Below are 119,320 nucleotides of genomic sequence, written 5' to 3'. Positions count from 1 at the left end.
AATCATCATATTGAGTGAGATTAAAATCATTGTAATTCTATTTCATAGTGAAGATATTTTTTTTGACTTGATTTCGTGATTTTTTCCTTTCACATTAAATTTTTTTTGGTATTATTCTTCTTCTCTTATTCTCTTAGTTTATTTTTCTTATCATTCATCTTAATGATATAAAGTGGGAAATTTATTCTTGATATTTTCCAACAAAAATAAAGCAGGTTATCAATCCCATTACTAAACAAGTCCAAAGTTGGTGGGTTGCGGGTGGTAGGTGTGTTAAACGTGTTCGACAAATCTTTAAATTACGATCTCAATTCTCTACTGCCGAAGGTGTGACCTCACATACATCTTTGTATACTATTAATAAATAATAAATTTATGCGAAAATGATGTTGTTATGGCATTATTTTATGTCAAGACAAAAACATGAAATGTGGAGTATCTGCCATTTGGTTCTCTCTAATTATTGTTTGAAATAGTGGTTTTCATAGAATCATCATTCAGCTGGATTCAAATGATGCATTTAGTTAAGGAAATCTAACGCATGACACTCAATCACTATGGAGAAGCACTAAGCAAGTTGTTTGAATCATATCATATGACCAGGAGCGTAAGCAACAATAGAATGAATATAGATGATGTAATACAAAATTTATATTCATTTTAGGCATATGAAACTTGACCGTTTACGTTCAATATCATTTTACGGACAAGAATGTCAAGTACTAACTCATCTCATCTCGTGCTAGGTTTGGTTGGATTATAATAGTTTCAAATCTTAAACTCATAATTTTTTTAAGGATTTAACTTTCAATTAGCAAAAACTACTTAAGATTCAATTAATCTTACCCAAGCACGAAACATTTAAGGTGAGAAAGTTTTCCCATGTTTATTTTTTCGGTTCACAACATTTGAACTTGGAACTCTATATAAGAAAATCAATTTTTTTACTAAATGCAAGAGACGTTAGTTTAATGAAATTTATCATGTAAATGATTTTTTTTTCTTAACCTGGAATCAATTTTGAATAACAATTTTTTTTATTACAACAGGAAGAAAGTAGAGCTTATTAGGGTATTATAACATCACCAAGTAAGTATCAAAACTATATGAAAGAGGTTACAAATTTGTAAACGATTTACTCGTGTGACTTGAGTTTTATAAAGAAGTTACAAAATCTTTTTAGCCTTCTTAGACAAGTTAAAATAAACTTACACTTCTATAATCACCATGAAATCTAGAGGCTAAATCATCACTTATATCATGAAAGATGAAAAATAGTAATCAAGAGACTTTAAGAGTTAGATTTATGTGTTTTATCTTTACATGAAAGAGAATAGCAATTTAAAAACTTTAAGATTTAGTTATTTTTACTTATATGATGTTAAATTTTTTTATTTTTATTGGATGTGGGACTTTATTTCACATTTATACTTCAATAATTCAATTTCTACCAATAAAAAAGAGTAATAATTGCAAGGGAAAAAACAGAGGAAACAGGTTGGAGTTTTATGCACCCTCTTCTAGGGAATTTGTTAGCTTTGTGCTTTGATGACCTCGTAAAGAAAAGAGAAATTTTGAAATTTCAAATTGTTTCAGATGCAGAAAAATCACAAAGGTTTAGGCTCTAGGCTTTTTAGAGGTTTATGGCCCAATAAAGGTGAATTTTTTCAAATTGGGCTTCTCGACTTAACATTATTTTTAGAATTAAGTTTTACAAAAGTAATGTAAGTAGAAAATCATAATACACTAATTGACATATTCAATTAAATAAAAATACTTGATTATTTTATAAATACATATATTGCTTATATAATAACATTAAGAATTTCATATGGTGACTATTGTTTAACAGAAAAATAATTCTAAATTAAACTATAGCAATAATTAATAATAACATTAAAATTACATATTATACTAAAAAAATAAAATTTAGTTCCTAAGTCTCATAGTTTTAAGATTTGTTAATTGAATTTTATGCATTATACCCAATTCTTAAATCGCTTTGTTGCCATCCCTCCTTAAATATCATCATATTTTGTCTGTCATCTTAGGCCCAAAAAGCTTTCATTCCAAAAGCCTGATAGACCCCCCTTTGCTTTGCCTGCCGAAACAGTGAAACACTTGCTGCTGTGGATAATAACAAGAAAAAGCTACAGTGTAGAAAATAGTTGCTGACCTCATTATCTGTCAGAGGAACACTGGCTTATATTATAAAATAAAAATCTAAATTCAGATAGGCAAAGGGAACTAACTAGTTAATGCAGATGTGATCAAATTTTCCAATAAAAATGATAAAATAAAAATCTTCATCTAATTAAATAAAAATGACAAAAAAAGAGTAAAGAGTTGAAAAATAATTTATTTCCTTTCCCCTCTCTTTTTGTTGTTGAAAAAGAATGAGATGGGGAGGGTAGGTAAATTGGGTACTCTTTCTATACTAACACTATAAAAGATGAGGCCCACAAGTGCTCTTGAGTAGAGTATGGAGTGTGGATCCCCTAGGGGCACCAAAGCATAAATGCTCACTTGGATAGTTGTTGTTGGAAGTGGCCTACCATTACCTATAGGCTATAGCATAGCATGCTTGGACATATCTATTGTTCAAGAAATATATCAATATTGCTATCAAAGGCCATTTTGTCAAGCTTCACAAATCTCCAGCCCTCAGTTTTTTAAGTTTGACATTGGCACATGACATGGCTATTTACTAACTTTGCAATGTGAAGGCTTTGCCAAGAGAAACATAACTGAAACCATGTGGTCTAATTAGTGCTAGCCATCTCTTGTTAATTATTATATCCGATCTTTTGCCAATTAATTTAATTATTTTTCCTGTGCAATGTTGAAGGGGTAGCAGTACCTATTTTCCATTAGTGCAATGCAGCACACAGTGAAATATTTTAGCATATGCCAACCTGGGTGGTCGTCGTCACACATGCTTCATTGTTCATTTGTTCAGCACATTTCACTTTCATATTATGATATTATTCCTAACCAAGTCCCCACTGTAATACCATAATACCACACGAAATATCTTCTTACAAATACAACTCTGTCATTGTTATTGTGATGTTAGTCCCATGACCATGAAGATTTCATATTTTTTTTACAAATAGAGTAGCACTTGTAGGGCAAAAAAGTTGCTCATTAACTATTAACTGATTCTCTACTTTCATGGAGATTAGTCTCAACGTCTCATGACCTCCAACTATAAAAATATCTTGCTTTCCGCAAAAAAAATAAAATAATTTAAACCTCATGCAAACTATTCAAATCCCCTACACAATGCCGATCCTAGTGAGTTTGATTAAGATTCCATAAACTTATCAAGAGAATAACCAAACATAACGTAAGGAAGAGAGAGTTCATAAAAAGTGAATAATTCCTAGAACATGCTGAAAATAGCTCTCACTTTTGAAAACCATGCGTTTAAAAGTAAAACCAAGATGAGATTGATTTTAAACATTCGGTTTGCATTATGTATTTTTTTTTAATCTTATTTCCTATTTTCTCCATACCAGATGTGAAAAATCAGCTTTTTTCCCCAAAAAATCTCAACCTAGCCATGAAGGTGCAGAAGGGGATTGGACTCAATGTGAGGAGCCTCATTTTAAATAAAATTTTAACGCATTACATAATAAATAAGATACGAATGCTCAGGTTGGGTGTTCTGTATGAACCATTTGCTGTGAAATCCGACTAAAATCAAAAGAGAAAGCCAACAAAATATAATCAATTTGTTTCAAAGCCTCAAGCAGTTGAATACAAAAGCTTTACCCTATTAGGTGAGATTGGCTAGGTAGATCACACAATATTATTCGGCTCAAATAAAGACTAAAGTTTCAGTAATATTATTTGCTATGAGATCCACTTCCTTCAACTTCTTGGAATATGATAAAATTGTTGCAGAAAATATAATAGGAATTAGAAAATAAACAGCTTTTGGGAAAATATTCCTCAGAAAATTACTAAGATTTTCGAAGTAGTTAAAATTTGCAACTTCCAAAGAAGCTTGAGGCAACCACACCACAAAAACCATTTATTAGTAGTAGAGTCAAGACTTTATAAACCCCACACAAGAATTTTATCTTTCCAATGTGGGACTGAAGAAGTCCCTGCAATTGATAACTAAACTAAAATCTATATTAAATAGACTTCGTAACAAATAGGCATCAAAATCCCAAAGAATATGTCGAGTTGCAGTTGTATGTTCTCAAAAACAAAAAAAGTTAGACATTTTCATTATCAAGCTAGTCATACCATATGTTACAAAGAAAGTAAATAAAAAGCATTTTAAAAGTGTAACAACAATGATCATAACTACAGAGGAAAGCTCATAAATGAAACAAAACAGGATTAGATGGAAAAAGGAAATTAAGAAGAATAACATACAGCCACTTGAGACGCTTTCCTAGCTTCCTTCATCCATTCAGTGGACAGTAACTGTCAAGTTTTGATGCCTTGAACACCTCTTGCACATCCAGTAATGACCTCACAGCCCCTATTATAAGGATTAGCTGGTCTTGCATGAAAATTGTAGTAAGAAGCTCCTGCTCTATCACATGGAACCATGCCCCTCTTCAGTGTCTCATAGCTAATGTACTTTATGTGCTGCACACCTTCCAGAACTCTCCTATTGCTCTCTCAGTCCATTTCTGGCTCTGCCAAACACTCTCCAATGCTTTGGTGCAAACCCTTTTGGTCATCACTTCAGTTTCACTCAAATTGATGAGGTCCACAACTGATAGGCCATTGCAGATTGGGAGAAGGGTGTGAAGCAGAAGAACAAGTGCCAAACATGGGAAAGTCATGACAATGAATCTGGGTTGGGACATTGTTCTGTGCTGTTTTCAGTTTGTTGTTAAGTTGTGGAAGTGAATGTGAGAGGCTTAATGGGTGGATAGTCATAAATTGGACAGTGTACAACTCTCTCCCGTGTTCGTGCAAAAAGGTAGAACAAAAAAAAATGAAAAATGTTTTTAAAAGTGAATACATAAAATTATATTTTTCTTTAAATTTAAATATGTTAAGACTATGATAGGTGTATTTCAAATTAAATAAATATTAAGGAATTTATTTCTTAATCCATTTATAAAAAATATTGCACAAAGTTACAACTAGACAACTAGTTAATAATATTAAAGATATCATGCAGTGAACTTAATATGAAAAATGATCAATGAACACATATGTACTATTTAACACCTAGAAAGATAAAGAAAGAGAAGAGAGAGAAAATACTGTATACACCTATGAACTATGTGTTATTTAACACATCTGTGCTATCATATTTTACTTTATTTATTTTGTCGAGATTCTTATCTGTTATTATTCGAATTCTATTTTGTAGTAGTCATATTTGTTGTCTTGTAGGTACTTTTTCCATTACTAGACGTATTTTCTTCTTGGTCTACATGTTGCTTTCCATAACTAGTTTTAATCTTGCTTCAAACTCTTCTTGTGAAGTTGCTACTGCTAATTTTGCAATTATTTTTTTCTGCTAATCTCGTCATACAAATTATTTTGACAAACAAGAAATAAGTATGCCCTCTTATATGTATCAATCACGTTAGTCTTTGATTTTACAAATTCTTTACTTTAGTTTCCAAACTTGTAATATCATTCATTTCAGATCTTTTTCGTTTCATTTTTCATTATCATTTTATAAAATCTATAACTAAAATGAAAAAAATTGTAACATTAGAGACTAAACTGACTAACAAATACAGTTTCAAAAACTAAAAGTTGGGTTACTCATAAAATAGACGCATTTCTAGTTTAGAGTGTATTTGGTAATTTCTAAAATTCAAATAAGTAGGTAAAATGGAATTAGTTTTAAAATCACGAGTGAATCACTGACTATCGGTGAAATTTTAGCCAGGGGAGACTTGGCTTCTTAAAATATTCAACCCGCAAAAGTTATGAAACTAACATGATTTGAAGACAACATACAATTCCTGCAAGCGAAAATAAACCGTTGTAGTTCGTGCGTTGTATACAGTATGTAGCAAGAGAAAATATAGACGTCAATGTGCGTTCTGAACAAAAGTTTCCATGCTGTGTTAATTGGAATTCCATTGTGTAGTGGAAAGTAAAGCTGGTCTATTCAGCAAATACTTACTGCACATCTCTCTACGCAAACATGAAGAAAAAAAATTCCATAATCAAGACTTTTATGTTTACAGGAATACGTTTGAAAGACAATCAGAAATTGAATATTTACAACAGTTAATTAACATTGTATCCATCAGTCCCCAAAGCTGGTAAACATTTCGGATTTTTCACAAGATAAATCAGGTAGTAAGCCCGAATAGTTTCAAGCCCTTGCGACACAATTTGGTGTCAACTGTCAACTGTGAAGTTTCAGATCATATTGTGTATTAGTCATGAAAAATTCATATAAAAATAGTTCAACTGTTCTCCAAGACAGCATGCCCAACTCAAAGTGTGAGTTGATCCATGTTCTTAATGTTTCTAGAGATTCCATGAGTTGACCGTCCTTCGTCTTGTTCATCATATGGGTTTGCTCTGTAGTTGGATATTGCCTCTTCATTGTCAGAACAGCCTGGCCTTTCAGTAAGAAACTGTTCCCAGAAAACATCATTCACCCTGTCTGGAGGAGCTGGGTTAACTTGGTTGTTACTTGGAGCCTCCTGTGATGAAGCTAAATTGGTAGCCTCAGCAGCTACATTTAGGTTTGAGGAAACACCACTATCAGATTCTTTACCATTGGCAAAAAATCTTGATTCTGCCAATTTTCCAATTTCTTGACAGTCAATTTGGGGTGATCTGGCTGAGTATGAATTTCTGTTCACTTGCAATGGACAAGATGCCAGAGTTAAGTTTAGTTGGCAGGATAAACTATCGCCTTCTTCACTACTTGGCTCCAAAGAGATCAGTTTTGAGCTCTCAGCAGTTGTTGCTCTTCGTGATAAACATGAATCCATCTTAAAAGTAAAAGAAGCCCCAGTATCTGCAAGCTCTAATGTTTCAGGTGCAAATGTAAGAGCTGTTCTTGTCTGCACTCCTCTTGGTTCTACTTCAGACAGCTTTTTCTGTGAGCTTTCCCCATCTTCATTTGAACTCTGTGTGCTACGTGATACCAAGTTCATATCTGAAACAGCAGGTGACAACTCCAGTCTGAGTTTATTCGAAAAATCTTGACGGAAAACATTTCCAAATTCCATTCTAAAATTGCTATGATTGTCCACCAAGCTACTTTCGGCAACTGGTTGCACGTGATCAACCTGAGGCAATCTCCTTTTCTTATATGCAGATAAATCCATGGACTCAATTTTGCGTGAAAGATGTTCAACGAAAGTAGGATTCTGAAGAGCCTTCTCAAAGAAGTTCAGCAATTGTTTCTGCCTCTTGTCAACACCATCTAATCGCTGCAGAAAATCTTCTAGCTTAGGCTTTGCTGTTGACTGATGTTGTTTGAAGTTACGAATATTGGATTCAAGAGAATTTTTCTCACGGGAAAGTTTGTCTATTTCTTCCTCAAATGCTGCCCTTTCTGGATCTACAAGAGAACCTGGAGGATGACTATGACTGTGGATAGGTTTCCTGCGATGTATATTCTTGAGAAGATGCTTCTGATCTTTCAGAAACTCATCATTAGCAAATTCCCATCGCTCTGGATGTATTTTTCTAAATCCCTGATAACAGAGCAATATCAATAGACAAAAACAAATAAAACCAAATAATGGTTTTATTAAATGCTTGAAAATATGTATTAAAGAAAAAAAATAAACGCCCACAAAGAATAATTTATCTTTCAAGCAATAAGATCTATAATTTTCTAAAATTTACCATTAAATCCTTACAAGTATATACTCTTTACAAGAAAGAAACCCTCTGGAAAGCAAAAGTAGGCAGTGTTTGAGTTGTGGGAAAGTAATATTAAAGAACTGAAATTATGGTCAGAGTTTATAGTAAATGGAGAAATTTTGAGGACTAAAGTTCCAAGGCAACCCATGGATAAAAAAATAAACCAGTAACACAAAAGTACTATTAGCCTCACACAAATAGGGATCTAGGAAATAGGAAGTAACTCTAGCAAGAGCATCACACTTTCTAGAGTTTGATTGCACTCAAAGTTGAAATTCAATTCTGTCCATAAATAGTACAGAGCTATAGAATATGCATGGGTCTCTTAAAGTTAAAATGCAACCTGAATGGGCTTACACAGTAATCATAGCCAACAACATTTCCAAAGACAGAAAATTAAAGCCCAAATATCCTTTTATGACTAAATATCCATAAAAGAAACTAAGGCATTCAACTACAAGCACAAAAATAGCAGCTTTCAAGAACAAGTAATCAGTACCTCTGTGGTAGCATGAGCTTTGGTGACAATATTGGTTTATAGCAAGGGTTGGGGAGCTCAAATAAGGTACATGAGGGAAGTATTGGGTGATTTAAAAGAAAATAATTTAGTTGCAAATAAAAATAAATGTCAATTTATGAGAAAATTTGTTGAGTATCTTGGGCATATTATCTTAAGGAAAAGGGTTCCTAGTTGGCTACAGACACAAAAATGATCAAGAGTGTTAGAATGGCCTATTTCAAGAATTCTAAAGGGGATTCAAGGGTTCTTGGGTTTAACAAGAAATTACCAAAATTTGTAATAGGATAATGGCAAGATGGCCAAACCTTTAACTGATTTGACCAAGAAACATGGCTTTCATGAAGTTGAAAGATGTGATAATAACAACTCCAGTATTAAGGAGACAGGATTTTTCAAAGGAATTTGTGATTGAATATGCCTTTTGGAGGGGCCTAGGGTTAGTGAATAGTGACAAAAACCCATCCAAACCTTCTTACACGAAGGAACTAATAGGTTTGGCTTTAGTTATCTAACATTGGCAGCCTTACCTTTTGGGGAGTCATTTTTTGGTCTATTGTAATTATAACCAAAGAAGAAAGAATTGTTGCAGTAGTGAGTAACAACCCCAGATCAGTAGTGTTGTTGGTCGGTCAAAATGTTAAGGTACCAGTTTGAGATGAGATACAAACTGGTTATGAGAATACAAAGTGTCTACTGGAGCTCTTTTCCTTCCCTTTGCTAGTAATTATGTCTTTACTTCCAAATTCAGTTCATTTTTAATATCAGATTAACACAAAAAGAACATTATAGTCCTTATTGCAACCAAGAACTTAAGGAAAATGCTATTATAAAATTGAGCATTTTCACCAATTGATCAAATAAAGTGCCAGGGAATATGTGCTTAGGACTGAAAATAAAGAACTGAGTGCAAAACATCAAGTGCATAAACACTCAACAGTTCAATAGCACAGCCCAAGAAGAGTATTGAAGTATTATTAGGCATCTATTTTTTGTTAAGACCTGCTAATAGACATACATGAACTGATATGCACCTCTGTCAGCCATCTTTTTCTGGATAAAGAAAAACAATTATGGTGGAGGAAGAAAGTTTAAAGGTAAAGTAACAAATCCTATTCATGAAAACAACCGAAAATGCTCTAGCATGAATTTTTCATCATGTTTGGTAATTTATAATACAATATTCTCTAGTGCTCCTGGAATTCCCAACGGTTTCCAAAACACAACATTAAAAAGTGCCACTCTGTGAAACGACAATATAAGAAAACCGCCAAATTGTCATGCTAGTGACACCTGAAACATAAGCGGTATTAAATTCACTTTTGGAGAACCAAGGGAAAAGCATATATATGTTTTTAGAAACCGCTTTATACTTTTTACTATTAGCCGTTGACTGGTATTAAACTTATAAGAAGAATCCAAAAAATAGAGAAAGAAAAATTATTATGAGATCTAATGATCTATATTGACGTTTGTTATAGATACCAACCACTATTTTAAGATAGGTCAAGTATTAGTGTACAACAACCATCGCTTGCAGCCTACTATGATTGCTAACATTGTAAGACTCATAAAACACTTAAGAATCGTATCTTAATATTCTAATTCTAATAATTATTCATCATGCATACCTTGTCAATAATAGAATAGCAGAATCCAGGATTAAGAACCTTTGAACACATTTGGTGATTTGGAAATTCATAAGTATGTGCTATATATCAGGGAGTTGCAGAAGACTAAGAAACCTTCTCTGATGCAGGTCAAGTCCTATACTACCAGATTCTTATTACCTTCTGCTGAGTGTCATAATTTTCTGGCGCTTGAGCAAGGAATACCCCAAGGCACAGCATTCGATTTTTCTGATCACCTTCCTCGATGACGTCCGAGTCCAATTACCCCAATTCACAATCCAAAAAGAAACCTATCTTTAAACCTTGTCGATCTCTTTAACCCTAAGTAACATATATCTTCAAATAGACTCTATGAGATTCAAATTGAAGCTCTCTCTATCTCCCTATACATTTTTCTCCATCTCACATCATCATCATTCATCATACACATGCAACATTACAATTCAGCTCAGTGCCAATATCCAACAACAACGATTACAAAAAATTAGTCAAATCCGGCGATCAACATTTTATTGCAAAGGCACAATCAATACATGCAAACAATTAAACGGAAGACATAAATCAGAAGAACGAATTAGAATCCAATTAAAACGAAGGAAGCGCGCCATGAATCCGAAGGCGAAACAAAGGAATCGAAAAACTTACGTAGGTATTGAGCTGGCGGATGAAGCTGGAAAAGTTGTTGTGCTTGAAATAGGTCGGGAGAAGGAGGCGAGCGAACTCGGGAGGGTTCCACACGACGAAGCTGTTGTTGGTGGAGCTCCAAGAAACGATGTCGTTGGTGGAGGCATCGTCCACCATCTCGTAGGTCTTGAGAAGGAACGGCGCCGGACCACCGGCGGATTGTGGCGCACCGTCCATTTCGGAATGGAATTGATCTTTCCAGAACCTCAGAGAGAGAGAGAATTGAGTAAAAGAAGAAAACCTGGAATTTGCAACTACGCTGACGCTATGCACTTTAGAGAGAGAAAAAGCGGTTTTGTTTGACTTCAACAGCCTGCTGCAGGTTGTTGGGGATTCCTACCCACCTTGAAAAATGGAATATATATTTTAAAATAAATAATTATTTTCATTTTTAAATATATGAACGTTTAAAAAATTTATTCCTAAAAATAAAAATTTAAACTTTAGTTCTCAGGAAAAAATACAACAAAATTATCACCATTCACGAAATAACCTACATGACATATGGTCCTCCGGGAATAAAAATGTCTATTTATTTCTATTTTTATCTTTTTTTTTCCTCTCTCTCTCTAGTCGATTAGTACATTTAAACTCATACGTAAGGTTTTGTTTTGTTGAGTTCAGGTAAATAAAAATATGTAGCGGGAGAAATATTTGATATTTTCATCAGTTATAAAACTTTTTTACACCAACCATAGTTATACATTGATCTATGACCTGGGAAAAAAATATGCGGGTGATTTTTTTCTTATAAGAATATATGGGTAAATTTAAGCATGGGAGATTAGGATTATGTTGTATAAAATTAGCTGAAAACTAATAAATTAGTTGGAAGTTAAAAAATTAATTTATTAAAATTAAGTGTGTGATAAAATTAGTTTTTGAAATAGTTAAAAAATATAAAATAACTTAAAAATAATAAAATAATGATTTGCTTAAAAAGGATAAATAATAAATTTGATAAATATATTAAAAATAAATAAAAAGAGAATATATGAAGAAATAAATAATATTTTAAAAAATATTACTTTAAGTAGTGTTTAAAAAAATGTTAAAAATTATTTAAAAAAACTTCTTTATCAAACAACTAAATAAACTTTTCTGTTAATAAAAAAACTAAAAATCAATTCAAATATTTTGACAAATATAATTTAAGAGTGCAAAAATGCTCACTAAGTTTGAAGAGAAAGCAAGAAAAAGTAATTTTTGTAGCATTAAATTTAGAGGAGTTTCAAGAAAATATTTTTTAACACACTTGATTGTACTATTCATGAAAAATTATAAAAGATATTTATTAATTAAAGTATGAGACCTTCTAAGATTTCAAATTTTCAAATAAATTTTAACATTTATAGAAGAAAGTATGTTCAAGATAACGTATTAATAAAATTTGGATGTTTTAAGATTTTTTTAGAAGTGGGTTTAATCTAGTGACCCTAGATAATATAGTATATTGAATAAGTTGTTGTTATTAACTATTATGGATATTTGAATGCACAAGTGTATTTGCAGAGTAAAATCTTTTACATCATTTGTAAAAGTCTTATTTGTATAATCTATATATATATATATACATATATATATATATATATATATATATATATATATATATATAAAGTTAATGATTCATGTTTTAAGATACTGAAAAAATTATTATTTAATTATTATTTTACTTAAAAAACTTAGGATGCATGATTTGCAAATCACACACTCTCAAAAAAGAGATAATAATTAAAAAATTACAAGTCTTAAAAGTTATTGTTAATGTAGTATTTAATACTTTCTCACACATTTTAGTGTTAGTTTAATTAATAAATAACATATTTTATTCACATAAACTTTTTATACGAGACTTCCAATCATAAAGATTATGTTATTGTTATTTGTCAATTTCAGATGACTTAATAAAGTCTCATTCTGATGGATATTTTGCGAATCCTTTTTTTATAAAATCCTATAAACACCCAAATTTTAGACATAAAATTTTCACATCCTAACACCCATTTAACCACACGAGATTGCAACAAAGTTTTACACAATACAACATACTCTAAAATCATGTCCAAAACCTCTAAAATCACCGAGCAAGAACCGATTGCAAACTCAACTAGTCATAAACAAAATAAAAAACTGAAAATGGAACAACAACAACAGTCCCAAAATCGTTGATCTGATTCATTACCATCAAACAAATTAAATTAAGATTGGAGAAAAAAATAATTAATATATTAATATACCTTAAAGTGGTCGGGATTATTCCTTAAAAGTTAAAATTGTTATTGTAGTAGGCCAAAATCACCGATCATCAATCTATCATAAATTCATGAGTTAGTCACAAAATAGATAATATGAGATGAGTGACATCACGTGGTCTTCAAAGACTTATCAACGTAGTGCATAAGTCCTTTAGAATTTAACAAATCCTCCGAAAACTTGTCAAGACAACAAAACTATCAAATTTTTTGTATGTAAAATCCTGGAATTCAATGGGAAGACCGAAGAGGGAGAGAAACTGAAATAGAGGTTTAGGAAGAAAGTGTTGAACAATTGTTAGAGAAGGTTAATTAGAAAAAAAATATATAATGGGATTTTAAATGTAAAAGTTGGAAGTGGATACATTAAGATTTTTCTAGAAAGATTAAATAAAAAATCATATTTTTCATATAAATATGATTTTAAAATAATTAATAAGATTTAATATTTTAAAATGTCTAACAAATGCCACAACATTATCACGAAAATATACAATAAACTAGGAAGTTGGCTCATGCTCCATGCAACTAGAGAGATAAAAGAAAAAAAAAAGATAAATGAAAAATATTGTTTAAAAATTCTATAAAATTTTACTATATTTATATTATCGTATTATCTTTAAATTTAAAGTAAATTAAAATATTTATATATATTAATTTGATTTATTAAAAATATATGCTAGAGTGATTTAATTTAAATAATTATAGTTATCTGGTATATTTATAGGATTTAAAAAAATGATATTTTCATTATCTTTAAACAATTTGTTTAGAATAAAAAAAATATTTTCATGAGACACAAAAATTATGTTTTAAGTCTTTAAATTTAATTTGTTTTTATTATATTTGTCATTTTTTTATTATTTTTAACCTCATTCGTTAATTATGAGAAAATTTTGTTAATAAATTTAATAAAAAACTTTATTTAGGAAATAAGAAACAAAGGAAAAAAGATATATTTAAATAGTGATATAATTTTTTTTGTCAAAAAGTTATATATTTTCTAGATTTACTTAATAAAACTTTAAATTTTAATTTAGTTTATTGAAATTTAATATAAACAATTTTACATACATATACTCTAAAACAGTCATTTGAATGAAGAATGGAGAATAATAACAAGTTAAAAGAAATCAATAACAATATTTTAGAAGAAAAAAAAGAAAATTCATATGTTTATACAACTGAAAAGAAAAATGAAGTAAACTCCTTCATGTTATTGTAACTGAGGACACTCTCTCTGCCACGTACTCTTAAATTTAATTCACATTTCATTGATCGTCTTACACACGTGGGGATTATTTCAGTGGCGTGAAACTTCCAGAAGAACTCAAAGTCACTCCTCTTCTGCTTGCCCTCTTTCGCTTCCTGCAAATCTTTCTGAGGTACGTTCTTTCACGTGGGGATTAAATATTTCAAGTTTACTACTTTGATTTTCGTTTTATCTTAGTATTTGTTTTCTCTCTACCTATCTTCAGAATCGAGTCACAGACTAGAGCTAAATCAGCATAGAGGTACGCGTCATTGGTTTTTTGCCCTAATTTTATTTATATGGTTGAATGCTTTATCTTAGGGTTTTATTCAAAATTAGTGTCACATATTTCATGTAAAATTCAATCAAGTCTGGTTTAGGAGTGTTCCTATCTACTTTTTCATGAACAACTATAGGCTGACCAGTGAATTAAGCCATTCGTTTTGTTTTTCATAGTTTGTGACTAAGACTTTCTCTTCCCCTCATTCATGGCTTCGTGCCCTAGCCTCGTAATGTTATTTATATGGCTGAATGCTGTGGCTTAGGGTTTTCTTCAAAATTAGTTTAACATTTTTTTATGTGAAATTTCAACCAAGTCAAGCCGTAGTGTGTTCTGTTCTGCTCAGTGATCAAAGATCTGCATCAATAGCGCACTTTAGCAGCGCAAAGCGGCCACTGTAAAGTTTTGAATAACGGTGTAGTGGCTGCAATCACGGCCATAATAGTGGCTCTATCGGTGATAAGTGGCGCTAGATTGAGGCTTCTTTGAAAACCCATTTTCCCCCTCAAAACAGCATGGTTTTTGGGTTGGGTGTGTGGTCTTAGTGCACAGTTGAGATATTCCTCCCCTTTTTAAGAATTTGAAAATCCCTAATTGGATCTAGTTTCTCTCGCTTTTGTCTACTGTGTGACACTCACTATTTGACTAACTTCCGTGCATATCCGGCAGTATTTCTGGCAACACTCACCTTCCATATTTTTCTCCTTTGAACTCTGAACCTCTGTTCTTTTCTCTGTGCAACACCCACCCTCACTGTTTATTGAATGTTTAAGATGCTTTGTATCTGAAATTTGAAATATGAACGTGCCTTTGAATTTTGTTTGTTTTCTTGACTTGTATTGTTATTTACTTGTATTTTATGTTTTGCTTAAAATCTATGACCTTTTATTATTGATGAACATGTCATGAATGTTGAGTATTTATCATAGTGCCAATCTCGCTATGAACTATACTGCCATAGCATTTTTGGGGTAGGCCACTATGGATTGCTGCCTGAGATTGATAACTATGCTTACTTCATAACTTGTACCAAATAATATGTACCATTTATATTGCTTGGGAGAATGTATGGAAATTGACTCTTTGATGCCATGTTTTCCTTGAACAGATACAAAAATGCCAAAAGTAAAGACAAATCGTGTTAAATACCCAGAGGGCTGGGAATTAATTGAGCCTACACTCCGTGAACTTCAAGCAAAGATGAGGGAAGGTTGGAAATTTACATCATGTTCTTAGTAGGTTTTATTATGTTCTTTCTGAAATCAATGAAATGAATAGTTTTATATCCTTTATGTGGCAGCTGAGAATGATCCGCATGATGGCAAAAGAAAATGTGAGACCTTATGGCCTATATTTAAGATTGCACACCAGAAGAGCCGCTACATATTTGATCTATACCATCGGAGGAAGGAAATTTCTAAAGAACTGTATGAATTCTGTTTAGATCAAGGATATGCTGACCGCAATCTAATTGCAAAATGGAAGAAGGTACCTGAAATTAGTTCTTTTATTTTATTTTTTTAAAACTGGTTTTCTTTTTCTATTGCTTTTTACATAGGAGGAAATTCATTAAAGAGAAAAGAGAAGCACAACTAGGAGGAGGATAAGAAATCTGCTAGTTACCAAAAAAATAAAAGAAATTCTCCAAAACAAATAAGACTAATGCAATAAAATGAGCCAAAAGCTGGTTGAAAGGTCTATTATGAATTTGCAACAAACCATTTGCATTAACCATGTTAAGTACCACTGTCCTAACCAAGGACTTGGCTTTTGAAGAGATGTTTGAATTTTAAAATGGATTAATCAAGTAGAAACCTAGGTTAGGCGTGTGTATGAAATTGATAGAAAGCTTTACAGGAGAAAATACTGGAAGAGTCCATGATCCAAACTCTTCTAACTAACTTAGTTGGGGGAGAAAGAGACTCAAGTAAAAGTGTAAAAGCAAAAGGGATTGTAGTTCACTATATTACCCATATTAAAATATCCAAGTAAATTACAGTCCCTTTGTAAATAATGATCTTAGATTCTTAGCCTTAGATTAGAAATGGCTAATGAGCAAACTTCACAAAGTAGATAGTTGAAACATGCAGGAAAAGTCTCTGAAAAAGGAGCACTCCCTATCTAAGCTTCCTCTCCAAAGTTGACAAGGATTCCATCACCCAAACAATAGACATGTATTCCTGCAAAAAAACCTTCCAATCCCAAAATCTAATATGAGCAGTGTTGCTCACTTGGTTAGCATGCCACCTGTTCTGATGGGTTGTACTTGCTCTTAGTCTTATATACTTGGTGAGTTGGTGCCTCTTGGCATTAGTCTCCAAAGGAAAGTGCCAAAGTCATTTAACCTCTGAAAGGAATGTTTGTGTGTTAAGATGCCAAATTACCAACCCCTAATCCCCCTTCATTTTAGGCCTATGAAGAACCTCTCAAGTCCCAACTAATAAAATGTTCTCTTCTCTGTTTTCCCACAGCCGATCCATGTTTGTATCATTGGGTCACTCTGAACTCACATTGTGTGATATTCAGTACTGTTGAAATTAGGAAGTATGTTATTTCTATACTCATATTTGTGCCTTCTCCGAGATGTTAATTGTTGTAAGGTTATTGTTACTTGGTAGCAAAAAATGTTAAAAAAATAGTGTCGTTTTACTTTCACCAAGATTTTATTTCATTTGTGCATTCTATGTGTAGTTTTCTTGGATTTTGAGTACTTAAATCATTATGTTTTTGGTCTGAATTGCAGCCTGGTTATGAACGTCTTTGCTGCCTGAGGTGCATGCAGCCACGTGATCACAATTTTGCCACCACTTGTGTTTGCAGAGTACCCAAGCAACTTAGGGAGGAGAAGGTCATAGAGTGTGTTCACTGTGGATGCAAGGGTTGTGCAAGCGGGGACTAATTGAATATCGATTCTAGTTTTAGTTGCCAATGGAAGGTTTCTTAGAATTACTTTCTTTGTGCTTTTAGCTTAATGTTGTCTGAAACCCTCACCATGGGACACCACTTCTCCAGGTTGTATTACTGTCTACTAAATGAGTGCTATATATTGGGAACATTGGTTACATATTAGGGTGTGTTTGGTTTGCATTTTCATTTTCTGTTTTCATTTTCTGAAAACTGTTTTTATTTTCAAAAGATTTAAATTCTGAAAATATGTTTGGTTTGATTTCTTGTTTTCTGTTTTCATGAAATAAAAATACTGAAAATTTATGATATATTGATTTATTGTCTTTTTGTATTTTTAGATTTGCTTAAAACTACATTTATTGTCACCGCAATTTCATTTTAACCAAAATGAGGTTTCTGTTCTCAACTGAAAATACTGAAAACGAAAATTTTTTGTTTTCATTTTCTAGTTGTTTACTGTTTTCATTTTTACTGAAAATGTTTTCAGAAATCAAACCAAACACATTTTCATCACCGTTTTCTATTTTCAGTGAAAATGAAAACAAAAAACAACCAAACTAAACACTCCCTTAGTTATCTGCCTAGTTCAAAATCTGACGGGAGCTTTGTACCTTTTCATTGATTAGCCTAATATGGTGTACTTTTGCTCTATACTTCAAAGCTTTAATGCTGCTTTGGTTAAGATTGGAGCCAAGCTGGACAAACTCCAAAGTTTTTATTTTTTATTTTTTAAAGAGATCAATTTTGTGAGGGGAACATTGTAAAAGTCATAGCATTATTCTGAGATAAATATATTTTTATGTCATTCTCCCAGTCAAATCATTTGAGGAGTAAATCTTTAAATACAACAAATGAAGTTTGGAGTGTTGTTTCAACTTAAGATTAAGAATTTGCTTGTTTTGGAGTCAATTTATTTAGAGCAGTTCTTGAAAACAATTTTTTAAAATATAATCTTTCAAAATGTGATTAGAAGGAGATATCTGTTTCATATAGTAATTAATTATATTTTGAAGAATATTCTTGAAAACATTCTGATGAAAAATGTGATTACCGAGTAAACTAAATGTGGATCAAATGGGGGAAAATTTGCTCTCAAGTGCTAGAAAAGAGCCGAAGCCATCAAATAGAGGATTGTTCAATTTAAATTTATAGGAGTAGGGGGACAAAAGAAAATATTAGGGGAACCAATTAAGAGAAGCTACGCTCTAGATTGTTTTACTGAAAATCAGGATATTGCTAGTGCCCTATAGTGTGATTGATCCATATAGACAATCATCCCACCTAGTAGAGTAAGACTTGATTGTTTTACAAAAATCATTACCTCTCACATCTTGTACTGTTCACTAAGAATCAATATATAAGGCAGTCCATTTAAATGCTAAACCAGTGTCATGGTCAAGGATACTGCTCCTTGGCACATGCAAACCATTTTTAGCTTTACATTAAAGCAAGAATATGAAGCATTAAGCATTAGGCTGCAACCCAATAAAATTTACAAATTACCCTCACTTAATATGACAAGTGCCCAACATATTGAATATTTTAAATTATGGACAAAAGAACTAGATGACAGAACTTTCAAGAAGACAAAATCACAACTTCACTCTATCACTAAACCATACCATTCGACAGAATCAGCATTTACATCTCAAAACCCAGTAACCGATCTAATGAACATCATTGCTTGATGTGGAAGCCATCTAGTCGCTCCCATAAAACATTCAGCTGAGAGTCTGTGTCTTACCCGTTTAATGATAACCTAGTCTGAAACATAGAAAGAAATGACAAGAAAAGAAAAGTGAAATATAACTTAACAGATAAATATTCATTCAAAATTTCAAACGAACAACTTATGATGCTAAAAAATTTGAATTACAAAAAACAAGCTGAGCAGATATTGCAAAGAAAAAATGTTTGACTAACCTTCTATGATCCATCGCTGAACTATTTGCGGTCTTCCTCGCACATAAGTTATAACAAAATGAGTGCATAAAGTGATTTCAATCTGCAAACCAAGAACCATGAGGTCAAACTGTTATTTTAAATGGGGGGAAAACTGTCAAAAGTAAAAAAAAAAAATGTTTGCAGAAAGGACAGCAAGCATCCATAAATTAGATCTTAGATTTTCGTCTCCTAACAGGTAATAAATATGGAAAAAAAATTCCCATCACAAACAATGAACTAGGAGAGAAAAGGAGTACAGTGCAGAAGGATCAGGAATCCTCCTAAAACAGAAAAGTAAAATACACAAGAAAGGAAACAAAATATAAAATAACATTAGCTCCAAAGAGCTATCCATGATAAAAGGAAGCTACTGAACGCTAGCTCATGCTACAGTATTTTTGAGTGAGGAGTTTCCATGAAACACAAAATTCTTGGGTGTTCCACAAAAGTTCCCCTTCTACACGGTATATCATAGACCAGAAGATGAGATCTTTTCCATTTAACCTAATGAGGTACACGTTCATAGTTGAAATTTATTAATTTTAATACCTGTAGCTGGAAAAAGGATTAAGTTCTAAAAGCAGCTTATGGTCTTATTAAATGCTTTTACATAAATGGAATCCATTTGACAAATGTATAAAACTAAGCAATAAGCAATTACATGATTTCTTGTGTATATTGAATTTACCCTGGCAGAATTTATGCTGTCAATTATCATTTACTAGCAATATTGATTGGCTTATCCCTAATGCAACTTGCTTCATTATTAAACTTACTTGAAGGCAAATATACATAAGTAAAAAATTACTCAGTTCCATAAAAATGCAAGGATACAGCACAATTTCTAAATTGTATATAGGTCTATTTTTTTAAGCTATTTTAATAACTTGAGGTTATATCAAAATAAATGTGCAAGCAGATGTGAAAATACTTACCACTAAAAATGTCAAGGAACAATTCTATTCACAGCTTAAGCTGATTGGTGGAGCTAAGAAAGATTTATATCTAAGACCCCCTTAAAACAGAGCTTTTTGAGCTTGAAGTGTGGACAATGCACAAACCCACTTTACCTTGGGCTCAAATATAAGTTAATTATGAAGAAGAGAAGCAACAAGGATCAATCTCATAATTTCTTAAAGGTTGTGATACCATGTTAAGGACCAACTCTCCTAATCACATAAATTGTCAGGTGGAAGCACTTGAATGGTAATGATTTTATATATTTAACAAATGGTAAGTTCTGAAGCCTATGCCAGTTCTCTCTATGGGGTCCTATAGGATTGTGGAACATGGATGAATTGAGAGTCAGGATTTGAATAAATGTCTAAGTGAAACTCTTGGCATTTGCTATCTTTTTGGAAAAAAAAATTCTCGAATTCTGGTGTCTCCTTCATTAGTAGATAAGTAGTTGATAGTAATTTCTGTGGTAGCAGCATCTACTGAAAACCCTTTGTCTCTCATTATTGTAAGGTATTTTATTGATCTTGCAATCTCCTTTTTTGTTAGCAAGCCTTGGACAAAGACATTGTAAGTGCAGTTATCTGGCAGGCAGCCATTCTCTTCCATATTTATCAGTAAGTCTTCAGCTTTATCCAACGAGCCTTGTTTACAGAGACCCTTAATCATAATGGTATAAGTATAAACGTTAATTTGCAAACCTTTACCAGGCAAACTAGAAAAGAGTTCCCATGCAGCATTCAGTTTTCCAGCACTGCACATTCCGTCAAGCAAAATACTATAAATTACAATATTAAGATCCAAATTACTCTTCTCCATTGCCTCAGCCAACGACACTGCCTCAGAAAGAAGATTTCCTTTACATAGGCCATCCAATATAACAGCACAAGTCTGGAGATTGGGAACTTGACCATATTTGTGCATATTGAGAAACAGTTCTTTTGCAGCTAATGGTCTACCTGCTTGACAAAACCCACCTATAAGAGTGGTCCAAGTGACAACATCAGGAACAAATCCCATCTTAGCCATTTCCTCCAACAGATGCATAACCTTATTAATGTTTTTGTCCTTACACCATCCGTGGATAAGTGAAGTAAAAACCACAATGTCTGGTAAACAGCCCCTGCTAACCATTAAATGAAACACTCTCATGGCCTCATTCATTTTATTTTGCAAACAATATATATGAATCAACGAATTATAGGTGAAGACATCCGGCCCTTCCCCCGTCAGAATCATAAACCCAATCACACTTTTAGCCTGCATCACTTTTCCTTCTTTGCAGAAAGCATCCACTAAAATATTGAGAGTCTGCAAATCCAGCCTCATTCCCATTTTTATCATCTCATCCAGCAGAGAACCAGTCTCTTTCCACCTTCCAAAATTGCAAAGACCTTGAATCAAGCAAGCGTAAGTGACAAGATTAGGTCGAACACCTTTGCCACTCATTTCCGAGCACAAATTCAACGCTTCAGATACCAATCCATCCTTGCACAAACCATCCATAATTGTGCTGTAAACTACCACATTAGGTTTCCAATTCCTTTCCTCCATCTTTCTTAGCCACTCAACCGCCGCCAAAGTGTCTCCCGTCTTACACAACCCATTAATCAACACCCCGTACGTGTAAACATCCAATGGATACCTCATTTTCTCCATATGATCAACCAGCCCGACTGCCTGAGCCACATTGCCCTGCACGCAAAGCCCGTTAATGAGAGCGGTGAGAGTCATCACAGTGGGCTCCAAACCAAGTTTGAACATAGTCCCCAACACAGAGAACCCAAAAGCAACCAACTTCAAACGGCAGAGACAATTGATCACAATATTAAGAGTAATGGTATCAGCTTCTATGCCTAGAGAAGAAAAGATGTGCTTAACTAAAGATATGGCAGTGGTGTAGTGCTTCAACCTCACAATAACACCCAACAACAAAGTAAAGTCCTTCACAGAAGGCAAAGGCTTCATGCTAGCCATGCCTTGGAACAAGTCCAAAGCTTCATCAATGTTCTTCACTTTACCTGACTTGCATAGGTTTCTCATGGAAATCAAGAACTGGGTTCCGTTGCTATGGCTATCGGTGTCATAAGTGTTTGTGGAGCAATGACAGTGCTTTGAAAAAAACAGAGAAAACGAAGGAGAGCGGATGGAAAGGGAACGAGAGAAAGTACCCATCATGTGATGAAGACGACGAAAACGAGAGAAAGAGGGTATTCTTCGAAGCATTAAAAACTAAATCTTTTGCTTCCGAACAACATCAGTGTCGGAAACTGCTTATAGTTGCAGAATCTGGCGAGGGTTCAGGATTTTTTTTGTCAGGAGAGGGTTTAGGAACAAGCTACAATATTATTATTATCATCTATATTTATTAATAATGACAACTAGTTGCTGTATAATTTTTTTATTCATAAATTATTATATATATATATATATATATATATATATATATATATAACACCTGTAAAATGTAACCGATGCGAAAGTTGTAACTTAGGAAACTTAAATGTATTTTATCTTATATATACAATTCCAAAATATAAAATTTAAATATCTTTATAATAATAATAATAATAAATTTTAAATTATTTTTAGTTTAGTATAAAAAAATTAGTTTTAATAAATATGATATTCGTTCAATTTTTTTATTAGCATTAGTGTATATATATTTAATTTTAAGAAATTTATTATTATTATTATTTAATGAAAACATAATATTCGTATAAAGATGTCATTTACATACTCATAAAAACAAAAATAAATACTATAGAAAGTAAATCAAATAAAAGTTCACAGAACAAGCTGGGGTGGGGCGACGCGCTGCCTGGAACGGGACAGAGACAGAGAGGGTTCCTTCCGGTCGCTGTAATTGTAAGTCCTTCAAACTTTTCTTCTATTCTCTCTAACAATTCAAGTGTTAGTGTTTCGAACACAAACCCTTCCAATGTTTCGCATATCAAAATTTATCATTCACTATTGATCTTTCTGTGTTTCTTGATTCATTTATTTATTTTCTTGCTATTTAATCTGGAATCTTCTGTTTCTTTGCTGTGTAAACAAACATTTTACCGATTTACTATGCATCTGTGCAATATAGGGTTTGGCGTTCAATTGAGGAAGAACAATGTCGGTGACAGCGGGTGTTAGTGATACTGTAATAGCCATTAGGGATAAGCTCAGAGGTAAAATTGGCCAAACTAAAGTTAAGCGTTATTGGCCCGGTAAAGTTCCTGAATGGGCTGATGATGAGAACGAAGAAGATGCTGCCCCTGCCGATATTAGACCCTCCAGGGAAGCTGCCTTGGAGAAAGCCTTTCCTCGTCACGAAGAAGACGCTGCTATTGTCAGAAAAGACGATCGTAGGCTCCGCCGTTTGGCCGAGAGCCGGATAGATAACCGTGAGGAGGTCCGGGCTGATCATCGCCGCATTCGCCAGGCTGAGATTGTTTCCACCATTGAAGAGGAGGCCAGGAGGCAGGAATGGTTGGAGTTCGAAGAAGAAGATGAGAATGCTTTGGCGGAAAGAAGGAGGCTGATTAAAGAGAAGTTGCTTCAGAGAGAGCAGGAAGAGGCACTTCCTCAGGAAGAGGAAGAGGAGGAAGAGGAAGAGGAGGAGGAGGAGGAATCTGAGTATGAGACTGACTCTGATGAGGAATATACGGGAGTGGCTATGGTGAAGCCTGTGTTTGTTCCCAAGTCTGAGAGAGATACCATTGCGGAGCGTGAGCGTCTTGAGGCTGAGGAGCTGGCTTTTGAGGAGAAAAGGAAAAGGAGATTGGAGGAAAGGAGGATTGAGACGAAGCAGATTGTTGTTGAGGAGATCCGGAAGGATGAAGAAATCCAGAAAAACTTGGAAATGGAGGCCAACATTGCTGATGTCGATACAGATGATGAAGTTAATGAGGCAGATGAATATGAAGCTTGGAAAGTGAGAGAGATTGGTAGGATCAAGAGGGATAGGGAGGATCGGGAGGCAATGTTGAAGGAAAAGGAAGAGATTGAGAAGGTGAGAAACATGACAGAGGAAGAGAGGAGGGAGTGGGAAAGGAGGAATCCCAAACCTGCTCCACCACCAAAGCAGAAATGGAGATTTATGCAGAAATACTATCACAAAGGTGCTTTCTTCCAGAATGAATCTGATGACCGAGCTGCCACCGTTGGATCTGATGGTATTTTCGCTCGTGATTTCTCTGCCCCAACTGGGGAGGATAAAATGGACAAGACAATATTACCAAAGGTTATGCAAGTTAAGCACTTTGGTCGTAGTGGAAGAACCAAGTGGACCCATCTTGTCAATGAGGATACTACTGATTGGAATAACCCGTAAGTTCAATTTCTCCTATGTTCTATATCTTTCGGTTTCAAGAATAGTGGTAGATTGTTTATTCTATTCTTTGGTATTAGTTTTTTGTTGTTTTATCCTGAGAAAAAAATATGGCATATCTGTTCACATTTACTTATGAAGTTCATCTGCTATGGCACTGGTCCAAAATGATCTCGGATTCATGTGATGATATTGAGATGCTCATGTCAATAGTGAAATGTTCATTTAAGATTTCTTTTTCTCTTGTTATCTAAAAAATTTTCTGCTATTAGTCATCAGAAGAGTGAAATGAGAGTTTTTATGAAGAATGGTTTTGTGATGGAGGCCTCAAGGCCCAAGATCACAAAATAAGGTGTATGTAAGGATAGGCAAAAGGTTCACTTGATCAATTTTAGGAGAGAGATATAACCAACTGTCAACCCTGTAGCAGAGCATGGGAGGAGTGCATGTGGGCTTGTTGTAAGAAGACAGAGAACATTAGCCCGAGAAGGGTGTGTACAAGGTAGGGTGGAATTAGGCTTGGGCTGGGAGAAACCAGACACTCTCATAACTGTCTAGGAATCTTTTTCATTTTGTACCATTATACACAGAAGATACCAGGATCTGAACTCCCTTGATGAAGACCTGTTACTGGAATACAAATATTTCTATGCTTAATTTCTTCATTTTAGTCTTTCTAGCTTGCTGGTACCCTATCATTTTGCTTATTTAGGAATTTGATTGTGGGTGAGATTGAGGTTCAAGAGGGAGAGTTGATTGGAAGGAATATAGTTAAAAGACATATTTCATTTAGAGTAAGCATAATTATGCCATCTCACAAATCTTATTTTATTTTTTTGGCATTCATTTTGTAGAAATATGTACTTGGCTTGAAGTTTATTGTTTACAACGTTCTTAGTTTGTCAACTTTACCCTGACTCCCTTGACTTCTATGTGAATTTAGCTGGACAGTAAGAAGGGATCATATTGCATGTCACAACTCACAATTTAAATGAGTTGTTTATTAGCAGCCCTTGATATGGTTTGAGATCTTGACAAAAGTGCATGCTCATGAGTTATGCTCATCTGTTTTCATAGTACTTTTGGGTTTCACGTTTTATCATTTGCTTGCTTGTAATTTTGTGAAGTTAAAAGAGAGTATTACATAACATTTAAAAATTATGATTCTATACTAATTTCTAGATTAAGGTTTATTCTCTGTTCTGAGAATATCTGAAATGCTACATTTATTATCTACAGAGTCCTGAATCTGTTTATGTTTTCAATGTTGATGTAACATGTTAGACTGATTCTGCCACACTTCTGATTTTATGACATTAAAAGGAGTCTACACAATTTTTTTTATCACACCAGAATTTTTTCATGTATTGTTGGTTGATAGGCTTGCAGTCATGCTATTAAATATTGATAATCATCTTTCGAATAATGGGGTTTTAGTATGTTAAGGCAGCATTCAATGTATTTGCTGAGAAAATTCTGCATTGGCTTTCTGACATCTTAATTTTTTTTCTGTCCGATATTTCTCCCTTACCAAGAATTTTGGATTTGTTAACACATTGATGATAGCGATTCATTCTGCTTAACGTGCAACTAACCTCCAGAGTCCAGACCTCCCCTTCCCCTGAAAAAAGGGTTTCTTCTACTGCAAGTAGCATTTTATACTTACATATTAACTGCTGTAAAATACTAAAATTATTCGACATTCTTGTTATTGTTGAATTGTAATACAGGTGGACTTACAATGACCCACTTCGTGCAAAGTATAATGACAAAATGGCAGCAATGAATGCACCTATAGTAAAACCTAAAGGAAGCAAGAAGTTGAAAGATTGGGAATCTAGGGAATCTGGATGAACTTGAAGTTACAAAACTATGCATGAAGATATAGTCCTTTCAGTTATAGCTCACGGATTAATACCAGATTAGATATCACCTTATCCTATGTATGCTTGTGTTCTGTCTTAATACAGAATGTAAAGTAGTTCATCACGGCTCAAGCATGTTATGGATCTTGGAAGGCAGTTCGTGCAGATTGTGATAGGAGTTCATCACTAGTTTATTCGGATATTCTTCCCCAGTTAATGAATCCTAGCTGATTTGAAGTCCTGCCAGCCTAGCCTAATGTCTTCAAGCGCTTATGACTGACTTTCTTTGTATTTTGTCACCATTTTGACTTTATTACTAGCTGGCTATGAGGATTTTATTGAGTTTGCTGCCCATTGATGCTTCAGGAGCCACTGTTTTACAATTTAAGATCATTTATACGTGCAACTTCGATACTGACTGGAACTCCCAAGAGTGACACTTCAATTGGTGTACTAGTATATGTAGCATAAACTTCCATGTTAGGGTAATCTTTTAGCTTAACAAAGGGGCATATTGAAAGTTATTCATGTTCAACCCGCCGCTGCTTGTTTGTTTACTGGAGTTAATTTGACTAGTCAATCATTCCAAAAAAAAATTTAATTAGAGTAATTTTTCTGTCTATTTTTTTGGGCTATTTCTAACAGATTAAAATGTGTTCCTTCGAAAATAATTTCTTAAATGAGCAATTTTCAGGAGAGAAGAGCGTTCTTTATAGCATCCCACAAATAAAGCAAAGAGGAAAGGGATAAATGGAAATAAATTAACACTAGTTTTTGTTACAAATGTTCTAGGTAATTAGTTTCTTGAAATTTTAAAATAAGGAGAAAGATGTCTATCTATTCCTCATCTCTTTCACTCACTTGGATACTTTTTATTCCTGTGTGGAATGAGGGAAAAAAAATATTTGTCACAAAGTTATAAATACATTTACATCAAATTTTCTCAAGAGAGTGCGTTGACTGCTGTTACTAGTGTATGCGTTGTTGCTGCGAGTTTGTTCATGTGACTGTGTCGAAAAGGTCAGTTACTGATTTTTCATATATGTTTAGATTCATTATATTCGAGCACCACTTGTAATATACGTATTTCATAATTGCCTTTCTTACACATATAGCATATTTGCATTTCGTCTGATAATTAATATTGCATATGGCTGCTGTAACATGCCTTAATGTTCTATGTTCGTTGTTAGATTCTTGACAATTACCGAACCATTCAATAGCTTCATTCTATATTCACTTATCTCATACGTGTACTTCATATGTTGTTTTATGGTGTGTATATTGCAATTGATGTCTGAGGTCAACATTTATAACATTGCAAAGTGTGCTTCAAACATTTGTAACATCTCGTCTTTTTTTAAATAAATTAAAAAGCATTTTATTTAAAAATAAATAGAGTTTTTGAAAAATAATAAGATTTTTATAATTAAATAAATTAGGAAAAATAATTTTATTAATTAAAATAATAGTTTGAAGGAAAATAAAAAAGAATATTTTATTTATTCATTTGATAGGGAGTAAAAATAGAATTTTTTTATAAAATAAAGAAAAGATAGAGTAAATAATAAATTGAGAGTACCATATCTATAAATAGACATATTAGATTAGATTTTACACACAATATATTTCTACTGTTTCTTCCTTTCAAATTCGTTCTTTTTTCTCTTTCAAAATCTTTTCTTTTTTCCCACATATACTCAAACCTATCAGGTAAAACTACGATCCTATACTCGTTAATCATGGAATTATCATGAAATTTGAACACCAAGTTTCGAACTCATTTTCTCACATTCCCATCGTTGGAATTTTTAAATACTGTGGTGAGAACAATGTCCCTCACAAGATGCTCTTCCTGTATACATCCAAACTTGTCTCATTAAAACTATGATCTCAGACTCATTAACCATTGAATCATTGTGAAATTTAAAAATCAGGTTTGAAACTCATTTTCTCACAATCCCACTGTTAGGATTTGTGAAACAATGTCTTCAGTTAGAGAAATGTCCCTCGCACGGAGACGGAGACAGTGAAATATAGGTTATAATCATTTCTCTTTTTCTCTAACGTTTGAAAATCCTAGGAAAATTTTGAAGAATCTTAGGAAACCGCTAGAAACGTCGCTATCGTTGTCGGACTACACATGTGAGCCTGCTTAAAGGTAAGAGATGAGTTTATCGCAATTGAGGTTAGAATAAACATGTGTAGGGATCTTTAGAAGATTAAATTTGAGTTTATTTTTGGATGTTTATTGAATTACAATTCATCCTTTATGATTATAATTATGATATTGTTGTGTTTGACGAACCAATTGATGTCCTTATGTGAATTGATTGATAAAATTGAGTGCTATTTGTTTTTGTATTTTTTGCTTATGATTTTGATTCCTTTGATTTTGTTATGATTATGTGAAATTGTTTGAAGGGTTTTACTCCCCATGTGAGAAACATTTTTGTATAATTCGTTTGTGTTTTGGACAAAATTTATTATATTAGTGTGATAAATTGTTATATTGAGATTATAACAATGTGACTGAGATTGAGCGTATGTGATAAATTGAGTGCGTGTTGAATTGTAAGATACATGTGTATTGAAATATTGTGTGCATTGAGTTGTGAGCTATGTACCGTACCACCACACGACTATAAGACCCTTTCAGAACGATGAGTTAATGTGCGACGAGTATTGTGATGAGAACCATTGTGGGAACTCGACGAGTTTAATCACTTTGAGGCGCGATGAGATAAAATTATTTTGAGAACAATTGAGGAGTCGGGTGTTTTGTACAGTTCATAAATAGAGTATAGGTGCTAAAATATTTTCTAGGTTGGACCTGAATCAAGAGGGAGAGGTCCTAACGGACTCTTTAGAGTGTAGGCCTTAGGGATAAATATACTCGGTTTGAATGTTCCTTGAAACCTATGTTGATTTCGTATGATTGAAGTATTCTCGCAAAACAGAGTGACCCTAACTAATCTCCTTATGATTTTATCTAGTGAGAGTGACCTGACTTACCAGTGTGTGGTTTATCTTGTCATATACTTCTAGGCGCCCGATGAGATTTTTCACTGACATGATACCACATTACATATAGGATTAAGTCTTAGTATATTTGTTGCATAACGCTTGTGTATTGATCGATATTGATTGGTTGAGTGATATTGTGTTTCGATCCTTGAGTACGTAAATAATGTGAAAATGTGTGAGATGTGTAGTGTTGAGATGTGATGTTACACGATAAGTGATGGAATGATGTGAGCTATGTTTAAGTAAGCTATATTTCATTTATATAATATGTATATCTACATATTGTCTCGTTTCTCTCTATTAGTTGAGAATGTGATAACTCATTCCCTGTGTGCTGTTTGTGTTTGGATCTTGTGATGATCTCGAACCTTGTGTTCGTGGGAGCAAATGACTAGATGGATTGCTTTAAGAAATCTTATGTTGGAGGATGTCGGAACAAAATGATCTAATAGAATGTGACATTGAGACATAAGTTTCTGGTTTAATTGCATGATGTTGAGCCGAAAATGTTTCTGACAAATTTTATTTGGTAATAGTAAAGTGAATGTGAATACTTTACCCACGTGAACTCTTATATGTTTAAAATAAAATCTCATTTTATATAATTCTATATTTTCATATATTTTATTATTTAAATATGTATATCGAGGTAGAATGTGTAAGAGGATTTATACCTTATGGTTGCATTATGTGCATTACAAAAACATTTCACCCAAAAAAAAAAAGAAGAAGAAAAAATCAAATTCCATCCAGCATAATGGAACAAAGAAAGATTGGAGATGACAAGAAACGGATAATTAATACAATCATAGATCTTTCCTTTAGTGCACTTAATCTGCAAGCAGTAGTGTGATATTCACTATTCAGTGTTAATTACTCACTGCCACAGGATAATAAATCTTCCTTCAGAGTATTAGTTATTAGAGGGCCTTTTGGAAATTTTCATATAATTTCAAATTCAAAAGTTCCCATCAAGTTTAATGGACAACATAAGGATTATGTGAAAAGGCGTGATTCATGAACAACCTTAAAGATGTTTGCATGAAGATGTAATCAAGAGTCAGACCTACAACGATAATACTTAGAGCAGCCTCTACTTTGAGGATTTGAGGGGGGAGGAAGACACCCTCCAGTTTTACTATAAGCTTCACCAGAGCCACCACCATTACAAACTGGTTTGTCTCTCTGTAAAGCTCCATTGGAAATGTATGATCTCTTCTGCTCCAGAAACCTTCGGCTTATTTCAGACTCCATCAACAGCTCATCTTCTTGATTGCATTCAGCTATGGAACCATTGCATGTGCTTGCATGACTTTTCAATGAGAGCACGGTGCAGCTGGTGAAATGCATAGAGCTGAAGAGCATGAAGTAGCAGAAACAAACAAGTCTAATGGTGGATGATTTTGAGGCCATTCTTCTGTTCTGTGTCTTGGATTGGATGTACCCTTCCTTCCACTCTCCACTAAGAAGCACTATATAGAGAATATTATAATATATGACACCACCTTTTTGAAAAGGTGCAAGTTGCATTAGTGATAAGCTGATAGAGCGCACTTCACCAAACCTTTTGGACAACAAGGAAATTATGTTATTTTCCATGTGCTACAGATGATTTTTTTTCTCTTTTCTGTGAAGACTTCTGATTTACTCTGCTAATAAGCGATTGCATATGTATGAGATAACTGAGATTAGGTTGCTCTTGGAAGATAAAATTCTAATATGTCTCAAGTATATTGTATACTATAAATATAGAGTAATTAAAAATTCCATACCAAATAAGACTTTTTTGTTAGTACCCCATATTGAAAAAATATGTATAGAAAACATGTGGTTGGTTGTGGCATCTGAATATGATGATATTTTTTTGGTTCTTAGTTTTGTCCCTCCTTTGGTAAAATCTAAGTTCATAAAAATTTGTGCAAAATGATGGGAGTAAATAGTTACTTAACTGTTTTAGCTAAGTTTCTTATTTGAAGCCCTTACCCTTAACACACATTTAAGTATACATGAAAACAAATGTGGCGTTGGGTGAATAGGATTATAGGAAGGGTATTATCATGGCAAAAGAAAAAGGAGAGAACAGAGGCAAAGGTGTGTGTGTTGATATAATCATACATCTAAAATATTTGGTACATATTCCTCGAAGTTGCCCCACCTAAACTCTCAGTCTTCTATCAGACAATGGACCTCAACATACAGTTGTGGTGGGATCCCTATGGATTTCGGGATTTACTTTGACTCTAATAAAACGAAGACATGACTTTGAGTTCCTTTCACACCAATATCAAATTATTGCACTCATGGAAATTGTAAAGCCAAGGATGGTTCCAAGCATTTACTTAATTTCTTCCTCCATTATTTTAGTTTAATTACACAAAGTGGCACACACTGCAAAGGTTTGAATTTTCACACCTTGCATAGCATTCTTGGAAGCATTTCTCATCAATAATATGAACTAGTTTGCTTCAACCTGATACTGTGTTTGGATAAGTACTACTATTTTACATCGAGACAAATGCAGGCTTCAATAGTAGCAAACAATTTGGACTTGGCAATAATTTATTTTCATATATTTAACATGATAAAAACAAAATAGGGTAGTGAAGTTTTTTTTTTTTTGCACGTAGGACACAACAATTTTTTTTTATGGACACAGTTTGTATTCATTTAGGAGGTTCAAATGATCAGAGGGTTTTTGTAAAGTGGGACAAAGGGGTTTGATGTTGGATTCACTACACTTCATAAAATAGATGTAGACTGTCGAGTCCACAAAATAAATATTTTGAATATATTAAAAAATTGCTCCATGCCACACATTTGTGGGACAACAAAAGTAGCTACATGCTATAACAATTTTTCTTAGCTTCAAAGAAAGATATTGATCTTCATGTCATTATACAGTTTATTATGGTGCCTGTATTATTATCTTGTGTTTACAAAGCAGAAGCCAAAACAACACACATGGCCAGGAAAACACTCATCAATTCATCATAGACGACTGCATAAATATAAAAGATGAAAAATAGGTATATGATTTCCTTATTCTTCCCATTGAACGAACTGAAGACTTCATTTTCTGCATTTGCATATCCTGGAGCATCCTCTGTTGTAAGGATTTGATGCTGGCGGTAGGCAGTTTTTGCTACATGGTGCTATGTTGCGCTTGGTAACTTCCATAATAATGTACTTGTTTGCCTTTTTAGCATGATTTTGAGATTTTTGAGACTCCATTTCCACCCTTCACAAAAGCTTACTGCTTCATTCCTTACAAATCATTGCATTTTCTGGTACTGGTTTTGGGGTTAAGTCTGTCCATTTATAGTGCTAATACTTGAAAAATGAGAAATGAGAACCATTGGAGGTGGCCACGGAATAAGGCATAAGGAATAGGTTCACCTCCAACTACTTAATTTTGCACACAACTTTTCTCTAGAAACTAGAAAGTTGATTCTATCATAATGTTGTTCAATCTCATTTATTTTTTCTTTAGTTTTAAGTAATGGTATTGTTGAAATAACTGTTATAATCTCATAGATAATTCCACTAATTACCAAACAGAGGTTATTTACAAAAGTCCATCCAAATGAGCCACAGTCATTTTCAAAATAGTTGGAGTCCTAATTAGAATGAATTATTAGTCTTCAACACCACATGAATGACCAAGGTGCCCTACAAGTTACCATCTGACAATCACAATTCACAAACCAAACGTTCATATACCAAAAATCACATATATAAGATTCCCCCCGCCCCTTATAACTTAACAACGAGAATATTCACTGCATAAGTTCTGAATTTATGATTAAAATTATTTGTGCATTGATTTGTTAAGAAGTACATCATATTGAAATGATTTGGTTGGGTTGTGATTTCAAATGCATTCAAATGGGAACAAGCAACGTAGAAGGTGCAGCACATTCATGATGTGAATGAAAATCATAGAATCCCAAGTAAGGCCATTAATCTAGAATGTTACTCCAATAGAGATTTACTCAATCAGAAGACCCAAATTTTGTAGGTGAGCAAGATTTATTTCACAGAGAACATTGTTTAGGATGATGTAAATGAGAAAGTACGGAAAACTACATGACAATATAACTTTATTACAATGCAACCATCATACATATGCAACTATTATTTATTTATAACATTAGCCCACCTCGATTCATTCTAGGACTAAGGATTTTATTCACATGGATATTGCTTGTAGCCTGGCCTCAAGTAGCATAGCTATTAAATCCATATATCTGAAGTGCAGTCACCACCAGGATATCTCATCTCATGGGCAAGGCAGGGACCCCCAGGCTCAGCTCCAAAGTCAACAAAGAAATTAGGGTTAATTTTCAGACCACCATTTTCAGTATCAACATCAATCTGTAACATGTGGGATCCTTTCTCTACAAGCTCTGGATAAAATTGTTTATCCCATGCACTGAAGAGTGAGTTTGTAACATATACCCGCTTACCATCCAGACTCAACTGAATCATCTGAGGGCCAGCTCTCAACTTATTTCCCTGAAATTAAAAATTTTGATCTCTTCACCTTCAACCACTAAAGGGTCAAAATTTAAAGTGCAATTATTTACCACGTTTAAGCATAACACAAGATAAAATACAAAAGTGACAAAAAGTTTGAAGGCACCAATGTAATGCACAAGTCTATTATATCTAGTACATCTAAGAACCAATCAACTCCAAACATGTGAGAAATCAACAAGCATGACACTAGAATCACTAATTTCAAAAGTTAAACTGCACAAACCTGGATGTCTGGAACATCAGATTGCCAAGTATTACCATCTTCGGTTATTGCTACTATAGGGCTTCCTTTCTGAAGTAGTCCCCCAACCCATACTTGGCCAGTCAGTACAGGATTTTTAGGGTCCTCAATGTTATATTGTCTAATATCACCATGAAGCCAATTCACAAAGTACAGAAACCGATCATCAAGAGATATCAGAAAATCAGTTATAAGCCCAGGCATTTCTGGAAGAATCCAGTTTTGCACTTTCAATGGTTTCACTGATATTGCAACCTGCAAAGTCAGTCTAGTGTGTAAGTATTATTGATCATTATACCTTGGTTGAAGCTGCACAAACGCATACCAGATGACAATATAAAATGAGTATGGATATCTATGAGTAGAGTAGAGTATGAAAATTATATCATCTCTATTATTTCATATGAGCACAGATACAATATATAGAAAAGGTGAAGAAAATTATAAAGGAAATTCCAAGAACCAGGAATCCCAAAATTATAGGAATGAAATAAAAATAGAATAGCTGAATGTAAACCTTCTGATTAATGAGATGTCATGATTCTCCTAAAATTTAGGCATTGATTTTTTACTATATCCTTTTTGTGTACCTCATGACTCCATGATTCATCCTCGGTCTTGAAAAACCGTACCATGTTACTTGACAATGCACACCCAACGAAACCTGTATCTTTAGAAGGATCATGCAGAAACCTTACCTGCATTTAGGACAAGTTGCTTACAAATTATGCCACCTTTAACATATTACTTCACAAGTACAGGCTAGAGAGAAAAAATGTAGCAAAGGACAAACATATTTATGATTAAATCACAAGTACATTAACATAAAGTGCTTATAATTGGAGGAAATAACTCCAGAATTATTTATTGAGCAATGTACCTCCAAGGGTAGAACCCCTGACTCACCAAGGTCCAATGTTTGTCTCAGTTCACCCCCAGGCCAGCTGTATACATGTAGATGCCTCCCATAAAGACCATCAGAGACATGCTGTAAGTTAAAACCTTTGGTGAAAGCAGCAGGAGCACCCCATGATGAGCTAATCATAGTCTTATGCTGTGGTTGGTACCAGAAGTCATACCCAAATGATGGACTGTGCCCAGGTTTCTCCCACCTAACAAATGTGTGCCAAGATACAAACTAGTAACTAGAAAATAATCCACTGAAATGGTAACTACTTCATTAGTTTCGTAGAACTTTTGTTGAATATGCTGCTATAAAACAATTATTTAATGATTCTACACTAAACATTTTGCAAAACTTTAGTCATTTCTAAGCATAGTGGTAAAATGTCAATCTATGATTGCACCATTTTCCATGTAGACTGTTAATTGATGTTGAAAGAGCAATTAAAACCACGTCTCACTAAATGCATGCGAAAATGAATAGAATTGGTAATTTAAGAGCATTTTGACATCCCAATATGCATTCTTGCATTTCTCAATCTAATCTATAAAAGGGTACCTTCCTTTCAAATTAAATTCATGATCAAGGAGAAGAAATCCACTTCCTGCTGCATTTCCATCTTTATCTCCAAGAAAAGAGATCATGACGTCACCAGAAGCAAGACAATGAGATGTGTGTGCATAAGCTAATCCAGTCTTACTTATGATGTCTTCTGGCTCAACAACTTTGTGCAAAGATGGAGACCTTGGATTTGATCTTGTGTCAACCACATAAATGCGGCCTGATCTGAAATATGGTAAATCTGACTTAATAAGGATTTCGTTTCAAGAAAACCGACGTCTTACACCAGTGAAGTTCTTGAACCTTGTCAGTGTTTGTTATGTGTGTGTGTGCATGCGCATATGCGTGCAAGTAAAATCCAAAGTGGCTGTTTAGTATCTTACACCAGTGAAGGTAGAATCAGATATCGCCGAACTGCTGATGGATCTCCATAGCAAGAGCTGCATGAATTCCACCCAAAATGGTGCAGTTCATCACCTAAATAAGGTACAGGTAACCTATGGATAACTTTTGAATACGTTGGAGAGCTTGGATCCACATCCACTGTGGCCAGAAAGTCAGGCTTATCCCTTCCTGTTCCTGCATTGAATTGAATATTCATCACCAATATATATATATAAAATCACCAAAATACACGTTTTGACAGAAATTGTTTAAGCTGCACCAAGTCTTCATGCATAGCACTAGAAAGAGATAGATATTTCTACATGTCACTTGTTCCCAGTATCATGTCATATAAAATGTTTGTAACAACAACTTGAGAAACCTATCTTGATCTCTCTGCCTAATGCCTATCTATTCCTCCAATGAAGCTGAATTGGCCTTTTCAGACATATAGAGACACAACAAGTTGTTTTTGGTACCTGAGTAGATAGCAGTGACATAAAGGAGAGTCTCTTTGGGACCAGACATGGCTGCCAGGGGTGAAGGATAGCCAGGACCTGTTTTAGGACAATCATGCATGTTGCGTTGGTTCATCACCTTGTCACACCTCTCCATCTCTCTCTTTCTCTCTCTATGAAAGATCACTTAACAGATATTATGATCAAAAGAAGAAGCAGATGATGAAGAAAAATTAACTCGATGAAGAGTAAGTTATAGGTTATATTACTGACTTGTAACTTGTTACAAGTCACATGAAAATAAGAACGAAAGTTACTTCTTTGGCTTTATCAAAAGTCACAAATTACACTAACATTGTTCCAAAGCTTGAAAGTAAAACCCAAGTTTTGAATATGACCCTGCTATTTGGACAAAAATAAATAAACATATAAAAATAAAAAGAATGACCGGGACTGTAACATTTTCCAATTCAACAAGCCAAAACAAAATTATTCCTTCTAACCTTTCAGGAACATTAAAAGATTTTTTGTTTCCTAGTTCTGTAGAAAAATATCTTATAAGATTCCTTTCTTCAAAATAATTACTATTATTTATATAATGCATATAACATGTTTTTTAGTGCTGAACTGGTAATCAGGATTAGTATGCAGGTTCCGAAAAAATGGTAATTCACAAAGCAGACATAAAATTCTCAATTTTTTGATCAGCGAAATTAAAACAAAAATTCCCAACGGATGAATAATAAGACTGCTTTTGGGCAACAAGGGAAAAAAATCAAGACGTGTTCCAATTTAAAAAGTCAAAGGAAATTTTTTCCTTCCATACACTTTTAAGAACCAAATTGACTATTCTGCCTACTTCTGATTCGAATTCTTAGTTTTTTTGGGCGTTAGCAAAAAATTAGAAGTTAAGGTTATAACTAACGCATGATGTTTTTTTTTTATTAAGTAAATAGGTATTTTGATTTCTAATTTTGATTCCTTTTGCAAATTAGTCTTTATCTTTTTTTAAATGTAAAAAATAGTCTCTATTTTTGTATAAATTTTACAAAATAGTCTTTGCCGTTAAATTTAAAAGTAGCACCGTTAATGAGATACATTTTTAATAATTTTAGTGTCACATAGATTATCCAACGTGGAGCTGAACTTTGATGCAAATTTTAAAAAGTTGTCAAATATTTTCTTCTTCACTTGCTTCTTCTTCCTCAAATTAGGGTTTTTAAAACTTCTTTCCTCTCAATTTCAACATGGTGGTACTATCTGACCCAATGATATGCGTTTAGCTATCAAATTTGTGCTCTGAGGCTAGGAAAGAACCACCACAAACGCGGCGAGCGCCACCGCTACAGTGGTGGTGGCTTTAGAGAGCGACCCTAGTCCGACAGCCCACAAGCTCAAGATGGTGGGGCCTATGCTCTGAAGGGTGGTATAGACATGGAAGGCGTCTCCCAAAGCGGCATCGTTTATGATAATGAGAATGCAGGGAAGGCTACGAGGGTGACACAACCCATTATGGTGCACGCTAGGGCGGAACGCAGATGAGAGGCACTCTCGCCATAACGGAGGCTACGAGGGTGAACAATGTTTATTTTCATCAAATATTTCTTAATAATAACCTTAAATATAAAAAGACATGAGAATGAAGTAATATTATTTATTTTATTACAAATAATTTTTTTTTGTTTTGAAAAAACCACCTAGAGAACTAACGGCATCTTGGGTAACATAATAGGATTGGAATCCAACCTTAAAGTATTGAGAATACAATCTGAAGCAAATTCTAGAACTTGGAAATCAAAACTAATGTTCAAAGTGTGTTTTGCCCATTCATATTGGAATAGAAGTGTAAGATGAAATTTCGTATCAAGAAAAATATAAAAGTTGAGTGAGAAAAAATCATAAACTTGACTTTTAAAGTTTTAGGTTAAAGTGTGGTATCAAGTTTTATGATGACTCTTTTAAATACATGTTGTAAAATCCAATCATTTAATATTTACTTAAAATATGATTTCAAATTATCTTTGACTGAACTATCCGTGGCATTTTTTTTTTACTTTTATATTTTTATAAATATGTAGATTTTAGTTTAAAAGCATAGAAAATTATCACACTTGCTATAATTCCCCATTAGCCCCCGAAACAAACGGAAGACTAATTAAAAAAATTGCAGTTGCCTTATATGGACTCGCGTTTTGTTCTGAAGCAAGAGTCCTACTGATGACACTATCGGGGGGACGTTGTAGGGAAAGGTAATGTTATGTTTAAAATTTTGAATAAATAATTATTTTGTACGTTCTTTAAAATTGTAGGGCACTGTCACAATTTAACACATCATAAAATTAAAAAAAATATAAATAAATTGTTTAGATTAAAATTATTGTCATTTTAGTCTATAATATGTACAATTTGTTATCATTATAATTCGTAAAGCTTATGATTTATTGTCATTATTAGTTTATATAATAGAGTCCTTGTCGACTTCTTTATGTTCTGGAGTCTTGTCCTAGTCAAATGAAGCACATGCTGTCAGCTGATGCCGATGGTGTTTCTCATACTAGGATGTAGTTTTTGCTTTTGGTTTCAAATTTCAATCTTCATTGTTGGTGTCTTTATTTCCCAATCATAAAAAAGTAGTTCATAATAAAGTTAACAACAAAAACTAATGTAATTAACATTTTTATTTGTCTCTTTTGAATGAGATAAATTGCTTCTTCAAGTACAATCATCTCAAAAGCTTTTTCATGCCTTTGATTAAGGGTCATCTCCCCCCACCCCAAAATTATTAAACACCAAAAAAGTACAATACTATTAAGAATTAAAGATATTAATACAACTACAAACATAATATCTTCTTCAACTTTTTCTTCATAATATTATAATCAAACTTTCATGATTGTGAAAATTTATTAGAAATGATCAATTTTAGATTTCACTATTAAATCAGAAAAAAATTATAAATAAAAAATAGGATACATCAAAATTAATAATTTTTAATTAAACAGAATTTGTTAAATAATGTTACTAGAATTTCTCATAGCCATAATTGTAAACATTTAGGGGCGTACGAATAATAGTACCAAATAATTCTGTTCAACCTACCCAGTAAAATTTTGTTCAACCTATTTATAATTCTACATACATGGAAACCTTCGAATATGTTTTGATTGGTTGTAGAGTATGGAATGAAGAAGGATGGAGTGGAAGGAAAAGGTGTTGGATTGTTTGATTTGTAAAAGTTGAAATGAAACATAATGGAAGATGATGATGGATTATGATCCATTTCATTTCATTATTTCAACTCAATTTTCCTTTCTCTAAATTTGAAGTGTACTCAATGGAACAATGTTTTTAGATGGTAAAATAACTATTTTTTTTTATGTATTTATCCTCATCAGTAGTCTTTTAAAGATAATATATTTAATATAAGAATAAAAAAGTTATAACCGAACGGACCCATAATGTAATATGTGAGGGACTAAATAGCAAATGTAATGAATTTTTACTTTAACCTATTAGAAATGCCACCAGGAAAGTACTGTATCGGCAGCCGCATTTGCATCCCTAGGAGCACGACAATAGTAATAATCGATTGTAGTTTATAAAGTTACACTCACTCGTCGTTTCACTTCGTTTCCGTGGAGCATTTTACTCTGCAGCAGCAGCCACCACCCATGGCGTCGTTTTCCGCCGCCGTCGCTCAGTTCTCCCGCGTTTCACCTTCTCACACTTCGCTCCACTCTCACTCTCACGGCACGCTCTTCCAATCTCAATGCCGCCCTTTCTTCCTCTCGCGCACTTCCCATTCACTCCGGTACGTTCCTTTCCACAACTAGGTTTCGCGAATCACTGTTGTTTCCTCGATCCTTTTCGCATTTGGTTTTGGATCAAATTACACCAATGCTTGTGTAGCTCCATGTCTCTGATTTTCTATCTTTGACCACACATACAACAGCTAGTTGCTTGCTATTGTGTTTTGCTTGAACACTTGGACGAGATGCGACTTTACTGTTTTTGATTCTTTTTTTGCTCTTAAAAGAAAGGAATAAGCAGAGAAGAGAGAGCAAGTATCAGATATGAAACCTGATGTTTGATTAATATGCTTATCAGTTGAATGGAGAATTTGAGAGTATATTCCCTCAGTTTGAATATTAAGACTATAATTGCAAATTAACGAAAGTTGTAAACATCGTATATTTGGCAGATATGTGCTAAATAATCTCTTAGATGATTGGTTGTTCTACAAGCAGTATATTCTGTACTTTTTTTTTTCCTTTTTGTATATTTATCCTTTGCAGAGATTAGAGTGTTTTCGGAATTTTGGCAGTTTAAATGATATTCTCCCCATGAGATTAATTGGATTTTTGTGTTTTGCTATATACTGATTCACGACGATACAATGGTTTCTGTCTCAGGAAGGGTCTTACTTTACCACGGGGAAGAGAGGCACCGAGTACATCTGTACGTGCTTCATTTACAGGTTACGACTTACTCTTATGGTTATGTTTTGAAATAGACGAATATAGTTTTTTTATTATCAGCAAATATTAGTTGTTAATTGTTAGTTTTTTGTTAGCGGAGAAAATTGAACCCACCCACGACCTTTCCCTCTCTCCCTTCTCCTTTTACCATCAAGTCAACCTTAGAACTCTAATAGACAAATACAGTAACTTATGTTTTTTTGTCCTTTCTATATTTGCTAGCAGATGTTTCATCGAATGTGTCCTTGGAGGAAAAACAACTACCCAAAGGAGAAACTTGGTCTGTTCACAAATTTGGTGGAACCTGTGTGGGAACCTCTCAGAGAATAAAAAATGTTGCGGACATAATTCTTAAGGATGATTCGGAGAGGAAATTGGTGGTTGTTTCTGCAATGTCAAAGGTGACAGATATGATGTATGACCTTATCCACAAGGCTCAATCACGCGATGAGTCTTATACAGCTGCATTAAATGCTGTTTTGGAGAAGCACAGTGCAACTGCACATGACATACTTGATGGAGATAATCTTGCTACTTTCTTGTCTAAATTGCATCATGATATTAGTAACCTTAAGGCGATGCTTCGTGCAATATACATAGGTTATAAGCTCGTCAACCCTCGCTTTCTCTTTGATACTCTGTTCCTTTTTTTTGGTACTAAAAACCTATTTAATTTATGTATTAATTTATTATTTTGTTTTCTCTTGTTCAGTTATATCTATTTCTTTTATAAATCCTCATTTGAACCTAGGATGTTATTTTCACGTCGTCCTTGTTTATTATAAGACATAAGTTGGCATTTATGGCTTTCACTTTCTGGTGTTGTTTTCACATTGTAATAGTATTGATGTTGATGTATATTGCATTATCTATTTCTTGGTTGCTATTTTGTAATATTGATCGTTGCTTATGTCTTGGACACCATTGTATGACAATAATAATAATAATAATAATATATGGTACTTTTTGGTCATTAATGTCACATGATCTGTAGTATACATGTAACTGATCGCATAACCGTAGTATACATGCAATTGGTTAGATGACCTGTAGCACACATGAAATTGGTCACATGACCTGTATTATGCATGTTTCTTCATGTCTCAAAAATCAAACAATTCCAGTCACTTCTCTTAATCTATGCTTAATCACCTTTTCCCATAATTTCATAGTATGATCTCTGTAAACACCTTTTCCACAATGAATGATATTTAGTTTTCCGTAAATGTTGTTGCTTAAAATGAATGAGTTAAGGAATTGCATTTTAAGCCTAACTAACACTCTTAATATCTTGCAGCTGGTCATGCAACAGAGTCCTTTACAGATTTTGTTGTGGGACATGGAGAATTATGGTCTGCTCAGATGTTGTCTCTAGTTATTAGGAAGGTATGCTGTTTTATTTAGAAAGATATGCTTTTTCCCCCTTTATCTGAATTTAGCTCATTGCATCATGCTTCTGTTCCGGTTCTACAGAATGGGACTGATTGCAAATGGATGGATACAAGGGATGTCCTTATCGTAAATCCTACTGGTTCTAATCAAGTTGATCCTGACTATTTGGAATCTGAGCAAAGACTTGAAAAATGGTACTCTTTGAATCCATGTAAGGTAATCATTGCCACTGGATTCATTGCAAGCACACCTCAAAACATTCCTACCACACTGAAGAGAGATGGAAGTGACTTCTCGGCAGCAATTATGGGTGCTCTATTTAAGGCTCGTCAGGTCACAATTTGGACAGATGTTGATGGTGTGTATAGTGCAGATCCTAGAAAAGGTTTGTTATGCTTCGTACTCTGTCTCTGAGTTAAACAATGAGTGGACTGGATCATGAGAATTGGTTTTTAGTAACCAGAGGGAGTTCTAGCTCTGACATATTGATGATTCTTTTGTGTTGTGTTTGACTGCCATAACATGATGTTTTGATTAAATATAAACAATAATATCTTATGCAGTTAGTGAGGCTGTGATTTTGAAGACACTGTCTTATCAAGAGGCTTGGGAAATGGTGAGTTAGATGCTGGAAAGCCTCAATGCTCCTTCTGCTTGTAAAATTAAGGAGATTAACTTGCAAATTGTCTGTTGTACAGTCTTATTTTGGTGCCAATGTCTTGCATCCCCGCACAATTATTCCTGTGATGCGATATGGCATACCCATTATGATAAGGAACATTTTCAACCTTTCTGCTCCTGGAACAAAGATCTGCCATCCTTCTGTTAATGATCATGAAGATAGCCAGAACCTGCAAAATTTTGTCAAAGGATTTGCAACCATAGACAACTTGGCACTTGTAAACGTCGAGGGGTGAGTCATGAATTGCAGTTGTGTTACATGATGAATAGTTGGCATTTTTTGCTGCACGAGGATTTCTATTTAATTTAAGGTTTTCTTTAACCAATATTAATTGTCCAAGTTGTAGATTCCAATAAATTTTTCTTTGATGCTTTTTTGCAGAACTGGAATGGCTGGTGTTCCAGGTACTGCCAGTGCTATTTTTGGTGCAGTAAAAGATGTTGGAGCTAATGTTATCATGATATCTCAGGTGCACTTATAACTTTTTTCAATTTTTCTAGTTGTCCACGCTGATATATAAGAAATGGCATTAATCATTAACAGTATTTATGTAGGCTAGTAGTGAGCATTCTGTATGCTTTGCTGTGCCCGAGAAAGAAGTAAAAGCTGTTGCTGAGGCATTGCAATCTAGATTTCGTCAAGCTTTGGATAATGGGCGTCTTTCTCAGGTGCTAAATCCAATTCTTCTAAAACCAAATGCATGTTTCTGTTCAATTGTTAAGACTTGACTCTCTTTAGTGATATCAGACTGAAGATTTATCATTCTACATTTTGTGGATTTGAAAACTGGATGAAATATTTGAGTGCCATGCATGGTTGTAAATTGCAGTTGCAGTTTCGTTGTGATTTTTTATGTTGCGGGCTGATGTGGCTGCTGCAATTGTGGTCACGATGTGGCTGTCATGAGTCAAAAAACTTTTATGTTGCGGCTGCAATTGTGGTTGCAGACCTCAATTCAAAACCATGGTGCCATGCTCTTAATTTTTTTAAGAGTATAAAGACTGAAGTGTTGTATTATCTTTTCTATACAATTTGTCTTCATTGTGAAAGTGTTTTAATTTTCCTCTTAATTTTAATTAATAATAAGTGCATATTAGGGTTAAAAGAAATATGCAAGCTACAGTCCACTTAATAATTATTATGATCTAGAACAGTGGAAGCAAACATTAGTGATGCAGATATCAACAGTTGGGACTAAGACTATTATTTCTTGCACTAGATTAATATAAAAATCAAGGATTACTATAAAATGTCAAGCACAAGGATCCATTGGGAACTTCTTTAAAGTTCCAAAGATGAAGTCATCCAATAACATTAAGGCTCGAGCCTTGAGTCTTCCTGGAACAATAGTGCATTATGCCTGTAGAAGTCATGGTTGAATTGTATTGAGTTATGTTTGCTCGCTTATCACAAAAATTTGGGTGTTACCTTTGAATTTGTTCACCAATTGTTGTATTTGATTCTTGAATGTAAGGATGTTCATGATATAATTCAATAAAATATTAACTAGGGATATGCTACTTTTTTGTTGAGGGCGAGCCCTGGTGCAGCGGTAAAGTTGTGCCTTGGTGACTTGTTGGTCATGGGTTCGAATCCGAAAACAGCCTCTTTGCATATGCAAGGGTAAGGCTGCGTACAACATCCCTCCCCCATACCTTCGCATAGCGAAGAGCCTCTGGGCAATGGGGTACGAAGTTTTATGCTACTTTTTTGTTCTGTGAATGTGGCAATAATGTATTTGATAATCAAAAGGAAATGCATAGTCTCTTCCTCATAAGATAGTTGGACGTGAAAGTTGTGTTAAATGGAGTGCTTCTTCCTCTTCTTTTTTTCCCATCAGTTTATGTGCTTATTTCTTTTGTTTGTTTATTATCATGAAGTAGAAACTTGAGAGCCGAATAATTTCATTTCTTCTGTTTAAATTAGTATGTGACTGAATGATGTTAAAATTTAAAGCTTGTTATTTTATTACCTTTTTTGGATTCTAAGTTATGAATCATCTCTCAGGTTGCAGTCATTCCAAATTGTAGCATTCTGGCTGCAGTTGGCCAGAAAATGGCAAGCACTCCTGGTGTTAGTGCCTCCCTTTTCAATGCATTGGCTAAGGTTAGGAAATTATGTTTAAGATATTGCTTAGGTTAGAGATTTTTGCGTATTTTGTATATTCTTTTGCTTGTTTTATGTTCAAACTTGTTTTCATAAACAGGCCAATATAAATGTCCGTGCTATAGCCCAAGGTTGTTCTGAGTACAATATTACTGTTGTTGTTAAGCGAGAGGATTGTATAAAGGCTTTACGAGCTGTCCATTCCAGATTTTATCTCTCAAGAACCACCATAGCAATGGGCATTATTGGACCTGGATTAATTGGGAGCACACTACTTGAGCAGCTAAGGGATCAGGTGCAGTTTCTGTAGACACTTTTTGTATGCCTGAATAATTATTTTGGTTTTACCTTTTTTATGTTTTGGTGTGTATTTTGCCTGTCATCATCCTTGGTGTGAAATTAACTATTTTTCTAATTTAAAATTCCTCTTCAAGGAAATAATGCCTATAATTGAAGAATAAAGTTTATTTTAATAACAGATAATTTTCTTTATGTTGAAGCTGCACCATTTGTAACTGTTTTACTGATTAAAATACATTTTCAAAAGAATTTATTTGTTTGTCAATGTAAGTAAAAAAGGTGCCACCACATTGGAAGTGTGACATTCTAGTGTAGTGTTTATATATACGACTTTGGGGTCTCCAACTACCATGACTACTTTTTGTTGTGTGGTTCTTCCAAGGTTCTTATCTAATTGATATCAGATATTTCCACTGTGTTTCTCAACTACAAATGAGCGGCATGGGTGGTGATGCTGGCATTGTAGTTTTTGCTTGGGACTAGTTAAAGGGTTAGTGCACAGCCTGCTCGTGTGGGCCCGTGGCTGCAACGCAAGATGGAATGTTAGGATCCAATTGCAAGGTATGAGACTTGAGTCTCACATTTGAAGTTTAGGATGTATAAGGTCCTTGGCTCTCCAAACTACAATGACTAGTTTTTGTGGTGTAGATCTCCCAAGGTTCTTATCATTATACAAGAAGATAGAGAAAATTCAGATGATTGCTTTCGAAACAAGTAATGGAAATAAAAATATAGGAGAAATTGTAAACTAGGACTTAAATAGTAAAACACAATTAATATTGGCTTAACTGAAGTTTAGTTAGTCTTAATAGCTGTAGACAGCTGAAGTTTCTATTGTAAGCTTGCAGGACAAGGTAACTCTATTATATAAAACTCATCTTCCATCAGATAGTAATAAGTGATTCATCAATCAATAACAGAAAACAGATTCAGCCTCTCTCTCTCTAGAATTCTAGTAAATATTTTATATGGGGTATTTACTTGTCTAACTTTAACATTGTTATGCATCTCCATTTCTGACTTTTTTGACTGGTAAATATTTCTTTATGATTTGATCCCTGGCAAGCATTTTACATTTCCGTGTTTAAATATGTTCCTGTTATGCTATAGTAGGGTAACTTCATTTTATCATGTTAACATACTGGAATTGAAATATGTGGCAAATTCACATGACAATTCTTTTAATGCAGGCCTCAACCCTAAAAGAAGAATTCAACATCGATTTGCGTGTAATGGGCATACTTGGTTCAAAGTCAATGCTTCTTAGTGATGTGTAAGTTGAATCACTCTGACTGAAATATCTCTTCGAATGATAATTAGGCTTTCTTGCTTGTATAACTATTAGAGCCCTTTTATGTGAGAAAGCAGACTTCATTTTACACTTCACTCTTTTTACCTTTTTGGAAAGCTTTATTGTTTATTATATATCATTTATGTATTGTTATTTGGATGAAAGAAGATTATATTTTTAAGTAAGCCATAGTAACGTGATTGGGTCTCCTAGATAGAATGGACTCAAAATGTAGGCAATACCTGATTGCTTTTGGGAGCCGTGTTTCTTGATATGGGTGATTTTTGGACTTCCTACTTTGGTTTGACAACTCTCTCTTGCTTACAATTTTGAAGTTCATCTGTTGGCAAGAGGAATTCATTGGTTAATACAGTGGTCATGAAGATACATCAACAAAATTCATCCTATGATTTGTTGGTTTTATGAGCTTGGTTATATGTGCATTATTGAAGTTGGTTTTTGTTCAATCATTATATAATATTATTTCTCCTTGCAGGGGCATTGACTTAGCTAGATGGAGAGAACTTCGAGAGGAAAGAGGAGAAGTGGCTAATATGGAAAAATTTGTTCAACATGTACATGGAAATCATTTTATACCAAACACGGCATTAGTGGACTGCACAGCTGACTCTGTCATTGCTGGCTATTACTATGATTGGTTGCGCAAAGGAATACATGTAGTTACTCCTAACAAGAAGGCAAATTCAGGACCACTTGATCAGGTAAAGTAATCCATACTGTTCTTTTGATGGATAACATGTTCGTGTTTGTTGACTTATCTCGTATTATCAATGCTGTAGGATTTTGATACTACAAACCTGTTTTTTTCTGCAAGTACTCGGTTGAAAATGGAAATTCCAAGACATTAATTTGGATTGATTTATTTTCTAATTTTTTATTTGTTTTGTTTTTTTATAAATTAAAGAATAATTCATTTAAAGGAAAGGAGAATACACATCATCACATTATCAATATTAGGGAGTTTGGATAGTCAGCTTTTACTCTTATTTCTATCATTTACTTCATACCACCATCCACTGGCAGCTGTCTATTTTTTTTTCTCTTTTCTTTTTTAAAATCAAAATATCATCTTTTGAATTTCTCTGTCTGTTTTGCAGCTATCATATTTGCTAGTACTAGAGTAACTGTAATTTTTTTTTTATCAGCAAGAGTAACTGTAACTGTAATTTTATCGTCCAGCAGTTATACAGCTGTCACTAACCTGTAGTTAGCTGAGTCAGACTCAGCGTGGTATTCAGTTAGGCTAAATTTCAAAGTGATCGGCTGGTTATTGAAGCGCAAGCTAAAGTTCACTATACAAGACTATGGAACCAATAAAATTAATGACTCAATGCATCATTTCAGTTTTAAACAATTTTCTCACTCTTTTCTCTGTTACTCTCTCTCTAAACCGAGGTTCACTGAACTCTGTTGACTAGTGGCACAATTGTTCTAACAGGATCTCATGCTGAGGAATGAGGAATTCAAATAATTAATCTGAGAATAAAAAGGAATGATTTATAAGTATAAGCTTGTCACTTGATGTCAACCAGTCTGCTACTTGTTCTCTTGTCATCTTCCATTATATTTAGCAATTTGGAAATTTATTGCTTTTACACCAAGTGATGTTTCATAGTTTAGTTATTAACATCTACGATCAAACTTTATGGTTAGCATAAACTGGAACGCTGAACAACAGTAGGTGTTGGCTTTGGGTTCATGCTTTCTGATAGAACAAGTACTTTGAAGACATGTTTTAATAATATTTTTCATAATTTTGAAACTGTTTTATTTAAGCTTCAGCAGTTGTTGCTTGCTAGTACTCATGCTATGTTGGTTACTCTCTAGTCTACTTACTACTAATGTTGGAGCTTTTTCCCATCTATGCTCTCTATATCCAGTATTTGAAGTTAAGAGCTCTTCAAAGGCAATCCTATACACATTACTTCTATGAAGCAACTGTCGGAGCTGGTCTTCCAATTGTTAGCACTTTACGTGGCCTCCTTGAAACTGGAGACAAAATATTACAAATCGAAGGCATCTTTAGGTTTGCTTTGATGTGTTATTTCTCTTTTTTGTCTTAATTTGTGTTTTGACACTGTCAATTCTCAGATCTTGCGTTCAGTCTCATTTGTCCACCCTCTAGCAATTTTCCCATTCTAAAGACAAAATAATTAGAATGTTATTTTGAGGATTATTAATGATTATATAGGGATTATTCATTAATCTCAACCATTCACCATGAGCATTGCCTCTGACTCTGCAGTGGGACTTTGAGTTACATATTTAATAACTTTAAAGATGGCCGGGCTTTTAGTGAGGTAGTTTCTGAAGCAAAGGAAGCAGGTTATACTGAGCCAGATCCAAGAGATGATCTGTCTGGAACAGATGTTGCCAGAAAGGTAGAATTTATAATATGGTATATGTTTACCAAATTTTATTGTCAAATGTTAATAAAGTTCCTTTATGCTGCATACATATTTTGAATTTCAATTTCGTTTAGGATTTATGAGTAGGCTGTAATTTAAATGATCTAAAAGACTATATCCAAATTAAATATTTAGATGTTTGAGATTGATTTGATCAAACATTTTGAAGCTTGAATTTGGTTTCAGGCTAGAATTTAAATTTGATCTACATCTACCTATCCGGTTATCGAGTATTTTGATTCATGCTCAAATTTGATATTTTTAATGGTTGGGATGCTGAAAGCATTTTAATTATTTAAAAACACAAATCAAAAGTTGATAATATTATTAATATTTCTCTTTTGTGCCTATACACAATTGAAATATTATTAATATTATCAATAGTCCTCTTTGGTGCCAATACACAATTTGTGTTGAGCAAATGTCCTAATTTTAAATTTAAAATGTAGAAATAAATAAATATATTGGTAAGTATTTTTTATTTATTTATTGTGAAATACATATGCAGTTGACCCCACTTAGTAGGAAAATGTTTGGTTGTTGTTGTAACTAATTGGAAGGCTTGCTTGTTTCTGCAACTAATTGGAACGTGTAGGCTAATCACAATGTCAATCTTCGTTCATGTTATCATATTCATGCTTCATGTAATCTGGTTTATATTTGACATCCTGAAGCTGCTTTGCCTCTACAGGTTATAATTCTTGCTAGGGAGTCGGGTTTAAAGCTAGAACTGTCTAATATTCCAGTTGAAAGCCTTGTGCCAGAACCACTACGAGTAAGAACCAACTTCCATTGATTATGCAGTTTTTAGTTTTAGTATGCAGTATTTTGATTGACATAGATGTTTTGATGATTCTGTGCAGGCTTGTGCATCAGCTCAGGAGTTTATGCAAGAGCTACCAAAATTTGATCAGGAGTTCACAAAGAAACAAGAAGATGCTGAGAATGCTGGGGAAGTGAGTGAACTCTATCTAATAAAATAGTTCTACCAACTGCTTCATACATGCATAATTCATGCATAGAATATCTTAGGGTTTGTTTTGTTTCCATACAAATTAAAAAAACTGCTACTTTATTTTCATATGTACATGTAATGTTGAAAAGGGGGCATTTTATAATTTTTAGTGAAAACAGAAAAGGAAAATAAAAAAATTCCTTACAAATTAGGCACCCTTAGTTTGTTATATATTTATTTTAATTCTGCATAGTGCATGACACAAACATATAGCGTACTTATTTTGAGACGCAGCAGGTGGGCTAGGAATTTTCTGATTAGACTGATGACATACCAAAACATCAAAGTTTTGCATATCAAATCTTCAGTTGGTTATTATATATTTCAAGTTACCTAAATTTCCATATAAACCTTGATTTCAAGTAAAAGTATGACAATTGATTTATGTTGGGTTTGCCTTGTGGTCTCCTGTTTGTGTCCTGGACTATATAAACGTATATTTTTCATGATGACGTCTCATATATGTATATTATCATGTCCATTAAATACGTATATTTTTCATGTCTTCCACACAACTCTGAGATTGTTATATTTGCACTCTGAAGGTCTTGAGATACGTTGGAGTGGTGGACGTGACTAATAAAAAAGGAGTGGTAGAGCTGCGAAGATACAAGAAGGATCATCCCTTTGCGCAATTGTCTGGGTCAGATAACATTATTGCATTTACAACACGAAGGTATAAGGATCAGCCTCTGATAGTTCGTGGGCCAGGAGCTGGTGCTCAAGTCACCGCTGGTGGAATATTTAGTGATATTTTACGACTTGCCTCATATCTTGGTGCTCCATCGTAAGTGTCATTCTGCAAGCATAATTTTCTGCATGTATGGTTTTGCATCCTCTGCTCCACGACACGCATTATCTGAAGCGACGAAGAATTGCTTTTATGTCCAAAACGTGAATTTTGATCGAAATGAATGATGTCGATGGATATCCGAACACATGCAAATTTGTACCATCTATTTATTTATCTTGATTTTCTTCGTAGGTTATTTGCTTCTTATAACGTTGTCGTAATGTAAGCTTGTTTCTCTTATCTTTTGTCTGGAAGAATAATAAGGGAATGGAACAGAACTCCATTAACCTTGATTGTGAGTTACATTGTAAAGGAACGGAAGTAAACAGAATTTATTATAATTTTTAACTTCGCTAACTGTCTTTTTAATAATTCGTATGTTGTTACTGCCTTACGTATCTAAAGTAAAAAAGAAAAAGAAGAACAAAGACTGATGATGTTGTGCAAATTTATCTATTGTTGAGTATCGTACCCTCCTTTTGCACGTAGATGCTTGCACTTGCAATGTAAAAACAAAAGAGTAATTTAATTATTAGAATATTTTAAAATAATTTCTAAAATAAAATTTACTAACTGTATTGTCTCTATAAATCTAAATTCTATTGCTAGTCATTAATAATTAATACTAAACTGAAAATATACACAAGTTTGATATATTTTGTGCTTGGTTATTTAGATTAAGTGCAAATCATGTAAAGACCATTTTTATTCATGGAAGTTGAACCACTTTTTATTCTTGTACTTCCATCTGTATTTTAAAAAGAAAAAATATTAACACAACAGTCTTTGATATTCTTGTTTCATATATTCTTTTTTTATCGAGCATAATTGATTTAAGTCTTGTTAAATATGTGGGTTTCTTTCTTCATTTAATGAGATTCGTTCCAAAATTAGTATAATTCATATAAATTTCAACTAAACAAAGTTGAAAAGAATATTGAAAAATGCAGTACAATACTTTCTCCTTTGAAAATAATAGATTAAGTTATTGTTAGTTGCAATCAAGAAACGTTTTTAATCTTAAAAATGAACAGTATATTTCATTAGTAATTAATTTTCTTTCCTCAAGCAGTAAAAAAGAAAAAAAAAAGTTTTCTTTCCTCAGTAAAAAAAAGAAAAAGAAAAAGTTTTCTTTCCTCAAAGAATATACGCTGCATGTTCTCACCAAAGAATATGCTATGTTTAGTATGACTCCAAACAAGAACTTACATAGTTTGTTGACCAATCAAGCTCATTTCTTCATATAAAATCCGCTTATTATTCATTCAAACAGTATGGTCCTCACAGCTATTGGGGTCCTCACAAAATACTTGCCATCTGTCCATGTTAGGCTCCCAAATTTGTAATCTCCATGAAATTTTTGAGTTGACAGAAAACTGACACTAAAGTTAAGGATTCGTACATCTGAATTGAAACTCAAAGTTTGAGGTTCAACTCTAACTTTTATGCCATGTGGAACTTTCACTAGAGCTTTGTAGACTGCAGTAATATTTCCCACGTTTGTCACTGTTCTCATTACTGTTGCAGCCCTCTTCAGGTTTGGCACTGATATGGAAGGAAGGTTGAGGTTCAGTGCTTGGTGATTTCCTTTCTTACAACTTGTGGTGGTCTTAGTCACTTTGCTAATGGATGCACTACTGTGATCCATGGAACATAGGAATTGGACATAATCCTCAGTGGTGATATCATATATGAGTCCTGGATCCATTGCTTTGTTGGGGTCCACGTGTCCACCTCCAATATCAAAAGGGTCTGATGCTTTGTGTGTGGAACCCTCTTCAGATACAAGGCTTCCATCAGTTCCGGTTTGAGATGCTACATTTTTAATTGCAACAATTAGTTACTATGGATACTGATTATTATTTATAACTATTAATAAAGACAATTATCCCATTTCATTTCGTGTACACATTTATTATTCCTAATTTAACCTTCAACTACTTTTAAAATCACCCACAATCACAAATAATTACTGTCTAATAGCCCAAGGCACCGAGTGAGAAAATTGCCGGTGAGAAAATTCTAAGCATAGAAAATAAGAAAATGAGAGGTTGTGTAATCTCAAGAAAGTTGTCTGATTTGGATCCTGTCCATGTAAAATAATTTATATTTAATAATAAATAGAAATACAGCTTAAAAAATTTTGAACAGTTGGATAAGGATTGCAGGGTGCTGCAGAGAATCTGGTCCCTATTTGGACCGCCCTCAAAAGAGAAAAAAAAAAAGTACATGAGTATGACAATTTTGAAATTTACGGTTACAGTTTTGCATGATCTGTAAATGGATCGGCCACAACCTACACTCCAAATGAATTGTTTTCATTTTCAACCAAAAAATTCAGAGGATAAATATTTCATTCTCTTTCTCTTTTCATCTTGTACATCTCAAAATGGCACATGAATAACATAATTCTTTGTTATTTTCATGCACTACATTTTCCTTGAAATTGGATTCCTTAGAATCACATAGCGAATGCAAAAAGGAGAATCTATGCCGTTTTTTTCCCACGTTAAAAAGTTAATAAAATACTATAAGCTTATAAAATTTGAGCCATTGGAATGAATGCAGAGGCTGCAATCATATAAGCCATGCTTGCCTATCACAGTTTATGACTATGGTAGTAAATTACAATATGCATCAAACTTTTTTTTATTTTATTAATGCATCAATCAATACGCATCAAACTTTTATGTAACTTACGTAACATCAATCAATACCACTTCTTTGTTTTCTACTTTCTATTTATCAGAGTAGCACAAGTAATAATAATAGTAGTATATGTACAAAAAATAAAGAGTTGCACAAGTAATATAGTTGCTTTGGAAATAGCTCTTCTTGATGAAGAATAACACCTTTCTGAGCTCCACTTTTTCTTTACCTTTATCAATTTTCACCATGTCATTTTCGCATAGTTTGGCTCATGCGGAATATTTCCTTCCAATAATGGAATGGGTAATTTACAGCTGGATACAACATTTTCCAATCCAACTAGTTACTCATAGTATCCTGCCATCTCTCACATTTTCTCCAAACCAGTTTACACTTTCTGTTACTAACAAAAAGTTCTTGCAACAAATTCTCTAATGTTAGTAATGTATAATAACTTGGTAAGGATGCTCTTCATGGAAAGTACAACTTCAACAAAGTGTTTTTTGGAAAGACTAGGAGAGTTTATAAACTAGTTTGATCAAATATCACTAGCTTATATGATGTCATTTGGTTCAATTAAAACTAAAGATTATAATTATAATATATTATTTATCATGAATTTTTTTTACAGTTGTATTAAAAACTAAAGATTAAAATTATAATATACTGTATTATTTATCATGAATTTTTTTTTATCTCTAAAGTTTTATAATATCGCGAATTTTGTTTCTTCGATTTTTTTTCTCAAATTTTGCTCTTCCGCAAATTGTTTCACGAATTGATCGATATTTATTATCTTATATTTTATTTGTATTTATGCAAAATTTATTTGTGATCAATATTTAAATTTATTTTCTCCTTCCTTATCTTATTATCTTATTTATGATGATTTATTTTGGGCGTTTCACCCCTTTTTCGTTTAAAAAAAGTAATAGCAATTTAAATGTAAGCCTTTCTCCCTTTTGTAAAAAAAAAAAGTTATTAAATGTATTAATGGCACATTTATGACTTACTGACATCTTCCTCTCTCCTCTCTGCTTCATCCAATCAGTATTTTTTTATGAAACAAAGTACTACTGTAAATTTGTTATGGATTCGTTATATTTTAATATAAAAAAATTGAATAATTCTAATCCCTTCATCCTCCTCTTATTAAATAAAGAAAGTATTTGAATGTTTTTAAAGTTTTTAAAACATTAAATATTTTTATTTTTATTTAATATTTTCCATTAAGTATTAGAAAGATTTTCAAGGCATTTGTATTTTAAAACTTGTTCCTACAATTGCAGTGCTGGAAAAAAATGTCTTTTAAAAATTACTTTCCTACTCTTGTTTTGGATCCTAAATATTTTCATAAATAAAGCAATTTTTTACCTCATAAACATGCAATTGACAGATGCTGATATTTTATGAACACTTTTTTAAAAAAAAATCTATTTTTGAATTTTAACAAATATTTTTTCTTTTTATTTTATTTTTAAAATATAACAAAGCTAAAAATTATATTGAAAACAAGTTTTGAAATTAAAAAATAATTTCAAACAAGACCTTACTCCACTTCATTTTTCTTTCTCCTCTTAATTTTACCATACAGAGGTTTACTTCAACAAAGATGAAAGAGATGTTTCGAGCTAAGATATTAGTAAATGCTCACTTCCTATTTCAATTTAAAACAATTAAACACTCAAGAAATATTGTTTAGCTTTGTCATATGCCAGGAAAGAAATATGTTATTTGCAAAAGTAAACTGAAAAGTTAAAAAGTTGGCTCAAATAGTTAAAAAATTAGTTAGTAATTATAATCAAAAGTTGAAAGTGAATATTTAAAAACTTTTGAGTTTTATTAAATTATAAGTGTTCATTGAAAATATTTGTTGAATTAATTAGAAAAGATAAAATGATATAAGTAACATTTAAAAAATGTAATAAATAAATTGAATAAATATTTTAAGATATAAAGAGAATAAAATTAAAAGGTTAAAAATTAAAAATTAGTGTTTAAAAAATGTTATTTTAAATAATATTTAAAAAAAAATACTAAAAGATACTAGAGAAACATTAAAAATTACTTAAAAAAATTAAAATAGTCAAATAAATCTTTTAATTAATAAAAAAATTTAATTAAAATAACTTACTAAACATAACTATAGGAGAACAAAATGATAGCTTTCTCCTAACAAAACAAAATCATATCAACTATTAAAAAAATATTTATCAAATCTATACAATTTCACTGTATTTAATTTTTTTTAGAGTAATTTATGTTTCTTTAACTTCAGTTTCATTGTCTTAAAAATTCAGTCATTCATAAATGTGATATTCTTCACACGAAACGTAAAACATATTGTTTTACAAATTACAACAATTCATTTATAAATAACGCGACATATAAGAGCTATGCAATTCGAGAATCGAAGCTTGTATTTACATTTTCTGAAATGGCTGGTTCAGCCATCAAGATTCTTAGCATAGTTTTGCTCCTTGTCCTCATTTCTCAAGAAGTCAAGATACTGGTTTCTTCTATTGTATGAAACATAAAATTTGTATAAATTATTGTTTGTAATTTTTCCTTCTATCATCATGTCAGCTATAGCCAATGTTCCTTGAAAGATCTCTCCGTAGATCAATTTCCAACAAAAAATAAAGTGCAAGGAAAGCAAGCATGGAATGTAACTATCATCAATAAGTGTTCATGTGTTCAAAAGAATGTGATATTAAATTGTAAAAGTTTTTAATCTGTTAAACCCGTAAAATCTTCACTTTTAAAGATCTCACACAATATTTATCTTGTTAATGGTGGTCAAGTCATTTATGGATTTCCTGTCAAATTTAGATATGCTTGCGACCGATCATTTCCATTCAATCCCATTTTCTCTTAGATTTTTTGTTCTTAAATATAGAGCCAAGAAGTTTTCTCTTACAAATCTTGATGCCATTTACCATAGCTTGATTTGTAGGCATTATAAATGCAGAATGAAACATCGATTCTTGGTATGTTGAATTTGTTTTGTCAATTCCTTTTTGTCATTTTTTTTCCTACTTCCAATACAATAACTTGCGTTGATAGCTTTAGTTTGAAATCAATAATAAGGCCTCTCAAACGAAAAATAAACTAAGCTCATTAGAGTGTGTATGATGTATAGTTGTTTATTATAATTTTGTGGATCTTATAATTTCGTATAGATTTAAGCATTTTAAACAAAAATTTATTTAAATAATAATATTGTTAAAGCGCGCATTTAAATTAATTTTATAAATTTTATTATACATAAAAATGTTATTTATGGTATAATATTATTAAACAATTGTTTGTATAAGCAACAATGTTTATATAAATAACTTCACTTCATATTCATATGAAAAAAAAAAACTTAAAGTGTGTTTGGATAGAGAATTTTAATCGAGGAAAGTACGTATAACTAATACACCAATCATATCTTCTTTTTTTTCATTCATTTTTATCACCCTCATAATTTATTTATTTTTTATCTAAACACAAAATTTTGAAAATAAAAGAATTTCAATTGAAGTATTTAAAATTTTTAGAATTTAAAATTTCTCAGAATTTTAAATTCTCCCATCAAAACACATGACTTTATTTAAAATTAAATAACTCATATGAGCATTCGCATCGAAAATGCTCTCGATCAAATAATGGAATTATTGCTTCTAAAAAGAAAAAAGAAGGAAAAAACAAGTGAATCATTGAAAATATATAATTTATGGTCATTAGTAAAAAAATTAATGACTTCTAAATCAAAATTTGAACAACTCTAAAAATTATTGCCTGGAAAATGAATATGGCATCTGCAATATAAGCTCTAGCCAGCAACAACGTGTCGTTCACGTTTAAGAGCTTTGTTCTATTCACTCTCTAGATGTAGTTATTGTATGGCTCTTGCTTGTGTCTGGCAGAGATGAAGCAGCTGAAATTTTTACCCACCATCGTATTATTCCTTGATTGATATCATTAGCGGTCGTTAATAGTATACCAATTAACTTATGCTATGATAACAATACACTAAGCGGTGATATTAAAAGAGTCAAACTCTATTTTATATGGTGAAACAGGGAGCATAGTCCATCCAATAATATCTTCCTGAGTGAGCCATCTTGTTACCTACTAAGTACTAATTGCAATTGAAATTTGGAGGATCCATCGATCCTCCACTGACCCTAAGCACATGACATTCCACACTTTTTATGTAACCTGATGTTCACGTTCTTATAAAAAACCAGCAGGCACAATAAATTAAAAGGTAACCAACTAATCTAACAATTGGAATTTTCCTACTTACGAATTCTTTTTCTGGTCAATTCTCTTTCATATAATTGAATCTCTATTATCATTGCCAATTCAATTATTTTCAACTGCTCAATCTGCCCTATATTTTTGGCAATAGGTATAAAACGCATCTAGAATGTGGTGGGCAACTTAACATGGATACGGCATACGTAACCACAATAAAGAAAACATGAATCAGTACCCATAACCATTAGCATGTGCTTTGTTGCGAAAGTTATATATCCATCTGCTGAGCTTTGAATCCCCATATGTGCGGTCACGTATTGTATAGGCTCATCGTGTGAAATTAAAATCATCCCATCACCAACCCAAATTTTAAGATTATGTATCCATTTTCAAAAAATTAAATTTATTCAGAACTTTGAATCACCACAATGTATTTATGTATTTTTAAAAAAATTCTTTTTATTCAGTATATTTCCATATCTCTTTCTATCGCCACCAATTAGATGATTGTTCAAGTGGTGCTTCCTCCCCGAAAGGTAAGGTAAGGATAAAAGGCTTGATTTTAGTTCCAAAATGGAGGTATAAAAACTTATCTAGACTTTACCAAACATGTTAAGGATTTAAATATTGGAACTACTAGTATTTACATAAAGTGTGTTTCAAAGTGTGTTTCAAAGTTTCCTAACTACACATCATAAATTCCGTTTCAATTGCTTAAAAAAATTTGTAGATTTCGTTTCGTATATCCAACAAAGTGTGTTTCAAAGTTTCCTAACTACACATCATAAATTCCGGGCAGGTGGTCTCATTATTCATTTGAACAGCGAACATATTGCTCCATTTATTTGTAAGGTGTCGAGTGGAAATGATTTATACACACACTAGACCTTATAGGTGGATGGAGAGTTGACACAGATGCATAACGGGCACAGAAGAAAGTTTATGGCACATGCGATAAATATACTTCTGATTCAAAAAGGGATAAAAAAGAATATAATACAATTAATAAATGTATAGTCCTTCCCTTCCCAAAAATAAAATAAAATAATCATCCTCACGATCAGGTACACCGACCAATAACCATCCTTTAAAACCCATCCATCGTCTTAAAGAATCAATAAAGAACGCCAAACTAAAAGATCCAGGTTTAGTTCAGATGAGGAGATTTTAAGAACACCATAAAAATGACATTTTGAACAATAATAAATAATTACAAAGAAATTGGCGATGCTAATAGATCAAAACAGCTTTACAACCTCTGGTTTTCTTGGGTATTCTCAACTACACCTTCCACTATCATATGGACTAAGATGCCCTTGGATAGTTGTCTCGTTTATCAATTCGGTTAACGGCAATCCATTGAATCAAAGGAGTCTGCAAACCCTGCAGGTTTAGAGGAGATGCTTGATTGGGTTTGTGAGATGGAAATGTCATTAAATATTGAGGAAGTGCCTTCGTTGGCTTGCCACCTTCGTAGAGCTTGAGGAAGGCTCATATGAAGGTCACCGCCAGAGCCGTCTTCCTCTTCTTCATCATGGCTAGTAGGTTTCCATTGCTCCACAAGAGGAACCAAGACGTTCACTGCATGACCCATATCCGGCCTTTGGTATGGTTCGCGAGCAGTGCAATGGCCTGCCAGCTCGGCCACTGTATATATGCTTCCCATGGTTTCCTCATCTGGATTGAGAATTTGATCAATTGCCTTTGGAATGTTTTCCTTGTTAATTAGTACCCTACGGAACCATGTCACCAAGTGAGACCTTTCATCTGGCACAGTATCATCCAATGCCTTTCTACCGGTGATAAGTTCCATCAGAACTACTCCAAATGCATAAACATCCACTTTGGTTGTCACTCTTCCAGTAGCTGGTAAGAAACAGAGTAACATTAAATATAATCAAACAAATAGACTAGCACTAATCAAATGCCATCTAATCACATTCAATGCAACATTTTAGGAAGTTTTATGCTTGCAAAAGTCTTGATGCTAAATGGATAAAAACAACACCGATCAAAATAACAGTTTTAACAAAAGATGTTTCAATGCACCGATCCAACAAGGAAATGGGATAGAATGATAAATTCCACAACAGTGATTAGTTGCGACAGAGAACTACCACCTAAGCCCATGACAATATACAGCAATCAAAGATTTAATGCAACCAGAGTATTCATCACATCGTAAAGGATAATTGAGAGTCAGACTCTGGTAAACTGTCTAAAAATGGCTCGACATATCTTTTGAGGCATCAACCACCAAGAACTATGCAGCAAAACCCCCACCCAACTCAACAAAACACGTGAAAAGAGCAAAATATAACATTGCAAAGAAATAGCCACAAAGAATTTTGAAGTAGCCATGTATCTAGGAATTGAGTATCAATTATTTTCCCTTCAACTCTTTCTACTTTTTTTTTGTATGTGAGCGATTACTCTGGTGAACTACTTAAATTTGCTGAACACCGAAGCATGATATTGAAGTAATAACCAACAGCTATAACCACCAAATACGAGCATATAAAATATGAACTTCAAAATTAAGGCACAATTGTACAAAACTAAAATCAAAGGCTTTCTGTACCTGCATACTCAGGTGCAAGATATCCAAATGTTCCAGCCAACCGTGTCTCAACAGAATACTTCCCATCTGGTGCATTTTTAACCAACCCAAAATCAGCAACCTTTGCTCTCATGTCATCGCCTAGTAGTATGTTTGAGGGTTTTAAGTCTCTATGAATGAAGCTTTGCTGAGCTAAACTGTGCAAGTATTCCACCCCCCGCGCTACATCCAAAGCTATTACTACCCTTTGCTTCCAAGTCAAAGGAGCATACCCATGCTCCTGCCACTCAAACAGGTGCTGTGTTAATGTACCTTGAGGCATATACTCATACACCAAAAGCCTTTCATTGCCATTGATGCAATACCCTAGAAGAGCAACCAAATGTCTATGCCTAACTTTACTAAGAAGTGCAATCTCTGCTTCGAACTCTTTCTGACCTTTGTTCCCCATTGCAACAGATTCCATCCTCTTAACAGCAATTTTTGTTCCATCATGCAACTCCCCCTTATAAACTACTCCAAACCCTCCCCTGCCTAAAATGTTCTCCTCGCTGAAATTATTCGTCACTTGTCGAAGAACTTGGATAGAAAATGTTGGACCATCTAAAGCATGAAGGTCACTGCGATCACCACTGCTCTGGCTTTGCAACTCAACTGGAACACCACCATATCCATTAGAAACATGGACAGCATCAAGTTTAAAGCCTCCTTTCCCATTTTCATGACCTTTAACCCTACTGAACTTCCCCTGCAGCTTGTTGACAAAACACTTCCAAGACACAAACAACACCACTGCAATAAAAAACAACACAATAACAACTATACCAGCAATCCAACCTGGCGACACCGAAGAATTACCCTTTGAGGATTCACCACCACTTCCACCGGTCGAAGACCCAGAAGGAGTAGTTCCACTTGGTCCACCTCCAGGACTAAGGGGTTTCCCAAGCAAAGCATTTCCCGCAGTCACCAACTTCACCTTTGGTGGGAACTTAGGAACCAATCCAGAGAGGTTGTTGTCAGACACATCAAGAGTCTGAAGCTGAGGCAAAGTGATCAAACTATCAGGTATAGAACCGATCAAATTATTGCCATTGAGAAACAAAGTCCTCAAGTCAGTCAAATTGGCAAATGCAGGGGAGATGGTACCCTGCAAACCCTGTTTCTCGAAATTGACAGTAATAATCTTTCCGGCAGCACACACAACATAGTTCCAACCATCACACGGATCATTCCCCTTCCACGACTCTGCCAACCGAATCGGATACCCGAATGCCTCGGCAATCTGCAGCAAAACCATCACCCTGGGATCACAATTCCCAGGAGTATCAAGACAAAAACTATTAATCCCATCGAGAGTAACATTCACACCTTTCCCAAACACGGGCACAGGCCCCTGAAGCTCATTATTATCCAGAGAAACTTTCTTCAAACTAGGAAGACTTGTCAATGAAGCGGGAACCACACCAGTTAACTGGTTATCCCTGAGCTGCAAGTCAGACAAAGCCGTGCATTGCGATAAATCCGGTATGGAACCGGTGAACTGGTTCTTATTGAGCCAGGACTGGTTTAATGCAGACATGTTGGAGAGGACGAGGAGGGTACCGGACAAGCCGGCGGCCTGGTTGTTGAGCCAGAGCGTTTCGAGATTGTTGGCGGCGGAGAAAGAGGAGGGTAAATTGCCGGTGAGGTTGTTGTAAGAGAGGCGAAGGTGTTGAAGGGAAGGGAATTTGTCGAAAATGTCCGGCAAGGGACCGGTGAGGGATACGGTGGCGAGGTCGAGGTCGATTAGGTTAGAGGAGGAAGTGAGGTCGGTGGGGAAGGACCAGGGTTGGAGAGCAGGGTTGGAGCCGAGGCTGAGGGTTTGGAGGGAGGTTAGGGAGGCGAAGGCGGTGGGGGACACGGAGGAGAAGTTGTTGCGGTTTAAGTAGACGGTTTGGAGGAAAGAAAGGGTGGAGAGAGAAGGGAGGGTGCCGGTGAGGGAATTGTCTTGGAGGGAGAGAGTGCGGAGTTGAGAGAGGGAATTGAGATCCGAGGGGAGTGTTCCGGTGAGGGACTGCGAAGCGAGGCTTATGCTGGTCACGTGGCTGGATGAATCGCATTGGATACCCTTCCATTGGCAGAATGGGGTTGTTTCAGACCAGCCCGAGGGCGGTGGAGTGAGGGATTTGAGAAAATTCGACATCACCGCGGCGTCATCGGCGGTTACTAGGGGGATCGTGAGGAGAAGGAAGAGAGAAAGTAGGGTTTTGGGGAGAGACATTAGGGTTGGGAGAAGTGTTTGTGAGAGAGAGAGAGAGAGGTGTTGAACTTGGGTTGGTGGGGAGTGTTATGGAGAAGAGAGGGAAGAAGGTTTGTAGAAGACAGTAGTAGCAAAGCTGTAGTAAAAGAACGGAACACGAAGAGATGGATGAGGCAGTGTTTTTTGTTTTTGCTGAGAAGACGCTGTCGTGTCATACTTTGAAATCTACTTTAACCTATAAAAAATCAAATAATTACATGGGCTAAACACAAAACAGCCTGCGTGCTAGCCAAGTTTTGGTTACTGACTTTATTAGATTGGTTTACAGTGGCGTATGATAAAATAAAAACTCAAATATATTTTTTTCTACAATTTTGTTTTTTTATTTTGTTTTTAAAAAAAATATAAAATATAATTATTTTATTCTTCATTCATAAGACAGGATAAATAATAATTTAAACAATAAAAAAATTACAAAGATAAAAATAAAAAATACTGATTTAAAGAAATCAAAAACATATTTAAACCTAAAAAATAATTTATAATGTTGTACTACTGGATACAAATTTTCAAGAAATTAATATTATATTTTTTACCAATATGTTAATTTATTAATTTTTGTTTAAAATATTAATGGAAGGAATTGAATCCATTACCTTTTCCTCCACTTTTTCCCCTTCACTCATTCCTTTTTTTTAATTGACTATATATGATAATGCAAGGTTTATTGTTTTCACTGTTTTTTATTTTTAAAAATAAAAATAATATTAAAAATTTATAATACATACAAATTTTGTTTAAACAACTAAATTAGATTAAAATGTTGGTTGTTAACTGATGAAAATTTGATTTAATAATAATATATTTCCTTTTTTTAATATATTTAACAGCTTTCTTAAGTTGGTATATTAATATGAATTATTTTTAAAAAAAAGTGAACTTTTAATGCAAGAAAGAGTCTCCCCTTTGTAGTGATAAAAAAAAAAAACTGATTGGGTGAAAAATAGGTGAGCTATGGACAAAAAAGAAAATTGATCTTTTGATACAAGAAAGAGTCTTTCTTTGGTTTTTCGCTGGATATAATATTTATGTGTGCTGCCAAAATATATATATATATATATATATATATATATATATATATATATATATATATATATATATATGTATGTATGTATATATGTGTGTCGTACATGTTTATTTCAATGTGAAAAATATGTTACGAAATGAAATTATTATTTTTTTTAATTAATTATAAATTATTTATTTCAAACAATATTTAAAAATAATATATCTATTTTGGTAAATGAAAAATAAAATGTGAATTTGTTTATTAAGATTAACATATTAATTGTTGAAAAAATAAAATATATTAACATTTGTAATTTGTTTGAAAAAATTTATCAAACACTTACACCCTATTTGATTTGTTAAAAATATGATATTAGACAAGATAAAAAATAAGATAGGATAAAGATAAATGACAAAATGTTTTTTATCTTATATATTATTCAACAAATAATGAACAATACAAATAAAATAATAAAAAATTATTAAAATACCTAATATTAATTATGTTAATATGATTTACATCAAATTAAATCTGTTTACCAAAATAAAACGAGAGAAATTAGAATTAAAAATTTGATGTTTCCTTTTTAAAAGAATTACATTGTTAAGTTAATATTTTTGGTTATTAAAGAAATATCAATATTGATATATATACTATTTTAATATTTTATATTTGAAACAAAAAGTTATCCGTGATTTTTTGAATAATAAAAAAAAAATTTACCATATCCTAATATGTTCCATATGTATTATAGTTTTTTGCGAATCAAACAAAACTCTTAAAGTTTGTTTGGTGGTAAGAAATGGACCAGATGAGAATCATGCATTGATAGAATATGATAATTATCATATTTTGATATAATTTATTATTTATTGTGGCCATAGGATAGTGCTTATCCTAGCTATCATGTTAAGCTTTATATTAGTACTTCAACAAAAGAAATGTTAAGCTTTATATTAATTTTTATTTTTTTTTGGTTATAATTTTCATAAAAAGTTTTGTTGTTCCTTCTTTTTAAGATTTTTCATTTTAATGTGTTGTAAATTTTGATATATGGTTTAAGATACTCATTCAGTTAAATAAATATTATTTTGCTATTTATCTCTTAAAATATTTCCTCTTTCTTATAATGTTAGTACGTATTTTTCTATTGCTAACTTCTATAAATCATTTTTTGAATTAATTCTCCATAGATTGATATACAACTTCAATTCTTTTTTATTTATTTTTTAAAGATTGAAAATGAATTGATTTTCAAATATTCATTTTTTTTATAGAAATCGGGAATATGTATATGACCTCACTTTTTATTTATTATAGATTTATCGTCAATTTTTTTAGACAATTGTTTTTTATCTCATCACCTGATTTCACTTTTATTTCATTTATGCTTCCTTCATTTTCTATTGAGATTTATTATTTTTCACATCTTTTTTTTTTCAATTTCCATATATTCCCCCCTATATATGTGTATTGTCTCATGGTCCACTTGTTTCCTCCTAGCCTTTGATAACTTAGTGGATATATTGGATTAAGATTTGAAAAGATTTTAAAATAATTTTTATATAAAAAAGTCTTATGGTATTCAATTAAAATATTTAAGATTTTTTAAGAAAAATAATAAAATTTGGTGGTATTCAATTATAATTTTTTATAAATTATAAAAAAAGTCTTTTAATATTTAAAAATATACAAATTTTGATGCATTATTTTTTAAGAATGATTTGGATGAATTTCATCTAATTTTTGAATATAAAACATCAATTAAACAACCCCACACTTTTCTATTGAATGATCTGAATGATTTTTCTCTTTTTTTTTTCTATTGATTACCACACTTTTTTTTTTCTTTTATCACACATATCTTTTTATCTATTTAATGTTCATCAAGATGCAAGCACCATATATATTTTTCTTATTCTTTTGAAATAAAAAATGTCAAATATATGTCTCCCCTCTACACTTTTTCCTTTGTTTTTTAAATTAAATTAATGTTTATCTTATGTGTCAAGACTAATCATGTTTTTTCTTATGATGAGTTTTAGTGATTATGTTTATAACTTGTTCAATATAATATTTTCATAAATGTTACTCTTAATTTCATTATCCACATGACTTAATAACTGTCGTACCAATTTCACACTCTTATTACTCTTTTTTAGTATATATTTATTATTGCATTCCATAACATGTCATTATATTTATTATGAAATAATTAGACTAATTAAAAAAATCAGAAAATCAATGTATAATTTTAAATTTATTGTTCAAATTCAAAAGTGAGAATGAGAAGATATTATTGCATGAAAGGTTAATATAGGAGAATATAAAGTTAGAATCAATATGTTATTGAAAGATTAAAAAAATTGTTTTGATTTTACTTTTTTTATCCAAATCTCATTATTTTTTGTTATTTTCTTCATTAATTATTGTAATTTTGAATGTGATTTTAAAAATTCATATAATTCTTTTAAATTTTATAAATTTTTTTTAAAAAATTTAAGTCTTTTAAATTCTTATCATATAAATTTATTAAAATTAAAACTATTATAAAAATTTTGTAAAAAAATATAATAAGTAATAATACTTCTACATAATTTTTAAAATTCATATAACCTTTTATATTAAAATAATCTTTTAAAATTCTAATCCAATATATTCCTTTAGCCTCCTTTAATAGTATTTTACTTCTCGGACGGTGTTCAGCTTAAACATCCTCAACATTGCTGACAAAACCTTGTCAAAAATTGTAAGACGAGTAGTATCCTAACTAGCTGTAATAAATTTGGATCAAATTGCAAAATTATATCGTACAATCAAGGATTGAGATGCTGGTATATATATAAGCTGGAAGAAATTGCTAATTCCCAGAATCAAGGAATGAGTTGCTGCTGTAATAATTAATGCCACATAATCTGTTATTATTCTAATTCATTGTATATTATTGTACAGCTACGTACACAGAAATGTCTTGCTTGACCGCACGACCGAGTTCAGCCTCAAGTTGCCTTTAGTTTGACACCAGCTCAATGAAAGCAGTTTTGTGCTTCCTTCATTACAAGGATTAATGCGATGTTGAGCTTTCCACCTAGCTAGCAAATTCTCTCATTTTCTCCTCTTGTTTCCACTAAAGCTTCCATGTCCTTCGATCAATTTCTGGTTTGATTTAGAAATAACTGATCACTTAACAGAACCCAAATCTGCCGGTGGATTATATATATATCCTTCTTTCACTCAGCTAGTATTAAGAAAAAACTACCCTCAATCAAGTAGGGAAACTTTCTGAAAAAATTGCTTGACATAGAGAATGGATACTTTTTGAAAAGATTGCTGACAATCCTACAGACATGTCCACCTTTAACTCTTCTTGAAGATCAAAAGAGTGAAAACTTCAAGCTAATATCATTAAACAAACCCTACACGGGAGGGAACCCATAAAGTAGCTCAACAGTTAATGTATGAAATGTAACATGCAAAAAAAAAAAAAATTGAGTTGATTATTGTTGAATTAGTCTGGGACTTTAAGTTAGGTTTTGTTTAGGTACGAAGAAATTTTAATTTTGTTCGACAACCAAGTAAATATGTATAGTGACTCAAGCACAAATTAAAAAAAAAAAAAGATAAGCCAAGAGATCATGAGATTAAGAAACTAGCTAGGTTACTTAGTACTTACCCTATAAAAATCAAAAGTATAACTGAAAAATTGGACTACTGGAATGACAAGCTCCTGCTTCCGCAATTGACTACATTGGGTGATTTCTCAAAAAAAAAAAAAAAAACTACATTTGCTGATGATTCTTTGCCCAACGATTTAAAAAATTTAATTTGTACCGCTAAGTGTCTCACTAGAGCTTTTAAGATGATTATAAATACATATTTGTGGTTTTGGAATTATTGTCATCAAGAATCCATGCACATACTGTTGTATATTTTGATTGACATTTCAACAGGTTTAATACCTGTGATTAAATAATTTAGAAAATATTTTTTAAAAATAATTTATTGCTCATAAAAAGAAATAATTATCTTAGACTTAATCTTGTTGACTTTTAGACGGAGTCTCATCTAATTCTTAACTTAGTCTCAAGTGACTTTCATTATAAATATAACTTTTCAAAAGGTTTTTAAATATTAATCTCTCCAGATCCTCTCATTTTTCTTTGTGTGAGTTTCTGAATTAGTCTCACTAAAAATTTATTAGGATGGGTTTATTAATATATTATTGAGGACTTGCTTATTTATTACGTAAATAAATCTTTAAGAATACTTTGAATTCACGTGTCTCAAACTTAATTTATTAATGTTTATATATGTTCATAGATCATAATTTATGAATTTGTGATTTGTGATTGATCATAATTGTGATAATGTACGGGCGGTGTGAACAACACATATATTGCCTTGCCTTAAAAATTGCGGACCAATCATAGGCATAAAAAACATGAGAATTCCTTGGGAAAAAAAAAAAAAACATGCGAGAAAAACTCGTACATATATGTACCACAAAGCTCCAACGTAATTGTTAGGCGCCGCGCACTCACACGTACGCTTTACTCCAATAGGCCATTAAGGGTAGGGATTCATTGATTGATATATCGATCTTCTTTCCTGCGCATCTTTCAACTGTTGAGTCATGCATCAAATGATTGGTTCATATTTTTGGTTTTTAAAACTCCAACTAATCCGACCTGTATAATTCTTAAATAATTTTAGTAATTTTAATGCAAATCTACGATTATAAAATGAATTAAAGTTGTATTTAGTTCATCAAGCTAAGATTTTTTTAAACAAGAAATATAAATTGTTTGACAACTTTTGTTTCTTGTATCTTAAAAAAGATTACTCAATAGAGAGCGAGGAGATAAATGGGGAAGAGAGAAAAGAAAATCATTTTTTTTAAAAAATTACTCGATTTTTTGTTATTAAAATTAAGGTAATTAGTAGGTTTTCAATTAAGAGATTTCTTTTTACAAAATATGTTTCATCTAAGTTCCCATTTCTAAGAAGAAGAAAAATTCAGAAACCGAAAAAAAATAGATTAAATACTATATAAAAATATACTCTTTTCCTTCCTTTTTAATTGTGGAACTTTTTTTAAAAAAATATTTTTAGTTATTTATCAAATGGCATTAACTATTTTTTTGTCAAATACATGCTTACATTTCACCTAATTTTTATTTAATTTACATATGATGGAAAGTGTAGAAATGAAAATGAGAAATTTCATAATTAATTATCTTTTGAGGATCAAGAAAAAATGATTATATTTCTTGATTTTTATATAATTTTTTTAAAAATACAAATAAAAAGAAAGGAAGGGAGTATAAAGCAACAATGTAATAATAATCTTTATCAAAATATTTATCTTTTCCTGACGAATTGGGCAACATATTGGACAGTTATATGGCATCCACCATCTAACGTGACAACAACTCATTTTTTAGCAACACGCACATGTTATTATTGAAGATATTCCATTTTCGCACATTTTTATTAACTGACTGATAATTTCTTAATTTTTTCAGTTCATCTTTCAATGTTTGAAGCCATGCATCATAAGCATACAATAACACATTACAGCTTACTACTAGCTAGTTAGAGACGAACTTAATTAATATTCACCCACATGTGTATGCATAAATTTTTGTCTAACATCATCCACAAATGCCCTCAGATTCTTCTCTGAAGAGCCACCTTCTTTCGCAGCATCCCTAGCCAAAACCTTCCATTTCTTAGCATTCTTTCTAAATTCACTTGCTCTGTCACCACTCCCCATCACCACATCCAAACATGCCTCAATTTCCTTTCCTTCAACTATCCCATTTGCGTTCACGTGATGATCCACTCTCACCCCTATCTTCCACACATCTTCTATGAGCTTCGCATTGGTCATCTGATCAGTCCACTGAGGAAACGCCACCATTGGAACCCCAGAAACAAGGCTTTCCATGGTCGAATTCCACCCACAGTGTGTTAAAAAACAACCCACAGAAGAATGCGAAAGAACCTCCACCTGAGAACACCATGTCACTATCTTCCCCCACTTCTCCAATTCCTCTCTGAAACAACAAAGCTCCTCCTCCTCTTCTTTTTTTCCATTAATTACCTTTTCTCTAACGACCCACAAAAATGGACGTCCACAATCTAATAACCCACGTGCAATTTCCTCCATTTGTCTCTTAGAAAGCTCAAAGTAGCTACCAAATGAAACGTAAACCACCGAATCCTCTTCCTTTGAGTCAAGCCATTCAACGTAATCATTTGAGACTTGAAAAATGTCCCCACCAAACGAAGTATCAGTTGGGTCATTCCCGTCCAAGAACGCAGAAGGAATCAACGGCCCGATGGGGATCATGTTGATCTTATCAATGGCCCTCAACGCTTCTTCTTCCAAAGCTTCAAAGGTGTTCACAAGCACCGTTGGGTTGGTTTCTAGGTCAAGTTGTTTAATCTGATTCTCAAACGACGGGAGAGTAAAAGAAAACACACTCGGTTTCCACAGCAACAAAAACGACGGAACGTCGCGTGGCGAAAGCGAAAACGACAATCCCGGAAGCACAATGTTCTCTTTGGTTTCGTCGTTGATGAAATCGGCGTAGCCGTGAAAGAAGTGATAAAGAATATCCAAAACCGTGGCGGGTTCGATCCAGAGCAACGCCGTGGGGAGGTAGAATTGGCGCGCCACGTCAGCAACCCAGGGAAGGAGGAGGGTGTAGAGCAGGCAAGTGAAAGGGCGGCCCTCGCTGGCGCTGGAGAGGATGAGATTGGAGAGTAAGTCGGAGGTGCGGTGTTTGAGTTGGGACTCGTAGAGAAAGAAGTCCGAGTCGGTGGCGTGGAGGGCGTCGAAGCCGGCGTCGTAGCCGTCGGAGAAGGGGAGGAAGGAGAGGCCGGGGATGGTGGGTTTGTTGGAGATGCGGCGGTAAACGTGGAGAGTGAGGAGAATGGTGACGTGCGCGCCCATGGCGATGAGACGCTTGGCGAGTTGGAGGGCAGGGTTTATGTGACTCTGGGCAGGGTAGGTCACGAGGAGGAAGCGTTGGAGAACCATGAGCTACTTAAACAATGGATTCAAATGCACTCTTCACTCTTTAGTAGGGGTTGGCTTCTTATAATAATTTTAAAGTAATTGAGATTTAGAAATAATTTGATTTAATTAGGAAAATATGAGTTTAAAAGGATGAAAGAAAAATGGTGGGATTTTTTGTGTGTGTGTGGAAAGAAAATAGTGGTTCAAATAAAGGAAGGTGAAAAAGAGGAAAAAAAACCTTTAACTATATAATGCATAAAAATGTGTTCTTCAATTATTTTGAAATATACTCTCAAATGATTTCTAACAAAAACTTTATCTTTTTATTATTTTTCATAACCAATATTAAGAGCAATGGTTAACATCAGCACCGGTTGAGTCAAGTGGAAGAGATTAACTTTTCACTAAGTGATGAATCAATGTTTGAATATTCATTTAAAGGGGTGACATTTAGTGTCCTAATGTACATTAGGCCTTTGAAAGAGAAGACTTGTGGGGGGAAAACATTAATTAACAAGATCCTTAATATTAATAAAATTTTAAATGCATTTCTTAATTAATATGTCATTAACTCATTGCTTTATTTTAATAGCATTTGAAAATAAATTAAAGTGGCCGGTACAATATTTTTAATGAAAAATTAATAATGAATGAGCAAGTTCTTTTAACTATTTAAAAAATGAGGTTAATTGCTAGTACTACGTATTATTAGTGTAATATTTTTTACATTATCAAACAATCATAACATATTGGCATAAAAAATAAAACAAATCATATTAGAAGAGAAATATATATTTTGTGTGTGTTCACTGTCCAAAACCAAAATTTGTTAAAAGGATAAAAGAAAAATGATGGATTTTTTTTTTGTGTAGAAAGAAAATAGTGGTTAAAATAAAGGAAGTGAAAAAAGGAAAACAAAACTTTAACTATATAATGCATAAAAATGTATTCTTAAATTATTTTAAAATATACTCGCAAATGATTTCTAACAAAAACTTTATCTTTCTAGTATTTTTTATAATCAATGTACTAAGAGCAATGATTAGCATCGATACAGCTTAGGTTGAGTAAAAGAGATTAGTTTTTCACTACATGATGAATCAATATGTGAATGTTCTTTTGAAGTGGTGACATTTAGCGTCCTAGTGTACCTTCAGGATTACCCGCAGACTTGTGGGGAAAAAACATTAATTAATAAGATCCTTAATATTAATAAATTTTTAAATGCATTTCTTAATTAATATTTCATTAACTCATTGTTTTATTTTAATGGCATTTGAAAACAAATTAAAGTGGCCGGTACAATACTTTTAATGAATATTTAATAATAAATTAGCAAATTCTTCTAACTATTTAAAAATGAGGTTAATTAATACTACCACATATTATTAGTGTAACATTTTTTACACGAACAATCAAGTACGTTGGCACGTGAAATAAAACAAAATTAGGAGAAAAATATACGAAAATTTATCACTACTTAGTTCCTGTTGGATTATTTTGTAATAATACTATGATAAAATAAATCACAATTAATGGTATATGTAATTTTTAATCCGAACTTTTTAAATATGTGATATTTTGTAATTGATGGGCTGTGTAAAATATATTTACACTATTAGTATATACCAGTTAAATCTTTAACAATTTTAATATTGAATAGAGTAAGTTTTATATGTCATGTAAAAAAAAAAGTCTTATATTTTTTATTTATAGAAAATGCTTTAGTTTTAATTATATATTTTTTAATTTTCTTTTTTAGTCAATATCTTAATACTTGCTAACGCATCTTCCACATCTTAAATATAAAATTAAATATATAAAACATTAAATCGTATAATTGTTTTTTTGTATAATCTATTATAATTATAATATAATAAATTAAACATTAATTAATAGATTAATCATTAACATTAATGATGAAGGGTTTGGATCATTTTTTAATAAAATAATTATTTTTTATGTATTTTTTCTTAAAAATAGAAAAATGTCTTGTTAATAAATAAATCATATTTACTTCTTTAAAAAAATTAGAATTTTTTTTAAGTTTAAACTATGTAACCTTCTATATTCAAACTTTCATTTTGTCAATCTATGCAAAAAAAATAAAAATCAATGTGGTTTTAGTACGAATTATTTTAAATATTGATTTTGTAATGACAAGGACAAAAAGAGATCCAAAAAGAATTCTTCATGGACTAATTAAATGTGGTCATTCAAAGCTAAATTTTGTATAATTATAATAATCAAAATGATTAATTTTTCCTTAATACAAAATTGTTTAAAAATTTGTATATTTTATTAAAAAAATATAAAATATTAGAACGAGGTAGGACTACTAATATATATATAACTCAAAAATATATTCTCTTAAAAAAATCAAATCAATATTCAAAATTCATTAGGTATAATTTTTTTAAGTAAAATGCATAAAAAATAATTTTGAAACAGACTTTTTTTTACAGGTTGAAACAAGTTTAATTAGTGCAACAAGTAGGTTTATTAACATTCCTAAATAATGATAGTGATTACATGCATCTCACTTGTTCAAATAAACATGAGTATTGATATTTTAACACTTTTATTTTACAAAGGCAAGAAGACAATATGATGTATAATATTTTTCAAAAGAAAATTAATATAAATTTTTATGAAATACATAATACCATAACAAAAAAAAAAATCTAAACTATCTAAGTTACTACAAATTACAATTAGGTCGAGTTGTATGTTAATGGCACTGATTTATTACATGTGTTTCGTACTGTAGGAGTGGAAAGATAACTATAAAAAATATAAAGCAATAAGATTAGTAATAATTTAGTCTCTTCCTACATCCATTTAAAAGAAATTAATTATCTTTTGGATGCAACATCTATATGGGGACAAATTTTTTATTATCAAATATAACAAGTAAAAAAGTTATCTAGGGGGCACAATTGTCCTAATTCCTGCATCTGTCTTTGATAATAATATTTATATTTTTTTCTCGTTAGGTGTCTTTTTTTTATTGATAGAAATAAAAAATAATATCAAAATTTATAACAGGTGCTCATCTTATTTGATGAGCTAAATATTCTTGATTTCTTGTTAGGTGTCTAATATTTGGGAGTCTATTTTTCTTTTTTAGGTGAGCATTTGATACAAACCACTTATCAATAAGATTGAATAATTTGATTATTTTAAAAAAACATAATTAAATAAAAGTAATTTTAAGGAGTATACCAGATTAAATAGAGATATAATTATGAATAAAAAATATACATTTAAACTTAAAATAATACTATCTCTTAAAACAATAATAATTTAATTGTTCTAAATAATAAAAATCTTAAACATAGAATCAATTGATTGGAAAAAGAAAAAGAAGCAGAAAAAGAATAATTTAGCATGGAAGAACTGAGAACACGGGAATCCAAGTCAATTATTTGGCAAACACGTGCATTGATTATCGATTCTGCAACGTCATGGCATCAAGAAATCTGAAGGACCACCTTCCTTGGCTGCCTCCCTGGCCAAACCCTTCCATTTCTTTACATTCATTCTCAACTCTCCACTCCCCATCACCTCTTCCGAACACTTGTTAATCTCTTTCTCCTTCTACTTTCCCATCCTCATGATCCACCCTCACCCCTATCTTCCACACATTTTCTATCAGTTTAGCATTTGTCTTTTGGTACGACCACTGAGGAAACACCACCATGGGCACCCCCGAAACCTAGCTCTCCATGGTCGAATTCCAACCACAGTGCGTCACAAAACAACCCACTGAACCTCCACCTGAGAACAACACTTCACCAACTTCCCCTTCTCTTCCAACTCCTCTCAAACACACCTCCTCCCCTTCTTCTTCCTCTTTCACTCTAATCACCCACAAGAATGGAAAACCAGAATCTAACAAAGCACTTGCAATTTCCTCCGTTTGTCTCTTAGACAACACAAAGTAGCTCCCAAATGAAATGTAAACCACGGACTTGTCTTCCTTTGAGTCAAGCCACTCAACGTAACCATTTGAAACCGGTAACAAGTCACCACCCAAGGAAGTATCTTCGGGGTCCTTTCCATCCAAGAATTATATATATATATATATATATATATATATATATATATATAAGAGTACAAATAAAGTATATGTGAACTCATCATTTAGTCTTATCATTTTATTTACTACTTGTATAAATTAAATAGATATGCTTGTCAAGGAGAGCCAACAAACATGCACGATATATAGAAACTATATTCAAATTTTAGTGCAATTATAATGCATCATATGTGCTTGCTTGGATCTTGTGTTTAACTTCAACAAATATGCACGATAGAAACTAGATTCAAATTTTAGGTTCCATAGTATTTTTACATGAAATTATTTAAGTGTCTGATATAATCATACATGTTATTTTTATTATTTATGGGGTTTAATTTAATTTTACAAAAAAAAGGTATTACAATGTACAAATATTCACTAGTTGCATATTCAATCTTAAAATTTATTTGAAAATTCATCAATCAGCTTGTTTGGATTTTGTGTTTAACTATCATATATAGCAACTAAAATATATTTTAATTTGTGTGTATGTTTTATTTCATAGTTAATTATAAATTGACTTACGTGATGCTATAACTAAGGTATGACCTTGCAAGTTATTAATTAGTGTATATGGAATTAAAGTATTTATTTGATAGTTATTTGAAATGATATTTTATAAATATGTGTGAATTGGTTATCATCCTTTAGGAAGTAGTGACAATTTATGTTTTATTTTGAGAATTGAATATGTACGAGACACCTTCATTTGGGATGGAGATGAAGTTATAGATACCTCCATCTAGGATGAAGAAGAGATTTTGAATACTTTCATATATGATAAGAAAAGCAGTGAGACGTTACTGCATGAATATGAACTCATAGACCATTTGAAGAATTTGAGACTCACACTAATTCTGAGAACCAAAGAGTTAAATCTAGTGACTCTGGAAATCACAACATATGTTAGTGATAATTGTTTGTTCAAGAATTGAATGCAGTGAAGTGTTGATGTTTATTTACTTGAATATTTTTTGTTTTATTGTGTGAATAAATTTGTGATCATTTTATAACTATATATATGTATGTGTGCATTTAATTTATTGTTGCGAATATCATGGTTGAATTGTTTTATTATTATCTGTTGCAACCTACCCTTCGACGAGAGGGGTGAGGCGAGACTCAAGGATGCGTCTTCCAAAAAGAAAAACACGCGGGAGTCGTCACCAACGTTTATTCGAGGAAAACGTTAGAAAAACCAAAAGGGGGATCTGCGAATTTTGAAAATAAGGGTATGGGAGTTATTTACGAGCGAAAAAAGGTATTAACACCCCACGTGTTCGTCACAGGGGACGACAACCTTTAATCGAATGTGCAAAAACGTGACTTCAATATTACTTATTTTCCCTTTTTATGCTTCTTTATTTTTTCGGGTCGACAAAGGCGTTGCCCTTGCTCCTACGTATTCTCAAGTGCGATGAGAAACTCAGACCTACATAGTTCTTAAAACAAGAAAATTGCGTGTCGAGTTGATTTTAAACTTTTGAAAAGTTCATTCGAACCAACAAAAATAAAAGAGACCATTAAGGCCTTGGACCTTGAACGGATTTAAGTGAATTTTGGGGATAAAAAGCTCGGTTACATGTTGATTTTAACTTGATTTCACTTATTAAACTTCAAACTAATTAAAAGATGTTTGGTGACGTAAATGACCGGTCAAAACTCACTTTACCAAAAGAAAATAGATTACAAATAGTAGAAGAATGAGATGAAGATGCATGAATCGACAAAGAAGACCCTTATGGGTGCATAGATTGAATTGAAATACTTAAAATAAATACTAACCGGATGACAAACGAAGAACGATGTGAAAATCGATTACGATCGTGATTCGGTAGCACCTCGACCTTGTTTTTCCTTTATTTCTTCTTCTTTTCTTCAAATTTCACTAAATCCTTTCAATATCTGAAGGCTGAACCCTTTCTTTCAGCCCCTCATGCCTATTTATAGGAAATGAGGGGACTTAGTTGATCTGGAGCTCACCCAAGCGAGCTGTTGCTTCAACCTGAAGTAACCTTGCTCGTCCAGGCGAGCTAGTTACTTCACCCCTAAACTATTTAGGGGCCTAGGTGAGCCAGAGACTAGCCTGAGCGAGTCAGGGGTCTGAAAAAGCCTTAAAATGATCCTTTTGTCCTTCCATTTGGGCATTTTTTGCATTCTTTACTGAAATGTCGAATAATCTTCCGTCTTACACAGCAACTGGTGTCGAACAATTCAATTTGACAATGGAGAATCAAAACGTTGACGAATGATAGTCCTAGTACGAAATTAGGATATGACATTATTAAGAGAATTAAAAACTTACTTTTTTGTTACTTTAACTTTGTAAATGTTTATATTTAAGAATAAAATTATTTATTATATAATTAAATATTTATTATAATACTTGACATATTTTCAACCATTGAAATTTTTAGATTTTTATTTTATACATTTTTCTCACTTAACGTAGAGCGTTACATATACTTTTTTAATGTTTTGATGATGTAACATACTATTTAATCTCGTGATTATAATGCAAAAGCATTAGCTAGCTAGCATTTGAACGCAATTCTTTCAGGTAACTTATAGTTATAAGTTCTAATTAAACATAATTTATTTCAAAGTTCAAGACAATGCTATATTTAACTATTTATGAAGGTTATCATACTAAGGTAAAACGTCTTTTTATGTTTTAACAGGAAGCAAGAATAAATGTATTTTTTTCTTGGATGGAGAAAGAATAATAGGCCATGCATCTCTTCGTAATGGAATGATCTTACACCATCAATTTTTACTGAGATCCAACATGTTGTGGCCAGGGAAGTTGTTAAGGTGAAATAAAATAGAATGAAAGGCAAATATTTGAATTAAATTATTTGTTAGGTAAGGTTTGTCTAAGAATAAAATAACTAAAATTTAAGTTCTAGGTTTACCAATAAAAAATATTTTTTTATTAGTTTTTATAAAAAAAAAAGTCTCATATTTTGACAAAAATATCATATATGATGTCAAAAAGGCCAAAAGGTTTTTTTTAAACTAATTTTTAGGTTTCCTTTATCATTGAGTCAGCTTCTATGTAAGGTACGAGAAAAAAAAGATGGTTACTAAAAATACTATTTTGACCTTGTACATGATATTTTACTAATTCTATGATTTGGCTATTTCATCAATAAACTCTATTATGAACCATAAAACAAAAATAAACAAAAAGGGGGGAGGGGAGCATATGTACCAAAAGAAGACCACAAGCGAGCTTAAAAAAAGAAGCATGCCCTATGATGGTAAGATTGTTCCATGCAGTGATTGGCAAGGAAACCAGAAAGCATGCAAGCTTTGGAAATATGAATAGGGAAACCAGATCCAGATGCATTGATTGCATATATTGGTGACAAAAAATGTTAGGCAAATTAAGTAGCGAATCCCGTTTGGATAGTGACAAGTATGTGCCAACTACCAACGTAAGATGTTAATTAGAGTTTTACATGAAACTACGAATAATCTATACCTACTGCAGGACTATGAGGGACGGAAAATTAAACCTCAGTGTGCAGGGTGTGGAAATGCTATTAAGCGTGAGATTTTGCAATTATGACTTTTGTTGCGTGTTTACAAATTTTCTTATTCTGATTTGTGCCATTATTTTCTATAAGCAATTATGTTCAGCTTGGGACTTGAACATAGCTTAATGGCCTTCATGTATAAACAATATATGATAACAAAATTAAAAGAAAAAAAAAAAAACAACTTCCAGCTAGGCACCAAAAGATTGTAATGGAGCTTTGAAGAGCATAAATTATTGCGTTATCAGTATAAGATGGACGATTGTGTTGAATTTATGCACTAAACTGCAGAATCACTATTTTTTTGATTGAAATGGCCTTTATGGACGATTAAGTGATGATATTATGATTGAAAATTAGCGATAATCACGACCTCATCATATTTAGAAAAGGAAAAGTTGCCCTTTTCCATTAGCTGTTTGTCATCACTTAACTGCAGAATCACTATTTTTTTGGTAACCAATTGATCTCCTCAGCGGATGTTTTTCATCTACATAAAGATTAAATTTTTGGCCACTACTTAAGAGAAAATATATATATCAATTATAACACAAAATTACTACTCATGGAGTCATGGCTCATTTAGATATTTTTAAATTTCAAACTAATATAGAAGAAATTTCACTTGATTCTCAGTCATGCAAATGCAATAATAGAAAAGAAAAATGAAACGGACAGGAAAATTCAGAAACGGAAAAGCTGATGTGACAGCCATATGGTCAAACTTCAACATCATCTAAAAAAGCCCTTAGATTCTTATCCGAAGAGCCACCTTCCTTGACAGCTTCCCTGGCCAGTCCCCTCCACTTTTCTGCATTGTTTCTCAATTCTTGTCCTTTCTCTCCACTCCCCATCACCTCTTCCAAACACCGCCTAATTTCTTCATTTTCTACTATGCCATCCTCATTCACCTGTTTATCCACTCTCACCCCTGTCTTCCACACATCTTCTATTAGCTTCGCATTAGTCTTCTGTTCCACCCACTGAGGAAATGCCACCATAGGAACCCCAGATGCCAAGCTTTCCATGGTTGAATTCCAACCACAGTGTGTAACAAAACAACCCACAGAACCATGTGAAAGAACCTCCACTTGAGAACACCAGTTTACTATCTTCCCCTTCTGTTCCAATTCCTCTATGCAGCTCAGCTCCTCTTTTCCTTCCACTTGTGACTTATTTTCTTTTTCTTTAATGACCCACAGGAAAGGACTTCCACAATCTAATAGCGCACGTGCAAGTTCCTCCATTTGCGTCTTAGGCAACACGCAAAGGCTACCAAACGAGACATAAACCACCGACATCTCTGGCTTCGAGTCCAACCATTCGCTGCAACCATTAGAGAGGCGGAAGATGTCACCGCCAAATGAAGTATCATTAGTATCTTTCCCATCCAAGAAAGCCGAGGGAATCAACGGCCCGATTGGGATCATGTTGAACTTATCAACGGCTCTGAGAGCCTCCGCTTCCAAGGCTTCGAAGGTGTTGACAAGTATTCTGGGCTTTGTCTCCACGTCAAGATCATAAAACATCTTTTCAAACATTGGGACAATGAAAGAGTCAATAGTAGGGTTTGAACCCAATAAAAAGGAGGGTAGGTCCCGTGGTGCAAGCAACAATGGCAATCCTGGTAATTCAATGAAACACGAGGGGTCTTTGATTTTGTCTTTGATGTATTCACCGTGTTCGTGAAAGTAGTAATAGAAGATGTCGAGTATCGTAGCTGGTTGAGTCCACAGCATCGCTGTTGGGAGGTGAAACTCACGCGCCACCTCAGCGACCCAAGACAAGAGTGTGGTGTAGACCAAACAAGTGAAAGGATGACCCTCTTGAGCGTTGGAGAGTATGAGATTGGTGACGAACTCGGAGCCGCGGCGCTTGAACACGGAGGCGTGGAGGGAGAAATCGGAGGAGGTGAAACCGTCGTCGTAGCCGTCGGAGAAGGGGAGAAAGGAGAGGTGAGGGAGGGTGGGTTTGTTGGTGATGCGACGGTGCATGTGGACGGTGGTGGAAACAGTGACGTGTGCGCCTAAACTAACGAGTCTCTTAGCGAGTTGGAATGCGGGGTGTATGTGGCCTTGTGCGGGGTACAGTATGAGGAGGAAGCGGTGGCGGAACATGGTGATGCTTGATTTGGATTGTGTCGTGTGTACTTGCAGTTGCTTATTAATGGAGTCTCAGTTGGATATATACCATGCAATGTGCAACTTGTCATGGTTGATTTTATTATCTTGTGAATTGCTTAAGATTTGTTATGAATGTGACGTTTGAGGTGACGAATATCCGTGGGACTTCATTTTGGTCCAGACTTGTTATGTGGGTGGTCATCTTTACACGCCGCACATCTCACTAGTCTTTCCTTAGCATATACTACTAGTAATTAACACTGATAAATGAAAAGGAAAGAAAGAGAGATGAAAGAATATACTAGAATGAATGGATTCTACATTATTAAACATAATTAATTAAAATTTCAATACATATTAATCTAATAATAATTTTTCAAAACATGTTGAGTGTTCACCCCCATTTTAGGGTGAAAAGAGAAGAGAGATGGAGAGAGAAATAAAAATAAAAATAGAGAGAATGTAATAAATATGATATGTTATATGATAGGGGAAAAAATGAAATAAGATGCAAGTGAATTATAAGAAAATGAGATGTATAAATATTATGACTCTAATTTTTTCAAAAATTGATTAGAGACTATCATAAATATATGATATAGTCTTGTTAGACACTGCATGGTAGCATTGATGCAATAATACTGCCACACAGGAGAAGAATATAGAGCTAGCAAGAACAACAACTCTGGTTGCCACAAGAATCACGACATTCTGCGGTGCGGAAAATTTCGAGCTGGTTGTGTCGGGATTGGAGGTGGTGCCTAGGGAGGCTAACGTTGTTGCTGACCTGTTGGCGAAATACCGTTTTATTTTATTTTTTCAAGAAAGATTTTTCTAAATACACCATAACAAAACTCTGATGCAACCAATGCTTCTGAGTTCTGATGCTGTGGTCTGGCAGAGGCCACCAGTTTTTGTGCAGAGGGAGTGGCAGTGTGATCTGCCTTAATTTAGTAGTACGTGTAGTTTTTTTGGTTGTCCCTTGTCTTTCTTTTCCTCATGTAACTAAAAAAAAACTTCATGGTTAAAAAAATTTCAAAACGAGATGGACCATTAATTAACTGGATATAAGAGGGTATTTATGGCGAGTTGATTTGGTTGGGAGAATTCGATCCAGGACTGATCAGGTATAGTAGTATGTCTTGATTTAATTCAAAATAAAAGATAAATTTTACTTTATTTTTTTTAATTTAAAAGTTTTGGGACTGTTATTGAAAAAATGATTTTCTCTTTTTTCATATAGAGTATCTAAATTCGTTTAATTATAGACTGAAAATCAGCAGAAAAAACTATTAAAAATATATTTTTTGAATATCATTTTATTTTAAGAAATATTTTTCCAAATACAGTCACAACTCTTAACTCTTGATATCATACCAATTCTCAGTTAAAAAATGGTTGATGGACGGAAAAGTTAGTCGGACTTGGTAGACATGATTTAGTTATGTGTTGCATTTATGCAACTCACTGAATTATAGACACGACTTTATACATAAGATAAAAATAACACTCAAAAAGGGTAAATAATTAGCTAGAATAACAGCACGTGCTCTAACAAAACTAATTGGAAAGGAAGAAAAGTCAATCATGTTAAAATTACCTTTTGGGAAGATTCCAAAAGATGCATTTGATATTTAAAAACTACTGACAAATAAAAAATACATTATTAGTAAGAAAATTTAACTCAATTAATTAAATAAAATAAATGATTATCATAAATTTTTTAATATTATATTCAATTTCTACATATAAAAAAAGTTTTTCCATGATTCTATTCGACCTTAACAATATTATTTAATTCAATAAAAAACCTAAGGTACAAACAAAATCAAAATCAAAATTGCCCTCTTCCTATGACAACACATCTCTTTAAAATGTCCATTTATAATTAGAGTATCCATCCATTTATATTGATCATACCTCACCATATATATCTCTTTAAAACGTTTATTAGCTTTTTTTTCTTTAATATTTCTCTCTCTCTCGATTTATAAACACCTCTCACAGTGTCCAAAGAACATCTTCCAAAAAAAATTATGGAGTGCTCAATTAGTAACTTAATTAGTGGGAGTACATTGTTAGGACAAGTATAAAAAATATATCATATCTTTGCTCAATTAGTGCATGATTTCTCATAGCCATGCCAATTCTTAGTCAATTAATTTAAAATACTTTATTTCATTACATTTTAATATTCTCTGGGCAACAATGGCACATTTAGTCAAATAGTTATACCAGCAATAATTTAGGTTTATTGATTTTTGGATTTTGCATATTGTTATGCGATGTATAAATTTTATAATGCTGATGTTGTTAATTTTTCTTGTAGTTTTACAAGAAGACGTGTCTTCCCCTAATTTAAATTTTTATCTACAAAAAATATATATAAATTTCTCCTGGGGCTGATTTTTTAGAGTTTTTCCTGTTAATTTTGATAGAAATTACTGCTTCAACATCATTATCCAGTCCTATTTTGCGGAACCTGCCTCCTGATTTTGTTTTTAGAGCGTCTTAGACGTGATTCAGTTTGTGTAGCTTAGTTTGTTTGTTGTCTTCCATTTACTCGATGTATCAGAAAATAATATTCAATCCTACCAGGCCATGGCACCTTATGTCACAAAAAAACTTTGGTCCTGTTTCGTGCTAATGTTTGGTGTAGTCGTCTAGGTTTATGGCATTAACGAGGTACGGTTCGACTAGTTTGTAGTAAATTTATTGATTTTGTTTGTTGTATTGGTTGTGGAATGGTTGCTTCCATTTTGAGCAATATTAGGTTACTATAGGTGATGTTGTAAGCTTAAAGTTGTATCTGATTTTGGGGTGCGTAGGTAGGTGCTGATGTCTCTCCTGGACTGGTTTTGTTGGTGCTTCCATATCTGATAGTAGTATTTTCTTTAAAAAAATAGATTAATTATTTTTGGTCTCTTAGGTATTGCATTTATTTAATTTTGATCTTTCAGAATTCAATTGAGTAAATTGGATTCTCTGTAATACTTAAATGATTCAATTTGCAAAATTAAAAACTAGGAAACAAAATCACACACCTCATAAATGTATTTAAACCTTCTTTAATTTTTTTAGCACTTCTTTATTTTAACAAAAAGCTTTTGTTTTCATAATCTACAAGAGATCTACAGTTTTTTTTTTGAAAAAATGTAAATTATATTAAACCCAAAATGATACAATAATGAACGGGACATACCCTGCAGCTAAAGAAAATAAAAAATCTCCCTAATACAAGAAGGTCTATATCAAGATGTTAAAACAAATGCATCAGGTGTGCTTGTCTATACATAAGAAACTTAATCTTGCTAATAACCTCTATTACAAAAAATTGATAATCTTTAAAAATCAGTTTGTTCCTAGACAGTCAGATGCAGTAGATTGTAATTGTTATAGTCAAACAACGAAATTTTCCTTGAACACCTGATGTGGATCTGCCCCTAATTAAATAGTCAATAATGCGTTGCAAAGAAGTGAAACACCTGCACAAAGGAGCTAAATCACGAATGTGAACCCAAACTTGAAGAAATTTTCTGCAAGAAAAGAATAAATGAGTATTTGACTCAGCCTTATTTGAACATAGAAGGCAGATAAAACCCTTGTTCAAAAAAGCAGCTTTGTCAAGAGTAATCAGCAGATTCCTTTTAACAAGCCATAGAATGAAAGACATCTTAGAGGGGATTGCTGGGTTCTATACAACAGAACATTAGAACATTAGCTAACAATAAGCTTGTCACCTCTAATGTGTTCATAGACTTTGTCAACAAGTAATTGTTCATTGGTACTTCAAGATTGAATTTTCTTTTTGGCATCTTCCGTACTTAGCTTTTTGAAGATAATAAAATCCCTTATTTGAATGATTTTCTTTATCAAAACTGAATCTGATAAAGAAGTATTATAATTTCACCCATCACTCCCTCTAAAATAATAATGGTGAATAACTGAACCCACAAAGAATATTTCTTACAATGAAAATTCGACAAGATACGGAAAAGAAACGCAAAGTTCCGATCCTTGAGATTAAAAATTAGTACTTTTTGTTGTCATGCTAGCAGTTCTTTATTTTGTTTTATTTTGAAATAAAACGAGCAAACAGATCCACAATTCTATTACAGTCCAAACTATGTATCCCAATTTCAATTTAGGCTGTCGTATACTTCTAGAGGGTCTTTTTCTAACCCCTTTATTCTTTTTTTCTTCAAGTAATCCAATCCCTTTATCCTAATTGCACTCTCCCACGTTTTCTTTTTTTAAAAAAATCTAACAAAAATAGTCCTAAATGGAGGGTTAGCAACAGACCCTTTAATTTATATTTAATTATTAGTTAAAACTTATTAAAAATTATTTTTGTTTATTTATAATTTACAAAATTCAAAATGACATTAATTATTTTTTTGCCAATTATGTTCTTACTTTTTTCTAATCTTTAATTTATTTACATCTATGCATTTATTGTTTAATAAAAATGATAAAGGATCAATTGTTTCTTTCGTCTATGAATATAAGACATTATTTAAAAAATTCTTTGTTCTTTTGTATAAGACTTCTTTCTTGCATTACTTGTTTTTCTTTTTACTAGAATACCCCTAGTTGTTGTAGTCTATAAATAATAATTGCTATGAATTGTCATTTTCTCTTTCGTGGGAGGATTGGAGAATTGAAGGATTTAATTTTAAAATTAAAACTCGACTACTATTATTCTCTTTTCATATGTTAATTGTTTGGGTAGAAAATAATTAAATGAAAAAAATATATATTTAGTCTGAATAATTTTAAAGATAATCTTAAAAAATATTAAAATTACAAACAAATATAATGTTAATTACTAACTAAATCGAGCAATTTTATTAATAAGTGTGAATTAATTATAAAAGTCTTTGTAATTTTATTAATAAGTGTGAATTAATTATAAAAGTCTTATATTTAAGGATGAAAGAAGTGTTTTATTAAGATGAACCACATTAATTATGTTTCTTGGTTTTTACATATTTTTTAAAAATAAAAAATAAAAAGCACAGAGATAATATAAAATCACGAGAGAGAGTTACTCAATGAAAAATGAGATCCATTCAAATTTATGATTTTTAATAACTTTTAATTATTAGAAGAGAGTGTATTTTTTTTTTAAACAGCGAGAAAAGAGTGTATTTGAAAAACATCCTAACATATTCATAAATATAACCAAGCTAAAGTCTTTCAGTTTTTCTAGAAAAATTTAGAAGAAGAAAAAAATAAAATATTTTTTTTCATTAGTTAAAATGAGTTATTCATTAATTAATCATTAGCTAACTTGTAGATATCTTTTTTATTTTTTAGAAAAATTATATAAGAAAACTTATATAAATTAACTAATTATTAATCAATGTATAACTTATTTTAGCTTTAAAAAAATTCATCTCATCACTTTCTTTTTATTTTAAAGAAGCTTACCCAAATACACTTTTTTTTTTCTCTTCCCCCCTCTCTCTCTATATATTAACATATCACCTTTGCCTCTATAACACAATTTTAAAAAAAAAATTATTAGAATTCATTTCAATTGTCTCGTTATTAATTATTTTCGATTAAAATATCTTATTTGTTTTAATACATAACATTCTGAAATGTTTCTTTTCATTTCCTATGAAAATTGAAAAAGATGAATAAATTTCCAATAATATTAAGGAAAATTTTAGAAAAATATTATATTTATAAACAATTTAACGCTAATAATTAGATTAACAATATTTTTTTTGTATGCTAAAATTAATCAACAACTTCTTACAAATAAAGACAACTGAAAAGCAAAAGTAAACATTCCGCAATATATATATTGAACATTTTCTATGTTTATTATAGTATATTTCGCAAGTAATATTGTTCTTTAAATAATTAAAATACCACAAAGTTATGTCTGTATTTATTGTGGGTAAACATAATCCAGAAAAGCCCTTAGATTGTTATCCGAAGAGGCACCTTCCTTGACAGCTTCCCTGGACAGCCCCTTCAACTTTTCTGCATTGTCCTTTCTCTCCTAATTTCTTCATTTTCTACTATGCCATCCTCATTCACCTCATCCAAGGAAGGATCACGGTGTGGACTAATCAAGTGAAAGGGTGACCCTCTTGCGTGTTAGAGAGGATGATCGAGATTGGTGACGAATTCAGAGCCGCGACGCTTCAACTCGGAGGCGTAGAGGGCGTAGTCGGTGGAGAAAGGAGAGGTTAGGGAGGGTGGGTTTATAAAATATTTAATATATAATTAAAATATCCACTAAATATTTTTATTATGTGTATTATTGTTTTAAAAGAGTTAATTTATAAAATATTTCAAAAAAAAAAAATATAATTATATACTATTGCAAAAGTTATAAATATTTAAAATAATTGATTTTTGATTTGTAAACTTAATAATTTTAATACATACTATTTTTTTAATAAATAAAGCATTTAACATTATTGAATAGTCAATTTTACTTCTAATATATTGTTTAATTATTATAAACGTAATATATGTTAAAATATTTAATTATTATAAAATTTAATTTTAATTATAATTATATAAAATAAATATTTGTTTATTATTTTCTCAAGTATTCTTAAAAACAGTTGATAAGGAATAGGATACAGGATATAATAAACATCGAAGTAAAAAAAAAAAAAAACTAAAAAGGAGTTTATGTTTTCCCGCCAAAACATTCCCGCCATCAAATGTGAGTCATATATAGAAGTATGGCGCCAAATTTCGCAGATCTAGCATTAGCGCGCTCAGAGGCCATGGACACCGTCCCAAGTTCCCGTCAGCGGAGCCACTCCTCTGGTACACTCACTCGCGCCAGATCACAGCTCTATCATCATCGGAACCGCTCCGGTCAACTCCGCTTCGATCCCGTTCCCTCACTGGACGAACCCTGCGCGGAACTTCTTGGCTTTCGCCGAACCAATTGCAAGAAAGCGAAGCGCGACGACGGCGACCTTCCTCGCCGCCTGACCAAGGATCTTCGCGCCAGGCGAGTCTATTCGCCTCCGCAATCCACTAACTCCGGTTTGATCGAAAGCGCGTTTCCCAAGGGAAACGCCGAAGCAATCGGGAGTCCCGATTTGGGGCTTTTTTTCGAGGCTCGGGGTTTCGATAGGGGAAATGCTGATTTGTTTGAAGAGAGCGGTGGAGATTGTTCGGAGAAATTTGATGGTTTGGACGGAGCAACAACTCTACCTGATGCTGAGATTTGCGGTGGTTCAAATTCCAAGGTTAACAAAGATGTAGGGAAACTGGACGCAGAGGTTCCTGTCAAAGATACACCTTCCACTGGGAATGGTTCTTCTCTCAAGAGCAAATCTGTAGGGGTCTGACATGTTTTAATTTATTTTCTTTATGTTTATTTGTGCATAATTTGGGTGAATTTCATACATATGTACCTGGAGATTGAAGCGCTGACCACACCCTTAACAGGTTTCTTTATGATTATGAATTAGGCATTCTATCCTTTGTTGTTAGCCCTAACCTTAATTGTGGCAAATTGTGTAATTAGGTTAAATGAGTTATTGTGGGTGTTCTAGGGTAAAATTCCAGTGAATAGTACTTGTTTTTAAATATTATTGTTGCTTTGGGAACATGGTTTTATTATTATAGAGCTGATTGGGATCTTTATGCAGGTTCTCAGACCATGTTTCCAGGGGAAGTTGTTCAAGGCCCCGGGTTCAGTCAATTACAGAAGGTTGTTTCCATTTCAAAAGGATACCGTGAGAGATGATTCTGGTAATTATTTTGGGAGGCAAACCCTTATTTTTTATTTACTTTATTAGTTGATGATTTAGTTGGATATGTTTGATGAATGAGCTAATTGGTCTGCTAATTTTTAGTAGATACACCAAAATTGGGATTTTGCCAGAAAGACCAGGAGGGTAGACAGGGATTCCAACTGCCTTTGTCACCTCAAAGTGAAGAAGAGTCTAAACAAGAACTTAAGACGGATGCCACTGCAGATTATGGTGTTAAAGATGCTACAAGTGATTTGCCCGATGATGGCTTGAAGCAATTGTCTAGCCACATGAATAATCTTGATTGTGTTGAGGCTAGTACCTCACAGGAGTTTGGTGTTTTGAATGAAGAATGTATACAGACAACTCCTCCTGATGCTGATATATATGTTAATTCAGAGGTCAATGTCAAACCCATGGATTTTACCAGAAGCACTCATGAAAATGCGGGTCAAGGGTTTTGTCTGAAAGCTGACAAGGTGAAAGATTCTCTTAAGAGTAAATCCGTAAGAATCTGTCCTTGTTTCTAACCTTGTTTGCTACCAATTATGGGTTAGACATTAAGTTACTGATCTTTGCTAAATTATTATAACTTAGTTACCTAATCAAATTTAGGTCTCAAAAGCATAGGTGATGAAAGATATTATGATATTATATCCCAAGAAAAAACTTTTGATGCAGTAATTAGTGGGCTTTCTAGCATCTCATGTGCCTGTATTTTTGGTAATATTAACAATATCGTTTTACATTTAGTTGCAATCTAAATATGATTTGGGATGTCCATGCAGGTGCCGAGACAACTTTTGCACAGGAAACTTTTTAAAACCCCAGGTTCTGTCAGCTATAAAAGGTTGCTTCCATTTCTAATGGATCTTACCAAAGATGACTCTGGTAACTATCCTTGTGTATTCAACCACTTTAATAATATAAATTTCATTAGTTGTTAGATGAGGATAATGAAGAAGCTAATTGATTTTACAGATAGATCCAAATTTGATCATCAGACACATCATCAAGAAGATGAGGCAAAGAGGTTCCAACTTCCTTTGTCATCTGAAAGTGAAGAAGCTTCTATAGATGAGCATAAGACAAACAGCAGTCCCATGCATGGCACAGTTGAGTCTAATGGTTTGGAAAACTATGTATTAGTTAATCCTTCTCATGGCAACCAGCCAAAATTGACACCTTCCCAAGACTTTCCTGAATTTCCAATGCAATTGGACGCAAAAGAAGTGGTTCGCGGTGATTTATCTGCACCCTCTGTCAATGAACATACAGAGAACTTTGCAATTGCTTCTAAGGATGAATGCTTGAGTGCATCAGAGCTTAATCCATGTTCAGTAATGGTGGATGGTTTTCACTCTGCTAAGAATGTTGCGCATAATGATGGCGTCAAGGAAGTACAAAATACGATATCCAGACAACACGATAGTGACTCACCACCCAAAGATCAGTATATGCTTTATCTCAAAGGTGATGTCTCTGCGCTTACATCTGTGCATCGTTCAAGTAAAGAAAAAGGATTCACTATTGCTTATGATGAAAGCAAACAGTTTGTGAATCTGAAGGAGCGTGAATCTGTTAGCAGATTTCCCCCTGAATGTCAGACTCTAAGTCAATTGGATCTTAATGTGCTAGATGCTGAGGAGAATGTAACAAGTTTAAATCATGTCCAGGTTTCAAATGATATACTTGGAGCTCCATCTGAGAATATTACCTCAGAAAAATCTGACATGGCAGGGCATAGCGGTGACAAAGCAGGAAGTGTGCAGAATGGGATAGTTTTATGTTCAAGAATGCCTTCAAAAGGTAGTGATAACAAAAATGCTAGTGGAATAAAAAATGGCTCTGAATCCAAGATCACTTCGGTGAGGACCCTAAATTTATCTACTGCAAAATTATATTTCCTTAGAATTTGCATTAACAAACAACATTATGATTCTACTTTTCACTCATTGATTTTTAACTAATACTTAATTATTTGTCCCCGTGATATATTTATTTGAAATATGTTTGATTATGTGGTTTTGAAACAGGTTCTTAAACGCTGTCCACAGTTTAAATTGTTGAAACATGCTGGATCTTTAAACTACAAGAGATTGCTTCCATTTATATTGGATACCATGAAAGATGATTCTTGTAAGTATTGGTTCTTATTCTTGTGGAAGATACTCGTTTAGTTAAGTTTTTCTTTCAATATTTTTTCTTGGTGCTTCAGTAAATGATTCATCACCCAAAACTTGCGAAATCCATGGATCAAACACCTCTGCCAATTTCAACTTCAAATTTACATCTAACTCCTGTAAATGATTCAAATGGTTGTGTTCCCGTGGAACATTTTGCAGGCAATTCTTGTCCTCAGCAACAATCAGGGTTGCAGGCTTGTGATTTAAACAATGATAGTTCAAGCCCAAAATCTCAAATTCCTGAATTTCAGTCATCTCATGATTCATGCAAAGTGATTCAACTGCAAGATGAACAGGTTGTATTAAATGGACTCTGCAAGCCAGAAAGCTCCACTGATCCATCAATTTCTGTTCATGGAATAGACTTACCAATCACAACCTTGGCACCTATGATTAATGAAGTTACCACCAGAGAGGCTACACCTGACTCGTCCAAGTCATTATCAGTTTTCTCTGAAGTAAAAGGAAACAATTCTTTCCTGATGTCTTCTAATGAGAAGCTACCTGAAACACACGAATGTTCTCAGAGCTTGTCTCAACTGCAAGTTGTAGAACAACTTAGAGTTCCCGCTGTTGGTTTGAAAAAAGGAATTTTAAAAAGAAATCCAAGAGGATGCAGAGGGGTTTGTGCATGTTTGAACTGTGCTTCTTTTCGGCTTCATGCAGAAAGAGCATTTGAGTTTTCTAAAAATCAATTGTTAGATGCGGAAGAGGTTGCTCATAATCTTATGAAGGAACTATCTCATCTAAGAAATATGTTAGAAAGTTCTGCTGATAGTGTCAACAATAATCCCGTTTTTGGTGGAAGCCAGGTGCGTGCTACCTTGATTTGTAGTTCGTCTCTCTAATGTGTTAGGTAGAGTTTGACATGTGTTGCATTACCTATGCTCTGATTTTATTCCCTCTGATCACTGGATCACTATTTTATCACCTTGCAATTCTTGTTATTTTGTCAAGCTTTTGATGCCCTTTCAGTTTCACACGTGAATTTTATGATGGAAAATTGTATCTATCTCTATTAAGTCTTAATAGATATTAAATTGGTGTATCAAGATGTGTTGAGAATCAATCAAAAGGGAAAATAAACAAGATTTTTACATGATAAAATCATGGGAAACTAAAAATTGAATATGAAAGGATTCATTCTTCACAAGTATATAATATATTGCTTTCAGGCTTAAGAAGAAGGATTGTTGGTTAGTTAATTTTGGCCATGTTCTATCTTGGGGGCACTTTGTATTGACAAACATCTAAGTAGCTTTCTTTTTAAATGCATTTGAGCTATGCAAATATAGCTTCATTCTCACTATTATTTAATTGTTTTTCTTTTTTTACTTGTCCAATTCATAAACTTTTTTTGACTTAATCTAGTTTACCATTGAACTTGTAATTCCATCCATTTTTCGTGTCTGTATAGGCAAAATGCTTACCAAACTAAGGCTTTTTTACACCTTGTATATTTCAGGTGAAAGAAGCTTGCAGGAAAGCATGTGCAGCTGAAGAACTTGCAAAGAACCGTCTTAGTCAGATGCACGATGATCTTAATATTCATTGCAGAATAACGGTATGTGCATGAACCATGATTATGTTATATGTAATACCCATAATTGGTTCCTCCATTTGAACTGTTTTATTTCAACTTGTTTGTGCAGAGCTTGCAGCCACCAACGGTTACGTTTGCGGTTCATGTTGAAAAAGAAGTCATTCAACCTGGCGGATAATCCTGCAATTGCGGTCTCAAAGCAGATATCCTCTCATCTTGGAATTGTTTTTAGGAGTGATATAAAATATATCTCAGCTTAGCCTTGGAAAACTGAATATCAGAGAAATATGTTTGGCCCTTTGAAACAGGAAGAAAGTGAGTAGAAGCGGACAAGAATAACCTTACAGATTTTTTTTGGAATTTGTTATTGTAAATATTTGCTCAGTTATGAATTTTCTAATTTGCTCTATTTTTTTAAGATTAATATGTTTCTGTTTTTCTCAAATATCTTTTTTTTATTCAATTTCTCAAATAAATATTTTTTTATTTAGTATTCTTTACCAAAAATAAATATGATTACCGAAATAAAATTCTAAACAAATGAATGTTTTGGTGCTCGATTAAAAATTTCTGTAAATGAATGTCACATTAGAATTAATCAAGTATAAGTACAGATACAACTTTTTTTTACGTCAAATTTCAATTATTAATGTTTCAGTTCAGATGCTTCGAACCACTGGAATCGACATGGGTTTCTAAATAGTATGTACGAGAAGTCGAGAACATAAATTCTAACTAGTGTAAAATATAAATAAATAATTTTGATTCGGAAATAATAGAAGAATATCACACAACAACACGGCATAAAAAAACATGAATAACTATGACACTGTCGGAATGATTGCAGATGTGCAAAAACATAATAAGAACTAAGAAGGATTTCAAGATTACACGAGTTTTGAATTCAGCTTCTTAGAGTGGATATTGAGACTCATAAGATTTATTGCAGACAGAATAAAATGCACTACATAGATCAAGTGACAGTTGCTTGGACAAATGTGAAATTTGATGTAGGATTTCGCCAAAAAAAAATTTAAAAATAGCTTCAGAAAGGTTCAGATACTTTAACTGTGAAAGCTCACCAATCAGATGGGATTTGAAAGTAATATTTATTTTTTTAGTTTTATATTCATGACAAAGCACGAGAAATTGGGAGAGAAATTCTAGAGTCTCATAGAAGACTTGATGTTTTGACAAATCCACTAACGAAAGGCTTAATTATTAGAGCTTTTGAGCATTTTATTGAAGCCTTGATTCCATCTTGTTTGGTAAGTTTATTTTAGCACGAAAGGTTTTGCTGTTTTTTAAATGCAAACAACAAACAATCATTTTTATTGCATTTTAGATATTTTTAGGAGTCTGGGCATCTCTCTCTCTTTTCATGAAGAGGGATCTCTAAGTGCAATCATTTACACAATAATTATAGATACAAACAAAATTGTTAGACTAATTATGTTTGGCCGAGGGGACAATATTTGCTCAAGTCAAGGTATGAAACCTTTTGAGCATGCAGTCAGTACGTATATTGATGTTTTGTTTCAATTTGGATTCCATCGAGCACCTCTCCATACAAAAATAATTAACCAATTTTTTAAAAAAAAACGTTATTAATCAATCTTACATTTTTTTTTGAAGAAATCAATCTTACATTTGTGATTGGTGAATCTTAAAATTATAATAACCAGTACAATAAATAGATCAACAATTTATTACTTTTACTAATTTAATTTATCTCAATCGTTAAACGTAAATGTATGTCTAGAATTTTTTGTAGAGAAAATGGAAAGAGGATCTGAATGGTGGGAAGTGGGATAGTTGATAGCAGAAGATGGTTCAAAATAGCATTTATAATATATATATATATATATATATATATATATGTACGAATGGAACTATTGCAAATTATTCAGGCCAACCATTTAAATTCCATATTCTCTTTAGATCTCTTACCAATAATGCTCAGAATAATTTTTATTACAAATGTTAATGTTTTTATGTGCTTAATTTTGTTTTTTTGAATCCGCTCATTTAATCTTGTTTTCTGCAGTCATCTTACTAATTCTGAATGTTTAAGGTCTACGATTTTTCATGGCAACATGATATTTCCGAGTGTTGATTATTAATTATTGTCATTTAAGATGAGCAAAGTGCAACCTCAGTACCACAACTACAGTGATAATATTAAACTTGACTACAACTTTTTTATTATATGAACAGATAAAAGTTGATTCCAACATGATCAGTTTTAAAGGGTGGATGAGAGTGAGACCAACTGCCCAAATTGACAAGAAAAGTGGAACAAAGAATATGATTTATTATTAAGGCCCCTTAATACACATATACATTAGCAACTATAAAATAGATACTTAAAAAAAAGGACAGAAGTCAGTAAAGAATCTAAGACATAAACATAGCATATTTTACATAGACCATTCAAATCCAACTCAGAAAGTGACCATTCTCTTCATCTCTTAGAACCTTCAACGTTTACATTCAGCAGGAAGACCTTGTGGGAATCGCTTGAGATCACTGCAGTAGTTATAGATCATGAAGTACTTCTGAACCCATCTCAGTCTTCTTCTGCTATAAGCATCAAGCTCATTTGCCTCATATTCAGCCCCAGAATTTGAAATGGAAGACTTGGATGAGAACTCAATGGCCTTGAAATTGCGGTAGTATGCTGTAAAGGGTGCTTTGGACCAATCAGTTTTCACCAATCCTCCTCTGGTGGCCCAGTCATCAGCATTCCAGAGGCTAGAATAGATTCTCATGGGCTGGTTCTTTGGAAAAGGAACACCAAGAGGTTCAGCATTCTTGAATACCCTTATGGGTGTGTTATCAACCAAGAATCTGCAGTTAACCCAATTCATGATTTGGTAAATGGATATTGGTGAAAAGCATAGAGATAAACAAAGTTTAATTTCTATCCAGTTTCAATGTAAATTTTTTACACTTTCAAATGGTATGACTTATAGTTCAAAGATAGTTGATATAAAATCTTTTGCAGTATTAGTGTATAGAATATTTACTAATAAAAAAAATGTGTATTTTTTTTAATATTTGTTTATTGTGACTTACATGATGTGCTGGGGCTTCCAAATGATAGAGTAAGTGTGGAAGTTTCTGGTGGGGTCGAACCAGAGATAGAACTGTTGCTCCCTGTTGCCTTTGCCTTGGGTGAAGATGTTTGTGTGGAGAATATAAGGGTCCCCACTTAGGTTTCCCAAAAACTCGAAATCAATCTCATCATGTGTTGGCCCTTGGGATGACAACTGCACCGCAGAAAATGGAATTACTACTATAGTTATTGATATGGCCTTTGTGTGTGGTAGCAGCACAAACAACTCGACAAATTAAGAAAATGACCTTATTTTGGGGAATTGTCATTTTTGTTGTTTATTAACAGTAATTTAAATAGTGTGCATGCATAGGAACAGTATGAGTTTAGCAACTAAACAAGGTCTTAGATTTTTTTTTTTTATCAATTCAAAACCAGAAAACTCATTGTGATAAAAGTATTTTTATGTGAAGGTTCGACCATGAGAGCGTTTTTTTTTATTTGTCATTAGATTATGCTATGAACCGAAGTTTTCAATATTAAAAGTTGTTAATGTTTTGGACTAGGTCAAAGTTAGCCACCTTCCCCTGTCACGAGCGCTTGTTAAATTCACTGCTTTAAAAAGACCAAGTTGATTAATGTATACGTCAATGTTTGAATTGTATAAAAAAAAAATACGTCAATGTTTGAAACAGAAAGCAGCATGGAATGAATAAATAAAGCATTAGTTGTTGACAAAGTAAAATTCTGTAGTCTAACTTGTTTTTGTGGGTTTGCTACAATAGCATTCTCGTGAATGTACAGTTGAGTTTGACAAAGGTTGATGTTTGAAGTGTAAAAGTGGTCAATAGTGGTCGTATTTGAAGACAGGATAAGTCATGTTCTTTCATCAAGAATCAATGCTAAAACTACCTAAAAGAAAAACAAACATACACACACATACAAAAACTCTACAGTATTACTGTTTTAGCTCATATATATGGAGAAGGAAAGAAACTAATCAATTTGAATTAGTATAGTTTTGTTATATGGTAAAAACAAGGGTAAATGAGTATACCAGAAATAAAAAAGATGAAGCAGATAACATGATAATTGCACCTCACAAAATTTATAGCATTTTTAACTCTCTTTTTTAAAAAAATTTGGGAAGGGTAGATTTCATTAAAACATACTCTTGGGGTTATTTTGTGATGAGAATTAGAGTTTATCTCAGTGATCTATGTTGACATTTATTAGAAACCTATATATTATGCAAATTATCTAGATGAAACTGTAATTTTGATACTACAAGTAGCTAAGAAACCTGTATTAAGTTTTGTGTTTGAAATATTTGTTTGTATCATAGATTATATATTGTAGTGATGAAAATAATGTACAAACATATATAATTATTGTAAATATTAATAAACATACGTAGTAAGCAGTGACAGTGCCAGCAGAGTTGCCGGCAACGAGCTTGAGCTGCATATCAATCCTCCCAAATAGGTATTCTTTCTTTGATTTGAAGCCAGAGCCAGAGACTTTGTCTAGGGAAAGTGATAGAAGCTGGCCACCATTGAATATCTTAGCACGGTCACCACCCCATGTTAGATCAAAGTCTTGGTAGAAGCTACCAGCACAGGTAGCAACCATAGTGCTAACCACTATCCCAACTAGCATAAGCACATAGAACCCATTGTTGTGAGCAGAACTAGGAGCCATTTTGGACACACAAAAAAAGAGAGAAAGAGAAATTGTGCTTCTTGTGATGATGTGAGGGAATGTGTTCAAAAGAGGGGTATATATATATGTGTGAAAAAGAGAGAAATGGAAGATGGGATTTGGGTATGGGACTATGGTTGGACGCGTGAAGGAGCAATAACTTGGGCTGGTGGGACCAAAAGCTGGTGCCAGCTTAGCAAGTTTTGAAAGCTGGAACCTTTTTGTTTGGGCATTGGTTATACTTAAATGGATTTTGTGATGTTTTTTGGGTTTGTGCACAGGATGCTATTCACTTATTCAGTAGTAGTATCTTTGTCCTGAGTCACAAATTCCAGATTCCGAGTTTCTTTTAATCATTGGATTAGAAATTAATTTTGTTTGTGATATGTAATTATCAACTCAAAGAAATTTTACACATAACGAAAATCAAACATAATTTTTTTTTTAAATAAATTATTTTCTCTCGTATCAACGCACCTGAACCTTAAGTTTTAGTAGTAATATGAAATATGAACAATGATTGCGTACATGATATTGCTCACAAATAAAAAAGTAATGATAAAAAAAAAAGAGAATTTTATACCTGAAATGTAGGGGTAGACCCCATTTTTGTATGATTTGGAACAAAATATCCCTTTTTTTTTCAAAAAAAAGAGAAAATTAGGTGATGGATGGATGCCAACTGGGTGTGATGTGGAAGGAGAATAAAGACGTGAGGGTATTTTACCACTTCTTAGTACCACCAATCATGAATTATGGATCCACTTAGATGATGCCATGTGGCAGAGTTCGTACCTGCGTTATTGCCCCTATGCTATTGCCTAAACCATCGCCTAAACTTTCACTGTTAATTTTCAATTTTATGACATATAGATATAGATATTCTTTGATGTTGGAGTTAAAATTCAAAAAAATAGTCACGAGATTGCCAATGATATGGCATGGTTATCCACTTCGGCCATGCTGATAACTCTTTTCCTGCTTGCTTTGTCTCGGGTTGTTGTATTGCTTGAGTTTTAATTTGTCTTTTCCAATGCAGACAACAACTTTGGATTTGCATGACAAAACAAATAAAAATAATAATTCAAACCAATATGCATTTATTTCTCACGAGTACGGCGCATATACAATTATATTAAAATCTACTTGTATGACAGATTATTAATGAGAAAAATTATTAGTAAATGAACAAACTTCCTACCTGCACCCACCCTCCAATGTTACAATAGCCACAGATTACTTTTTTTCCTGATAAATGGTCCAAAGCATTTAATAAGGAAGTTCTACAAGAATCAACCTTGAAATGAGGGTAAGGGTATCCACAATGGCACAGTAACGAAGAGTATGGCAATGAATGATCACTTCATCACTAAAGTATGTACCGCTAAGTGTTACAAATTATAATATAATTATTAGAACATTTAGAAACTAGATCAAAACTCAAGAGTTGGAGTATTTGGATGCTTAAAAACTACTATTCATTAGTGCAAATCATCATTGAAGTGTAGCCTTCCATCCCTCTAATGTTAATTAACCACCACTAACTAGTTAATTATTAGAATAAAAGTGCAAATTTATTGGTTATAACTTATAAGGAGATGGTCAGTGGGAATCAACTTATGGCAACCAGCTAGCAGAATCTCCAACCTTTTCTTGCAAAAAGTAATTAAAATGATGATGCCTTATTTAAAAAGTACTATTTTAATGAATGTGAGAATGTATACAGCACCTCAGAAGGGACCTGATTTTAATGTGAATATGTATGGTTGAGGGAATTTAATTAGTGTCCTTCACTTCTTTCTATATTCTGTCTAATCAAAACAGAAAGCATGTTTTCTTTTGCCAACAAAATAATAAACATATCAGTACAATTATACAAATCGACTGCATAATGCATATGATTGATGCTTTCGGCAATTATGTTTTGCGTCCTTTTAGATTAAAACTTTGTGGGGTTGAAGATGAGTCTACATATAAAGTAGATTTGGGAAAGCCAATACATGGAATCATGGGTGCTGCAAGTGGCTTGGAAAGTTTAAACGAAACAAAAGAGTAAAACAACGAGATGAATGTGAGTGTATAGAATTCATAGACAGTGAAATTGCTGAATTCAACTAAATTGGTTGGTCACGATGACATTGATGGTTGATATCGTCACATGTATAGGTCCATTAATTAATTAATCAAAACTACTTATTCCTCATCAAATGGCAGCCTTCGTGAAAAGCAAAGGATAGATCATAAAAAGAGTGTGATTTCATCCCCTTAGGTCAATGATGAGGCTCCTTCTAACAATCTTTGATAGCATATGCTTTAGGTGAAGATTAAAGTAGGTATACGCCATTAATTAGCGACAATAATTGTGGAATTAAATATCATGGACGTATCATAATAATATTTAATTAGTAACCATAATATTCTATTTAAAGGAGGGGAACATTGATTCCAGATAAACAAATTGAGCCATAGTTTCAACTTTTATCCGTGATCTACAAACCAAAGTGATAGCAAACCACTGTTGCTGTATTTGAAAATTTGAACTAACAGTCTCTCCATAATGAAAAATGGTTTGAATGGTAGTTTCCCATATGACAGGTTGGGCTGGCAGACACGGTGAGTTGAATATTTAGAAACCAGAAATGGGTGGGAATGGAATTTGAAATCTCTAGAAGCAGGTTCTATTCATGATTTTATACCAAATGAAGCATCAGTTAATTTAGAAAAATAGTACTAGACAAGTATATATACAAAAATTGAAGATACAAAACTTGCATATTCTTTATGCACGAATTACATAATTTAGAACTTTGTTACACGTATCCAATTATCCGCGAGTATATCTAATTAATGACCGAGTCTCTGTATCTAGCTATATCCAGTTTTTCTCCCCCTAATTAAGTTAGTTCGCCAAAATAACCAGCATTCATATTCAAGTCAGTGTAGTATTTGCCTACAAGAATGGGATCGATATATCAAAGTTGTTTGCACCGTCCAATTACTTGGCCAGAAATAAGTTTTGCATCATAAATGAAATACGAACTAAAACACAAACTTCTATTATAAGTCTTTTTCATTGTAAAATGAATTAATAATTTGAATATAAAGATTCTAGCTTATTGTGTGTTTGAATTAACTTTCAATTCCAAAATCAAGTTAAAGCACAAAACAGCAAATAGTTACTTCAATTTTTCACGGTAATTTTGGATGTCAAAATCGATTCTAAGAGATATACAAACACACTGCAAGAGTGTATGAAGAAATAATTAACATTTTTTTAACTCACTTAAGAAATTGTAGAAAAAGAAAATCTCTAAAATAAATTAACATAAGTGTACAAAGTACACTGAATAGGTGTTGAAATTAATTTATTTTATAGTTAATCAAAATCAATCACAAACTAAAAGGCCGAAATATAAAATAAAATAATTTGGACGGACGTAAAAACATTTTTTTTTATGAAAAAAGCCGGTATGCATGCATGCATGTTGTTAATTGTTATTATTATTTCTGGTTACATGCATGCATGTTATTATTATATTGGTAATTGATGAGCAAATTTTTGTTTGGTCTCTAAGTCTCAATCGATGGCCAGTTCAATACCTCTAATCTACACAGGAGAAAAGAGTGCACCGAAAACCAAATGAAAATTCATCAATTAAGCAAGCGTAGCGTCACATCGTGCATGGCTGAGGTGGGTCCAATTAATATATGAAAAAAAATGGTTTGTAAATGCAAGGATTCATATTTTTGGGGTTTGAAAATTGAGATATTCCTTTGGGATGGGGACTCTCCAACTCTTCTCATATCAAACGCGTGATTTCAATGATTTTCCCCCCTTATCAGATAACGAGATTACGGGTAAAATGAATACTAGTTTGGATAAATTGAGTTGGATTAAAATAAAAAAGATTTAAGTGAAATGTACTTATAATATAAAGTTTCATTTAATTATTAAATTTTTATTTTTTATTATTAGTGAACAAATGGAGGTGATTATCACTCTAATATTTTGTTTCAATTAGAAATTAAATAGAGAAGAAAGAAATAGAAAAGATAAAAATGAAAGAAAAATAGAATAAAAAAATGATATTTGAATAAATAAAAATGGAAAATAAAGAAGTAGGGAATTTTCTCTGTTTGAAAGAGTGAAAGAGAAAATAGAGAAAAACAAATAATTATATAAAATATTTTTAACTCTTTACTCCATTATTTTTCTTAACATAAATTATATATTGTTATTTTTAACATAAAATTTGGGGGGAGGGGGGTGAAGTTCTTAAACAAATGATATTTGATATCTATTTCTCTTTTCCATTTCATTCCCCCCAAATTCCAGTAAAACAATTGAAAACAAATTAGTGCCCATCTCTTTATGAATACAAATTGTCCTTCAAGTGTCTTGAAATTGATTTTTCTGTGAGCAATTTATAACAGCAATCGTCAAGAAACCAAAAAAAATAAAAAATAATATCAATATTATTATCCATAAATGGAGGACCAACTAATGTATGCCTTTTGGATTGGATATCAGCCTATTTTTCTTTGACTTGTACCCTCCCACTACAGCACTACCCCATTTTAAAAGGCAATTGTCAATTTAAAGTTGTCCGTGCTATCAAGGAAGATTATACTTTGTTGAAATTGTAGGGTGAGCTATCTTTTTCCTTCAGCCAAGACAACTGTATTAGATAGAGGAACTTCCTTGATAGTTGACGATACGTTGGTTAAAAGATTATCGTATGTTAAGTGCTTTGTGCATAAGTCACTCTATATGAGTTCCAAGTTATAATGAGACCACTCGAATGATTAACGAAATAGCCAAAATTGAACAGAAAATTGAATGAGACCACATTTATATAACATGTTAGTGATGAACAATTTCGTGAGATAAACAATGACTCAATGAGATAAACAAGGTCAGAGATAGCTACCATTTGAGATCTTACCACCGCCCCAAATTCAATCAATAGCAATCTCACGATCAAGTGATGCACCTCCAAGTGGTGCACGATATCTCAGACTTCAATTAGTGTACGTTAGCAATAAAGATTATGAAGAATGATAAAACCAACTTGATAATGAAAACCAAAGTGGAAAATGCAAAACCCAAACTTTCCAATAACGTTTCATATTGAAGACAGGGTAGAAGAGTTTGCAGTCAGAAGTTGGTCGTATGCACAAAGCCTAAATAATTGTTTGCCATGTGCTATGGATTGAAAGCTAATACTACCAGAAGTATAAAATGTGACATGAATTCGAGCATCCTCCTGCCCTACTGCTCATTTGAGTCGTCTGAAACATCAAAACCAGGAGGTATAAAAATAACATCATCCCAGTTCGATGTAGAATTTTCCTGCAAAATTATTTTATTTAGTCTCGATTTACGAAATAGATACATTGCATGTAAAATTAAGAAAATTCCATCTTCTACTGTAACTCTGGCACTCACCTTCATTTCTTTTATTACATCCTCTAGAGTGGCAACCTGAAAAATAAATCATGGTGAGTCCTCTGAAACAACAGGTCATACATTGAAGGGAGTCATTGAGGCCTATACCTGGATATCCCCTTTTCTCATAGTGGAATTTAATTTGTTCTGCTCACGGGCTGCCGATTTAAGTGTATTTTCTAAGTCCTCCTGTGAAAAATTCAAAAGGTGAGAAACAAAAAAATCTCAGCTTCATTTCTACCTACCTAATCTCAGGTAACTCAATGCTAGCAAATCAGCAACACCTTTCTGGAGAAAAGTGGACGAAATCTCTTACTTTGGCTCTTCAATATCAGATTTCTGGACTGAAACTCACCAACATAACAATTCAAAATACTAGTTAAGGGATTCACGCATGAAAAAAATTAAGGTAACATAGCATCAATAGAAATGAGTGCAATCACAAATTATGATAACAAGATTATAAGAATCAGTGCTCAAAATATACTTGCAGAACAGTAGAACAAGTCCAGTTCATAGTGTCTAATATAGTATCAACTCAATCAATTTTCTTCATAACACAAACATAACAAATCCATTAAAAAAAATGGCAAACAAGGAAGTACAGATACTTCAAAATATAAGTTGTACCTGTGTGTTGGACACATATTCGTGTCAAATAGTTTTTTTTTTTTACTTTTATATTTAAATTTTTTACCGATACATATGGGAATGCCACAAAAACTAGAAACATGATAACCTTTTATTATGTCTACAAAGACTCATGCTAACTTTAAAACACCAATTCTCTCTTTTGATTCAAGATTTGTGTTTTTTGTTTTAATTTTATACTTGATACTTAATTTGTGTTACATGCCCACAATTTTTAATGTTTGATACTCATTTCAAGTTGTACTGTATAGGTGCCTCTTATCATGTCCAAGCTTTCTAACCTCTCTAAAGTGAGCAAATAAGAATATATGCATCCTTGATTTGATATAAAGTACATCATGATATAAATAGAACTCATGGTGTAAATGGCTGTGCACTCACCAGTCAATAAAAGCAGAGAAAGGAGGTTTAGCACAGTTTATGTTCACATCTTATGAATGAAAGCAAAGATGCAAAACTGAAAAAGGAGATTTGCTGACATATGGTTAGTGACAGGTGTAAGGCATCCATGATTCCGAAGTCACAGGTTTGAACTTTGAAGAAAGGAATCGTGGTTTATGAATTTGTGAATGGGTGGCTAATCTGAAGTTTGAAAGATACAGGACTCCAGGCATGTGCTAGCAGCAATTTATGGGTAGCAGTAAAGTACAAGAATTTTGGGTGGTCTATAGTTAGGAATTCATGGATAGAATAATGGTTTAGGTTGTAAACCTGTAGAGGAGGAGCTTGGGGTTTGGGTTCCTATCATATGAATGTAACAGAATGAAAGAAAGGCAAATTTATTGAGCAGCATCCTCCCGCTCTGGATCAATGGAACCCAGAATGAGGAGAATCTCTTATTAAAGTAGTCTCCAAAGAATCAAAAGCCTGGTCTCTCCCACCCAAGACTAACCAACCAACTAACTCCTTCCACTTACATTCTCTCCCACTATTTATATCCTACCTCTATTACAGCATCAGAATGCTAACTAACAACAACTCTCTAAATACTTTAACTATTTTCCTAATTGTGGGCCTGTTGCTACTCCCTCCGTTCCATATTATTTGACGTTTTAGCCAAAAAATAAAAGGTCCCATTTTGATTGGCATTTTAGTATATCAATGAATTCCCTACTGTCAAATAGCTTGCAACATAGGAATTTCGACACAAATGGAATGTCCAGACCTAAAAAGCAGAGAGAAGAACCTGGAAAACTGGAACACCAGAAAAGCCACTGGAAGCGAAGCCAGATTTTTCCCTCTCCTGTAAAGCACGAGCATACATTATCATTACTGTACAGCTCAATGACCAATAGCAAGGTCCATAGGTTATACAGGGATTACAAGCAAATTTCCAAACTTCACATCAACTAATTTTTAGTATGCATGACGGATTTTAAGAAAATTGTATAAAATTAGCTAATTAGACCAACATAATTTGAAAATGACTAGTACACCAGAGCAGCCAAGCTATAATTCTAGTAATTGGTGAGAACCAATCCAAAATCACAGTAAACTTGTTAAGAGGATTTCTATCCACACAGTAATTTTTTCCCCAAGAAAGATTTGTCGACATAAATTGCACACAGAGTATTAAAAAAGAAACTAGCTCAAAGAGAAACTTCTACCTTCCTCCATTAGACAACATCACAAATCACAATCAATCATAATCCCGAGAGTACCAACTATCAAGGGGCATGGGCTAAACGAATTAATAAAAACACCGAAGAGTGAAGAATAAGGCCAATTCATCTGCTAGAGGTGGAAGGAAAAAAAGAATAGTGGTCCATAATTGAATCCTCACTGCCTCCAATTCTAAAAATCACATTTGAAGGTATTTGGAGTATCCGTGACCACAATTGTGACTACATCGACTGCATTTATCCAAAATTTCCCGCATTATGAAGGAGGGTTACGAAACCACAACCGTTTTTTAAAACCTTGCGTGTGATCGGTATTACAGTACGCAGGGCCAATCAACTAAAATATTTGCAAACGATAATATAATTATAAGAAAAAGACTCACTTTGAGGGCATTTTTGACTTGAGAGAACTCAGGTATCAATCTAAAAGCAACGCTGTTCACCTTGAGCTGAAACACCTGGAGGAGAAAGCAAAGCAAACCAAACGCGAGAGAGAAATAAAGAACGGAAACAGAGAGAGAGAGAGGAAGGACCTTGTTCAAAGCAACGGGGACAACTTTAGAGCCCTGGCGCGCGTGGGGGTCAATAAGCGTAACCTGGCTGAGGAGAGCCTCGGCGTCGTCCTTGCTGAAGCAGAAGAGGAAGAGCCCGAGACCAAGAGAAACTCCTCGGAAGCAACGGGAATTCCCTCTAAGCGCTCCTCGATTGCCTTCTGGAAGCCGTCGAAGTTCATCATGTTTCTTTCTAGAGTGCAGAGAAGAAGATAGAAACTTCAAAGCCTTTGTTGGCAAGGAAAGTACTATCGTGTTTTTTTTCCTAAAAATATTAATCAATTTTAATCTCTACATTCTACATCATCCGATAAACTTGGTTTCTAAATGTAGAAAAAATTATGTTCTGAAATTAACTATGAAAATATATATTTCTAGAAATTAAATTCTGAGGATTAATTTTTTATACAACTTCGAGTTTTAAAATCCGGAAGCCAATTTGTCAATGTTTTGAAATTTATATTTCGAAATACTGAAATCAAATATAAGTATAAAAACATTATAGAAATGCAAAATGACAAAAAAAAAACATTGATTGGGGATTTGGGGGTGCGGTTTAAAAAGAAAAAAAAAATTGTAAACTAATCCTCTGTTAGTATGCTTGTGTGTTGTATGTTGCAAATGGTTTTGGGCTAGCTGGCTAAATTGATGACCCAACAGCCATTTAGGGATTCTATATCTATATTCTTATGGAGCAAAACGAAAATAGGAACGGCAATGGCTATTTATATCTCCACAATTGCTAAATATATTTCCTTTTCTTTTTTATACTTTTAGGCTAAATTATCATCTTCATTCTCTAATTTATTTTTAAAGTTCAATTTTATCTTCTATTTTTTAAATTGTTCAATTTAGATCTATAAATTTCTAAATTGGTTCAATTAAGTCATTGTATTCAAATTAAAACTAATTTTGTTAAAGTATAAACATGCATCACTTTTACACTCTTTGACGGTTTAAAAATCATCCATTAATATTTTTATACTAAAAATAACTAAATCAAAAAGAAGAAAAAAAATGCATTTAGGATAGCCCACCAACAAGGATAACCCTATAAACCTAAATCCCACCCACCCCAAACAACAATTCCTCTTTATGGAGAACAACCCCAACCCAACCCATAGAAAATATTGTCCCCTTGTTTTATTTAGTAGGCACTAACATACTCGAACTCTCTCTTGATCATCTTCACGGTGTTTTGGAGACCTAGTTGGTCAATGAGTGTTTGAATGCATGTGAATATGACAAATTCTCATATATTTTAAGCTTTGTGCTTGAGAGACTATGAATCATCCAACTTGATGTCTCGATCAATCAAAGTCGTTAGACAAAGGTTGAGCTTCACCAAGACCAAGGAATCAACAAGCTCACGAGGCTACAACCAACTAAGTTTGACTTGTCCTTCAATTAACTAAACACATAAATTCGCTTTAAGATCTAAAAATATTCATTTATCGACTCCCAAAGCCTAAAGATAAAAAGTTGTATACACTTTATGCACATCAATGAAGCATGATAAGCATCACATGAAAACAACTCCACACATGCCACCTTCATGAATATATGTGTTATTCCTACAATCACATTTTTTTTTTATTCAAAGGAAGACTTGAGTTCTTATACCAAAAAATTTACAATGACTCAAATGTATATATAATCACACATAATATAATTTAGGAATGAGCAAAGACTAAACTTGACCTCTAACCCAGCTCAATAAGAAATTAATTTGAATGGATTTCACGTTTTAAAAATATAGTTTGATGCATTTTGAGGACAAATTCGAAAGTTTAAGGTCTAAGATTATTTTTGAAAGTCTATGTTTTTCTAACAAATATATAGTATGAGTAATATTTTGATTTAAATGATAGTATTTTTTATAACATGCTATTTTTTGTTTTGAATTATATATTGTAAAACATATTTTAACTTAAGTTTTATTATTTTTTCATCCTTCGGTTAACTATACACAATGTTAAGATCTATAAGTTATAATGATAGGTAGCTCAATTTTGTCCCAAAAAGACTAGATTTTGAACGGGATTAAAGACAGAGTCGGCTTCAAGAAATTGATTATAACAAATTTTCAGATCGTGTAAGAACATAAATAAACCAATCCGACCCATCCATGCTCCCTCTTTTTAGAGATGGGTAAAATTTATCAAAGTTCACAGTTAGCTTTAAGACTTATAAATTCTAATTATATGTGTTCTTTAATTTTCAATGCACATTTAACTCGGCAGTAAAAGGACAAAGGTGAAAGGTCCCTCTCCCCTTATCATTTGATCATTTAACGCAATTAAAATACCAATATTTGTTGTTATGTGATTATAGTACTTCTTTATTGTCTTCTAAGGCACGCTCCGACACTAACCACCTTAAATAAAATTTCTTAGATCGGACAGTTAGGCAAAGATGATTCTACCCACAAGATCCCCAACAGCACAGCACTTGTTGAGGGCCCTACCATTGCACCACTTAACTCACCAAATTATTGTGGCCGTCTCCGTCACCGCCCATTTCTAATAACTTGGAATCTCTTTAAGTTTACACTACTCTTGGTGCACCAATATATTGCATCCTTAACGAGAATAAACTAGTATTTTTTATTACTAATATTTTCTATTTAGGATCAGTACACCTAAGTTTGTTTGTTTTTAATGTGTTTCAAGATATATTGTAATATTGGGTTGACCTTTATAATTAATTTAATTCATCTTAAACTTGCAATGACAGTTTATTTCATGATTTATTATTTAATATTGTTATTTTTATTTTAAAAAAATCTTTACAGATAAATAAGCATGATAATGATTTGTGAACTGTGTAATGTGTATGAATCCAAACTGAACTACTCCATACATATACTGTTGGTTCGAAAGCGAGACGATTGAGTAGTCCAACAGCAGAATCTGCGTACATCAACAATCATATGTTGGGGATGGTCCCACGTCCCAAAAGTTTTGATTTTTATTCTATTATAATTATTTTTGTACGTTTAAATTATTAGAATGCATTAAAACTTAAAAGAAATTTGGTTAAGAAATACTAGTCCCATCTTCGATGCTTCTCACAAATTGCTATAAAGTAAACAAAAGATTCTGTATTAAAAAAAAGTAAACAGAATTTTTTTACAATAATTTGATATGTTTGTTGACTTTTGCATAATTATTTTTTATTGTTTTATTTCATTTAAGATCAACGTGTTCTCTTGCCGAATAGTGTTATTCCAATTTAAAATAGAAATTACATTGATTGGTGGTGACAACTCTGGTTAGGTTTGAAACTTAGAAGAGAAATGATGAAATAAATGAAACACATTAGTAGTTTATACCATTTTTATTAAATTACATCTCAATTTGGACAACCTAAAATTTTCTATTTTGGTGAATATAATCGTACCCTATACTATAGTCTTCCATGTTAGTATAATTTTGCACGAGCTCACAATAAAAGCCTCCCATGGCCTAATTAAGAATAGCAATTTTTAATAAATACAGAGAAGTGAGAAATAGTAATGAAATACACCAAACCCAAACCTAATGGCAGCGTAACCATCGTTTCTCAGATACAAACAAAAACAAAAAAATAGCAATAGAAGTATTAGAAGGGGTTGCTACGTACGCAGGGGACATACTTTCTCACTTGGCTTTGGACGCTTACATGGATAGACCGTACACACTACACTACATTACATGTACCAATGACACGACACATCACAAAGATTTTACTCCAACCACTAACCTCATTGGCCGTCATTCTCCCCACCGTCACAGCCATGTGACCCTTCCACTATCCGCAGCGGTGGAAAGGTCGTCACGGGCAGAGGCACGTGCAGCGCATGTGGAACTGAGTGTTGTACGTTAGAAGACTAAAATACCCTTTTAGACGTACGAGTGTACAAGTGTTTGAAGCGGAGAATAGAGATGGAAACGGAAGTTTCGTGTTTCCCATGAACAGTGAGTGACTTACGTTGTCCACATGGGTGCGGGCCCTTTTGTTTTTTATGCTGTTCTTCCAAACCAGGAGTGTACTAGTCCACTTCCATTGTAATTACCCTCTTCTTTCTCTGCAGCTTCTCTGTTTATCTTACTCTAACACACACACATACACCAACCCTCCCTCTGTTCTGCTTCCATTCCACTAAAGTTTTGGTTTTTCTGGCCTCTCCATTCTTCTTCTTCCTCTGGGTTTTTCACTTGTTGGATTTTCTTACTCTCTTTCATTGTCAATGGATAACCAGGATCAAAGAAGAACTCACACTGCAGGTGCTTTTTCTTTTGCATTTTCTCTTTAAAGGGTCACTGCCCTCATCCTCTTTTCCCCCCTTTCTTCTTCCTCTTCTTCTCTCTCTTTTCCTTTCCATATTCCATTATTATATTATTATATTATTTTGTTACTTTGGTGCTTTTCTTATGAAAAGTTGTTGTCTTTCTGGGGTGTCTGGTTTTGGAAGTTGTGTCTGTGTTCTTTTTTTTTTTTCAAGTGTTTCAAGTTTCTCAAGGTGAAGATTTTTATGGTCTTATTTTTTTATTTTTTATTTTGGAAATTTTGATGCTGAAGGGCACGAGAGTCATGGAGTTCATCTGTGTCACAAATGTGGATGGCCATTTCCAAATCCACATCCGAGTGCCAAGCACAGGCGTGCTCATAAGAAGATCTGTGGAACCATTGAAGGTTACAAACTGTCCGCCTCCGAGGGACAACCCCATTTGAATGGCTCAGATGATGAACATGTTTCTGATGATGATCACAAAACACCAGGTTAATTTCCTTCTTATTTGTAGGGTTTTGACTTTAATACTGAGAAATACTAGGAAATGAAGTAAATCTAACTAACTTTGACGCTGAGGAATACTAGGAAATGAAGTAATTCTACCTGATCTTGACTTAGTGAGATTAATTTTAATTACTTTTCTATATGTATAGGCTTTAAAATTAGTACTACATTCCAAAACAGCAGGTTTGCTGATTTGTATCTATTTTATGAGGTTTGGTTGTGTCAGGTCCAAAATCCTTGGAGACAGGCAACAAAGAGAAGGGCAATGAAGGAAATGGAGAAAAAATAATTAGATCAGAAGATGAGGTGTTCTCGGATGCAGTTGCAGACTTTTCGGATAGTGGATCAATTCCAGAAATCAAGGAACGGTTGCAAGATAGTTTGGACTCAGGTGCTGATGTGGAAAGGGTTGACATAAAAGAAACAAAATTTTCAGGGTCTTCTGAGGACAAAGATTTCAATGGTGGGAAGATAGGTTTTACATCACATGTCCTTTTATTAAATTGCCTTGTTACTTTTTTCACTCAGTATCGACTTGTGTGCGGCAAAACATTTTGGCCTGGGTAATTAAAAATAAGGGTAAATATGGTTTTGCATGACGTACAGGTATTAAGCTTGATGATTGGAAAAAAATCTGTAAAGCTGTTTATTGACTTCATTTACATTAATTGGATTGCTCAACTTAGTTCTAGAAAGCAAAATTTTGCATCGTGATCTGCATCTGTTCACATGACTGCTACATGATGAGCATCAATACTGACATGGATCCAACTAAACGTGCACAATTTGTCTTGCTTTCTTTTGTTCAGTGAAATTTAACCTTTTATGAGTGTAATTTGAGTGTTAGAAACAAGAAAATGAGAGTTTTTGTATATTCAAACTTTTGGAAGGATATTGATGCAAATATCCAGGATAGCACAAGTGTATTGCTGTGCCCAGATGATGACACAACTACATATTTATTTTCCAAAAATTATTGAATAGGCATTTTTTCTGACATTATATCCCTTTTACTGTGTGCTTTGTTTCTTCTCGGCGGTTCTTTCATGTCTGATTATCTGTTTCTCAGCTGCAGATGCAAGTCAGTTAATTGACAAGTCAACTGATGACAGCCAAATTCAAAATCCTAATATTTTTCAAAATGAAAGTGTTGAATTGGGAAACATGGTGGAGTTGCAAGGTCAATTGTCGGGCCCTACTGTGGATCCATTGTCAAGTTCCATTGCAGACTTGAGAACCGAAGTATCAACTAATGTGGATAGTGATGTTTTTTTTGGTTTGTTAAGTGACTCACTTCCTGGCAAAGCTGAAGCCATGCTTGATATATTGCCAGAAAAGAAAATCCATGCTGTTGAGAATGTGACAGATTGCATTTTGATATCTGTTGCAAAGGAAACTAATTTGAAAGAAAAGGATGAGATTAATTCTGCTGGAGATGTGATTGAAATTGTGGAATCATCTGATAATGTTGTAGGTGAAACATGTGAAGGAGTGTCTAAAATAGCTGTTAGTGATGCAATTTCCTTGGATCATCAAGTGGGTGATGGAGCTGTTCATCTGAAGGAAAATAATGGCGCTGAGATTAATTCCTACAGAGATGTGGTTGAAATTGTGGAATCATCTGATAAAGTTGTAGGTGAAATGAGTGAAGAAGTGTCTAAAATAGCCGTTTGTGATATAGTTTCCTTGGATCATGAAGTGGGTGATGGAGCTGTTCATCTGAAGGAAAATAATGGTGCTGAGTTCCTTTCTTTGTTGCCCCCAGATAACCTCCCTCTTGAGTTAAACTCGGTTGTAATCACAAATGACGCACAGGGAGACTCTGCATATGTGGTACAGTTTGCTACTTCCAGTGATGACAAAATTTTGCCAGAAAAGGGAGAAGGAAATGTTAATGTTGATCTTCTTCCTACGTGTGATGATATATCAGATGAAGCACATCCTCAAAGTGAGTATGGAGACTTTAAAGATCTTGAAGGAGTGGTATACCAAAATCCTTTCCTACAATCATCCGAGTCATTGAAATATAAGGGAGATGACTTAAAGAACAATGTTACTGAGGAAAATAAATTTCATTTCAATGCAAACCAATTGAGTGAAAAAAGTGACATCCTCTCTCCAGATATGGATGTTCTAGATAATAGCATGAAGATGGAGCTGGTCAACAGTGAGCCTACGCCTAAAGAAGTGCATGCTGAACAGTGTACCGAAGTTTCTCCAGCCCAGCTCACAGTTGAAAGTCATCAAAGATCAGATGAGACTGATGCATCTATGAAAGCTATGAAAACTGAGAAAAATGAAATTCATATGGTTCACTTTTCTGAAGAGCATGGACCTGATGATGTGTGTAAAAATTCCCAGCAGATAAGTTTACCAGAAGATAGTTTAATGGCCTCTTCTAATGAGAGTCAGAGGGACGAATCCTTTAGGTCTGCAACTAGTGAAACAACTAGGGCAATTAACATAGACAGCACAAGTCATCATGAGGAAAAAATAACTGAAATAAATGATGTAGCTTTAGATGGCAAGGATGTAGAATCTAATTTAGAAAATGATATTGAAATTATATTGAAAGATCTTCAACCTGGTGACATCTTGCAATCTGAAGTCAAGCAATCAGATGACTTATTTAAGAGTGACAGCGCTGGTAAGAGTGATGCTGCTGGTGAAATGGGTAAAAATGAACAATGTGATATTCCTGATGCTCAATGTATGGAAAGGCCTACTGTGAGTGATGCTTTATTGCCGAAATCTGCTACTGGTCATTTTGAAAGCCCAGCTATTTCAGAGTCTTCAGACATTGTGGATGATGGACCTGTGAACAAGTCAAATGGTACAGAGTGCAGAAATATTAATCCACTACCAGGTTCCCAGAAAGACATAAAAGAAGATGAAATCAATATTAATATCAAACTAAATGAAGAATATAACAAATCTGTTGATACTTATACCGAATCACGTCAAGCTCAAGATGCTGGACTATTAGTGAAAGCTACAGAAGACCTTGCTAGGGAATATACATCTTTAACTACTGTACCTTCTGCTCAGCCGGACAGGGAAGTGTCTAATGCTGTGCCTGTTCAAGATCAAACTGGTAATAACTTGGGTAAACTTGGTTCATCCAGAGTTGATGCTTCAGTTGACTCAGGTAGCCGGTGTGACAGTTTGGAAGGGAACTGGGGTTCTGTTTCAGGTATATATACATTTGTTGTTTTTAATAGAAAACATTTGTACTGTTTAGATACATTCTCTAGTTAGGCCATTTTAATATGCTAGGGTTAGTCAATGAAACCAGGTAATGTGATGCAGTGCTTGATAAAGAGAAGTATCTGTAGAACTAGGTGCTATACTGCAATATTACTCCTTTTTCTTAGTTGATTAGAATGGGTGAGATATTTTTGCATTAACTTATACACACTAAAGACACATACATATTAGTGATATTACATACTGGCTATACCTGTGTGCAATTGTGCATCCCTGAATCTTGCCTGGTGCTAAAATTTCCTAATGAATTTCATTGGTAATAATTTTTTCATGCTTACAAAGATGCAAGCCTAGATCTTGTCTCTCTATGATTTTCACCAAATTTATATTTGCCTGTTGCTTTGGTGTGATCCATATAGTTTTTTCTCCCTCATTCTTTCTAGGATTGTTTTTCCTCGTGGAAAGGTGAAGAGGAAACCCGGAAGAGGATCCATCTCTTTTGTTTTGTCCTTGCCTCGCATTATTTGTATAAAGCAACAAAACTAAAATACTTTAATGATTTTTTGGAGCAAACGAATTGATTTTTAATTTTTCCTTCATGATCCATTAAACAGTTCTCTCAATGCAATCCGATGCACCAGCTGTTACTGATGCTGAAACTTTGCCATCAACTGGCTTGCTGGCATCAACAGGGAAATCAAGCTTGAACAACTCAAAAGCTACACCTGACAGACAGCAGTCTGGAAACTCAGAAATGTTTGAACCACCATCTTTCATGACCTTGGTTGATCCTAGTCAGGTTAGCCCCAAAGCTTCTGCTTCTGAAGTCCAGAAGGGGCAGAACACACAACATACAGATTCCACTTCACAGGCTGCTTGGTTTCCCACTCTCACGCAGGTTGTCAACGAGTCTCAAGGGAGGAAGAAGAATGAAGAAATAATTGCCAAGGTGACAAACTGGAGCACCAGTAAGGAGCACACTCCTCTGAAGAGCCTCTTAGGTGAGGCTGCCCATAGTAGCAAGCCAAGATCTCCAAAAATGGAAAACTCTGTGAATCAGAAGAGTGGTAAAGTTCTGGAGAAGAATGGTTCTGGATTGACAACTGTTAACTCCATTCTGGGTCCTGAATCCCCTGTGGCTCAAGTGGTGAAAGGAGAGGCTGCAAAAGAATGGAACTCTCCAGCAAGATATCCTGCAGACATCAAGAGAGAAAAAAGGAAAGTCAAGAGCAGACCATACTGGATACAATTGGTATGCTGCACGTCAGTCGGTCCTCGGTGAAGGTAGAAAATTACTAGGTTCTGATAATGCTTCCACTCAGCTCTCCACTCTGATGGATTCTTGTTATTGACATGCTATTTGCAGTATTTTTCTGTTTTTAGTTTGTCTTTAGGTGCATATTTTGATCATGTGTCTTCTGTTCATTTTGGTAGCCTCCTAGGAGTTTGGTTTTATATGTTGACCATCTTCAGTTATTATTTTATCCTTGCAATCATACATTTTTACTATACTTAGTAACCTATCATTATTTTGGCCTGGACCTATATTTTAGTCCGGTCTTAGTTCTTGAAATTTTGGTCCCAAGGGTCGGGGCATATTGTCTCTGTCTTAGATTAAGTCTCATAATAACTTGCAGTTTCTGCCTTTTACATTGGGATTCATTCTTGTTAAATCCTTTAATAGTAGAAGCCCTAATGAGAGAAATGGGATTGAGGGATTCTGCTTTAAGGATCTCATTAATACCTGTATATAGAGTAGACTCAATCATGCATGTGTGCATGAAGGAGGAATTCGCTTTCAGAAATAGCTGTAAAAGGCGGGAGAATAAATTGACTCTGAAAAAAGTTCACATAACCATAAGCATGTAGAACAATTAGTGGAGGATTTGTTTTATTCTTATTTAATTGGTGGTCTCAAATTTTTAGAACGTTGATATGTTAAAATTCAGTACGGAGGAATCTTGACGAATTTTGTGATGTTACATTGACATATCATTTTTCAAGTCTTTGATTTTAAGTCAAGTAGATTGTGTATTTTATTTCTGTCACGGAAAGTAGTAGACCTTATAAAAAGAAAGAGAATAAGATATAAGGAGTAGAAAAGGAGCAAAGTGCATTGCAAGAAATCGAACATGCGCGCTCAGTATATTGTAATTATTCTAGTTTTTCAAAGTACTATCTATTATGCTAATGAATAAGGATACCATTGTTAGCACATTAAAATTTAATTTATATTAATCACTAAATATGCAATATATTTATAATTAAAATTCATTTTTTTATTACACGTGAGTGTGTGCTGAAAATCATTTATAAATAAAAACTCCACTAACAATGATTAGTGAGGTTTTTTAGGGAGATCTGGTGAACATTTTTAGTCAATGTCATGGTGACAATTTTTTTTAAGAAGATCAAACATTTAATAAAATTATAAATTCCATTATACTTAACCTCAATTAATATGTTGACAACATTAACATTATTCATAAGAATCAAAAATATTTACAAAGATTTATAATAATTCATATATCTTGCTTAACAAATATTCTACTTAACCAATCAAATTAGATCCTCTTGGTATTAACATACTTTTTAGTAACGTTTTTTCCTTCTATTAATTGAAATTCATGTCCCTTTTTAACCAGCTCTATAAATTTCATCCAATTTAGTTATAAAAAAAAGACGCAGATATATTTTTTTCCTGCAATTTAACTTTTTTTCATTTTCTTATCTATATTTTTTATTTATTTTAGTCATTATAAAATATAAAATGTGTTTGTTTTTTATCTTAAAGCATTTTAAATAATGCTCTCAACAGTAAAAAAAAAAAAGTTTATTAAAAGCATTTTTCTGAATGTTAATAGGTTGGAGGTGCACTGACAATCATCAACAGTGATATTTTCTTCTTCTCTAAAATAACGATAATATTTTTATTTTTTTTTTGCTGTAGGAAATAATCTAGTCACAATTTTATAGTAGTAATATTAATCAATTTTATTAGGTTGGGCCTTTTTGAATAGATAGTTGGTACCCTTGGGGCCAGGCCCAACCGTGGCGCGTAGGGTTGAAACCCAATCCCCCAACTCCGCAACCATCGACCGAACGACGCCACCAGCAGCGAAGTGAGTGAGTCTCCGATTCTCAACAATGGTAGCTGCAAAACCAAAGTAGACAACTTTAGTAGCTGCAAATCCGAAATAGACAACCTAAGAAGTAAGAACCCCTTCTTTAGTGTTTGATGTCTTGTTTGTTAATGCAATCCCTCAAGTCACACCCTGCTCTTTTATTTTCCCTTTCCAATCACTTCTCTTTCTCTTCTCACTCTGTCAGATCCTTTCTCTCTTCTTTCTCCACATGCCAACACTCAAAGGAAAGCACTTCCATTATTGATTATCTAAATGCCAAGTTCGATTTCTCGAGAACTCAATCCTTCTACATCTCAAAACGTGTTTCAAGCAGCAGATTCCCCCAAAACCCCTTGTCTGTGCTCAGTTTTTTCAAACAATTTGGGTTTTCTGAAGCCCAGATTCTCTTTTTGATTCGTCACAAACCCCAGATACTGTTCACTGATGTTGACAAAATCTTGAGACCCAAAATTGAGCTCTTTCAGCTGTTGGGTCTCGAGCGCTCGGAGTTGTGCAAGTTCATTTCCAAGAATTCCTCCATTTTGACTTTCAGTTTGAAGAAAACATTGGTCCCCTCTGTGGAAGCTATTGGGAAAATTCTCTGCAGTGAGAAAGATTTTGTTCATGTTTTGCTCAGATGTGGCCGGATACTCCCAAATTACAAAAAATTTATGAACAATGTTGTCTTCTTGGAAAGTTGTGGCATTGTTGGGTCTCATCTTGCAATGCTACTCAAACTACAGCCAGGTATTTTCATCACACGGCAGTCTATTATAGGAGACTATGTTTCGCGCGCTGTAGACATGGGTTTCAATGAAAATTCAAGAATGCTTGTCCATGCAATCCATTCAATAAGTAGTTTGAGCTATAAAACATTTAGGAGAAAACTGAAGCTAATTATTTGTTTTGGTTTTTCCAATGAGGAGGGCCTGCAAATGTTCAGAAGATCCCCAACTTTGCTTAGAACATCAGAGAAGAAGGTGAAGGTTGGACTGGAATTCTTCTTGCATACAGTTATGCTGCCCAAATCAGTCCTGGTTCATCAGCCAAGGGTTTTAATGTATAGCATGGAGGATCGCGTGCTTCCTCGATATAGAGTCTTCCAGCTCTTGATAGAAAAAAAACTTTGCAAGAAGGTCCCGAGTTACATTCATTTGTTATGCTTGTCTGAGGAGGTGTTCTTGGACAAGTATATACCACATTTCAGAGAAAATGCAGAGGAATTATTAGTAGCATACAAGGGTCATTATCTGGAAGCATAGATCTTCAAAGTCTGTTTCTGAATATTCTTTACAGGAAGCTTTGGGCAATTTGGGGACCACAAACCATGTTGGTGCTTATGGTTTTTACCTCCTCTAGTTCTCTCCTCACCCTTCCAATTGCAATGATATATATATATATATATATATATATATATATATATTTTATTTTATTTTTCTGATGACAACATATTCTTCTCCCTAGTTTTCTCCATTTTGCTCTACACTTCTGAATCTGCAATCCATTATCAAATGACAAAATGGTGGCTAATATGTATTTAATATTTGAATAGAAGTGTATCTGTTTTAGCAACAAAAAGTGTTTACTTTACATTGGCATTTTGAAATTGTCCATTTCCACGGAAACAACAGTAAATATGTATGAGAATAACTCATAAATGTGTCCTTCTGTTTCATTTGCTAGAGAACATTTCTGGTTAGTGAATCATCTTCTCGCATGTTTGAATCAAGTAATGTGTATCTTTTTCATATATGCTCCTACCCAAGGTTTTGAAAATCAGTCCATGACTACAGTTTCAGGCACAACTTTAAAGTTTTTTTTTTTTTGCCCTGCTGATGTTTCCTCCATTTTGAAGTTGGTTCGGTATAGTCTTCTCTGCATCGTTTGTTTCTTCTCTCTCTCTCTCTCTCTCTTTTTTCTCTGTTTCCTTGTGGAGAACATGGTACTACTTTTATTATGTTGGATGGAGACATGGAGTTGTAAGAGCCGCAGTTCTTTTCAGGTCAAACAATGAAAGTTATGACTATTTTTGCAGACGACCATAGTCCTATCATTATCAACAAGGAAGTTGTCTGAATTTTCAGCAGATTTTAACCATTGCAACAATGTTTTTTTTATATATATAATTATAATCTAACGTTGACCCTTTACAACCTGGGCTTATCATTCAATTCTGTACGAAAATGTTTCAATTTTAATAAGAAATCTTTTACTAGGGTTCAAATCTTGATGAGTTTGGTAATGGGATTGAGTCTAGCGAAAGGGACTTACTAAGGTTTGAATTTTTGCTGGGGAAGGTGTTCTCATTTAGTGTTCAATTGTGTGTTGTGTTTCTGAAAGAGGAGCCCTCTAGGAAACCCAAAAAAAAAAAAAAAAAACTTGATGAGTTTATGGGAAATCTTTTTCCTAACCAATACCTCCCACATTAGGGTTTGTATGCCTTGAAGACATCTAGTCAACAAAGTTCTCATTGATTTTTTTCATACGCGTAAAATCTACATATCTATAGAGATCTGGTAGGAACGTTCGACTAATGTTTTTGATACGGAATTAAAATCAACATGTATAAATAAGCAATCCATATAACATAGAAAAGTGTTTGTAAAATTTAAAATTGGTATCAACTTGAGCTCAAAATTACATGTATGAATGGCCTCGCAATGATCGAATCGAACAAAAAATACAAAAAAAATATGGTTCTGTCAAACAGAATAAAGAATTATGTCAATGCTCCTAGCCGCCACGGCCTCTTTGACTCCGCCGCCGCTGCTGGTGGTGGCACCAGCGTGGTAGTGGTGGCCGTGGTTGTCGGAGAGGGATGGAGGGTGGTAGTACTTGCGGCCCGTTTGGGGGCAATTAGAGTGAAACCTTGCAGCAATCCTGACCCCTTGGTCAAGAATCTCGACGAGCTTCCCCATGTAGCTATTCTATTGCTCTCTATCAAAACTCAAAAGAACCACTCACCCTCTCAGAATTTCTAGGAGAAAAGAGAAGGTGTGTTACAAGAATATAAGAGACACGAGAAAGGTAGGAGAGAGATTGTTGTTTGTTGTGGAAAAAATCAGAGTGGCATTTACGTATATATAGCTGGTGCTTTGCATTTTCCCTTTTTCTCACC

The 119,320-nt window shown here is 33.2% G+C and overlaps 14 protein-coding genes and 1 pseudogene across 25 annotated transcripts; 6 read left to right on the top strand and 9 right to left on the bottom strand.

Annotated features, from left to right (window-relative positions):
• Positions 1 to 4,259: 4,259 nt before the first annotated feature.
• LOC114422579 lies at positions 4,260 to 4,936 on the bottom strand (annotated as a pseudogene).
• Positions 4,937 to 6,085: 1,149 nt separating this feature from the next.
• On the bottom strand, positions 6,086 to 10,966 carry LOC114421646 (heat stress transcription factor A-5-like). 3 transcript variants are annotated; one of them, XR_003668559.1, is made up of 3 exons: positions 10,624 to 10,966; positions 6,344 to 7,658; positions 6,086 to 6,302 (listed from the first exon to the last, which is right to left on the bottom strand). XR_003668559.1 is itself a non-coding variant. In XM_028387690.1 (2 exons), the coding sequence occupies exons 1-2, from the start codon at positions 10,837 to 10,839 to the stop codon at positions 6,441 to 6,443; spliced, it is 1,434 nt and encodes a 477-aa protein (XP_028243491.1). In that variant the 5' UTR covers positions 10,840 to 10,966; the 3' UTR covers positions 6,086 to 6,440. The 3 variants fall into 3 exon arrangements, 2 of the variants coding, with proteins under 2 accessions (XP_028243491.1, XP_028243492.1); XM_028387690.1 differs by having other exon boundaries at positions 6,086 to 7,658; XM_028387691.1 differs by lacking the exon at positions 10,624 to 10,966 and adding an exon at positions 9,979 to 10,617 and having other exon boundaries at positions 6,086 to 7,658.
• Positions 10,967 to 14,117: 3,151 nt separating this feature from the next.
• On the top strand, positions 14,118 to 17,515 carry LOC114422790 (protein BUD31 homolog 2). 2 transcript variants are annotated; one of them, XM_028389319.1, is made up of 5 exons: positions 14,118 to 14,299; positions 14,393 to 14,428; positions 15,555 to 15,656; positions 15,747 to 15,934; positions 17,190 to 17,515. In XM_028389319.1, exons 3-5 carry the CDS (start codon positions 15,563 to 15,565, stop codon positions 17,343 to 17,345), a joined length of 438 nt encoding a protein of 145 aa, XP_028245120.1. In that variant the 5' UTR covers positions 14,118 to 14,299; positions 14,393 to 14,428; positions 15,555 to 15,562; the 3' UTR covers positions 17,346 to 17,515. The 2 variants fall into 2 exon arrangements, with proteins under 2 accessions (XP_028245120.1, XP_028245121.1); XM_028389320.1 differs by lacking the exon at positions 14,393 to 14,428 and having other exon boundaries at positions 14,199 to 14,299.
• A 1,175-nt stretch (positions 17,516 to 18,690) lies between these two features.
• Positions 18,691 to 22,600, bottom strand: LOC114422905 (putative pentatricopeptide repeat-containing protein At1g12700, mitochondrial). Its single transcript, XM_028389464.1, has 3 exons — positions 20,233 to 22,600; positions 19,277 to 19,358; positions 18,691 to 19,117 (listed from the first exon to the last, which is right to left on the bottom strand). Exon 1 carries the CDS (start codon positions 22,478 to 22,480, stop codon positions 20,645 to 20,647), a length of 1,836 nt encoding a protein of 611 aa, XP_028245265.1. The 5' UTR covers positions 22,481 to 22,600; the 3' UTR covers positions 18,691 to 19,117; positions 19,277 to 19,358; positions 20,233 to 20,644.
• A 412-nt stretch (positions 22,601 to 23,012) lies between these two features.
• LOC114421645 (microfibrillar-associated protein 1-like) lies at positions 23,013 to 27,026 on the top strand. The gene is made up of 3 exons (XM_028387689.1): positions 23,013 to 23,122; positions 23,349 to 24,574; positions 26,306 to 27,026. The coding sequence occupies exons 2-3, from the start codon at positions 23,376 to 23,378 to the stop codon at positions 26,427 to 26,429; spliced, it is 1,323 nt and encodes a 440-aa protein (XP_028243490.1). The 5' UTR covers positions 23,013 to 23,122; positions 23,349 to 23,375; the 3' UTR covers positions 26,430 to 27,026.
• Positions 27,027 to 33,426: 6,400 nt separating this feature from the next.
• LOC114421643 (selenium-binding protein 1-like) lies at positions 33,427 to 36,897 on the bottom strand. Its single transcript, XM_028387688.1, has 7 exons — positions 36,576 to 36,897; positions 36,096 to 36,291; positions 35,710 to 35,937; positions 35,128 to 35,359; positions 34,838 to 34,945; positions 34,230 to 34,502; positions 33,427 to 33,982 (listed from the first exon to the last, which is right to left on the bottom strand). Exons 1-7 carry the CDS (start codon positions 36,709 to 36,711, stop codon positions 33,701 to 33,703), a joined length of 1,455 nt encoding a protein of 484 aa, XP_028243489.1. The 5' UTR covers positions 36,712 to 36,897; the 3' UTR covers positions 33,427 to 33,700.
• Positions 36,898 to 40,084: 3,187 nt separating this feature from the next.
• On the top strand, positions 40,085 to 51,412 carry LOC114421642 (bifunctional aspartokinase/homoserine dehydrogenase 1, chloroplastic-like). 2 transcript variants are annotated; one of them, XM_028387686.1, is made up of 18 exons: positions 40,085 to 40,365; positions 40,955 to 41,031; positions 41,258 to 41,632; positions 42,330 to 42,418; positions 42,506 to 42,809; positions 42,988 to 43,040; positions 43,123 to 43,337; positions 43,488 to 43,575; positions 43,661 to 43,774; positions 45,114 to 45,212; positions 45,313 to 45,507; positions 46,703 to 46,785; positions 47,300 to 47,525; positions 48,705 to 48,850; positions 49,070 to 49,205; positions 49,924 to 50,007; positions 50,096 to 50,188; positions 50,793 to 51,412. In XM_028387686.1, the coding sequence occupies exons 1-18, from the start codon at positions 40,226 to 40,228 to the stop codon at positions 51,036 to 51,038; spliced, it is 2,763 nt and encodes a 920-aa protein (XP_028243487.1). In that variant the 5' UTR covers positions 40,085 to 40,225; the 3' UTR covers positions 51,039 to 51,412. The 2 variants fall into 2 exon arrangements, with proteins under 2 accessions (XP_028243487.1, XP_028243488.1); XM_028387687.1 differs by having other exon boundaries at positions 40,086 to 40,365; positions 40,967 to 41,031.
• A 7,467-nt stretch (positions 51,413 to 58,879) lies between these two features.
• Positions 58,880 to 62,963, bottom strand: LOC114421641 (receptor-like kinase TMK4). The gene is made up of 2 exons (XM_028387685.1): positions 60,522 to 62,963; positions 58,880 to 59,806 (listed from the first exon to the last, which is right to left on the bottom strand). The coding sequence occupies exons 1-2, from the start codon at positions 62,761 to 62,763 to the stop codon at positions 59,286 to 59,288; spliced, it is 2,763 nt and encodes a 920-aa protein (XP_028243486.1). The 5' UTR covers positions 62,764 to 62,963; the 3' UTR covers positions 58,880 to 59,285.
• Positions 62,964 to 69,281: 6,318 nt separating this feature from the next.
• Positions 69,282 to 70,870, bottom strand: LOC114421614 (crocetin glucosyltransferase, chloroplastic-like). Its single transcript, XM_028387637.1, has one exon. The coding sequence runs from the start codon at positions 70,857 to 70,859 to the stop codon at positions 69,423 to 69,425; it is 1,437 nt and encodes a 478-aa protein (XP_028243438.1). The 5' UTR covers positions 70,860 to 70,870; the 3' UTR covers positions 69,282 to 69,422.
• Positions 70,871 to 79,007: 8,137 nt separating this feature from the next.
• On the bottom strand, positions 79,008 to 80,738 carry LOC114421640 (crocetin glucosyltransferase, chloroplastic-like). Its single transcript, XM_028387684.1, has one exon. It carries the CDS (start codon positions 80,579 to 80,581, stop codon positions 79,184 to 79,186), a length of 1,398 nt encoding a protein of 465 aa, XP_028243485.1. The 5' UTR covers positions 80,582 to 80,738; the 3' UTR covers positions 79,008 to 79,183.
• Positions 80,739 to 87,220: 6,482 nt separating this feature from the next.
• On the top strand, positions 87,221 to 92,482 carry LOC114422086. 5 transcript variants are annotated; one of them, XM_028388284.1, is made up of 9 exons: positions 87,221 to 87,915; positions 88,225 to 88,327; positions 88,432 to 88,808; positions 89,118 to 89,220; positions 89,311 to 90,197; positions 90,366 to 90,468; positions 90,675 to 91,327; positions 91,981 to 92,079; positions 92,168 to 92,435. In XM_028388284.1, the coding sequence occupies exons 1-9, from the start codon at positions 87,301 to 87,303 to the stop codon at positions 92,234 to 92,236; spliced, it is 3,009 nt and encodes a 1,002-aa protein (XP_028244085.1). In that variant the 5' UTR covers positions 87,221 to 87,300; the 3' UTR covers positions 92,237 to 92,435. The 5 variants fall into 5 exon arrangements, with proteins under 5 accessions (XP_028244085.1, XP_028244081.1, XP_028244082.1 ...); XM_028388280.1 differs by having other exon boundaries at positions 87,226 to 87,915; positions 88,432 to 88,835; positions 92,168 to 92,482; XM_028388281.1 differs by having other exon boundaries at positions 87,227 to 87,915; positions 88,435 to 88,835.
• A 1,857-nt stretch (positions 92,483 to 94,339) lies between these two features.
• Positions 94,340 to 96,881, bottom strand: LOC114421639 (xyloglucan endotransglucosylase/hydrolase 2). The gene is made up of 3 exons (XM_028387683.1): positions 96,530 to 96,881; positions 95,137 to 95,330; positions 94,340 to 94,908 (listed from the first exon to the last, which is right to left on the bottom strand). The coding sequence occupies exons 1-3, from the start codon at positions 96,815 to 96,817 to the stop codon at positions 94,539 to 94,541; spliced, it is 852 nt and encodes a 283-aa protein (XP_028243484.1). The 5' UTR covers positions 96,818 to 96,881; the 3' UTR covers positions 94,340 to 94,538.
• Positions 96,882 to 101,893: 5,012 nt separating this feature from the next.
• LOC114420892 (protein TIC 22-like, chloroplastic) lies at positions 101,894 to 108,870 on the bottom strand. Its single transcript, XM_028386603.1, has 7 exons — positions 108,835 to 108,870; positions 104,923 to 105,381; positions 104,104 to 104,160; positions 102,551 to 102,610; positions 102,375 to 102,455; positions 102,267 to 102,302; positions 101,894 to 102,170 (listed from the first exon to the last, which is right to left on the bottom strand). The coding sequence occupies exons 1-7, from the start codon at positions 108,868 to 108,870 to the stop codon at positions 102,090 to 102,092; spliced, it is 810 nt and encodes a 269-aa protein (XP_028242404.1). The 3' UTR covers positions 101,894 to 102,089.
• A 160-nt stretch (positions 108,871 to 109,030) lies between these two features.
• LOC114421638 lies at positions 109,031 to 114,727 on the top strand. 4 transcript variants are annotated; one of them, XM_028387682.1, is made up of 6 exons: positions 109,031 to 109,358; positions 109,654 to 109,854; positions 110,082 to 110,333; positions 110,940 to 113,063; positions 113,692 to 113,876; positions 113,976 to 114,727. In XM_028387682.1, exons 1-6 carry the CDS (start codon positions 109,322 to 109,324, stop codon positions 114,357 to 114,359), a joined length of 3,183 nt encoding a protein of 1,060 aa, XP_028243483.1. In that variant the 5' UTR covers positions 109,031 to 109,321; the 3' UTR covers positions 114,360 to 114,727. The 4 variants fall into 4 exon arrangements, with proteins under 4 accessions (XP_028243483.1, XP_028243480.1, XP_028243479.1 ...); XM_028387679.1 differs by having other exon boundaries at positions 109,033 to 109,358; positions 110,946 to 113,063; positions 113,692 to 114,727; XM_028387678.1 differs by having other exon boundaries at positions 109,033 to 109,358; positions 113,692 to 114,727.
• Positions 114,728 to 116,118: 1,391 nt separating this feature from the next.
• Positions 116,119 to 117,303, top strand: LOC114421637. The gene is made up of 2 exons (XM_028387677.1): positions 116,119 to 116,949; positions 117,129 to 117,303. The coding sequence occupies exons 1-2, from the start codon at positions 116,316 to 116,318 to the stop codon at positions 117,164 to 117,166; spliced, it is 672 nt and encodes a 223-aa protein (XP_028243478.1). The 5' UTR covers positions 116,119 to 116,315; the 3' UTR covers positions 117,167 to 117,303.
• The last annotated feature ends 2,017 nt before the right edge of the window (positions 117,304 to 119,320 follow it).

The sequence above is a fragment of the Glycine soja genome, chromosome 8 (genome assembly GCF_004193775.1).
Source record: "Glycine soja cultivar W05 chromosome 8, ASM419377v2, whole genome shotgun sequence".
In the NCBI taxonomy this organism is placed as follows: Eukaryota; Viridiplantae; Streptophyta; class Magnoliopsida; order Fabales; family Fabaceae; genus Glycine; species Glycine soja.
This window is presented reverse-complemented; position numbering and strand designations above follow the sequence as displayed.

What these genes read in the sequence shown, in the direction of transcription:
- LOC114421646 (XM_028387690.1), bottom strand. Translation starts at nt 10,839, where the DNA reads ATGGACGGTGCGCCACAATCCGCCGGTGGTCCGGCGCCGTTCCTTCTC. An exon ending in TCCGCCAGCTCAATACCTAC is followed by an intron (nt 7,659 to 10,623) that starts GTAAGTTTTTCG and finishes CTCTGTTATCAG; the next exon opens with GGATTTAGAAAAATACATCC.
- LOC114422790 (XM_028389319.1), top strand. Translation starts at nt 15,563, where the DNA reads ATGCCAAAAGTAAAGACAAATCGTGTTAAATACCCAGAGGGCTGGGAA. An exon ending in TCAAGCAAAGATGAGGGAAG is followed by an intron (nt 15,657 to 15,746) that starts GTTGGAAATTTA and finishes TTTATGTGGCAG; the next exon opens with CTGAGAATGATCCGCATGAT. An exon ending in TAATTGCAAAATGGAAGAAG is followed by an intron (nt 15,935 to 17,189) that starts GTACCTGAAATT and finishes TCTGAATTGCAG; the next exon opens with CCTGGTTATGAACGTCTTTG.
- LOC114422905 (XM_028389464.1), bottom strand. Translation starts at nt 22,480, where the DNA reads ATGCTTCGAAGAATACCCTCTTTCTCTCGTTTTCGTCGTCTTCATCAC.
- LOC114421645 (XM_028387689.1), top strand. Translation starts at nt 23,376, where the DNA reads ATGTCGGTGACAGCGGGTGTTAGTGATACTGTAATAGCCATTAGGGAT. An exon ending in ACTACTGATTGGAATAACCC is followed by an intron (nt 24,575 to 26,305) that starts GTAAGTTCAATT and finishes ATTGTAATACAG; the next exon opens with GTGGACTTACAATGACCCAC.
- LOC114421643 (XM_028387688.1), bottom strand. Translation starts at nt 36,711, where the DNA reads ATGGAGAGGTGTGACAAGGTGATGAACCAACGCAACATGCATGATTGT. An exon ending in GAATTTAATTTGAAAGGAAG is followed by an intron (nt 35,360 to 35,709) that starts GTACCCTTTTAT and finishes CACATTTGTTAG; the next exon opens with GTGGGAGAAACCTGGGCACA. An exon ending in CTGATGTTCCAGACATCCAG is followed by an intron (nt 33,983 to 34,229) that starts GTTTGTGCAGTT and finishes TTTTAATTTCAG; the next exon opens with GGAAATAAGTTGAGAGCTGG.
- LOC114421642 (XM_028387686.1), top strand. Translation starts at nt 40,226, where the DNA reads ATGGCGTCGTTTTCCGCCGCCGTCGCTCAGTTCTCCCGCGTTTCACCT. An exon ending in TCAATGCTTCTTAGTGATGT is followed by an intron (nt 46,786 to 47,299) that starts GTAAGTTGAATC and finishes TTCTCCTTGCAG; the next exon opens with GGGCATTGACTTAGCTAGAT. An exon ending in ATGCTGAGAATGCTGGGGAA is followed by an intron (nt 50,189 to 50,792) that starts GTGAGTGAACTC and finishes TGCACTCTGAAG; the next exon opens with GTCTTGAGATACGTTGGAGT.
- LOC114421641 (XM_028387685.1), bottom strand. Translation starts at nt 62,763, where the DNA reads ATGTCTCTCCCCAAAACCCTACTTTCTCTCTTCCTTCTCCTCACGATC. An exon ending in TCTTGCACCTGAGTATGCAG is followed by an intron (nt 59,807 to 60,521) that starts GTACAGAAAGCC and finishes GTTTCTTACCAG; the next exon opens with CTACTGGAAGAGTGACAACC.
- LOC114421614 (XM_028387637.1), bottom strand. Translation starts at nt 70,859, where the DNA reads ATGGTTCTCCAACGCTTCCTCCTCGTGACCTACCCTGCCCAGAGTCAC.
- LOC114421640 (XM_028387684.1), bottom strand. Translation starts at nt 80,581, where the DNA reads ATGTTCCGCCACCGCTTCCTCCTCATACTGTACCCCGCACAAGGCCAC.
- LOC114422086 (XM_028388280.1), top strand. Translation starts at nt 87,301, where the DNA reads ATGGCGCCAAATTTCGCAGATCTAGCATTAGCGCGCTCAGAGGCCATG. An exon ending in TACCGTGAGAGATGATTCTG is followed by an intron (nt 88,328 to 88,431) that starts GTAATTATTTTG and finishes GCTAATTTTTAG; the next exon opens with TAGATACACCAAAATTGGGA. An exon ending in CTGAATCCAAGATCACTTCG is followed by an intron (nt 90,198 to 90,365) that starts GTGAGGACCCTA and finishes GTTTTGAAACAG; the next exon opens with GTTCTTAAACGCTGTCCACA.
- LOC114421639 (XM_028387683.1), bottom strand. Translation starts at nt 96,817, where the DNA reads ATGGCTCCTAGTTCTGCTCACAACAATGGGTTCTATGTGCTTATGCTA. An exon ending in GCACTGTCACTGCTTACTAC is followed by an intron (nt 95,331 to 96,529) that starts GTATGTTTATTA and finishes TCTGCGGTGCAG; the next exon opens with TTGTCATCCCAAGGGCCAAC. An exon ending in TGGAAGCCCCAGCACATCAT is followed by an intron (nt 94,909 to 95,136) that starts GTAAGTCACAAT and finishes GGTTAACTGCAG; the next exon opens with ATTCTTGGTTGATAACACAC.
- LOC114420892 (XM_028386603.1), bottom strand. Translation starts at nt 108,870, where the DNA reads ATGGCTGTGACGGTGGGGAGAATGACGGCCAATGAG. An exon ending in GGAGAATGACGGCCAATGAG is followed by an intron (nt 105,382 to 108,834) that starts GTTAGTGGTTGG and finishes TGTAGAATGTAG; the next exon opens with AGATTAAAATTGATTAATAT. An exon ending in TGAGAAAAGGGGATATCCAG is followed by an intron (nt 102,303 to 102,374) that starts GTATAGGCCTCA and finishes TTTATTTTTCAG; the next exon opens with GTTGCCACTCTAGAGGATGT.
- LOC114421638 (XM_028387678.1), top strand. Translation starts at nt 109,322, where the DNA reads ATGGATAACCAGGATCAAAGAAGAACTCACACTGCAG. An exon ending in AAGAAGAACTCACACTGCAG is followed by an intron (nt 109,359 to 109,653) that starts GTGCTTTTTCTT and finishes TTGATGCTGAAG; the next exon opens with GGCACGAGAGTCATGGAGTT. An exon ending in TGATGATCACAAAACACCAG is followed by an intron (nt 109,855 to 110,081) that starts GTTAATTTCCTT and finishes CTATTTTATGAG; the next exon opens with GTTTGGTTGTGTCAGGTCCA.
- LOC114421637 (XM_028387677.1), top strand. Translation starts at nt 116,316, where the DNA reads ATGTCTTGTTTGTTAATGCAATCCCTCAAGTCACACCCTGCTCTTTTA. An exon ending in GCTACTCAAACTACAGCCAG is followed by an intron (nt 116,950 to 117,128) that starts GTATTTTCATCA and finishes TCCAATGAGGAG; the next exon opens with GGCCTGCAAATGTTCAGAAG.